This window comes from Acomys minous (genome assembly GCF_964271855.1).
Source record: "Acomys minous genome assembly, chromosome: 9".
Taxonomy (NCBI): domain Eukaryota; kingdom Metazoa; phylum Chordata; class Mammalia; order Rodentia; family Muridae; genus Acomys; species Acomys minous.
In genome coordinates this window covers 96,325,338-96,426,443 of record NC_140490.1, presented here as the reverse complement: position 1 = coordinate 96,426,443, position 101,106 = coordinate 96,325,338, and the positions used below count along the sequence as shown (strand labels likewise).

The following is a 101,106-nucleotide window of genomic DNA, read 5'->3' as shown; positions in this document are numbered from 1 at the left end:
GGGAATCTGAGGCACTCTTCCTGCCACCACATGTACAAGGCATGCCACATGTTGCACAGACATATATGCGGGCAGAACACCTAGACACACATAATTTTTAAAAATCTACAATTCTTAAAGGTAAGGGGAAGTCAAGCCTGGTGGTACAAGCTTGTAATCCCAGTTACTTGAGGAGCTGAAATGGGGGTATCATGGGTGCAAGGCCTGCTTAACCTACAGAGTACGTTTAATCTGGGTAACTAGCGGTACCCTGTCCTGGTCAGATCACAGATGCTGCCCCTATAGAGGGGACCAGCACACCTTATATCTTATCTAGTACTTTATCTAAGACACTAGATTCCAAGACCCCTCCCAGCTTAAACCTATCAAAGTAACAAGTTCTCTTAGTTCTGCAGTTGTATCCCCTACCCTAGCTTCTCCTGTTGCTTGTGGTGTTATGAAAGCCCCCAATCGTCCAACTAACTCTCACACATCTTAGTGGCCATCTGTGCTAAACCAGTGCTCTTTCTCGTTCCTCCATTACCTAAAAGTCTCAAAAAGAAAAAAAAAAAAAAAAAGAAGAACAGAGCACTCACCAAGATGGTAATAAGGCCCTAAATTCAATCCCAAGGAAGAAGGGAGGAAGGAAAGGAGGGGTTGGGGAGAAATAGAGGTAGAAGGCAAAGCAGCTTTTTCAGCTCACCGTTGGAAATTCAGAAACAGGGCAAGCCCCCTTTGGTACCTATAGCAACTGGGACACAAAATGACCCAGATCCCTTCCTGCCTCTGTCCTGCTATCCAGCAATGCCCTGGGTCTGGATGTCAAACAAAAGGCCCAGCTCGGTGTGTCCTCATTCAGGTCAAGCAGAGAGAAAGATGACTTCCCTAGCTCGCAGGAGAGAAAAATGCCTTCTCAGACGGTGCTAATACATTTCTTCGCGTCATTAGCCCTGTTGCAGTCCCAGGACTTCCTTGAACTAAGGCAGGAATCAGAAAGGCCAGGGTCATTTATAGTCACATCTATACTAAGCAGGGCTGCCTCTAAGCACAGTGAATGCCTTCTACTTTTCTTTCTTTGTTTTCAGTGTTCACACCTAACAAATCAGTGCCTTTAACAAACAGTAATCCAAAAGGGCAAAGTGATCAACTGCTTATTTATTTGGTTTTTTTAAAAATCAATTATTTATCACAGAGGGTCCCAATCTTCCAGTGTTGTGACCCTTTAATGCAATTCCTCATATTGCGATGGCCCTTAAGTATAAAGTTATTTCTGGTTTTTGGTTTGTTTGTTTTCTGAGACTGGGTTTCTCTGTGTAGCCCTGGCTGTCCTGGACTTTGTAGACCAGGCTGGCCTCGAACTCACAATGATCTGCCATCCTCTGCCTCTGGAGTGCTGGGATTAAAGGTGCGTGCCATTCCCACCCAGCTCATAAAGTTATTTTCATTGCTACTTCATAACTGCAAGTTTGCTACTGTTATGAAACATAAAGTAAATATCTGTGTTTTCCAGTGGCCTTAGGCGACCCCTGTGAAAGGGCCATTCAACCCCCAAAGGGGCCATAACCCACAGGATGGGAACCATTGGCTTATGATACTGTAATGCCTAATAAAGGTATTATAATGGCCAGACCTAGAAATAAAACACATGCATACTACAGTATGAAAAGTATCTCTTTCCAAGTATTTATTGGGTTTTATAGATTGAGTAGATTGTTTGATAATGGTCACAAGCATACTATGTCATATGCCCATGCCCTTGAGTCTCAGACTCTGGCTTGCCATGTGGCTTGTGTTGGTCACTAGGGAATCAGCAACAGAAGTTTTGGAGGATCTACTTGAGACGTCACCTTCTCCTACTGCCCAGAGGAAAGAAACCCAAGCAAGCATCCTGCAGAAAGGAGCCCTGATATGCCAACTCATCTGTGCCACGTCACAGAAAAGGCACTGGGGTCAGTGCCTTGTCTAAGACCAATTATCTTTTTCTGACTGAATCTTTCAGAAACTTGGAAAAGGCTTTCTCTAAAGAGGTAGAGGTATGTCCCAGTTAGCTTCCCTTGTTCACTTGACACAGCCCAGAGTCAACTGGGACACCTCAGCTGTGGAACTACCCAATCAGATTGGTCTGCAGCCATGTTTGTGATGGATTATCTTGATTGATATTTGAAGTGGGAAGGCCCAACCCACTGTGTGGGTGGCATCATCTCTAGGTGGCTGGTCCTGGGCTGCATTAGAAAATTATAGAGTGAGCCAGTCAACGTCCAGGAAGCAGTGTTCCTCCAGATTGCTGCCCTGACTTCCCGCAGCCCAGGGGAGTGTAATGTTGAAAGAAACCCTTTCCTCCACCAAGCTGCTTCTGCTCGAATGTTTTCCCACAGCAGCAGAAAAGCAAATATGAGGCGTTAAACTTTGCTCAGAATAAAAAAAAAAAAAATAGAAGGCAGGGGTGCAACTCAGCGCTAGAGCATATGCTTAATGCACACAAGACCCGAGGCTCAACCTCTCCCCAAATCGAAGGACACAATGGTAACAACCCATCACTATAGTTTGTCCCCATCTACCATATGGTCTTAAAGATGAGGACTGAACAGAGCTCTACAAAACCTGGGGACGGGAGCTGTGAAAGAGAGGCAGGAGTGAACAGAAAGTCAGAACTTCCAGAACAGGGGTGAGAAGAGCCATCGGCTGGGGCTCACTGCCTCTGTTGCAGCTTGGGTACCAGAATGGGTAAGCTGTGTGTGTGTGTGTGTGTGTGTGTGTGTGTGTGTGTGTGTGTGTGTGTGTGTGTGCTGACACTAAGCAAAAATTAACTCCAATAGTAGCCTGCCAGGAAGCTTGATCTTCAGCCCATTTCCACCTCTTGAGTTGCTGAAGGCCGTGTTTGTGGATGAGGGATGCTCTGAACGGTGACAACCGGCTGGGCACTACATCTCGGGCAAGCTCAGGATGCTGGCAAGTGTGTTAGTTAACCAGCTGTAGTCTTTCTAGCCACAAGTTCAGACTCCTGCACATGCAGTGTTTTGCACATGTTTACAACGATGGGTGCAAAGTCATCAACCTTAGCCCTGGGATGCCAGTTGGTTACGTGACCCTTCTGAGCAATTACACAGAACCTTCCCACAAGGTTCTTTATCTGCTTGGGGGAGAAACAGAGATTGGGCAATCCATCCGAGGGCTCCATCTGGTCTGTGTCAACAAAGCACATTTTAATGATTACCTATTGCAGGCAATGGGTTGGCCCCCACCCCCACCCTCAAATGTGGGATGGGAGACTCCTTAGTAGCGATTCTACCAACACGTGCAGTGCGAGAAACTACGGGAGAGGACCGCACTCACTTTGCACTTCAACTTGAGCACATCACCAAGCATTTCAGAGATCTGTATAGGGTTTTGAGAAACATAAAAGCATGGCCGAGACAGGGACAATTATTATTATATTCATCCCTAACTCCTTTTTCATTTTTCGAGGGGTGGTTTAAACACCCCTGTAGTTAACAGGACACAGATAACCTCTGTAGTTAATGGCTGAAGGCTTACTTATTACTCTCCCCCCCTCCCTCTCTCCTTCCCCCCCCTCCTGTGTGTGTGTGTGTGTGTGTGTGTGTGTGTGTGTGTGTGTGTGTGTACATGAACGTACATGTGCACATGTAAAGTCCAGAGGTGGAGGTTAAAATGTCTTCCCCCCCCCCCCAAGACAGGGTTTCTCTGTGTAGCCTTGGCTATCCTAGACTCGCTTTGTAGACCAGGCTGGCCTTGAACTCACAGAGATCCACCTGCCTCTGCCTCCCTAGTGCGGGGATTAAAGGCGTGTGCTACCACACCTGGCAAAATGTCTTCTTCTATTACTCCGGAGACACACACACACCACACACACACACACACACACACACACACACACACACAGACACTTGCGCCTTTTTTTTTTGGCCAGGGTCTCTCATTGGATCTGAAAGTCACTATTTTTCTATACTGGCTGAGCAGTGAGCCCCCAGGAGCTTCCTCTGTCCCCCAGTGCTGGGGCTCAGAGGCCCCACCACCACACCTGGTTTTTTTTTTACCCTGGTGCTCGAGATCTGCACTCAATTTGGAGGCTCATGTGTCTGCACCCCTGAACTAGCTCCCCTTGCTCAAGACTCTTTTCTGGGATTCAATTAACAGAAGGAAGAGAGGCTTAAGAATAAATTCTGACTGGAAACATCCTTGTCAGATTGTGGTATAGTACAATCTGCCAAGTAGAGAGTTTCCCAGGACAGTTCTTTTCTTTTAAAAGTTCTCAAAAATCCAATGTTTTAAAGAAGAATGTTCTGAATCGATTCTCCTAATACTAAGACTGAAAACACACCTGTGGAATTGTGGCTGTTTTTAAAAGTAAATAGCCTGTTTATATTGTCAAGAAAGAAAACTCCACAACCAGAAGGCACCCAGTACCCTTCAAACCACGGCAACAAGAGAGCTCTGGGTTCAGCGGCTGTATTGCTGACCCAGGCATGCTTGAAAAGAGACAGGGCTCTGCATGTCACGGGCGGTGCCTCTGAGTTGCCCAGCCGTGAGGAGGAAGCCAGTTAAAGATCCTCTGACTCTGGAATTGTGGCTGAATTCTTTCGCAGAGACTCTAGTGAAAACGCTGTTGGGGACAGCGGTCTGGATTCTGGGATGTGCTCCGTTCTGTATTTCTCGATGTACGGTGCGGCCACTTCCCAGACCTGAGAGGCGAGGAAGAGACAAAGTTGAAATCTGGACAAGGTTGTTTCTACATACAGCGATGAACCATGAGCTTTGGCCCAAATCCAAGCAACCTCCGTACCTGGCCAAACACAGAACAGCTGCTTGCTTGCTTTTTTGAGCCATTTGACACAGAGTCCGTGTCAATTAGTTGCTGCAGATGTTAAAAGGCTTATAAAATACAAAGTCAGAAACTGTGCTCATGATTTTAAGGGTTTTTTGTTTTGTTTTGTTTTGTTTTTTAGCTGTTTCCTCTTCCAGAGCAAAACAAGCAAACCCACAAAAACCAAAGCCGAGCCTTGGCAGCTCAGGGGGGAAATTCCAGATGCATCAGGAGAGTGTGATGGCTGCAGTGTGAGTGGTGCAGTGAGTTCCCCTAAGGCTGCATTTCTATGGCCACAGTTATGCTAATACAGTCCATGTCCCCGCCCATCAGAGGCGCCTCCACCCTCCACCTGAGAACTACTGGTGGAAGCAGAATTTGCATTGGATGATAAGAGAGTCACTTGCATAGTCAAATTTTTTCTCTTCAGCTGCCAGCTTATTTTCCTAAGGCCCCATTGTGGGTTTGTAGCTTCCTTCTCCCTCCTTCTCCCTGCCAGTGGCCCCTGACAGCCACGAAGTCTTTCCTGTTCTATGGCCTCATGAAATACATTCTTGGCGAGTGTGGTGGCTCCTGCCTGAACCCTAACACCCTTGGATCTGGACTATGCCGAGGGTAGAAGACTGCCATGAATTTGAGGCTACTCCGGGCTGCTCAGTGAGTTCTGAGCCAGCCTGAACCACACAGGCAGAGATAGTGTCTAAAAAAATTTCTCCCCCACCCCCCCAAAAAAAGAATGTTTGTTCTCTCACAAGCTAGCCCCTCACATACCTTTTTTGTACTGGTGGCAGGGAAGAAGGGCCCCCCTCAAAGGTTTATTTTGAGATAAGAGATGTGAAGCATACAAGGCAAGTTTTGTTCCCCCAGAGCAGAGTCACACACAGTTCTGAGGGAAATCAAGTGATTCTAGGGCATGGGACACTAATGACTTAAAAGGTTTAAGATATATAAGGTCATATATATATATATATATATATATATATATGTATATATATATGTATATGTACATATGTATCTTAAACCTTTTAAGTCATCAGGGTATATATACAAACATATATATACATATATATGGTATTATGTATATTAAATAAATGTTATGCATATACTTTATTAGACATATATACGTACATATGTAGTATATACATATGTATTAACTTGCATTGTGTGTGTGTGTGTGTTTTAAAAGATGACTAGGCCTTTTAGGCATCTGTAGCAGTTGCCTAAGATATGGTCAATATAATCAAAGGAGATAAATAATAAAGAAAACTGTATCTTGCCTAGTCAGGCAGGTACAGGGACACAGTGGAACCCTGGGATTTCACTGTGTCTTCTTCTCTTGGTGGTGGCAGCTCTGCTAAGAGCAGGAGAAAGTGTTTTAGCGTAGCAGAGGACATCTTACAGAAGGTTAGCGAACTACCGCCCTTATACTCTCCTCATGAGTACCGTCTCCACGCTCCATTTAAAACCCATTCTGCTTCGAATCCTTCCACTGTCAGTATTTGGGTCCAACCCGACCCTTTGGGGGACTATCAAATGTCTTTTGGTCCCTTGTGAATCAGCCCTGTATCTTTGTGTAGTCCCCCGCCACCACCCCCCATGCCCTCCTGCTCCACCCAGGGAACACCCCTGGAGAGAACCGCTGAGATGGTCTCTCCACACCCAGCGCCCACAGCTTCCCTTTCCCACAGCCATAAAGCTTGTCAGCTTGCCTTTTGCTCAAGCAGCAGCCTGTGGGCCGCCTCGATGTCCGGGGCCATGAAGCGATCTTTTATCCAGGGCCTACAGAGGAAGCAGATCGAGCCGTGAGCCACCACAGCCCCTCGTCCGCAGACACCCACCGTGGACGACCTGTTGGCCTTACCTTACTACAGAGCGCACGAGGCTGTACACCTTCTCCAGCGGAGTGGTGGTTTTCAGGGGACGTAGAAACTCTATGCCCTGGCAGGCCGCGAGAAGCTCAATGGCCAGCACTGAATCAAAAAAAAAAAAAAAAAACGTGGCGGAAGTAGTTGGTTAAAGTCTGGCTTCCTCCGTCAGGGCCTGAAATCACCCACAACTGCAACTACCAGGAGCCCAACCACACAGACAGCTGGTTGTGGTGTGCTTATAGGACAAAGCTGCCTTATTACCGTGCCTTTTAGCTTTCTGTTGTTTTGTTTTGAGACAGGATCTGAAGTATCCCAGGCTGGCCTCCCACTCATTTTGTAGCCAAGGATGACCTTTAATCCCCAATCCTGCTGCCTTCATCTCCCAGGGCTGGCATTCCAGGCACGCACCATTACAAGCAGTTTATGTGGTTCTGGAATTGAACACGGGGCCTGTGCATGCTAGGAGGCAGGCACTATAGCAACTGAGCTGCATATATCTCCAGCCCTAAGTTAGTTTTAAACCTCCTTTTCTAACCTCTATCTTCACTGATAAGAACGGAAACACTTACCAGGATAGGTTACCAGCCTTCTTAACCTAGCCAGGGAGGAGCCCACCACGCCCCGAATCCCACGTGGAGCCCCAGCTTTACTAAATAAAGATGTGATTTTTCTTCTAGGTTCACAGTGGGTCATTTGTCCTCTCTCCCTTGTGACCCTTCTGTACTCACATGAATTTGTAGTGTGCTTCGTCGACTGAAGGGCAAAGAAGTCAATTTTTTAAAAAATATGCCATCTGGGCTACCCACTGTGAACTGTAGTTATCAGGGGGTGGCAATAAAGCCACACCTGAGCTAATGGACTGTGATTATTGAGGGTTGGAATGCTGCAAATCCAAAATCCAAACTAGCTTGGGCTACCATGAGTGTACTTAATAGTCATTTATTTCTCATCCCTGTGCCCTTGTGACCATCATGTGAAACCTTCTGGGACATACTAACTTAGCACATCACTGTCTCCCTCCAACCCCAAAGCTAAGCACCAAATAGCATCTGAGAAGAGGGCAGATAATTTTCTGCTCTACCGTAATTCTCCTACCTAATGCTCCCACAAATGTGCTTGGATTTAAGATGTTCTTTACTTCTGGCACTATAAAACTACGCAAAGGCTTACCATGTTGGAACATGGAGCTTGGGGGAACCTAAATCTGTGTTCCTAGCCCCTCGTAGGATACACTCCAGAGTAAACTGTCTCTTATCCCTTCTGAGGCAGGAGCTGTAGTTCTTCTGTGGACAGGAAGTGTTGAAGACAGTGGACTTGAACCTGGGTTTAGACCTCATCACCTACTTTAAGACGGTACAGCTTTGGGCACACTGACTTCTGCTTTGGTTGCCAGACTTGCCAAATGGGACTACAGCAATGCCTCCCTAAGGTGACATACTATATTATTATACTATAAATTAAGTTAAATACAAGATGAGATGCAGGTAGAGAACGGATGACACGTATTGGTAATATGCTGCATTACCAGTGCTGTAACAGGTGCAGCCAAAGACAGAAAGCGACAGGCAGCACATGGTTGAAAGATAAACACGAAACACTTCGAAAAACTCTCAAGTTGCTACTTGTGACACATGTTGCTCTGTAACCATCAGTCCTCCCTAAGTCCATCAACTGTGCCAAGGCTTTGCTGCATCTTCATCTAGATGGATGCTTTTTATACAGTGCTCTTTTGAAAATTAACCCAATGGCTACTCCGTGTGGAAGCTGTCATTCAAGCACATTGGAAATACCAGAGAATCATGGCAGTGTCATCTAGTTTTAGGATAAATTTCTTCATCTTAGTAAAGTTCACATGAATTAAGACCATCCTAAGTAGGACTGGAGAGAGGGCTCAGTGGTTAAGAGCACTGTCTGCCTTTCCAAAGGACCTGGGTTCAATTCTCAGCACCCACATGGCAGCTGACAACTGTGTGTAGTTCCAGTTTCAAGGGATCTGACACCCTTGCCCCAACACCAATGTACATAAAATAAAATTAAATAAATTATTAAAAAAGGGTCACTAACCTGGAGAAAAACCAAATACTATTGTTTTAATAAAAGAACACAGGGAAAAAAAATGACTTCTAACAACATTTTGCTGTACCCCGTAATCAGTGTCTCACTTAGCCATCAACAAAGAAGATTCCTACGGGAGTGGATGGGAACTAATACAGAGAGACCCACCTGGACAATATGAGTGAGAGGTCTTAGAACACTCAGACTTAAATGGGATGTCTTTGTGGGCACCCCCAACCCCCACCCCACCTTCAGGCCTCAGGGATCTATGCAGAAGAGAAGGTAGAACCAGTCAAGATGGAAGACATCAAGGAAACAGTGCCTTCCAGATACAACAGGACAGACACACATACATATAAACTCACACGGGCTGTGCTAGTATGCACATGGTCTGCACAGGTTCAAGCCAGATGGGGGCCCCAGAACTGAGAGAGGAAGTAGACACAAGCCGCCATCCCTAACCCGGAAGCTATATCCAAGGGATAAATGCTTGCAAAGGAAAACTTAGTTTTCTTCCAGGGAATCTGAGTGGGTATAGAAAGCACACTTAAAAGAGGCCTGTGCCCAGCCTTACATAGCCAAACACAAAATGAACTCAATGGTCTTGTTGGAGCTTAAGTTTGTGTGTTCATGTAAGTGCATGTGTATGCATTTCTCTGCGTGTGAACACATTTCTCGTGCTTTTTTTTTTTAAAGATTTATTTATTTTATGCATATGAGTTCTCAATCTCTGCATGAACACCTACATGCCAGAGGAGGGCATCAGATCACATGATAGATGGTTGTGAGCCACCATGTGGATGCTGGGAATTGAACTCAGGACCTCTGGAAGAGCAGTCAGTGCTCTTAACCTTTGAGCCATCTCTCTAACTCCTTTCTCCCCACCCCCATTTCTTCTATGTCTGTTTGCTTTGTTTTATTCTTGTGTGTTTGTTTGATTGTGTGTGTGTGTGTGTGTGTGTGTGTGTGTGTGTGTGTGTGTGAGAGAGAGAGAGAGAGAGAGAGAGAGAGAGAGAGAGAGAGAGGGAGAGAGTTTTGTTGGATAGGTGGGGAGGATCTGGTAGGAGATGAGGGAGGGGAAACCATAATCAGAGGTGAAACAGTGATCAGAATATAATGTATGAAAAAAATTACTCAGGCCGGGTGGTGGTGGCGGCGGCTGCGGCGGCGGCGGCGGCGGCGGCGGCGGCGGCGCACGCCTTTAATCCCAGCACTCGGGAGGCAGAGGCAGGATGATCGCTGTGAATTCCAGGCCAGCCTGGTCTACAAAGTGAGTCTAGGACAGCCAAGGCTACACAGAGAAACACTGTCTCGAACAAACAAACAAACAAACAAACAAAATACATTACTCGGAATTTTTTGTTTTTGTGTTTTTGTTTTGTTTTGTTTTTTGAGACAGGGTTTCTCTGTGTAGTCCAGGCTGGCCTCGAACTCACAGCGATCCACCTGCCTCTGCCTCCCAAGTGCTGGGATTAAAGGCATGCGCCACCACACCCAGCTACTCGGGAATTTTTTTTAAAAAAAAGTATCCTAAGCAAAAAAGCTACAGTAGTCCATAAATATACTGCAAATGCAATTTGCTACTCAGAGGCATGGAAAATCTGTCCAGGGCTTCTAGCTCCCACGGGGCTAATTTAAACGCAACAACCTGCCTCTAGAAAAGGGTTATCTTGTCTTGACAGCCCTTCATCCTTTCAGAGCTCTGCTGCCCTGCAATCTCGAAGGCATTCCCTTTGACCCAGTTTCCGTCCTTCTTCTAGTCAGCTACTGTACTTCCAGTCCTCTTCCGCCCCAAAGCAACTGCCTCATCAAGGCCGTGCTCCTGTGCCTCGTACCTCTAGTCACCTCCTGTACACACTGACCATCACCCAGCAATCCTTCCTCGAGCTTTGATACACATTCTTGCATGTCCTATGTCTTCATTGCAATGCATCTTAAAGCAACTGACTTTTTGCATACCCCTTATCTTTCCCGCATAACAGTAATTCATTTCATACACTCACGTGTATGTGCAAACACAGACACACGCACACACACACACACACACACACACACACACACACACACACAGACACACTTGGCCATATGTTAATCAGGTCTTAATCTTGGGTTCTTCCCCCCCCCCCTCCCTCCCTCCCTCCCTCCCTCTCTGGTTTTTCAAAAACAGGCTTTCTCTGTGTAACAGCCCTGGCTGTCCTTGACTCACTTTGTAGACCAGGCTGGCCTCAAACTCACACAGATCCACCTGCCTCTGCCTCCCCAGTGCTAGGATTAAAGGCGTGCGTCACCACACCCAGAGCTTGGGTTCTCTTTTAAAGATGACATTTCTGGTCCCTTCAGTCTCAGTCAGGTTCTGAATTTTCCTCCCGTACCCCTCTGGCTTTCAGAATTTTGTTACTGCAAAGAGTTGTCAAGTTGGCCAATGCCTGCTTCTCTCTGAACAGACGTCGGTTTACATAATGGCAGAAGGCGGGTGCATCTCACCCACTCTCTTTACATACTTGCTCAAGTGGCAGGTGCCTTTCTACACTTTCCACACTCCCACTCTAGCTACTGAAGCAAGGACAGTGAGTAGACGCTGTGATAAGCAGGCTATTATCTCACTCTGAGAGCCTGCACTCCTGGATTCCAAAATTTAAAGGTATTTGCTGAGCCATTTGTAATCAAAACAAACTTGGGTAATGAACAAGTTTGTAATACAGCTGATGCTTGTTGGTTAGTGGCTGATTCCCTTTCCATGTTGTAAACAGAGACAACAGCACTGATGAGCCAGGTGACCCTTTGAACAGATGGTGCCAGTTTTACTGCCTTGTTAACATCCAAGCAATACATGTGAAGCAGATCCATCTAATGATATGGTAGAAGCAGACGAGATCTTTGCCATCGTGGAAAGACAAATAAGCCTAGCTGTATCAGAGGCACTGAGTGCTCCCAGAACAGAACAGAATAGGGAAAAATAAAAAGCCAAGGCCAAGGAAGACGTGTGAGAAGTCTGGGCAGCTACATGGATGGAGAGAGAACGCAATCGTTTGGTCAAGGCGATGGGTCCAGTGGGGTACCATCCGATGTGTGGACATTTGGATAAACACTACGATAGACAGGTCACAAATTCTGCTGTGGATGTGAGAAATGGGTGTCCTTAACCTCTGCCGGTAGGCATGTAACACTGTGCATCCACTGCGGAAAGCCTTTTTAGGCTCCTCGTAAAGATGGATGGAAGCCAGGTATGGTGGCACATGCCTCTAATCCCTGCACCCGGGAGGCAGAGGCAGGCAGATGTCTTGTGAGTTCAAGGCCAGCCTGGTCTACACAGAGAAACAAAGACAGCCAAGGCTACACAGAGAAACCTTGTCTCACAAAACAAAACAAACAAAAAAGATGGATCAATGGAGAGCTATGACTCAACCATTCCATCCAGACAAGTGAAAACATTTGCCCCATAAAAAACCATTACCTACCAGCCCAAAGGTAGAAACAAACTAGTCTTTCCACTATGAATGCATAAATTCAATGTGAATGTTGCTCAGGACCATCAAAGCAAAACAAACTGGAGAGAAAGGACACTAGATAAAAGAACCCAGACTAAAGGAATACCTAGAGTGTGATTCTGTTTAAATGAAGGGGCCACCTCAGGCAAATCTAGAAGGACCTAAATTAGTGCTCGCTTAACACTGGGGAAAACAGGAGAATTGGGTGTGATAAACTAAAGACTTCATTGTTTTTGGGGGGAGATTGGGGGAGGGTTGACGAAAATGGTCCAAGATTTATGGCTGCTCAATTCAGTGAGTACACTAAAACTGTCGAACTATATATACACTTTATAGGAGTGAGGTTATAAATGAAAATAGCTGTCTACAAAAAAAAAAAAAAAAAAAAAAAAACAAACCTCAACTCACATCAGCTTTAGCCTAGGCTATTCTTTCCTCCTGAGACAGGACTTGGGCGAGTCTGTGACAGCTCGGGAACTTAGAGAGACTAGATCTAAGGCACAGCGATTCCACCGTCATCAAAGATTCGCAGCAACTGCTAAGGCAGAGAGAGGGTGACCTAACGCAGCTCCGCCAGTGATGCGTCTCCGACAGCCCGGTGAATCTAAATGTCATTAAACCTTTTGAAATCAATGGCACAACATCAGAAATGCCTAGGGAAAAGAAAACATAAAAGTGCTCTCACAAAGAAGCGACCAGAGAATCTGCAACACTGGTCTTTTCACAGAAAAACTAGTCTGGTTTTCTGCTGAGTCAAAAGCCAGAAGGAAAACTGGGAGTCGGAGGCGGGGCGTGGGGGGGAGGGGCAAAAAACGATTCTAGATGAAAAGAAATTTAGAATCATGACGATAGAATTTAAAACAGGGGTCTGGGGTCCAGACTAAACAAACCTGCAAAGAGACTCTGTTGTGTAGTGTCTGGAAGCCTCACCTGTCAATAAAAAGCTGAGGCAGGAAATAGGAGGTGGGAGTTCCGGTGAAGAGAAGTGACCTCTGGGATAGAGAGAGGCGGGAGATTCGCCCCGGACTCCGAGGAAAATGGACGCGTGAAAGTGAGGAGAGGTAACCACCCATGTGGCACACACAAAGTAGAAGAAATGAGTAAAATAAGTTATGACCTAGTTGGGAAGAGGCCAAGCTTATGAACTAGGCATTTATTCACAGATAATAAAGTCTCGGAGTCGTTATTTTGGGAACCGGGGCTCAGTTGGAAAAGCCCAATAGAAAGGCTGAGGTGCTGGAGCTGGGGAGACTCTGAATTTGTATTTGGTGCTGAAACCAGGGCTCAGCTGTTTAATTTTGTTGGGTGTGGTATGACATCCTGGCTGAGAGGAAAGCATTCATAACAGGAGCTGAATAAAGACACCAACAGAGCCTGGCGGTGGTGGCGCACGCCTTTAATCTCAGCACTTGGGAGGCAGAGGCAAGTGGATCGCTGTGAGTTCGAGGCCAGCCTGGTCTACAAAGCGAGTCCAGGACAGCAAAGGCTACACAGAGAAACCCTGTCTCGAGAAAAAAAAAAAAAAAAGAGACACCAATAGACATATTGACGGAATTGGTGGGGAAGCCTACACAAAGAACTTCCGGCAACTATCGAATGCTAAGCGCAGAGGAAATAAGTCTTCCCCCATGGAATATCACACCCACTGGTTTTCCAGTACCAAACAGCTTGAAAACATGCATACAATTAGTGTTGTAGAGACCAGGCTTTATGCCTAGGAATATATATGTGTATCTATGTACATAGACATATATGCATGCAGTAACAGTTTAAAAGGCATGAATTTGAAAGAGAAATGTGGGGCATATAAGAGGGTTTGGAAGGCTGAAAGGGAAGGGAGAGACGTTGTAATTATAATCTCAAAATACTTGTTTTTATTATTTACTTTTAATAGTGTGTGTGTGTGTGTGTGTGTGTGTGTGCCCGCGCCCTCCTATTCATAGATGCATGAGTGCTGGGCTAAGGCAGAGAGAGGGTGACCTAACGCAGCTCTGCTGGGAGCTGTGGAGGCCAGAGTTGGAGTTACAGGCAGCTGGATGACATGGCTTTGGGAAACTGAACCTAGGTTATCTATGAGAGTATTATATGCTCCCAATCACCGAATCGCCTCTCCAGCCTGAAGCCACTCATATGTAGGAGAGAAAGTATATATGAACACTGTGGAGAATTGCTTGAAAATAATTTGGGAAAACAAAAAGGGAAGCAAATGTTTGAGCTCCTCAAAATCAGGGTGGGGCTTGTGAGGGTGCATGGACCGACTCTTTCCACTTTTGAATATTCAAACAAAAGCCCCACCTCATTTAAGATATATAAGGACCCAGGTTATCGCTGCATAGCTCCTCGGTTCTTAATCTTCAGTGAGGGACCCAATGGCCTAGAAAGTGCTTGAGCCACATTCCCCACCCCTCCCTTGCATTTCTGGGAGGGGCCAGAGGACCTGCATTTCAAGTGAGTCTTCAGAGAATACTGATTCTGTGGGCAGTGATTTCATTTCAAGGAAGACCCAGAACACCAGTTAACCACGAGGCCCACCTCCCACTGCTGGTTTTACCTTGTTCCACATGCTCGACGACCCTGAGGGCCTTCCTGGCTGCCCATCCTCCCATGGAGACGTGGTCCTCCGTGGCAGCACTGGTGGAGAGAGAGTCCACGGAGGAAGGGTGGCACAGAGCTTTGCTCTCAGAAACTGCAAGAGACCAGTGCAAGTGACACAGCATGCCTCAGAGGAAACACTGCCAACATAACACAGGGCTCTCCCCCCACCCCCAAAGTCTCCACAGCGTGAAAAGCCCTCTCCAGGGGCCTCTTGACCATGGCCTGAGCTGCACCAACTGGTACAAAGTCTCAGTGGAAAAACACACAAGGTCAGTTTTCTCCCAAAGTGGGCAAGATCCTTAGATCCTGGCAAGGGCTGAAATAAGATGAAGATGAGAATGTGGGAATTGTTCATATTATAAAACCATGCCAAAAATACGAGAAGTATTTAGCATGCTGGGGAGGTGGGTGGGGGAAAGCATGATGAGTGACTTCGTCTACACAAGAGTGACTTAGGACTGGCATTGAGAACTGATGATGGGCCTGGCAATCTTGGGCAATAGTGGGTCGCTGAGGTGGTTCCAATCCAACGCCATGTAGGCGTTGTTGGCTTGGACAAGAGCTTCGTGGTAGCCAGTGATGTCTGGGAAGTGAGGGGCATCTATACTGGAGTCTCTCGGGCCTGAGTTCCCATTGCTTTAATGAATTCCCGCGTGACGCCATGTTGCCGACTTGGGGACCTACACCCTAGGAGCAAATACCAAAACTACCCCAAGTTCCTTGTCCCCAGCTCTAGACGTTAGGAAAGGTCAATTTCCAAGTCTTTCTTCCACTGACCTAGAAAATAGCTCCTGCTCTTTCCTATGATGCAAGGTAGCAGTTCCCAACCCCTTCACAAGGGCCGCCTAAGACCCTTATTGGAAAGCATAGATATTTATATTACTATTCATAACAGTAGCAAAATTCCAGTTATGAGGGAGCAGTGAAATAATTTTATGGTTGGAGGTCGCCACGACGTATTACAGGGTCACAGCATTAGGAGGGTTGAGAGCCACTGACCCTACTCTGCAAAGATCCAGGTTTAAACTGAGGTGATCAGCTTGTCCTGCTTTGGACAAGATCTCTCAGGTTCTGCCATGAAAACCTGTGTTCTGGTTGGTATTGCTCAGACCCTCTATAGAAAGAACAAATGTACAAGTGCCCAAAAGGCAAGTGACTTAATAAAGAAACATTCCCAGTAAAGAAGCCATCTTCAGCTTACAAGGCTGAACTCACTCAAGCCAGTCTTCTCAAGGCCCATAATGTTCTCTAGAAGTCAATTACTGTGCCCCGCTACCGCCACAAAGTGAGAGATCTCTGTGTTAAGGATGCATTTAAGAAAATGGGATGAGAAAATAGGTGATGCTGGGCCAGAGGAGGAGGTGAACTCAATGGTTCTTAGTTGACTGTACTGGTTTTTAGTGTAAAGCCTGAGTGAGGAAGGGCTGAAGAGTGTGTTATTGCTGGCCATGCTGTTGCGTGCCTTTAAGTCCAGCCCTGGGAAGTCAGAGGCAGGTGAATCTACAAGTTCCAGGTCAGCCTGGTCTACTTCTGAGTGCTCTAGCTAGAGCTACACAGTGAGAACCTGTCTCCAAAAAAAAACTAGTATTAGCACATAGAAATTACTATTTAGGTTAGGGCTCATGATGCCAGGCAGAGCTCCAAGCCTTTATATGTATAGTTAGTTCATTGAACCCACAAGACAAGCCTGTTAGGTACAGATATCATTGTGTGCTCTGGGCAGCAGAGATCTGAGGATACATCAACAGGCTGAAGAGGCTTGAAAGCACACTGATTATAAATGGCAGGTCTGGGTTTAAGATTCTGTTGGATGCTTTTTGTAGTTGTTTCAAGACAGTGTTTCACTGTGTAGTCCTGGTTGCCCTAGAGCTAGCTCTGTAGACCAGGTTGGCCTCAAACTCAAAGTGACCTGCCTGCCTCTGCCTCCTGAGTGCTGGGATTAAAGGTGTGTGCAACCACTGCCTGGCCCCACTGGATGCTTTTAACTAACCATTTTGTTATTTATTCCTGTGAGGTAGGATCAGTAAAGAAAATACAGGATGCTCAGATAAATTGGGATTTTGGACAAAGGCTGTTTGCTTGGGGATTTGTTGTTGGTTTTGTTTTTAGCATAAGTAGATCCTAAATAATTCAAATAAAACTGGGCATCTTACATTTTTGTTGAATCTGGTCACTGTGCTTTAAGATTATGTACCGATGAACATAAGGTTCTTGGTATCAGTCAGCAGCAGGAGCAGAGAGTGGGCCCCAGAGAGCCCTGAGCAGTCCTACTGCTCCAGCAGCCTAGTGACAATCACACGTAGGAGGAGCCACAGCTGCCACAGTACACCCCAGCCATCCTGCTGGCAACCAACAGCAGCTAGGCCTGGACCCCAGGCAGTATTATATCTGCAGCGCCTGCCTGGGGAGGAAGGTTTTTAGAACAGTAAGATGAGTCATTGTAAGGAATGAATATGGTTTCATCAAGAGGAATGACACCAGAAAGATGTGCAGAGGCAATAAATGTTACAGGCCCTGGTGGCCTTTGAGCCCAAGGCAGTAGGTATGTAGCCCACTCGAAGCACTGTAGACATTCTTTATGTGGTAGAGGTCCTCCACTTGGTTACCAGCAGGATACCAGAATAATAAGAGCTGGGGAGAGACCCAGGGATCAGACAGTGCTCTAGAAGGCCCCAGAAACAACCACCCTATTCTAGACAGGGGTTCCCTTTTTCTACATGCTGGGACCACCCTATTCTACCCCTCCTGTGCAGGAAGGCTAGACACAGGGTGCTGGCAGCCAGAGTACAAGACAGCAAGGTAGTCCAATAAGACAGACTGTGGGGTTACAGACCATGATTCCTTGTGGGCCCCTTCTCCCCAAAGACAGCCTAGAGAAGACAGCAATGATGAGGGCAAGGGGATGAGACCCAGGATGGGCAGCCACCTCAAAATGTTACAACTTCATTTACAACCCTAATACCCAGAGAATCTTAAACCACAAGATGGCAAAGAGATACAAACAGACAATCCACCCACGGAGGATTCATCTCTTTATGCAAAGCAGGGTGGGCCTGAAGAAATGCAAGCTTACCAGCAATTCCATCAACCAGTTTAGTGACCCAACAAGGAAAAAAAGCATTAGTGAACATGATAGTCCAGCAACAGGGAGTAAGAAGATGGGAGCTGAAGACCTTAAGGGTCTGTTTTCTTTACTGCTTGACCAGCTAGGTTAGAACTATCTGCATTGTCTGTGAAGCATGTGGTTTTTGTTACTTTTACCTAGTGAGGTTTCTTTTTTGGTAATGACAAATCCAGGCTTTGCTGCTGCTGTTGTTTGTTTATTTTTGCTTTTTAAATGCCTGGTTTTTCTCAGTATGCCATTAAGGGTTTTTAAGTTGCTTCATATTCTCTTAAGTTTTTTGTTTTAAGAATTTCATTTTTGTTTTGTAACAAGTTTACTACTTGACTTTGTTTTAAGTCAACAAACCAAAAAGTACCTGTTATTAAAGTTCTTAAATGGTGATGGTGATGGTGGTGGTGGTGGTGATGATGATGGCAATCATACAAAAGAGTACACTGAAGTCAGTGCACAAAGTTGGGTACCAAGATGCCTATATATTTGAGTTTCGTTCTACATCCAACTACTGTACAATGTTGGGAAAGCCACTTAGCCTCTCGAGTCACCCATCATTCATCTGGCCAAAGAGGTTTAACAGTGCCTCCCGTCTACGGGTGGTATTAAGATGAAGTGAGGAGAAATAAGCAAGGCCCTTGGGACTAACTTAGTGACAGGCTTTATTCTGATGAACCCCTTGCAATCTCAAGTCAGAAGCCAGCTACACTGAAGCTCAGTTTTCAGGAAGCATATATATATAACATTTCCATCTTTTAATGGATAGAGGATCTAATAGAATATCTCCAAATGTAATCATTGAGGTTGGCTCAACTTCTGCCGTCTTTCCCTTCCCCCCCACCCCCCACCCCCGACTCTCTAGAGCAATTGTCCATTGATACTTGACTGTTGCATTGTTACCTTCCAGCATTTCATTGTTTAGTTTTTCTTTTCTCTAGAAAATGTTAAGAGTCAACATGCTTGCTATGTTAGGCATGAAAGGTAGGATAAACATGAAAGTGGAGAAACAGGGCTCATTTCAAGGCAACGCCGATACTCTGGGGAAAAGTGGAAAGGCCCTTGGTGGACGGGCTTGTGATCTGGCTAAGAGCAGTGTCCTTACCCAGGGCTGCCGCAGTGCAGTGGGCTATCATGAATCCAGAGTTCAGACCTCCTTCGGACACCAGGAAGGCAGGCAGCTCACTGAGGGAGGGATTGCACAACCTTTCGATTCTTCTTTCACTAATTGCCGCAAGTTCATGGACTCCAATAGCCAAATAGTCCAGCGCCTAAAAAGAACACCTCAGTTCAGGTGGCCTGCATTGGGGTGCACCTTCAGGGGCAGGGGCATGTTTAGAACTCTTACCTTGGCTGGGTATTCACCATGGAAGTTTCCTCCTGAGATTGTCTCTCCTCGGCTGGCAAAGACCATCTTTCAAAACAGGTTAAGGCTTAAATGCTACACCTTTGGCCTCTTCAAAGGTAGCTCCTGTCCCCATCTGCTTATTTGCAGTATTGAGGTGACTGTCATTATACAGATATAGATAGGGGAAAGAGCAAGTCTTGCCATAGGTAGTTGTTGACATAAAAAAGGTTCTCAAACTATGGGTTGTGATGCCCAAAAGACCATCAGAAAACACAGATATTTACATTACGATTCACAACAGTAGCAAAGTTACAGTTATGAAGTAGCAACAAGATAGTTTTATGGTTGGGGGTCACTATAACATGAACTGTATTAAAAGCTTGCAGCATTAGGACGGTGGAGAACCATTAACATAAAGGACCACACATGCGCACACACAAACATACACATTGAAGGTAAATTATGCGCATGTAATTGAGGCCAGAAAGCATGGTGCATGAGATTGTTTTCTTTTGAGACCAGCGATGCCAACTCCTGTAGCTTTTCTGATCTGCCAGTCTAGCACTTGTAGTCAAGAGCTAAATCTATGAACATGGACCACTTGTTTGAAGTCTATTTCCTCCATGGAGCTGTGAACCCCTGCGCAGAGAAGAAGCTGTTGAATAGAAGACTTGGTTGTAGGGCACCCATCAGAATGTCTGAATCAGTGCTAGGGATGCTTCCCCACTCTGTCCTCTGAGATCCTGCACCAGTGTTCAACAACAGATGGTAGTCAGCAGGTCCGATAGACCCACTTCAGTGGGAGGGAACTTTGGACTCACGGGGTGTGAATGCCCTCCGAGACGGTTCAAATCTATAACACTTTGCTTAAGCCAGCAGGCACAAGGGCAAAGACAGTAACAGCCCCTCCTTCCTGGTTCTAGAAGCCAACAGGTTCCCTCTGGGGCCTTTATAAAACATACATTACAGAAAGAGCACCCTCAAACCCCAGGCAAGAAGGCTGACGCAGCTGTTACGTAACTAAGCATCTGGTCTCCCCGGCTGTGAGCTGCTCTCCCAGCTGCTCCGTCAGCAGTTTGCCCAGTGTTCGGAATGAAGGCAGCTGAGGAATGGAGGAAAGGGTTCCTAAGAGGCTTGTCTGTTTCCAAAGGCAGCAATGCCTCTGTGAAGACCGGTGCCTGATTTAACCATCTCAGCTTCAAAGAAAAGGGAACCAGATGCTCTGGGGGAAAGTGATCCTGTTAGGAACCCCCTCCCCCCACAAGGGATGTAAGCATCGCCACTGCGTGTGCAGCTATGTAAACTGAGGCCTGAGTCAAGCCCACCTCAGAAAGGAACCTGAGAGTGGAGAAGCCTTAGCTCATCGGAAACATTTTGATGTGTTAGCATGGGGTTTTCTGCTTATTGCCTCCCTCATCAGTAGAACCAGGCTGCAGAAGTGCGGTGCAGCCCAGGAGGCTGCAGAAGTGAAGGCCAGCCTATGACGCTCTCATCACCCCCAGCGACCTCCGCAGCAGGTTTTCAGCCAGTGTCTTTGTGAAGCATATCCACAGATGCAAGTGCTGCTTTAATCTCTAAGGGGCCGATTTCAAAAGGTCGGGATGTTAGACTCAGAACCTAAGAGTATGGTCACAGGTCTGCCTCTGCCGCTTACCTACCAACTCTGACCTAGCAGAAGCCACCAAAGTGTTCAGCTTCAGGGACTAACTCATCTACCTGCAGAGCAGAACAACACAAGACAGACGCTTTAAGAAGGATTGTGTGGGTGGACCATAGCACGGCCAGCTAGAGAAAACTGCAAACATTCCAAAGATACGGGATTGTCTGTGGCACTGTTCAGTTCTGTAGTAATGATGTCCTTCACAAATGCTATGGTATCGTTCACCACACCGTGGACCTAAAGTACAAGCAAAACAAGACATAGGGTTAATATCCAATAAAAATGCTAGTACTCTTAGAAAAGATATACACCTTTTCCGTGTAACGTTTTTGTCTTTGTCTTTTATTTTTGTTTTTCATTTTTTTCAAGATGAGGTTTCTCTGTGTAACCTTGGCTGTCCTGGACTTGCTTTGTAGACCAGGCTGGCCTGGAACTCACAAAGATCCATCTGCCTTTGCCTCCCTAAGTGCTGAGATTACAAGCATGTGCCACTATACCCAGCTCCTTCTGTTTTGCAGTTATGAGCATAAAATGTATAATTAGCTCTCTTAGGATGTGAAGACCACCAAGAAGATGGTAAGTTCTTGGTGAAACAAATTAGAATAAATATATTAAAATAAGTACAAAAATATATTAGATTTATATGCAAAACATTGTAGTGTAGGAAAAAGTTGACGGCTCTAGCAATGAAGAATTTCACTTTCATGCCAGTAGACGGATGCAGGCAAGTTAGGTTGAAATCTTGTTGAAACAGGAACGGATTTGGAAAGCAGCCGATGGAAGCCTCCTTACTGTTCATAAGAAGTAAAGATATTGTAGTCATCTCTTGGGCATGAGTCACAGAGATCACGCAGATGGTAGCCATCAGGGGGATGGTGCTCATGACATACAAAGGACCACACTGAAGATGCTCCTAAGCATCCTCCCAGCACCTTGTCCTGGGAAAGCCACAGTGCACTTTTGGGCTTCTCCCATAAGTCCAGGAGATAAAGATCTCATGGTGTGATCTTGGCCAAGGAGGGTACTGAACCCTGTTCATCAGGTCCTGACTGCAAAATGGGAGAAAGAGCCAACTTCACAGTTGGGAAAATTCAGTGAACTAATGTTTTGAAGACACTGATAATGGAGCCCACCATTTGGAGCCAGTGATCGTTTTTTAGGGTAGCAGGGGCTCTTAAATCAGGACCTATTCTTATGGTTCAGTTAATTTGGCAATTCTTTCCCATGGATGCTTTTGAAGTATTGTTTAATAAACCAGTTAAGTAGGACTTGGTGAATCAGACAATGAAGGTATTTACTCTAGGGAAAACGCCCTTTTATTCTCTCTACTGACAAATCATTTCTTGAGATGATTGTAATCTTTCATCAGTCTGATCATATTTTAAAAAGCTGCACCCGCTTCTTACTTAAAGTCGTCTCAGAGATCCGTTTATGATTATGCTTGATAGTAAATTGAAGATTAGGTATGCCTCACAAACACTTGAATTCTGAGAGACATAATGAGGCTTTCCCATAAACATCCTGGACTGGCTGATTAGAATTTTTTTCTCCTGGAAGAGCCAGGAAGAATCCCCAATGCAACTTAACTGTTGCAGTCCATCAACATAGGAGGCCAAGATATGGGAGGCTTAGCTTACCCAGTGAGAAGTTGACAATAACTGGAGAAATGCAAGTATAAAATGCACTGTTTTTTAACAGTAGCAGTAAAGAGATTTGAATTGCATTTGGCGTATGTGATTTTCTTTTTCTTTTTTTCTTTTTTTTTTTTCTTTTTTTTCTCCCCTCTGACTTTGGGCAAAGAGCCCTTGTTGGTCTCATTTCTTGACTTTACCTGGGGACAGCAGCGTAAGGTGTATGCATCCTGAACACGATCACAGAACCTGTGGCTCTCTGTGCAGGGAGGGGCGGGGGGAGGAAAACAGGGAACACGTTACTGATCTCCCCCAGAGCACACAGACAGCATCAACGAGCCCACTCAGAGCAACTTGTCCAGACCTGCGATTTCTGATGGGTGGTGATCTGAGTCCAAGAGTGACCGGAACCGAAAAGCAACTTCAATCTGTCCTCGGTGAGGGCGGACAGCGTGAATGTCTAGAATTGATAAGGAAGTAAAGGAGTCCGAGCAATTCTGATACCAGAATGAAGATACCAGAGTGCGGAGGGCCATCCAAGGTGCTGAGCCCTCGGAAGTCCCTGGGGCTTCTCACCCATCATGCAGAACTTCAACCCGAAGGTGAATTTTGCCTTATCTACTTGATTTTCTCTATTGTACATGTCGGAGTGCAAACTGTTTGCGGAGAACACTAGAAATTTAACTCAAGACTCAAGGCCCACACTTCAAAGACCTGGACTAATGACAACAGGGAACATGCACAGTGGCTTAATTTAACCGATTCAGTTCTGGGTATTTTCTGATCTACATATTATTAACATGGAGTCTTTGACATATTCTTTTTGCCTTCCCAGTTTTCTTATCAGAGTAATCCTAAGGTGTGCGCATGTGCGAGCACCCAAATAGGTGACTGAGTGTTTATGAATGCATGTATGGAAGTCAAAGGACATGTGTGGGTGTTATTCCTCAGGCACTGTCCACTTATTTTTCATTTTGAGACAGAGTCTCTCATTGGCCTGAAACTCATCAAGTAAGCTAGGCTGGCTAGGGGAACTTGCCTCTGTCTCCTGAGCTCTGGGAGTACAAACATGCACTGTCAAGTCTGGTTGGTTGGTTGGTTGGTTTTCTAGATAGAGTTTCTCCGTGCAGCTCTGGCTGTCCTGGAACTTACTCAGTAGACCAGGCTGGTCTGGAACTCAAAGATCCACCTGCCTCTGCTTCCCAAGTACTGGGATTAAAGGCGTGTGCCACCACTGCCCAGCTGCCAAGTCTGATTATTAAAAAGTCAGTTCTGAGGATTGAATTTAGGTCCTTATAACTTGCCTAACAAGATCTTCACCTACTGAGTGAGCTCTCCTCAGCCCTTTTCACTGGACTGTCAGTCAAGTCTTACCAACCCACTCCCCCAAACAACTCTTCGTTTAGCACGCCCAGATTACTGGGGGACCTGGAGATGGTCCCTTAACCCTCCAGGTCAATGTCTGTCTTCAGAACTCAGGTAAAGCAGTCCTGGCTTATACTAGGGGCAACTGGGTCTTCTCGCTCTTCTATGCCACCCACCCCCTCCACTTCCATGCCTAAAAATGTCAGCCACCTCAGCCTGGTTGAATGGGTAACCAAAGAGAGCGTGCTGACCAGTATCAAAGGCTTTGGTGGTGCCCTTCAGCACCTCAAGGGTCAAGGCAGCCACAATGTCAGCCTGCCGGGCAATGGCAATGGCTCGCTCCACAGCTTCACAGCCCAGGGAAGTGATCATCTGCGTCCCGTTGATGAGTGCCAGGCCCTGTGGGGGAAGGGAGTAAAGTTTCCTACTGCAATGAGTAGACAAGCAGATTTGGCATCTTCTGCTTTTGACAGAGAGAAACTGGCCAGTCAGCTGAGCTGTGTGTCTGTGTTTTCGAAAGTGTGGGGGCAGCCGTGCGTATTCATGAGCTTGAGTGGCAGCACGTCTGGGATCATTAGCACAGAGCTGGCCAAAGGGTACTAGCTGGCTATTCCTCTGTAAAGGCAGCCATGAGGCCCTGCAGTGTAGAGCATGTGCAGCATCGTCAGCCCTGCTATATTGTGTTGTTGATTAACTTCTGGCCATCATAGATGAAATATCCTAAAACTATCCTGGTCTAAACTTGTGGCTGAGAGCATCTTAAGGAGTCTTGACTGAATGTATCATCATCATCATCATCATCATCATCATCATCATCATCATTATTAATTCCCATTACATCCTAATTGTAATCCTCTCACTCTTATCTTTCTGTTCCCACCCTCCCTCCCTTTTCCATTCTATTCCCATCCCCTAGACCTTTGACAGGTGGGGTCCTCCCCTAAGGGGCAGTAATCAAATTGAGAGCACCAGAGTTCTTGTCAGAGACAGTCCCCTGTCCCCCCACCCCATGTGGAGAGTGAGCTTTCCATTGGCTACATCTGAACAGGGGGGTCTAGGTCCTTTGCTTGCAATGTCCTTGGTTGGTGCATCGGTTTGTGCAAGCCCCACTGGGTCCAGATCTGCCAAACTTGACTGTCTCCTTGTAGAGCTCCTGACAACTTCCCCACCCCCACCCCCACCCCCATCCCCACCCCCACCTTTTCATCCTCTAACTCTTCCATATAGTTATAGCTCTTCACCCAGAGTCTGGCTGCATGTCCATTGGGTGGAACCTCTTAGAGGACATCTATGTTGAGCTAATATCCACTTATAAGTGAGTATATACCATGCGTGTCTTTCTGGGTCTGGACCAAGCATATCTTATCAAGCTCCTTAGAAAACTATATTTGAAGTTTATGCTCTTAGAGAACCCACAGGAGCTTGTGGCATGACTAATCTTCATGTTCACAGAGGAGCCCTTTCTTTGGTGAGCAGTTGTCAATTAACACATAAGCTATGTTTATCTTAAGGAATCAATGAGGCTGGCATTATGGATAAAAACTGAATATGTAAAGATTTATTAGCACAGACAAGTTTTTCTTGACTTACCTCTTTTGGTTTCAGAACAACAGGTTTCAACCCGTGGGCTTCTAGGACCTATTGAATAATTAAAAGTATGAATGTGATTATTACTGGACATACCAGTTTGTTTTTTTACTTCATATGGAGCCCAATGAAATACTTGCAGTTCCAAAATTTGTCCCATAAAAGATTAAGCCTGTATAAACTTGTTCTAACCAGGTTCTCAGGGCCAGCATCTACCCCTTTTTGGTCTGAAAGCAGACTTAGCTTTTAAATATCTTTTGGACTCTTGAACCAAGGACTCAATTACTTACAGAAACATGTTTGCTTTCAAGTTGCTCTGTGTTGAGCCTCAAGCTTTGGGATTCACTCAGATATCCCTACCCTTGGGTAAGGCTGGGCTCAGGGCTGGCTGCCCATATGCTACTACACCCAAAGCAAGACCTCCAAATTGTCCTCTACCCCTGTCTCTGCACCTGCTGTCACTGACAGAACCTCAGAGCAGGCCTTGGGAGGCAAATGTGTGCTCAATCAGGAGGAGATTATGCCCCCTCCTCAACTAAGTAGATCCAGAATGTGAAGAAGAAAGGGGCAACGTGCTCTTTCCCTTACATAACAGAAAAGGTTTTCCTAAGTCGAGCTTCGCTTGGTCAGGGAAAGGAAGGTGGAGCTAAAGTAGGAGAAAGGCAGACAGGAGCCACTTCATTCTGTGCTTTTCCCCAGGTCTGAATACTTCTCATGCAGGGCGTTGGGCCGGGCTGGAGTTAGGAAGAGAAGAGCTGGGCAGGCTCAGGGGAACCAGGCCATTCACAGGCTGAATGCTTGAGAGCAGATACAGGAAACAAACAAGAAATAACCACATATGTGTGGGTGACCTAGAAAGGATCAAGGTGCAGAGAGGGTAGATTCCTAGAGGGGTTTTCAGAAGAAAATAAATAAATAAAGGAATGGAAGCATTGGGCCATCTGCCTAGTGGGAGCACATAGCTGCCGGCCGACTCCAGGGCCTCTGCCTAGTGGGAGCACATAGCTGCCGGCCGACTCCAGGGCCTCGGGAAGAGGGGCTGTGAGGATAATGTGGAAAAACTACACATTTCTTTATTTCTTTTCCCAAGACAGGATTTCTCTGTGTCACCCTGCCTGTCCTGGAACTTGTTTTATAGGTCAGGCTGGCTTCTAACTCAGAGATCCACCCGCCCCTGCCTCCCCAAGTGCTGGGATTAAGGGTGTACCACCACCACCCAGTCGGGCATCAACACTCCTGAAGCCATATTATGTCTGAACTTTATCCTAAAGATGAGGGGATTGCTAGAAGTTTATCCAGGATATGTTTGGATTTGCTGTTGACCAAGGTCAGGCTGGCTGCTGTGTAAAGGTGGTTGAGGAAACACTGTCCACAGGGACAGAACCAAGATGGGCTTCATGGAAGGAAGATGACCTGGAACCCAGGTCCCTCAAAGGACAATCAAGTCTCTTCTTCCTCCTCCTTGGTCCTCTATCTTTTCACTTACTCTTGGGGTACATCTCGTCATCTGCTCATAGAGGACACTTTATGATGCTGTGGTATGCTCAGTCAGAATTTGTACATGAAAGAAAACACTAAAAGCCTTGTTTAAAACGTGCCTTTCTGAACAGCTCATCAAGGAAAACATTATGCTTTCTAAAAGCCACATAGCAAATGCTGTCTTTCACAACTGTGTACCTGTAAGATAAGCTCCCAAATGCAATTGTGACCCAGTGTGATCTCCCTAGTGTGCGCCAGCAGTCTCGGGAGTGCAGAATAAAACAACTCTGGCACACACCTTTAATCCCAGCACTCAGGAAGCAGAGGCAGGCAGAACTCTGTGATTTTGAGGCCAGCCTGGTCTACAAAGTGAGGCCAGGACAGCCAAGGCTACACAGAAAGTCTTGAAAAACCAAACTAGACCAAACCAAACAAACAAACAAACAAAAAGCTAGCAACTATACTTTACTCCCTAGATCCACATATCTTGGATGCCGGTAGGTAGATATGGAAGCCAGTAAATAGTGTTTCCTAGTTTGACTCCTAGGCTTGAGTTGACATATCTGTAACTGGGTTGCTATAAAGATGAAGTGACATAACAGCACATGCATGGGGCTCCTGGCTCCAGCGCAGGAGGATCGCTATGGGTGAAGCTGTTACTCGAAGCTTACGTATTTAGCATCAGCCCAGCCACTCTTTGGGGACCACATCTTTCCTTCTCCAATGAGTCCCAGAGCAAGATGCGAGAGTGGAGCAAGGTCCCCACTGGCACCCACAGTTCCTTTCTCTGGAACGTAGGATAGGCAGGAGGCTGCAAGAGAAATAGTCACCGGTCACCTCAAGAGTGCACAGGCCATTTTGGTAATCTTTGCATTGCCACTGAAGTCCGCCCTCACTTCCAGCAGAGTGTAAAGTCACTTTGTAGAATAGATATACAAGAGTGATAATTTCTCAGAGAACCAGCTGAGCCACATGGTGGTGGCACACTCCTTTAATCCCAGCCCTTGGGAGGCAGAGGCAGGTGTATCTCTGAGTTCAAGGCCAGCCTGGTCTACAGGGCAAGTTCCCGGACAGCCAAGGCTACACCGAGAAACCCTGTCTAGGGGGGGAAAAAAAAGAATCAGCTGAGATGTTATGAGAGGGGAGTAAGGGTGAAGGAAAGAAAAGAAGGAAGGCAGGAAGGGAGGGAATGATAAAGAAAAGAAGGAAGGAGAGAAAATGTTTGTGGGGGTTTATGTGCAGGGACAGGTGCCCAGAGGGAAGGCCATAGCGTCAGGCTGCCATGACTCCACTCCCAGGATTCTAGCAATATCAGGACACAATTGTAAACTAGCTGTTGGTCATCACATCCAGGTTTATAAGACCAAAAAGTTAGAAATCATCTAAAGAGAGAATGAAGGGACATTCAGGTGACCAGATTATATGGAGTCATTAAAAGCTATTGGAGACTGCTTAGAAATATGTATTTACTTTAAAAACCATGTTCTAGAAGAATAAGGCACACCAAAGTATTATTAATGAAGTTCTTTTAGGACAATAAATTCACAGGCAAAACATACATACACTCTGTCTCTCTGTCTCTCTGTCTCTCTCCTCTCTCTCTCTCTCTCTCTCTCTCTCTCTCTCTCTCTCTCGTTACCATCCCGTACATTGTCACCATTTATGCATAAGCATGTGCTATTTCTTATAGAAATTTCCCCCAAAGTTACCCAAAACAGGAGGCTTCTGTTTCCTAAAATAAAAGCCCCAATGGTGGTGTTTGTAGTTCCCTAGCTATTGCTAAATGGCATCAGTTATACATACCAGTGCCAGCTATGAGCTAGCTTCCCAACTATAGCTGACCTGGGAAACTCTCAGAGCATTGGGGACCCAGAGGTGCCTAAACTCATCTCTCTGAGCACTGGTGAGCTCCCTTTTAAGGGTTGAGTTTAGTTGCATCACGTCTTCCCCTACAATGGCTTCATGACAACGTCAATTATTAAGCTTTCCACATTTCTGACCCTTTTTACAAAGTTAGATTCCCATGTGCAAATTAAGAGTTCAGATGCCCTGTTGCCACCTGGAACCACTGTCCTAGGGATGGATATCATCCAGGAATTATGTTCATGGATGACTTGGTGCAATTTCTCTGACTACGCATTGGCACTGCTGAATAGACAGCCCCGTGTAGACCTGAACTTACAGGCGCACTGGTGCTGGTGAAAGCTACAGGGTGGGCTGACCCTAACGGGGATAACTGGAGCTGCCATTCTTGCTTCCCGCCCGCCAACTGGTTCTCCTCCTTCCCAAACCTCTTCTTGCACTCATCTTGAGTATTTTCCTTTTAAAATCCCAGAATCCAGTCATCCAAGTCTATGTCATAGGGTGTAGCCAACTTCTCTGAAATGCCAGACCAAGGATTCATTGTCTTACCATTAAATACTTCAATAACTCGTTGCAGGGTCTCCAAGGAAATCCCGCTGTATCCTTTGGCTAAAACATTGATCCTCAAAGCCAAGAGCATCCGACACCTCTCAGGACTAAGCGGTTTTCCAACACCTACAAAGCAGAACTGCCATTTTCTTTTCTTGCTCCCAGAAGCCCCCACCCCACCCCCACCCCCCCACACCGCTCAGGTCTTTCCCTACTTCTGCCAGTCTCCTGGCTTTCTGAAGCTGGGTGGATAGTACTTCCTGTTACCGGTCTTGTTTCTCAAAGCCTTGTCCAGCCCAAGCTAAAGGCCCAGTTTCTCCACAGGCCCTTCAGTGAACCTCACCTTCAGAGTACTGCAGAGGGCGCCTTGGCACAAGCTCCTTCAGGGCTCATCCTACATAGCTCATGCCCCAATGCTAACCTTCATTTTCTCCCCTAAAGGTACCACCCTCTTCATAAGATGGGACACGTGCTTGTATCTCAACCCTAAGCAGCAGCAGCAGATCGGTCTGGTCTGATGCTATCTGCTCACACTCCAGGGTCCCCAGCACCCAGAACTGGAATGCATTTGGAACACACCAGCGGATGTGGCTTTGCAGCTCAGGACTCACACTACACTAGTCAGTCACATGATCTAGCATGCTTTAGGAGGCAAGCCACACTAGGAACAATTTACCTGAAGAATGAGAGCGAACTAAGTTGACCTGAAGCTCCCTGGAAGAGAAAGATGAGAACCCTCTTAGACACCACGGCTGAACGTGCCCCCTCAGCTGGGGATATAGAGGCAACAACAGTTAAGACTTCAGATGGGCAGCTTAGTGCAGTGAAAGGAAACAGCAGGGCTTACTCTCTCATGGTGAGCTGGGTACAAGTCAACGCAAGCCTCACACTGTTCGCCAAGGTACCTGAGAAGCTTGGCTATCTTTCAGGGCTCTGTGAGAATATGTCACCCAAGGCTCCATCTAAAGCAGTGGTTCTCAACCTGGGGGTCATGACCCCTTGGGAGGGGGTGCCATATGTCAGATATTCTGTATATCAGATATTTACATTGATTCATAACTGGCAAAAATTACAGCTAGGAAGTAGCACCGGAAATAATTTTTATGGTTGGAGGTCACCATAATAGGAGGAACTGTATTAAAGGGGCGCAGCATTCAGAAGGTTGACATTTGCTCCACAAATGTCAGTGTAGCATAAAAATGTGAACGATCTTCATGGAAGGAAAGCTCTCAAAGTTGGGGCATGTGGGGCTGTGAGCGCATGCACCTGAGACTTACTGCAGCTTATCGATGGGGATGACAGTTCTGGCGAATTTCCCAAAACCTGTGGTGATTCCGTAAACAACTGAAACAAAACAAAACAAAACAAAAAAACAGATGCCCTCGTGATTAGATGTGACAGGGATTTTATTTTTACGTTTGTCCATAAAAATACTGTTAGGAGATCCAGAGGAAAAGATACCTGTCTTTTCTTCTATGATGCGGTCTATGACTTCCCTGGATTGCTCCACTTTCTTCTGAGCAGTTGGAGTGAGCTAGGAAAGCAGTGGGCGAGAGCGAGCATGTGAAAGCCTTCCACGTCCAGTGGAAATGGAAGGGAGCTCTCCCTCACTCCCTCCTTCTCTCCCCCCCTCCCACATACCTTTATCTTGTAATGTCCCTTTCCCAAGCTGACCAGGTCCTCTGTGCTCAGATTGTCCCCATCTATGTCAATGTACTGCACAGAAGGAGAGAGTCTTGTGAGTGGGAGGAGCTTCTGAAGTAGCCTTGGACACAGCCTGACGCCAGCGATATTTATTTTTGTTCTGAGGCATTAATGTGCTAATTACCATATTTTTGGACCATAAGATGCACTTCCCCAAAAAAAGTGGTGGTGGGGGGGTTAGGGTGCGACTTATGGTCCAATTGCTGTTTTTACTGTTTTTCTTTTATTACTGCTCTAAAAACTGGGTGCGTCTTATGGTCAGGTGCATCTTACAGTCCAAAAAATATGGTAAGAACATAGCCGGCGTGGGGGCACACATATTTAATCCCAGCACTCGGGAGGCGGAGGCAGGCGGATCACTGTGAGTTCGAGGCCAGCCTGGTCTACAAAGTAAGTCCAGGACAGCCAAGGCTACACAGAGAAACCCTGTCTCGAATGCCCCTTCCCACCCCCAAAATGAACATGGCTAGCTTATAGGAACACTGGGCAGGAAAAGCAGAGGGCAAGCTCTCTGCAGTACCATTCTGAGCTGGATGAAACCTGTCTTTAGTGTGGGGTTCACTCAGGTATAGTCTCCTCCTCCTTAAAGGAGAGGGGTACACATCAGATGTCACAGGGCTTCCTTTCCCCACAAAAAGAAACCTAGCTTGCAGCTTACCTTTTCAGGCTCCCGGTATTTGCTGTATCTGAAGCCAGGTAAAGGAAAGTACTAGCAGTGTGGAAAAGCCCCAGGCCCAAATGGGTCAGGACCAACCCCTCCCCCACCCAAAAAAGGATGCAGAAAGGATACAGGAAAACTCCTTCAGGCTGTGAGGGAATGAAGTCAGGAGACATTACATCGCCTTCAATGACTGAAACAAGAAGCGGAGAGAGGGGCCTTGCAGGTCACAGGGTGCCACATTAGGCCTGGTGTCAGACCCAAGAACGGCCCCTCCGTGTCCTGAGCTTGCATTCATAGAAATAGCTGATGGACCATGACTTCCTACATTTTCCCATGGTCATAGCGTCTTTATACAGGAAAGCAAAAGGCAGAAAGGTAGATGAGGAATGTAGGTGGATGACCAGTTCTAGCTGCTTCCGTTCCCACCCCGGATGTCACTTACAGAAGGGTTCTGTAATTGCAAGGGGACTCTGATCTTGTAGCCTTGGATTCAAGTCCAGACTCAGTCACATATGACCTGCCTCTCTACTTCTATTGCAGGCTGGGGAAAAGTTGGATGCTAAGGCTTGACTTGAGGCACACGCCCCCCACCCCCAGGACAAGCCCTCAAGCCTATTTTTCTCATCCTTTCCCCTGATCACGAGGGTGACTCCTTCCAGGCCGTGCCACAGCGTTTCTTCCCATTCCCCTACGACCACTCACCCACTTCGACGAACTCATTGTCCTCCAAGGCTACCTCCAGCAGGTCCTCGTTGTCCAGCAGGCCCAGGCCTTTGCACCGGCGCACAAGGAAATGCACCTCATCCACTGAGGTGAAGCCACCGTTGTCCGGTTTGTTCTTCATGTAGCGCCGCACGGCCTCGCGGCCCAGCCAGCCCACAGTGAGCTTCCCGTCCCGGCAGGGCACGGCCAGCCATTCCCCACGCACGTGCACAGTGTACCTAGGCATGGCTCCCTACTATAACCCTTCTGAGCAACAGGCCACTGCAACCAAGGGCTGGTTCTCTCTCCCTACCGCCCCTGATGGCGAGAGCCTTTATCCTTTACCCGGGAGGGGAGTGCCTGCTGGGGTGTGGTTGTCAGGGAGGCTGAGAATGGACTTTCAAAACACACCCCCTTCCCTCGCTCGTTCACACTTTGAACAAATATTTATTGCAGTCTCTGGTGATCCTTTGGCCTTCGTGGAAGCTGAGCTAGAAGCAGGAAAGAGATTAGGTTAAATGAGCCCACTTTGAATGCAGAAAAACCAGGGGTCTCTTACCCTGGAAAGTCCGAGGCCCTGCCGGCACCTCTCCTGACAGGGTCCCCAGGTCTCTCTCTCTCTCTCTTTCCCTTTCTGAGTCTGCTTTGAGAGCTGCTTATAAGCACCATAATCCCCTCTTTAGGGAGTTACTCAATTGATAAAACGCATCCCCTCGGTCAATTGTGACACCGGGGAGTGTGGCAATCCTCATTCATTTATTTATTCCACAAACACGTGTTGAGCAACGCCTCCCTGCCACTGCCTTGTGCGTCCGGAGCCAGTACTCCACAAAAAGAGCAGAAGCCAGAGACGATTTTCACAACTGAAGGTTGTGTCTAGACGCATGAATCAGTGCGGCGTGGTGAGCGCACAGCTTCCTGCCCTGCGGTGAGTGAATGATCATCCCGTTTCCTAATCCAGAGGCAAAGTGATTACTGCTGTGATTTCCAGCAGCTACCTGCAGTGAATCCTGGCTCCGTGGTTCGCAGTCATTTTGAGTTCCCTGGGTTTAGGACCAAGTGAATTCGTGGATGACAGCCCTTAGGTCAGCGCCTGTTGGATGAGAATGCTACAGAAGCATTCGGGATCAGTCTCCCCCGGGGTTCGGACTTTAACACCCCACATGGCCGCAGCTGTTTTGTGAATATTCCTTATCTTTGCCCTAGATATCCCTAACTCAAATAAGTGTCTTTCCTGTCTCCCCGGGTACACACACACACAACCCAGCTCTTTCCCACCAGTGTGAAGGAACCATCGATAGCGTGAAAAAGGAGTCTAAGAAATGGGTGCACTTTAGTAGTCTGTCAGTTCAGGGAAATGTGATCACATCAACAGAAATTCTGACCTGTTTCTACTTCAGGAAAACAGCAACAACAGTTGCACTGCAAACACCCATACCCACACCCGGTGTTTCACCATCAGAGTCAAGATGCCCACACCCCGGCTGTGCCCTGCAACTTGGCAACATCACAATTTGATAGCGACGTTATCTTCCGTTGTAGGTCTCCCACCTTCAGGACACGGCCTCTCACCTTATTTAACACATCTCTGCCCGTGACCCTGGCTTCTGGTTAATCCCGAACTCCGCTGCATAGGGAGCTATCCCAGCTGCTCATGTGGTTATGCTTAAACAACTTCCAGGTCCTTGGTAAGCCAGAATCTATGTCTGTATTTGGGATGAAGCCCGAGTCCTTTTGCTGGACTGTCACCTGCTTACCCCAACAGACTGATGCTAGGAGTCCTGTGGTACCACCCTTTGACTCATGCCTCTCCCAATGGAACTCCTACATCTTCCTCCCCCTCCTCCCCCCGCCCTCATCGCACATCTAATTGCCAGACACAGCCCTCATCTTTTACATCTCTGGTAAAACTGGGGCCCTCAGATGTGAACCACATTCATTCATTCCTCACTCCCTCCCTCACTCAATTCTTTCTGAATACCTGTTAGGTGCCCAGCTCTGTGCCTGGGGCTGCAGACATTCACACGCAGGCACATTCCCATGGGCTTGGCGTCTGGAGATGAACTGAGAGGCTGAGACGTCCAACTACCCACCCGGTTGAAAGGTCACCCAAACTAGTGGGTGCTCTTGCTGACATCCCAGGTAAGTTCAGCTTTTGAGTTATTCCAAGATGATACCAGTTCCTAGTGATCTGTCCCTCCCAGCCATGTGAAAATTCTACACACAGACCCCAAGCGTCATGTAGCAGACTTGCCCTTCTCTCCCACGTACTCTCCAGTCGCCTTTGCTTGTCTAACAACTGCTACGCTGCTGTCCCTTTGGGTACTTTTTGTAAGTCAGCGTTATGCTGGGCTGGAAGGAATTCTTTTCCAGGCTGTGTTAGCAGAGCCATTTTTTCCCCATTATTTAGAAACTTCGATTCTTTTACTTCTCCTGCTGATCACGTGTATTTGACCTGCCACAGCGACAACACACTACACACTTATTAGCTGAATCTGAGCTAGTAGTGCTAACACTTCCTTGGTCCTAGATAAACCAGTAACGATGTGTGTCTTTGGCGCCCTCTGCTGTTTCCAGGGAAGAAATACAAGTGAGAGCTGAGTGCTGGGTAACAGAATTAGGCTGCAGCCTAGCTAAACCCACGGAAGAACACAGGTGTAAGGCAGAATGGGAGCAAAGAAACCTCAGGACTCCGGGATCGGACAGGAACTTCTGATGCCTGGCCCATCTTTGGAGGAGTTCTTAACCTTTACATTTTTTAGAGGGTATACCCGGTGACGACTCCAAGACAACACTCCTCTTGGTTTGAGTTTATTTGACCTGGAGTGATCTCAACTGGAGCTTTTGGAACTGTGGTGGTCTGTCCACGCATAACCTGGGGTGAAAGGCATCCAGAGTGCTCAGGGTGGGTAAGAGGAGCACACACCACAGACAGGAATGCTGATGGCTCTGCTGCTGTCTGTGACCCTTAAATGACATTCCTCTGCCCGGGCTCACTGGGGTTTCACATCTGGCAACCGAAGAATCTTAGTTAATGCCCCCAAGGTTCCCAAACTGCTTGTGGAAATGCCTCTGGGCACCACCAGGCATCGCAGGGTGCTCTGTTAGGTCTGTCTTCTATTTGGTTCAAATCTAGTCATTTTCTTTTTCTTTTCTTTTTAAAGATTTATTTACTTATTATTATGTATACAGTGTTCTGCCTACACATACACCTGCAGGCCAGGAGGACATCAAATCAGATTACACTATAGATGGTTGTGAGCCACCATGTAGCTGCTGGGAACTGAACTCAGGACCTCTGGAGGGGCAGCCAGTGCTCTTAAACTCTGAGCCATCTCTCCAGCCCTAGTCATTTTCAGTATGTGTCTCCACATGTCGGTGCTCTGACAAGAATCTTCCTGGCTACTGAGGAGAGGTTGAGGTAGGCTGAATGGAGTCAGGGTGACAGGGGGAGGGGGGGGGCACTGATCTTCAGGCCACCTGACTGAAGAACAGCAGACTGGGGCAAGTCCAGAGGACCAGGAGGGACCCAGGGCTGGGGAGCACAGGCTCTTACTAGGGCTTACACACTTTGGAAGGAGACTCCATCCTACCACAACCAGGCTGGCGATAAGCAAATCCAAGTGTTCGTGCTTAACTTAAGCTATTTAAGAAGCAAAACTCTGGGCTGGAGAAGTAACACAGTAAATAAAATGTTTGCCTGGTAAGGACTTAAGTGTGGTCCCAGAACCCACATTTAAAAAGCAGAGGGTAGCTGGGCACAGTTGGTGCATGCCTGTAATCCCAGCACTCAGGGAGGCAGAGGCAGGTGGATCTCTGTGAGTTCAAGGACAGCCTGTTCTACACAAAGAAACCCTATCTTGAAAAACCAAAAACCAACCAAACAAAAAAAAGAGTAAAGTTTACAAAGAATATACCACATTATATTTTTCCTGTGAAACTTAGCAATTATAATTTCTTTTTATTTATTTTTTAGTTTGGTTTTTGTTGTTGTTTGTTTGTTTTGTTTTGTTTTTTTGAGCCGGCCAGCTTTCTCTTATCTGCACTACAAGGGCAAGCTCCCTAGCACTGCTGTGGCTAGGCCACCCAATGCTGCCATGGCAGGAGGCAGGGCAAGCTCTTCTCCTCTCATAACCCTTGGGGCTGGCTCCCAAGCACCCACACCTCCCAAGCCAGCTCCACTGTGCTGCCCAATCAAGGTTCAGGGCTCACTCTCCACTGTATCCTCAGGGCCTACTCTCCTGCCCCCAGGGGTCATCTCTCTGCTACTAAGAATGGTATGTGGGGGGGGGGGGAAGGGGAAGGGAACCACAACCATCACCCCAGCACCCACACCACTGCACATCCGATGAGCTCTCCTGTGCACTCTCAGCTGCCAAAAGTTCCAGCTGTGCTCCCTCCACCAGGGACTTCTCTCTCAGATGCTACATACAGCCTGTGAGGAGCTACACCCGCTCTCACAGCCCTCAGCGCTGGCTCACCCATGCCTTCACCATCAGGGCCAGCTCCACTGTAGTGCCCAGGCAAGGTGCAGGGCCTGCTCTCCTGAGTACTGCAGCCAGTGAGGGGCAGGGCTACCTCACTCGCTCTCATGGCCCCAGGACTAGTTCTGCGGCAGGTGGTGAAGGTCACCGTCAGGAAGGGGGAGGCATCGTCCCTGAATCCTCACCACCTCACAGTAGATGAGTATACCACATTATTTTTAGGTGAAGAATTTTAGTGAAATCATCAGAAAATAATTTTTTTTTTAAATGACACTTTAAAATACGAGAGCTAAAATTTTTATATGTCTTGATAGGTTCAATTAAAAAAAAAAAAGGAATTTTCCGAAATCAGTAACAAATCAGGTCCTTAATCCACTTTCAGATCTTTCCCCACCAGCATTGCAGTCACGGGATGCATACTGGCTTTATGCTCTTGGTAGATGCGGACGGCTTGATCGTGGGATTTGTCAAAGGCAGCAAGATCCCTGCAGAGAAGAGAGATGGAGAGACGGACAGGAAAGTCATGTCATCGGTGAGGCTACACTAAAGGCCGCCCAAGTAAAGCCAGATGGTCCTGTGCAATCTCTGCTTCACAAACTGGCCCTTGAGAGAGCAGCGCACAGGTACTTGGAGGGGGGCAGACTGAAGGGACGGTAGCTATTACCAAACATGGAGGAACCACTGGCTAAACCAGCCTTGTATGAGAAAGTGTACCCCAATTTGTGTCTAAAAAGATGCTTTTCAGGCTTATTTTAGTCAATCATTTAAGAGTATAAACATTCTAGCTGGGTGAGGTGGTGCACACTTTTGATCCCAGCACTCAGGCAGGCAGAGGCAGGTGGATCTCTGCTAGTTCGAGGCCAGCCTGGTCCAAGATAGCCAAGACATTTTATATGCTCACCCCAATTTATTTGCCATTAGAGTGAAAATACTGACCATAGCTAAGCAACAATGGCAAATATTGGGGTGAGCATATAAAATATAGGACTAGTCATTTTAAGTATGGCTACTAGTTTTATGATATAAAAACAGAACATTTGCCGGGCGGTGGTGGCGCACACCTTTAATCCCAGCACTCGGGAGGCAGAGGCAGGCGGATCACTGTGAGTTCAAGGCCAGCCTGGTCTACAAAGTTAGTCCAGGACAGCCAAGGCTACACAGAGAAACCCTGTCTCGAAAAACCAAAAAAAAAAAAAAAAAAAAAAAAAAGAACATTTTTTTCCCCATAAAAGGTATGTTTTTACATTTTGGCATTCATTTATTTCTTGTGTGTGTGTGTGTGTGTGTGTGTGTGTGTGTGTGTGTGTGTGTGTGTACACACACCTGCCTGCCTGTGGAAGTTGTTTCTCTCCTCACTGTGTGAGTTCCAGGGGTTGAACTCGGGTTATGAGGGTTGGCAGTAGGCACCTTGTCTGGTGAACCATCTTGCCGGCCCCAAAGGTAATATACTTATTTGAGGTATACATCACTCAATTTGAAGTTGGATGGGTTTTAATTATGGAAAGCTTGTGATGTCTGCTTTAAAATACCTTAAAAAGTAGTTTTGCGGCCATATTTTAAAAACTTGATAGTGGCTTGCACTGACAAAATTTTACTGTACTTACTAAGTCACTGCCAAGGCCACCAGATAACGCATGAAATTTGATGTCATGATTATAATTTTTTAAGAACATGGAGCAAATTCCTAATCAGAGGACTTAATGGCGATGCTCTTAAATTACAACTTGTTGCTAAAATACATTCTCTGCCGACTTCCTGAACATTTCTCTACTATACCTCAAACAACACTTGGCTCAGAGAGCTTGCACAGTGTGCAAATTTCTCTTTGAATTTACTTTTAGACTCTTCTTCACCCCTATACCCACCCACTTGCCAAGTTTTCTACTTTCAAGTATCTTTCTGTGTACCCAAGACTGTCTTAAGTCTGTTTCCTTTTTGTCTTGCCTTGCCCCATAGTAGCTAATCACACACTGTACTCGTAAAACAGGTAATGCTGCTATTTTAAATTTAAAATGTCACAAATATTATAGATGGCATTTTACAAAAACTAGGGCCTCAGGCATGCTAAAGTACTCTGCCATGAAGCCACAGACCCAGCCCTTTTCAAACCATTTAACAAGAAATGTCTTCCAAACACACACACATACACACACACTTACACATACACACACACAAACAAGCCTGAGGCACACGTCTGATTTGGCCTTACTTGAAGAGAGGTCGAGTAAATTTCATCCTTCCTTGTTCAGTTGCCATTTTTAGAGCCAAAGGAATTGCTTCCTCCCATTTCGATTGAATGCAGAGCCGTAACCATCTGGAAGGATTTACAGAGGTGTGGGAGAGAAGTTGAGCGGGGAATGGAGAGGCTGGCACTCCTAAACACTCCTAAACACTTCTAAACACTATGAAGGCGAACAATCCCAATTGTAACCACATTGAGCACCTTTATGCCATCAACTCACACCCGCGCACACACACAGCTAACAACTGGAGAAGAGAAGGAAGAGGAGCTGGTTCTCGGGAAAGAAGCTAAGTGTTGGGTTTGGACTACAGGAGTGCTCCTGTGCACTATAAAGTTGGTTTCTCAAAGGGGTGACTTAAACCTAGCACTACAGATTTGAATTAAGGACCGTGAAGGTGTCACAGAATCAAAGGTTGCTAGCCGTGCCCTTTTCAGGGTTGCTTTGGCCACTTGGGAAAGGAAGCCTATTTACCAGTGAACTCTCCATTCTTTTTTTTTTTTTTTTTTTAAGTTGAGGGACACTGAGAACCAAGTCTAGCAGAACAGACTAAGGTCGTCATGTGACAGACGTTGTATAACCGTGACTGTCTATGTGGGTGGATGTGGCGAGGGGTGCTCGGGACGCACGGGCTCTCAGCTCTGCTTTCCCTTTCTCCACCATGTTAGGCTATCACCCTGCTTTCTTCCACAGAGACAAGTTAAAATGATGTACCTGAATCGTATTTCAGAATTGTTAATGGCATTGAAGTTGTACACCTCTTGCATTCGCTTTATGTGCCCCAATGGAAGAGGTGCCTAAGAGCAAAATGAAGAAGCATGACCGATCATTTCAACAGGATTCCCTGGAAGAAAGGCGCTGCAGAGAAAGTCTCAGCCAGATTAAAGTCCTAAATACCTTATGAAATAGAAATATGCTGGACAGGGGTAAAAGACGCAGATGCACGCTAAAGCAGATCCCTAAGGGCTAGTTCATGAGAGGGACACTCTGGGGGAACAGGGGCAAGCTCTTTTGTGGGGGAACTTGGAGAAGTAAAGGAGGACTGTGCTCTCCTCAGGCTTTCTAGACTGTTCCAGAATCCTTTAGGTTCCTCCCCACATCCTACGTAACTTAAATTTATCCCACTTTTTAGAGAAATCACACTTCCTTACATTTTCATCGTTGGTTGCCTTTGATGATTGGCTTTATTGGTGTCTATTTCTTCTGATGTCATTTTTAGATGATTTTTTTTTTTTTTGAGACAGGGTTTCTCTGTGTAGTCTTGGCTGTCCTGGACTCACTTTGTAGACCAGGCTGGCCTCGAATTCACAGTGATCTGCCTGCCTCTGCCTCCTGGGTGCTGGGATTAAAGGCGTGTACTATGCATCATTTTTAGATGATCTATATCCTTTTAAAACGGCAGCCCTTAACCTTTCGTGTCACAGACCCCTTTGAGGTGAGTGACACGGCCTCTGTCCTGGGTGGGGTTGGGGAGCATTTATTGCATAAATACAAACACCTAGACATAATTTCAGGGGATGCCTAAGCCTCCTGCACTCACGTTAGCCCACACTGAAAGGGGAGACAAGTTTGGAAGAAGGAAAGGAGACGAGATGAGACAGAATTTAAGATGCCTACAGAGGACGGGCTGAGGTCCCTAGGGAGATGCTCCCCACTATCCCACTGTGGCCTCCTTACCTGACAGGACTGCCTATGAGCCAGCCACCCCCATTCTCACTAACTGCTAGGCCTGTTCCAAGTTAGTACATTAGTTCCCACATGGACATTTTTCCGCTCCAAATGCACCCCGCTAGGCCAGCCAACGAGGGCCACCTCTCCGATATCCCGACTCTCCCTGTTTGCCACACCCCCCACATCACCCCCTCAGGCTTTCCTCTGCATCCTAGCCATGCCAGTAGCGCTACAGAAAGCTATCGCGCTCATGAGTGGTGCGCTAAAATCAGCCTCTCTCTATGACAGGGCCTCTGATGCCTCAGTATCTCCGGCTAGGCTCTGCATCAGTCAGTCCACACTCTCTCTAGGTCCTTCCATGCAAGGCTGCCCTTTACTCTCCCTTTGCTTTCATGTACTCTGGGTTTGAAATTAAAATCTGCTTGAGTTCTTTTCTGTCAACCTCCCAGAGTCACAAGACACTGTGTTTTCATCCTGTGCGGTCTCTCTGGTCTGATCTCTCCTCCCTCCCAAATAACTTTACCCCCACCCCCATCCCCACCCCCACCCCCATCCCCGCCCCCATCCCCGCCCCCATCCCCGCCCCCATCCCCGCCCCCATCCCCGCCCCGCCCCTGTAGCCTTCACATCTCCCGCAGGCTAGGCTTCATAATTCATTACGTAATCAAAGTGGCTCTTGACTGACAAGAACAAAATCTACATTTCTTAGCTCAGGATTTGAGATTTATCATATGAGACGCCCCCGGGCTCTGTGAACTTCCTCACCCAGCCCTACTGCCAACACCAAACCAAGCCTCACTTCGCCAGAGACCCTTCCTCCTGTGAGGACCGAGCCTTTCTTCACTAATCCATTCCAAAGTGGGGCTAAGACACACCTCCCGCCACTGCCGGCTTCACATGTCGTCCCCTCCCAGTGGATGCTAATCTTTCTAGAACAAGGAGGATCTTTTCTTACACATGTTTTGATTTGGCACACAGTACTAATCATACCACAATTCAATAAACGCTCTTTTTAAAGTAAAGTTTTTTCATTGATTTTTTTTTCCCCCTGCACTGGGGACACCACACGCTATGCATCTACTCTGATCTCCAGCGCTGGGAGCTGGTCCTTACCTTCTGCAGCACCTGTGCTAGGAACTCATTGAGCTGATGGGAGGACAGGTCCTTCAGGTCTGCGGCACTGAAGGAATTTAAATCCTCCTCTTTGGCCTGAAATAAGCATTACAGGGTTATTTTCTGTCCAGGTGTAATTTCATAATGTTAAGTCTGACATAAAAGGAAAAATGAAGAAAAACAAATAAATTTACAGCTAAGCTTGTGTAAGCCGACGACTTTGGAGGCGGATGATTCCTAAAATCTATGTTATTTAGGAAAAGGCAGGCCACTCACACCATAAGAACGCAGGGACATGCGCCCTCCTTTGCTTTTTGGATGTTGTTTGAAGCATTAGCAGTACAGTGATTTCCAAAGCAAAGAAACATTACATATAGACCCATAAGTTACTTCAATATGGAGGAGACACCTTATATAAGCCAAATAAGAATGGGGCAGGTGCTCTACGGACTCTAAGATGGGTCTGCCTCTCATACATGGGGCACACAACCACAGCTTTACAGATGGTTCTTATGACATCACTGTCTTCTATGTGTGTGCGCGTGCGTGTATGGAGCCTGTGTGCACATGCACGTGGAGGCCAGAGGTTGGCCCTGAGCATCTAACTTGCTTACTTTCCACTTTTCTGACATGTGTTCTCTCCTCGAACTTGGAGTCCCAACTCGGTAGCCTAGGTAACCAGCTTATCCTGGGGAGCTCCCTGTGTCTGCCTACTGAGCTCTCAGATTACAGGAGCAGGCCGCCATGCCTGCCTGCCTCTTTAGGTGGATGCTGGGCATCCAGATTGCAGTGCTCAAAGTTGATCAGGAAGTGCTTTAGCCACTGGGCCACCTCCCCAGACCTTCTATATATGTATTTATATACATACACATATTAGACACACACACACACACACACACACACACACACACACACACACACACACACACTCCTTTACTATTTGGGAAAAACAACCAAGAAAAGCACATTCACGGTTAACATCCTCAGTGTTAGCAACTCCGCCTGCTCCCTCTGCTAACTGAACTGTTCATAACCATCTGCCTTTCCCTGATGGGTCCAAAGGGACATCTGAGCGGAGATCAGCGGCAGTTTCACCAGCGCCAGGCAAACTGGATGAACTCTTCACATATACTAAGAGGGTTCCAGGATACTCAGGCTACAGACATCTATCTATGAGCTAAGAAAGACGGAGCGAAAAACTCGAGGCTCATGTGCTGAAGGGTGCAACCAGGTTTCTCTCCTTGAATGTAAGTAATTAAGCCTTTGGAGGCACTAAAGAAAGCCTACTTTTAAACGATCCTTCCAGGCCGACTCCAACACCACTCCAAATAAAATATCCACAGTCAAGGTGCAGGGGTACACAACAAACAACTCTCTGAAAGGCAGCTATGTGGAAGGCGTCATTCCCACAGCTTTCCTTAGAGGGGCAGCAGGCAGAGCCACAAACAAGCCAAAGCCAAGACACAAGGTGGTGGGCCTAAACTCAAATGTATGACTCCAAACACCTTACAGCTTACAGTGTTTTAAATGTCACCTCCTCCCTTCCTTCTTTCTGTCCTCTCTTTTTTGACAAGGTTTCAGGATGTGGCTGGCTCTGCATTCACAACCGTCCTGCCTCTGTGCCTGCATGCTGGGGTCACAGATGTGTCAGGAAGTGGGCTAAGTTAGAGGATTTTTCACTGGATGCTGGCTTCTAGTTCCTGCCTTATCGCTCTTGCTTTGCTCTTTTTCTTGTGTCTGTTTTCTCCCAGTACTTGAAATGCCTACCTATGCTGGCTTCAGTCACCTGTACCCCCAACTCCAGTAAACGAAGCAGGTTCCAAGTTGGATTTTAGGAAAGCTCACTGCTCAACATAAAAGTAATTTGTGCATAAATCTAATTTCTTTCATTAAACTACCATTTCTTTCATTTCCCCAAAGGCAAGTCCATCTCTGTTTCTTTTATACTGTGAAGCTCAGCGGTCTGCATAAGAAAGATTGACAAGATGCTGGCCAAGCAAACCTGAGAGACAGATTTCAGAGAGCAACACCAACACTTGCTGCATCTGTCAAGATAAAGCAACTAAGTTGTCTCTTACTGTCTATTCAGACTCATCCAGGGAACATGCCCAGTCTGGCTTCCCTGGTTTTAGTCCGTAGGCAAGGAAACTCCTCCTTAGGAAGTTCTGTAGCAGTGAACAGAGGCAGCAGCCAGCAAGCACTCAGTTGCCCTCAGTTCCTCCCGTTCCATAGTTGGCCTTAGACACTCACTCAACACCATTTAGGTTTACCTATAGGCATACAGGTACATCTCTGTGTGATATACATGTGTGTGAAGCACATCTTATGAGTGATGGGGGGGTGAAAACAGTATCATCCCAAGGAAACAACTTACAAACACAACTAGTCACTGTTTAAACTGCCCCCCCCCCCCGACACACACAAACAGAGGCATCTTTGTACAAATCAGAAAAGAGAGGAAAATCATCTGTCACTACTTACAGTGACCCATCTTTGGCTTAAGGCGATGCAAGCATTTGTCAGAGTCATGTCATAACTGCGAAAATAAAAAGATATTCAAGGTTATACTTTATAAACATATCCTTTCCCATAAATGCACTTTTATGCTATATAATATGTACTTTAAAATTTCAATTTCTTTAAAGATAAAGAGCTCCTAAGTGGGCCCCGATAGATGACTCAGAGGTTAGGAGCACTGTCTATTCTTCCAAAGGTTCTGAGTTTAATCCCAGCAACCACATGGTGGCTCATGACTATCTATAATGAGATCTGGTGCCCTCTTCTGGTGTGCAGGTGTACATGCAGGCAGAATGCTGCATACATAAATAAATAAATCTTAAAATAAACAAAAAAAGAGCTCCTAAGTGTTAGAATTAAGAAGTCTGCTTGACTCATTTAAGAACCACATCCAAATGGGTACCACACCCTGGATGTGACATTAAATAACGCTTCTGGCTGCCCTTCATAGAGAACACAAGCATTCCAGCACAACTGTCACGCACCCAAGGAGGACTCCAGCCACTCATGGCAGCATGGAGAACATCAACCCTCACTCTCAAGGATTTTACTTTGAGTTGTTCCAAACTTTTCATCACCCAGACAATCTACAAGCAGACTAGGTGACAGGCACTGTTCCATATGCCAGGCTTGAGAGTCCAAAGTCACCATGTGATAACCCCATTCCTTTCTTTACAGAGGTGAGATTAACTGTTAAGCAAAACAAGCTATGCCGGGATGTGAGCGCTCCCAGCCTCCTGTGAAATGCGCATCAGTGACGAGATACAATACATATCAATTTTATGTTAACCCTTATGCTATTAGAAGTCATGATCCCTATTTCCGGAAGTGGTAACTTAGGGTCAGTGACGAGGGATGTTAGCAGGTAGGGTCTGCCTATTTTTACTGTTATTGTTTTATTCTTTTCCCAGGGAACGAACAGGGATGCCATTCACAATTCTCTTCAAGGCAGGTTCAGCAGTAAGTAAGTGTCCCTTGCTGCACTTGGACCCTGGCAGTAAGGACATCCCAAGTGCTCTTCAGTTCGAATCTGAGAACTCCAAAGCCCCATGTGTCGAAGGCGCGGTCTTCAGCTGGGGGTGCTGCTTAGAGGTGAACGGACACTAACTTCATCCATATATGAATGGGCTGCTAGGAGGGGCGGCCTACTCGGAAGTGGGTCTCTGTCTCGCTCTGGGCCGACCCCTACCACCACCTTCCCTGGGTTCTGCCTCATCACAGGCTAACGTGACCACAGAAAGAAACAGGAGCCAAACTGAGTCTTCTCAAGTCATGCTGGGAATTTTGCCCAGCCCAGGCAGCTGAGTAACACTGGGGCCAAGCAGCCACTTGATCTCCATGCAGATGTCAGGCTGCTCTTTTTTGTTTGTTTTTGTTTTTGTTTTTTCAGACAGGGTTTCTCTGTGTAGCCTTGGCTGTCCTGGACTCCCTTTGTAGACCAGGCTGGCCTCGAACTCACAGCGATCTGCCTGCCTCTGCCTCCTGAGTGCTGGGATTAAAGGTGTGCACCACCACGCCCGGCCAAGCTCTGATTTCTTTTTATTTATTTTTTTTTTTACTTTTATTTTATTCAAGCTCTGATTTCTTAAACACCAGGACAGTGGGAAGGGTTTGGTTGGTGTCTTTTAGTGTTCTGAAATTTCCTTCTAAGTGAGGTTGAATGGACTAAATGCCCCCCACACACACACACACCCTGGGAAAAGCAATGTGCAAACCAGATCCTAGCCGCCATGCTCTCACGGTGTGTACAGTAATGCAAAAGGACAAATGTCCAGTTGCACAAGTAAACGTGAAACTGCAGGCCAGAGCACCAGGAAACTCAAATGCAAGGTCTGACCTGCACAGAGAGGTTAAGAGATGCCTCCATGAGAAAGTGGTTCCTAAGCTGAGGTTGGAATTATCTATGTAGGAGGGGCAGTGCTTGGGTGCTAAACTTGGATGAAGGTGGAGAGTCTGAGAGACCCTGGGCTATGGAGCATGACAGAGCAGAGCAGACCAGAGGGAGTGGAATGGAAAGAAAGGATTTGGCTTCAGTCCAAGAACAGAGGAGCATCAGGGAAGATGGCTAGTGAGATGACAGATAGGCACAGCTGTAGATTTTTGTTTCTGCTTATCTCTCTGTATCTACCTCTATCTATTATCTATCTCTCTATCTCTCTATCTCTCTATCTCTCTACCCATCTACCTATCATCTATTTTTGTGACAGGGTCTCTCTATTATGCAGCCTTGGCTGTCCTAGAACCCATCAGACTAAGCTGGCCTCCAACTCAGAGATCCGCCTGCCTCTGCCTGTGTTGTCAAATGCTGACTCCAGCTCTCTATACGGACGGGTGCAGCATGAGGCCAAAGAACATGGAGGTGCAGAGCTCGGAGGCCACGCAGTCTTCCAGGAGAAAGAGCCAACGTGGCAGTGAACTCTAGTGGAAGTGCGGGAAATGGAGAGGAACAGATGAGCCCAGGGTGGGGATGGGGGGCGGCATTTAAATGCACACGACTGTGAATAGCAGTGTAGGAATCAGGGTGCCGAGTGGCCTAACCACTCCGTCCTCAGCCCGGGCCCTCAGGAGGCTGTCCCAACACCTACGGCCATGGTATCTTTTTCCACATCGCCTTCTGATGCCCACTCTGTGCCTCAGTGCCATTTAGTGGGAGAGCAGCTGGTAAGGACAACCAAGAGTGGCAGCATGGCGGCAGCCAGCATCCCTGCACGAAGCCGGAAGTCTAGAGTGCAGCGCCCTGACTCCAGGAAGGGGTTCAGTTGAAAAGACAGGCTAGGTAAGGCTCCAGGGCTTCAGGGCTTACTGTTTATGAGTCATGCAGCTTAGAGCAAGACCCTTTGGTCAGGTGACCCTAAATTGCCACTTCTGGAAATAGTATAAGGCTTAATATAATATTGATATGTATTATATAATAGTTAAATGCCATTTTTCTTATTGAGAAAGTGTGTGTGTGTGTGTGTGTGAGAGAGAGAGAGAGAGAGAGAGACACTGTGTGTGTGTGTGTGTGTGTGTGTGTGTGTGTGTGTGTGTGTGTGTGTGTGTGTGTATTTTAGGACAGGCTTGCTATACCACCCTAATTTACCCTGGGCTCATAATCCTCCTGCCTCCTCCCCCTAGGGCTAGAGTCAGAGGTCGCTATCTTGCCTAGCCTTCACAAAAGCTTTAAAAAGAGAAAACAGCTTACTTTTCCCTGAGTCCCTTGTCACCCTCCTGTGGAAACAAGGCTCTCAGTAAGACTTGTGATCAGCTCAACAGATGTGTCTGTAAACCATGGAAATGGAATTTGGCTTCAGGGGAAAAGTCTAGAAAGCTAAACCCTTTGCTCTGTTTGCTGACTGGCAACAGTTTAAGAAAAGCACACGGTTCTTCCTGGTACTCTGAGAGGGCTAAGGCTAGGTGTGTCCAGCCTGCAGCCCTCAGGCCTCCTGTCCTGAGAGACCTATACACACATCCCAACACGTCTGTAGATGGGTATGCTGTGCAGCAATAACGAAAGGTTGAATGCTCGCTGTTTGATCCTAGCAGAGGCAGGTGGATCTTTATGAGTTCGAAGCCAGTCTACAGAGCAAACTCAGGACAGCCAGGACTATACAGGGAAACCCTGTCTCAAAAAAACAAAACAAAAAACAAAAACAAACAAAAAGGCTGACTACCCCTGACTGGGAGGAGAGGTGATTACGCACTTGGGTTTGACAGGAGGCAGCCCAGGGGAATGGAGCCAGGCGTTCCAATCAACTTGATTAAGAAGATCCACCTGCAAAAAGGAAACACACCAAGCTTGTGACAGGATGACTTTCCCTGAGGTCCTAAGGAAGATGCGAGCAACTGAAAACAAACTTGTGAGTGGTCAAACATGCAGTTTCCTCTACTCTGCCACATGAAGATGGTTCCTAAATCTCACTGCTTTTTAAAATTTACATTCAGCAGCAGATCATCGTTGTGTCTATTTCTGGAATACAAACGTGACGTCTTGACATGTATAAAATCCAAATAATTAACATAGAAATTCATAGTCATTACTAGTGCTCGGAAAGAGAATTAAAATAGGTAAACGAGTCTTACAGCAAATTCTGAGCCAATACTTAAGATTAAGTAATTCAAGTAGCCTAACCGGTAGTTCATAGGGTTATACTGCGCATGAAAAGATAAGAAGAATTAAAGCCGACCTTATCTTTAAAGTGGGAGTACAGGAAGCTCTTCCAGTCGTCAGTGGTCACACTCTTGTAGGAAAAGTTCTCAACATAAGCCTTTAAGAATCCTAGGAACACCTCTAGGAATAAAACATTTCAAAGAAAAGGAGTCAGTTTTCACAGAAAGGCAACTCTTTGACTTTGACTTTTTGTGTGTGTATGTGGTTTGCATTGTTCTGCTAACCACAGACAACAGAAGACAACTGAAAAGGGCCAAAGAGAACTTTTGACAGGGAACGAATGTTCTGGAAAGAAGGTAGGTCTCAAGCTAGACCCTTCAAGTCTGTGTGAGTTGATGCAGGAGAGGTGTTGGAACCCTCCTTCCAGCCAGGCTGACATAATGAAGACACAGAGCAAGAATGACCCAGAGCAATCACCCTCACGAGAACAGGCAGAGTGGAAGGGGAGGTGCCTTCCAAGTCAATCAACAAGGGGAATCCCCAAGCCACCAGGATGAGATCACCTCAACTCAGCACATCTATGTAAGAAAATGCTGTGATAGCACTGAAAGAAATGAGACGGAATCACGTGTACTGACTACGAGTATGCAACATATCGAGCTTACAAAAGTAGGACATAGACGCAGAACAGACACTCAAGCTCTGCACCTGGAATAAGATCTGGAGCCACACACATCAAAGTGTTAATGGGGTGATCCTGGGGCTGGGAGGCGTGGGGGAGCTCTCACCTGTCAGCCACAAACTTCTGGGTTATAGCAAGTTTGTCTATGGATATATGCTATTACTCTTATTCTTTTCTTTTTTTGGGGGGGGGGCCGGTTTCAAGACAGGGTTTCTCTATGTTATCTTGGCCATCCTGGACTCGCTCTGTAGACCAGGCTGGCCTTGAACTCACAGCAATCCACCTGCCCGAGTGCTGGGACTAAAGGTGTGTGCCACTACACCCGGCCTATTACTCTAATTCTTAAAGTATAATGGGATTTAAAAAAAAGAAGAAGAAGAAAAGCCAAGCCGCATTATATAGGTTAAGGGGTGGTGTAGAGTTCGGTGGATATAAAGACGACATCAGAAAGCAATACGGATGTCTCCAGCTGAATAAATAAAATGGACAATAAAACACAAACAGTTTACAATTCATCCCTGCTCTTCTTACCACCCTCCAACAGAAAAACAAAACAAAAACAAACACCAAACAAACAGAAACCAACAACCAGACAACGCCGGCCACTTACCTGGTCCGCCGAGGAGCTGTTCGAGGTAGAAGAGCAACGCGAAGCCCTTCTCATAGGGAATGGAGGAATAGGCCACATCGGGGTCTACATCCTTCAGGTCAACCACGAGCTTGGTGAAGGGGTGGGTCTCCCCAAAAGTTTTTATCTGCAACCCAATGAAGAAAGAAGGGCGTTCCCCCAGAAGGAACGCTGTTACTGCGCCAGCAAGCTGGCAACGAGATTCTGCTTCACTCAGGGATGTAACAGCTTCTAGAATTTTCAACTTACAGCAACAGCGTGGTGCCGTCACTCACTGAGTCTAACTACAAGAATGGCAGGGTAGGTATCTGTCTGATATTTCTTGCGCATAACAGGCTTTACTTTGACAAAAACAAAACAAAACCTACAGAGATGATTTACTATCTGAGACAGCATTTAAAATTTTACAAGTATCAGCCGTGCAGGCACAATGGCACATGTCTGTAATCCCAGCACTCAGAAAGGCAGAGGCAGGTGGATCTCTGTGAGTTTGAGGCCAGCCTGGTCTACAAAGTAAGTCCAGGATGGCCAGGATAACACAAAGAAACCCTGTCTTGAATAAATAAACAACAACAAAATCGTAAGTATCAGGGCCAGGTGTTTGCTGGCTTTTAATCCAAGAGGCGGAGGCAGAGGCAGAGATCTCTGTGAGTTCGAAGGCAGCCTGGTCTACAGGATGAGTTCCAGGAGAAACCCAAATAATCTCAAAAAACAAACAAATAGAATCACAAGTATTTCACATAAAATCTAATGAAATAATCAGCTGTGTTAACAGCAAAGAACTTGAGTGTCCCTCAGCTCCCCGTTTAGAACACGGTTATGAGTGCCATATGTCAACACACTATTACACGGTACCTACTCCACACTTCACGCCTGTACTGTGGCTTTCGTGTTGACTGTACAACGCTGGGTGAACGCTTCTAAGGGCCCACCCTACTTACCGTATTCTGCAGCTCTCCCCATCCTCCCAAAGCATGGAAGTGTCTGAACTTCTCCCCAAACAACCGTCCACAGATGTGGCGCTCTAAATAGACAGTATGACCTTCGTTTAACCTGAAAAGGAACAGAAAATGGGTACCTTCCCAGCAGAGAGGACACAGCAGTTTAGCCAAGCAGAGAGTTTCTTTTTGATCTTCCCCAGAGAGTTGAGCAGTTGGCTACACAGCATGGCCTCTACATCCAGCCCCTGCGTCCTAGAGGAGCCGAGGCAGTCAGCTAAGACAACAAGTGGCAGGTGGTGCCCAGCAGGTGGCAGCAGAGAAAATTTAAGTGGCAATTTCACTTTTATTGAGTTCATGTGTTAAAATGAGGCAACGTCAGCATCAACTGCCCGCCTATCCCGTACCACTGTGACAAGTGTGGCAGGATGTTTTAACACTCTGTGTATCACAGTGGCCATAAGGAAGAGAAAGATATGCATTGGAAACAGAGTGGTGGTGGTGGGGTGGGGCGGGAGAAAATTCAACAGGGGCAACCAATGCAGAAAAAAAAGAAAGAAAGAAAAAAGAAAAAAAGCATACCAAAAGTGATCCCAAGTTTTGTTAGTCACTAGGTTTCCCGTCCAGCTATGAGATATTTCGTGAGCAATAACCTGAGGGGACAGTGTTAAGTAATTAGTGATCAGATCTGTTACTTCATCCTATAACACGTCCTTACTTAATACTTTCTCTTAACTTCACAACTTGACGTTTTAAAAACATATTCAAAAGTCACTTATTTCAGGGGAAAAATTCAACTTAATCAAAGACTAAGAATGCATAAAAATACTTTAAAGGGTTAGAAACAACTACCACTAAGGAAAAAAAAACCATAGGAAACATTAAATTAAATGAACATGTAAGTCAATTAAAATATTTCATATATAGAAAATAACAATATTTGTTTTTATAATCACTTATCAAATATAGTTGGCCAAATTTTTCTTTAGTCTATTATATCTAATCACTAAAGTCGTAAGAGATAACTCCAGTTTTCTTTTACAAATAATATCTTCCTAGCAACATACTGGGCATTTTAACAACTTCTTGAGGGTTAAGACTGTAACAAGAAATTTTCACTTACATTGGAGAGTGACTTGTCACCTGCCTACAAAAGAGAAAACATCTTAGTATTTCCATCATCAGAGGACAGGCTGGAGGACACCAACTCTCCATCTCAGGCCTGGCCCATGGGCCATCGTATGTCTGCTATGGTGCTTCAGAAGGTTCAAGAGGGACCGAGGAGACAAAAAGAGCACTCCTCTTTCCTTCCCTAATCAGAGAAGGACCAACAGGCTTCTCTGTAAATCCAGAGCCCGCTTCCCTATCTTGCTTATCTATCATTTTCTTTCCCTTCTTACTGTTTTTTTTCCATGTGTGTATGGTGTGTGTGTGTGTCTATAATCTATGTGTTCATGTGGTGTGTATGTGTGTGTCTGTCTGTGTGTGTGTGTGTGTGTGATTGTGTGACTACGTGGACCCCAGAGGGGCAACCTTAGCTGCCATTCCTCATGTACTGCCCTCCTTGGATTTTGAGACAGCATCTCTCTTTGGCCTGAGGCTCATCAAGAAGCCTAGGGTGACTGGCCAGCGAGCGACAAGGACCTACCTGTCTTCACCTCCCCAGGCCAGGATTACAAGTGTGTACAGCCACGCCCAGCCTTTTGACATGGGTCTGGGGTGGGGGGTGGGGGGGGTCAAACTCAAGTCCTCAGAACTGTGCAGCATGCACTTTTACCCACTGAGCTATGCCCCAGCTCTTCCCCTAGGTTTGTTTTGGGGACCTCCAGTGCAAATGAAGAACTATTTCTTACCAGCAGAGTAGGAGTTACGAATGTGAGACAAGGGTTCTCCATGCCGCCGTAAGGGAAGGACGGGGGCAGGACCAATAGGTCGTACTGCCCCCACACATAGGGCCCTCCCAGATCTTCCGCAATCTTAAGCATAGACTCAGTCTGGAAAAAAAAAATGAATGCATGCACGCATATCTCCTCTTAGTGATTATACTAGTAATTTCTTAAGGGTGCAAATAGCTTTCTGTGAAGGTTGCAAGTTAAACATATTCTTTGAAATGATAAACTGCACAACGTGTGCTTGAACCACTGCTGAAAGCTACTGCATCACTCTCAAACCTTAAATCCGCCATTTGTCATAATTACTAGGAAGGGAGATGCATGACCCACCTCAGAAAATTCATAGGCAGATTTTTCCACCTGCTCTTTCTCAGACCACACCAGAGTTCTTGGGCCAATTTGCCTGCAAAATGGAGAAGGCTTCATAAAAAAGAAATTCAAGTCAAATGACTCACCTGGGTCTAAGAAGGAACCTAGGTATTTTGTAATAACCAACCTTTATAAAGTAAGACTGGGCCGGGTGGTGGTGGCGCACGCCTTGAATCCCAGCACTTGGGAGGCATAGGCAGGGGATCACTGTGAGTTCAAGGCCAGCCTGCTCTGCAAAGTGAGTCCAGGACAGCCAAGGCTACACAGAGAAACCCTGTCTTGAAAAACCAACCAAACAAACAAAAAATAAAAAAATAAAAATAAAGTAAGACTAGACTGGCCATGCGCTGTCAGGGAGGGATAATGCCAGATCGCTTGAGAGAGGCAACCTGCTGTTAAACGCACAGCCATATATCTCTATGGAATGCAGTTAAAGGAAACCAGAGGCATGAAGTCCCCCTGAAGGTTCGCTTCCTGGCTCCGTGCTAAGACCTCTGGGAACACAGGCTCCTCTCTCAATCTCACAATGCAGAAACCCAGTCAGAGATTGAACAAGAAAATCCCAGGATAGGGACAGATACACACTTGGTTATGCTGGACACACACGTAATAAATCAATGGAAAAAGCAAGAAGTCTTGTTACACAATGTAACACAGCTCAATGTCCTCATGAGCACTATGCTCAATGAAATAAACTGGTCAGCAAAAGGCACGTGCTGCATGATTCTATTTATGTGAGGTAACTAACAGGGTCAGATTGCAAGCACAGAAGCAGAACAGTGGTTACCAAGGACCGGGGTGGGGTACAGATGCTTAAGGGGTACAGGGTTTTAAGGGGTACAGGGTTTCAGTTCTGCAAGGTGAAGTTCGACAGATCTGTTTCACAATGAGGTAGCTATATTTCACACCACTGGGCGCTACTTTAAAGTGGCCAACGCTGTAAAATCCGTGTGGTTTTCACAATAATTGTAAAAAGAAAAAGAAGTCATAAATATAAGGATGTATCATCACTTTATTTTGCCGTGTAACTCCTTCCCAGAGACACAGTCTCTAGGACATTCCTTCTCAACTTTAACTGTGTAAAGTGCGTATCGAGAGAATTCATTAAAATATAAAATTTGATTTAGAAGGCTTGAGAGAGGGCCCAATCATTTTCTTTCTTTTAATTTTTAAAATTATATTTGTGTGTGTGTGTGTATGTGTGTTCTGTAGAGGGGCACATGTCACAATGCACACATGGCGATCAGAGGGCAACTCTGAAGAGTTGGATTTCTCTGTCCACCCCTGTGTGGGCTCCGGGGAACCAAACTCAAGACTGCAAGGCTTGACTACAAGAGCCTTTACCCAGATCTGCATTTCTGTGAACTACCAGATTACAGTCCGCAGGCTATAAGCTGTGAGGGCCACCCAACAGAAACTTAGGAAGGATCACAAAAGCACACACAGTACGATGGAATTTGGAATTTTCTGATAGCCATATTTTTTAAAAGGGGGGGGGAGCCTGGAGAGATGGCTCAGAGGTTAAGAGCACTTTCTGTTCTTCCAGAGGTCCTGAGTTTAATTCCCAGCAACCACATGGTGGCTCACAACCAACTCTAATGAGATCTCCTGCCCTTTTCTGGTGGGAAGGCACAGATGCATACATACAACACATGTTGTATATACAAAAAATACAAATCTTTAAAAAAAAAGTAAAAGAATCGAAACTAATTTCAATAATGTTTATTTGAACCACTAGGTCCAAAGTATTATTTAAACTCAGTCAGGATAAAATTTAAACTCAGCCAGAATAAAAATATTGAAACATTTCACATTTTCATATAATCGTCTGTATTTTTACTTATAGTGCATTGTGGTTTGGGTGAATTGTGTTTCAAATGCTCAACGGCTTCATGCAACCAGTGACAGACAATACAGGGTTATCATCCTACACGGACTTAAAATTAACAAGACATGGGTCCTGGCCTGGCCAGGTCTAAGTGTATGACCAAGCAAGTTACTAAAAACTCGGAGAGTCAGTTTTCTCTTGGAAGAACAAATAAAATAAGAAAAAAAACAATATTCATAGGTACCCCAGAGCTGAGGACTCAAGGAGATTAGCATTAGCCTGGTACCCACTGACAGCTTCCATCACCTGCTGCTGTGACACCCGCATTATCATTGGTTGAGTGCATCCTACAAGGCTAGAGCATTGCATCCTTTGAAGTGCATTTCTTTCCTTTTCCAGAGGAAGGAAATGAAATTCAGAAGTAGTGAGCTACCCAAAGATGGATTTAGTAACTACCGGAGCTAAGGCCTGGCTCCAGGCTGCCTGACTTCTCTATCATGTGCACATTTTTGCAACGAAAAGACTGTGGTGACTGTAAATATCCTAACTTTCAGTTGTTTAGAAAGGAGAACAGAGCCCGGGAGACAGGCTCAGTCAGAGAAGTGCTCGCCCGGTCAAATCCCGGAACCCACGTAAAAATGCTGAGTGTGGTGCTGTGCACTTGGGATCCCGCTACTGGGGAGGTGGAGACGCAGGAGTACATGAAGTTTGCCAGCCAGCCAGTTTATCCTAATTGCAGAGCTGTAGGCCAATAAGTAGACGCTGTCTCCAAGGAGGAAGGCAGCATCTGAGTGTAGCACTTGAAGTTGTCTATGGATTTTAACACATATGCATAAGTGTGCACATGTACTACCCCACACATATAAGTGTACCTGCCACATATACATACATACACGGATAAAAATTTGAAACAAGAAACTGGGTGTGGTGTGGTGGCACCCACCTTTAATCACAGCACTTGGGAGGCAAAGGCAAGAGGATCTCTGTGAGTTCAAAGCCAGCCAGCAGGTTCCAGGCCAGCCAGAGATATATAGTGAGACTCTATCTACCAAACAGAACCATCCACGCAAAAGAGCAATTTCACTACTGGTAACACTTGAGTCCAAATACCATGTTTCTGTGTTATTTCTAGGACTCAAAGGGCCTTTATATATCTTGTTTCACAGAGCTGCCTATGAGGCTGGAGAGGCAGATTATAACTTCTAGAAGGAAACGGAGAACAGAGACATGACTTGTTCAAGCCCACGTTAGCGCCCTGCTCTCAGCCTAGAGAGGGAGCACGCTCACGGTACCTCGGGAAAAACTCAGGTGCAGTGGTAAAGACTTTTTAATCAAAATTGATTTGTCATTCTACAATTTTTAACTCTATCTGAATTTCTCTAAAGCTGTCGGCCTGACATCACGGGAGAATACACAATGTTCTACCCACCAACCCTGCCAGAGTTCAACTTACCTATGGCTTCATCGTTTTATAAATCTCAAAATCTGTGCAAAAACTCACCTGCTTTCTAGAGCTCCAACGACTAAAGCGATCAGGTAGCACGGTATGGGAACCTGGAGGGGACAAACACACACAGCGCGTGCTCCGTCAGGGGGCAGAAGTGGTGCCAGCTAGGCAGCTCAGATGTAAAGTTATGAAATTCTTCTTTAAATCTCCAAGCTTTACTATGAACCCATTTTCCTTTGGTCCTTCTCAAACAGTCCTACTTTGAAGGGGAAAACAGTTCAACGTTTATGATACAGAAACCACTACAAAACATCTGTTTCCCTTTTATTCTACCAAAGGGGAAGCTACTGGCTTGCAAAAGACAGGACTGCACATATTAAACGGCACACTAAGCACTTTTCAAAAAAGTCAGGGCTAAGTACACAGATGCTTTCCCCTTATATTTTTGGATTTTTCTCCCCTTCCAATTTCCCCTCCTAAATTCCTCTGTATTTTAAACCAGCAATAAGTAGATGCTAAAGCTATCATAGCACAGGTCCCGAGGGGAGGCTGAAGACAATTAAGGCAACACATCTCACAGGCAGGAGTTCAGGTAATGCCTGGCTCTGTCGGAATTTTAACTTACAGGCGCTATTTCTCCTTTTCTGCTAGCGTCCCATTTACTGTACTCTAGCCAGCCAGAATGCACACTGAGGTGAGGAGGCCTTAAAAGAACAGGAAGCCGGGCTGGGCACTGGTGGCACACTCCTTTAATCCCAGGATTCAATGCCAGCACTCAGGAGGCAGAGGCAGGTGGGTCTCTGTGAGTTTGAGGCCAGCCAGGTCTACAGAGAGAGTTCTAAGACAGCTATGGCTACACAGAGAAACCCTGCCTCAAAAAAAGAACAAGACGCCTACTAGAAGTGGGTCAGGAAGAGCAGTGAGGCAAGCCCAGCAACCTCTGCCCAGGAGGGTACAAGTAAGAGGAACGAGGAGAGAAAGGCTGCTTTTAAAAGTCTACCACTTTTGGCCAGGGCATGGTGGTGCACGTCTTTAATCCTAGCACTCGGGAGGCAGAGGCAGGTGGATCACTGCGAGTTTGAGGCCAGCCTGGTCTACAAAGTGAGTCTAGGACAGCCAAGGCTACACAGGGAAACCCTGTCCCCCCCCCCAAAAAAAAGTCTACCACTTTTTTCCAGATGCCCTGTGTAGATGTAGGTTCTTTGAAATTCACTACTGACCCACAATCCAGACACTGATCTGACCTTACCCTCTGGTTGAATCTGTATATCTTCCTGCTGGGGTCTTCTGGGTCAGGGGATTCTCCATCTCGGATTGCACTCATGAGAGCCACAAGTTCCTTTGGGACAGACACCTAATCAAAAGAAAAAAAAATCACTTCTAATTATAAAGCAAGGGTCTATGCATCTTAAACTAAAAATGTAAAATGATTTTCCCCCACAATGTCTTGATTATCCACACAATAAACAGACATGCACACACGTACACACACACACACACACACACACACACACACATGAGTTTTGTAAATAGGATCAGCAACATGTAAAACGGTCTAAACAATGGATCTGATGACTCTTTCCATTCATCGAGGAACATTAAGAGCAGTGTTTAGGGAGAAACTGCGTTAGAGTACCAGCTTTGCCACCTACTAATTTAGTAGGTTGGTTGGGCCTCAGTTTCCCCACCAAATATTGGTAAAATGTCACACATAGGTGTACTGCAAGGAATAAATAATAATACAAAAGAGGCCAGCAGCAACCTGAGTGAACATGACAGCCACCAGCTGACCCCACCTACCCCCCCACTGCCTCCCTACCCTGCTGAGAACAAACTCAAAAGATGACATACTTATGGCACGGCAGAGATATAGCTTTGGCCATCTTACATTTGGAAAATGGAGGTATGAATAGGTTTTTTTTTCCTTTTTTAAAATTTATTTAAGTAATTTATTAGGATTACATCTTATTTGTTATCCCCTCACTTGTATCTTCCCGTTCCCCCTCCTTCCCTTTTTCATCCTATTGCCCTCCTCTAGGTCTGTGACAGAAGGGGACCTTGACCCCCACTATAAGATCACAGCCTATCAGGTCTCTTCCTGGTAGCCTGCTTACCCTTCCTCTAGTGCCACCAGGTCTCCCCACCAAGAGGAAGTGGTCAAATAGAGGGCACCAGAGTTCACGTCCGAGTCAGTCCCTGCTCTCCGCACAGTTGTGGAGAATATGCTGTCCATTGGCTAGATCTGGGTCAGTTTGTTTTTTTCTGAGGGGAATCATTTTCTCTGGAATTTACAAAACAGAGGGTCCACTGACACATGTTCCCTTAGCTCTGGAATCCTGGGAACCCTGAGTGTTCGTGATCCAGCAAGCTCACGCCCTAGCACACACGTGACCTGCCTGTTCTTGCCTGGATCAGGCCTCCCAACTATAATCGGCCACAGGACAGAGCTCTGGAACCAGAGTCAATCAACAGAGGTCACTTTCACCTCCTCTCATCATTTAAGTAGTGATGCGTTCATGGGACAACAGTGGCACTCAGACACTAACAGGGAGTGACCTGTGGTGCAAGGTCATTCAGACTTGCTAAGGTCACACAATTCGGTTCCGGAACTAGGAGGTCCCATAACTGCGAGCATATTAGTCGATAGCATTAAAAAGGTTATGTGTGTGCCACGGAGAGACTGGAGAATGAAGCAGCTCCCATGAATAAACCCTGGTCTTTGTTTCATTGGCTTGGTCTAAGGAGACTCAGGCTCTGGAGCAGTGCTCATTAATTGTAATCCAACTCCACCAAAAGGATTAATAGTACAGGTGACAGAGCAGAACTAGACACTCACACGATGCTGCCCGGGGCATCTGCACACTGGCGTCACGGCTGCAGAGTGCGCTCTGGGGAGGGGGAGTGGTCTCAAATTCTTATCTTCAGATCTAGAATTTTAGTTTCTTCTTAAAAATGAGAAGAGGAGGGGCTGGAGAGATGGCTCAGTGGTTAAGAGCACTCACTGGCTGCTCTTCTAAAAGTCCTGAGTTCAACCCCCAGCAACCACATGGTGGCTCACAACCATCTGTGATGGGATCTGGTGTTCATGAAGACAGAGCACTCATGCACACAAAATACATAAATAGATAATTTTTTTAAAAATGAGAATAGTATAAGTTCCCTTTTTCATACTTATACTGTTTAAAACTACCTTGTTTGTTTGTTTGTTTTGTTTTTCAAAACAGGGTTTCTCTGTGTAGCCCTGGCTGTCCTGGACTCCCTTTGTAGGCCAGGCTGGCCTCGAACTCACAGCCATCTACCTGCTTCTGCCTCCCAAGTGCTGGGACTAAAGGCGTGCGCCACCACACCTGGCTAAAACTATCTTTTTATTAGAGATTCAAAATAAGGTCCACAGGCTCAATAGAAACATAGTAAGTAAAATATGTCTATCTCTGAGACTTGGCTTGTCCCCCCTTATCACTTATCCCACAGGTACTTATTTAATTCAGTTTTCATTTCTGATGCTTACCTCTGCAGTGTAGGTTAACTTCACAGAAGGAGTGTCTTGGCATGGCAGGATGGCCCTGCAGTGGATGGCCTGAAAGGGAGAAAGATAAATAAATAGTTACTCCCTCTGCTCACAAGTTATACAGAAATAATTAAAATCACAGCATTGGTTTTATGTACCTTCTTTCTAAAGATTACTATAGATTCCAAATGTCTTAGGATCTTTTTGAATAGCAAAAATGGCTCTGTGGATTTAAAAATAATCAGATTTCTGGGCTGGGAAGCTGGCTCGTGAATAAAACGCCTGTTAGGCAAGCATAAGGATCTGAGTTTAGAACTCTGTTTTTTCCCAGGTTTTTCTTTTTTTTTTTTTTTTTTGTTGTTGTTGTTGTTGTTGTTGTTTTTATTGTTTGGCTATCATTCTGTTTTTGTGAAAGTCTGGTCCCATTGCACATTCCTGCAGTCCTGGTGCTGGGGAGGCAGAGGCAGGAAGATCACTGGACCTTATTGGCTTGCCAGTCTAGGCAAGTTGGTGAGTTCCAGGCTCAATGAGACATCTTGTATCAAAAAAATAAAAAGAAAAGAGGCTGAAGGAGGCACCTGATGTCAACCTCTGGCTTCCATACACAATATATGTACATATAACACCCACCACGTGTACACACACACATAACACTCCCCGAGTGTACACACACACACATACATGCATACAATACCCTCCACATGTACACACACACACGCACCCACACCGCTCTTCCTTATCTCCAGTGAACCGTCACAATCCTGCTGAAGGTCAACATAAACTGTCGGGCACCGCTGACAGTCACATCTGGAGAGAAACCCATGGGAGCCCTGAGGGGAAAGGGCTCTACTGTGAAACAAACCCATCAAACTGTCTTCATGTGGCACAAGGAGCATCAGCCTCCCTGAGGCGCTGTAGGACATGAAAACCCACCATCTAATAGGATGCCAGTTTTCAAAAAAACCACATGAGAAAGTCATTGTCTTGACATTTTAATCAGCAGCGGACTCAGAAAGTACAAACAAGGAAAAGGAGAGAGATCAGCATGGCTCAGGACGTCTGTCTGCATGGGCTCACTCTCACTAGCTCTGGAACCTGGGGACCGTTTGCACAGGCTCACCCTCACAGACTCTGGAACCTGGGACTATCTGCACGGGCTCACTCTCACTAGCTCTGGAACCTGGGGACTGTCTGCACGGGCTCACTCTCACTAGCTCTGGAACCTGGGGACCGTCTACACAGGCTCACCCTCACAGGCTCTGGAACCTGGGACTGTCTGCACGGGCTCACCCTCACAGACTCTGGAACCTGGGACTGTCTGCACGGGCTCACCCTCACAGACTCTGGAACCTCCCTCTGAACCGCATTTGGTCAGTCGGAAACATGGTTCCAACAAAGAATGGCCACAGACTCTGCAATTCTATAAGCTGCCTGTGTCTGATCTATTTACTACTAAGCAAAGAGGCCAGGCTTCGTTAGGACACCGCCCTCTGTTTAAGGGAGTATCTATACTAACACCCCTCTCTGACGCTGTTAAAAATCCTGGACTTCCTTAAAATCCCCAGGCTCTATTATTTCGTTTTTTTTTTTTTAATGCCATAATGACATCTAAGATATACATTATATACTGATATTAACAATAAGATAAAAATTTGAAAAACTCCCCAGACTCTACTAAAACACATTGTTTAAAAATGTCATAGCCACTGGGCAATGGTGGCATATGCCTTTAATCTTAACACTTGGGAGTCAGAGGGTCTACAGGGCGAGTTCCAGGACAGCCAGAGTTGTTACACAGGTAAATTCTATTCCTGCCTCTCAGAAAGAAAGAAAGAAAGAAAGAAAGAAAGAAAGAAAGAAAGAAAGAGGAAGGAAAGAGAAGAAAGAAAGAAGGAAGGAAATAAAGAGGGCTGGAGAGATGGCTCAGAGGTTAAGAGCACTGACTACTCTTCCAAAGGTCCTGAGTTCAATTCTCAGCAACCACATGGTGGCTCACAACCATCTAAATGTGATCTGGTATGTAGGTGTACATGCAGGCAGAGCACTGTATATATAATCAATAAATAAATCTTTAAAAGAAAAGAAGGAAGAAGAGAAGAGAGTAAAGAAAAGAAAAGGTCAGTGCTAACCAGGCATGATGGTGCCTGCCTTTAATCCCAGTACTCCGGAAGCAGAGGCAAGAGTTTGAAGCCAGCCTGGTCTACAGAGTGAGTTTCAGTACTGCCAGGAAGGGGTACACAGAGAAACCCTGTCTTGAAACCACCACTGCTACCCTGCCATGCCTTACCCCGCCAAACAGCTGTATTTGTTGCTCTTGCAGAGGACCTGGGTTGAGTTATCAGCACCCGTGGCTCACCTAACAGCTGTCTGTAACTAGTTCCAGGGTCTCCAACATTCTCTTCTGGCCTCCCTGGGCACTGCACACATGTGGTGCACAGACATAGGTGCAGGTAAAATACCCATACACATACGATAAAAATGAACAAATCCTTTAAAATATATATAATTTGGGGGATGAGGTACAACCTGACAAATTATCTGTTTCTTTCTCCTGAACCAGGTTCCCAGAGCACACTGCCTGAGCTTTCTCACCAGGCTGTGGACAGGTGGCCTGGCAACACTACAGATTTTTATATGCATTTCACTGGGTAAATCAAATTTGTGTAAAGAAATATCCATGGGCAACAGCTGAAAGCATCACTCAAAGTCGCATCTGCCTGGTCCTAGGCAACTGCAACGGATACTTAAGCTATCTGAAATCTGTTTCCTGTACTTTAAACAACATTGCCAGTGAAAACCTGGAACAAAGAACTTAAAATTTACATTCTTGGGATTTTACACTTCTTGTTAACTTTATGTTACAGACATTCTATTAGAAATACTGACTGAAAATCAGCTATTATGAAATGATACAGGATACATGATTTGTATAATCTTGTCTAAAATTTTTTTATCTTTTTCAACTCATTTTTCCTGTGGGGTTTTTTTGGTGGTTGCTGTTTGGGTGTGTGTGTGTGTGTGTGTGTGTGTGTGTGTGTGTGTGTGTGTGTGTGTGTGTGTGTGGTTTGTCTGTTTGAGACAGGGTCTCATGTAGCCCAAGCTGGCCTCCAATTAGCTATGGAACCAAAGATAACCTTGTACCCTGATCCCTCTGCCTCTACACACTTACGAAGCTGGGAACACACACACACACACACACACACACACACACACACACACACACACACACACACACACACACAAGGCCACAGCTAGCTCATTTGGTACTGGGGACCCAACCCAAGGCTTCAAGTAAGCTAGAGCCCCAGTCCTCTTCCAGATTAAAAAGATACGTCAAGCAGTGTCATACAAAATAAATATGTTTAATCATGCTTTGCTACTTTGCATACTTTAAATTGAATCTGAGCTTAACACAACAGGGTTATTAAGATAACTAAACATGCAAAATACTTGACCTGATGTCAGGAGATAGAGGAAATGTTTAACGAGGCATTTCCTTTCATCTTAAGTGATTGATTACTAAGACAATTAGGACTCTTTTCTTTAGAAAAGCTTTGTATTTATCCTTGTAACAGACTATCTCTAACTACGGTATTTTAACTCTAGCTTTAAAACGGAAAGTAAGGGTATTTGAAATCATGTCATTTTAAAAGCATACTTTACATATTTTACAATCAGGAATTCAGTCTTCCAGGGCCCTATTTTTTACTGCTAGCCTTTCTGCAACTAGCACACATGACTTTTGTTTATTAAATTTTCCTTACATTTTTAGGGCCATCCATCGAGTCGTCCCCGCCCCACCCCCCCAACCCCCAAGCGTTGGCTGTCCTCTAGGTGCCCGGGAAGTTAAGTACAAAGAAGCCCTAAATACTTCAATTTAGATAGATTGTTTCCAATCAAAGAAATCTGACTTAAACAACAACAACAAGAAAATAGTACTATTAGCAAGATATAAATGAGAATTACATTGTTTTATATACTATGAACAAAAAGCACGTGTTGGTGTGCGGGGGGGCAGGGGGGGGACGGGGGGGGGGACGGGGGGACGGGGACGGACGAACTCCCGCACCTCTTACCTGGCACTGACTGAAGAGGTACGGGTGCTGCTTCCCAGAAGTCTGTTCGGGAGTGAGCCACTGAAGAGCAGAGGACTTGGGAGACGTCTCAAAGGAAATCTCTATAACAACCTCTTGGTTTCTGCGTGAAACGAATGCCAATATTAACAGAGCATAACTGCACCTCGCAGAATTTGGATTCAGAGCACACACGGGGAGTAACGTAAGCGGCCTAGAGCCACAGCGGCTTATGTAAACCTGACCCCTTTGCTGCCTGACCGTCAGCCTGTGGTTTCTTCTCACTCTGTCGTACCAGTGAACACACGATGGGATAATCACTAGCTGAGTGGCCCGCAGTGTGTCACGTACCTTGCATTTGTGATATTGTTTCTTGTCTTCTGTGAAGATGGGGATGTGGAAGGTTTCTAAGACCTATTTATTATTATGTATACAGCCCTCTGCCTGCATTTACACCTGCAGGCCAGAAGAGGGCATCAGACAGTTGTGAGCCACCATGTGGTTGCTGGGAATTGAACTCAGGACCTCTGGAGGAGCTGTCAGTGCCCTTAACCTCTGAGCCATCTCTCAAGGCCCCTGGAAGATGCAATTTCATCACTCCACCTCCGTGGTGGGTGCCAGCACATGACACAGACCAGCGCTGCTCTATGACATGGTAAGTCACATCAAGACAAAGAAACGCATAGTGATTTTTAAAGCTGTGGAATCTGAGTTTTAAAAACCTCTTTCTTGGGCTGGAGAGATGGCTCAGAGGTTAAGAGCACTGACTACTATTCCAGAGGTCCTGAGTTCAATTCCCGTCAACCACATGGTGGCTCACAACCATCTATAATGTGACCTAATGCCTTCTTCTGGCCTGCAGGTGTACATGCAACCTGTATACATAATAAATAAATAAATAAATAAATCTTACAAAAAAAATCTCTTTCTCAAAGTAATTCATACTTAATGATTTTCTAAGTGTCTTTCTGTGATAGACAAGAGGAAAACAAGACAAACAAAAAAAAAGAAACACAGGAAAGATGTCTGGATTTTTTTTTCCCCAAGACAAGGTTTCCCTGTGTAGCCTTGGCTATCCTGGACTCACTTTGTAGACCAGGCTGGCCTTAAACTGACAACAATCCACCTGCCTCTGTCTCCCGAGTGCTGGGATTAAAAGTGTGCATCACCACCACTAGGCCATGTCTGAATTATTTTAAAATTTATTTTGCCATTATTCATTCATGAGAAGAGGACAGCATCCATACTTGCTCAGGGCGATGGGAAGAGAGATCTCCATTGGCGACCCTTTGTAACCTTGTCTTTCTCCAAGGGTGTATGTGACTTCTTGTCCATTGATCACCACTTTTTCTATTGTAAGGTCTTTTGTATCCAAAGTCTAAAATCAAATTAAATAAGAATAATTTTACAGTTAGAAAAAAAAACCAAACAAACCAAATACTAGATATAAATTCACAACAGTGAGTATAAAACTAGAGACTTAATAGAGAGTAAAACTAAGAATTAAAGGCATTTGACAGGTTTAATTGTCAGTTTAACACAACTGAGAGTCACCTAGGAAGGAGACTCTCAGTGAGGCACTGTCTGGATTAGTTTGGCCTATGGATGTGTGTGTCTGTGGCGGGCGTATCTTAATTGTATTAATTATGGTGGGAAGAGACGCCCACCGTGGGCGGCGTCATTCCCCAGGGCTGAGCACAAGTAAGCATGCATGCATTCATTCTCTCTGCTCTTCCCGGTGGCTGTGACTTCTGCTTCAAATCCCTCTCTCCACTTCCCAGTAAGATGGACGATAACGTCAAATTATAAACCAAACAAACCCACCTTCCCTTATATCTCTTGCTTTTATCAAAGCAATAGAAAGAAACTAAACTAAAACAGGGAGTCAACAGTAGTGAAGGACCCTTATTTCTCAACACTCTGAGCAGCCTGAAAATTTTAGAGTCTTAGGACTTGCATATATAATTAATTCCGGGACACTCAAACACATTTGGACTCTGAATAAAACCCAAACTTAAGTTAAAATGCCCTTAATTCTGTTTAATGTTAACTACTCTGCTACAAAAAGGTTCACCTATGATTTAAACTCCGCCCCCCCCCTCCGATTCAATTTAACACATCAACATGTCTCTATATAGTCTTTCTTAGAAAACACACAGTCTGGCTCCTACGATATACAAAACGTTGGCACTCCCTAGGCAGGCCGTGCACAGCTATTGTTAAGTAGCTAAACAAAGTCAAGCTTGGAAAGCCTGCGTAGCTGAGCCTGCAGAAGGCTGAGCGACCACACGTACATACTGTGGCCAGCTCACGGCAGCTGCCTCGAGCAACAGCAGCAGCAGCAACAACAACAGCCAATCCGAGTTCCCATCCCAACAACAACAGCAGCAGCAGCAGCAGCAACAACAGCAGCAGCAAACCTGAGTTCCCATCCCAGCAATCTCCCCGGAAACCAGTTGCTTTCACCATCTCCAACGAAGCTCTTTTCCAGAACCTTCAAGCTTCCTACACCACCAAGCCGTTTCTCAACAGCCTAAACAAGCCTGTGGCAGTACTTAGAGGACCCTGTCCTTCCAACCGGTAACTGCTCTGTTTTCCTTCCTTCATTTTTTAAAACCAAGGGCGGTCTAAGATGGCTGCTTCCACTGTCCCGTTGGTGACTTGGCTCCTCCTCTTCACTGACTTCTAGCACCTTGGCTACTGGAAGGGACGTCCCCTTGGTCAACAGGATCTTTTCTAGGAACTTGACCTCTGTCTACTCTAGCTCTTGTGGGCCTGGCCACTTGGCAGAAACCGCACCCTGCATTCTGACTCTCTGTGGAAATGGTTCTCTTGTTTTACACTTCGGCCTCTCTTCTGTTCAATTCTTGAATACAGGTGCACCCCAACGTGAGCCTTGGCCTTTTGATTTTTCTTGCAGTATTGGTTTTGTTGCTGTTTTTGTTTTGCTTTGATTTTGTTGCTGTTGTTTTGTTTTGTTTTGTTTTGGAGACAGGGTTTCTCTTGTAGTCCTGGACTCGATTTGTAGACCAAGCTGTCCTAGAATTCAGTGATCCCCCTGCCTCTGCCTCCTGAGTGCTGGGATTAAAAACGTGTCCCACCACGCCCGGCTTCCAGCAATATTCTTTACCCTCTCGCTCTTGCCCACAAAGTCAGATTGTGCCAAAGCCTTTCCTTTTGTTTGCTTTTTGAGATAGGGGTCTCGTCTGGTAGGCCAGACTAGCCTAGAACTCTCAATCTTCCCGTGTCAGCACTCCTGCTGTGCGCACTGGGAGTCCAGGGAAATGCTACCACACCCTGCTCTACTAGTCTCTGCCAGTTGCATCCTTTGCCCATGATGTTAAGTGGACGCCTGTAACTGCCTGGCTAACATCCCACGCAGTACCACCAGGCTGGCCTCGAACTCACAGAGATCCGCCTGCCTCTGCCTCCCAAGTGCGGGGATTAAAGGTGTGTGCCACCATGCTCAGCATCCTTTCTTGCACTGCCAAGCTCAGCATCCTGCCCTGCACTGCACATATTCAGCATCCTTTCTTGCACTGCCCATGCTCAGCATCCTGCCCTGCAGTGCACAGGTTGTGCCAGCCTGGGCTGCATATTCAGTGCAAGGCCTATCTGAGCTATAGAGAAACCCTGTCAAGAAAGGAGTCCCTCATCTACTCAGGGAAAGAAACAAGCTAACTGCAAACAAATATAAATAGTACCAAGCATTTGGTCTCAGACTGTTGTCATAAACAAGCAAAACAATTGCAAACAGATGTTACTTTGTACTGTAATAACCTCTTTTGCAGAAAACGGGAACATTGTCATTCCAACCACCTAAACAGCTATGCCAAACCAGAAATGAAAAGTTGAAAGTCTTACTCTCCTGTAGCTTAGGAGAATGTGAAGATAACAGATATGTTTCAAGACTGGGACATCCTGTTAAAAACCTGAGCCTGAAAATCCTGCTTACTTTCTGAGCAGAGGCAGAGCTTTCTATCTCTGCAGAATTAAAGGGCAGTGTACGGTGCTAGGAAGCAGTGATAAGGCAGCAAAATTCACTTTGATAAAGGGAAATGAATCCAAAGACTAAACTTCTGCCCCCTCCCCCCCACAAAGCTACCTCTACAATAAAAGATAGCGGGCACTTCAAGACCAAAGTGCAGTCTATAAGGAAATAACTACCTTCTTCACCCATAAGACTTTCATTTTTCTTTCTTACACTATTTTCAGGAATTACAGGTCAATATAGGAGTTAAGTGCTCTGTTTACAAACAAACAAACGGACAACAAAAGATTCTTAAGAGACAAAAATCACTGTTCTTATCTACACTTCTAATTTGCCCAATTACTGGCCCTGTTAATTTATTTCCACGCCTAAATTCCAGCCCTGGTTGCTCGGTGTTGTGCTTCGGTAGAGATAACCATACAGCGCTGCAAAACACAGTCTGGCTAGCAGGCTGAATATAGCCAACGGATCTTTGCGTGTTCCTCTTATTTCTAAAATGCTCTTCTAGGGCTCCCCCCACCCCCACCCCCCAAGGAAAAGATTCGATCCTAATAGCATCAGCGACAATGTAAGAACACTGACTATCGACTATGTGGAACAGATCAAATCACTGAATAGTTCATGATGCTAAACAAATCTTTATTCAAATGGTTAGAGAGTTTATAGAAGTACATGCTTTATAAGAAGTGAAATCATGGCTTGCTCCTTGGAATCACTTATTTAAAACTGTATTGAGTCCTTCTTAGAAAGCTGGACTGTCTCACCTGTCTTTAAACTATTAGAAGATTATAATAGAGATAAGCGCAATGGCAGGAAGGGGCCCTGAAGAGCAAGGGTTGCACCTGCTCTTAGAGAGCAGAGACTAGAAACTTCGAACCAGGGTGGAAAGGGCAGGAGCTCTAAGGGGTTTGAACCACAGGATGTGGGATATAAGAGTTTGGTGGGACTGCTGCGGAATAAGGACGATGCACTAGGGGCTAGAATAGTCTGGGGACTGGGTAGGGGGTTCTGGGACGTGGGCCAAGGAAAAGAGGGGTCACAGGGTGTCGGGGTAGAAAGCGCTGGGAACTGGGTTGGGGTGAGGACAGGGTATCTCAGGAGTGGGTGAATGGGGAGACGCGGAGGGTCTCCTAGGATGTACCCAGGAAAAGGGGAGGAAGCGGCAGGAGGAGACCATCGTAGGTGGAGGGTGAAGCAGAAGGGTACAGATGCGAAAGTGGGGCCGAGGAAGGAATGAGTGTGGGAGCTGACAGAGAGGTGTAGGAGCCCGAGGAGGGGCCATGCAGGGAGAGCCAGCGATCTCGGGGCTCGCGGCGGGCGGGAGCGAGGTGCAGGGAGGAGAGCGACCCCGGAGAAGCGGCGCTGCACAGGCGCCCCCGTACCAGGCTGCGCAGATTATCCTCCTGAGACTGGACGGTGAGCGAGGCGGTCCCGGTCAGCGCCCGGCGATCGAAGTCGACGCTGCAGCGCAGGTGGAGATGCTGGGTTCGGCAGACCGAGGCTGGAGAAGCCAAGGAGCAAGTATCCGCGACCTCAGGCATGGTTCTGAGAGATCCGCCGCACGTCAGCCAGCACCCAGACACTCTACCGCCAGACTTTCACGGTGAGCCCGAGAACGGAGGGAAGCACTGAGAGTAGACGGCGCGCTGCACGCCGGGAAAGGGAGGCTCCGAGCCTCTGAGGAGCTTGGTGGAGGGCAGGACGAAACTACCAATCCCATGGTGCAGCGCGAGCAGGCTAGCGCTAGACAGCCTGGGATTGGGGGCGGTGCGAGGGGGACCCGAGGGGCTTCTGCGGCAGATTATGGGTGGGTGAAGGGAAACGATGAGTGGAGTGGGGACAGCTAACGGAATGCTTTCATTTTAATTCTGCTCGGTTGCAATAGAAGCCATGATGGCACCACGAAATGCAAAAACTATTGGTATACGTGGCTTGAGGGCGGAGCGGTCCAAGATAGATAAAAGGTCTATCAGAAAGGTCCGAGCTGTGCAGTTCCTCGTTAGTATAGTGGTGAGTATCCCCGCCTGTCACGCGGGAGACCGGGGTTCGATTCCCCGACGGGGAGGCACGCGACTTTTTTTCTTTTTTCCTTTTTTTTTTTTTTACTGGATTTCTTTGTCGGTAAAATATTAGTAATAAGATTCTTGCCAATTTTTGTGATTCTCGCGTATGTTTCTAAGTCTTAAGTAGCTAAACAGGAATAAAACATTAACATCTAGGAAACAAATTATGAGAAGTTCACTGGCCATAGTGGCGATAAAGCATGGCCCATCTAGCTCAGCTTTGCCTACTATAAAACGGCAGAAAGTTGAAAGATGCCTGGCAATTTACTTTTAAACAATTTTTAAGAAGACCCGAGCCTGGGCGTGTTGGTGCACGCCTTTAATCCCAGCACTCAGGAGGCAGAGGCAGGGGGATCACTGTGACTTCGAGGCCAGCCTGGTCTACAAAGCGAGTCCAGGACAGGCAAGGCTACACAGAGAAACCCTGTCTTGAAAAACAAAACAAAAAGACCCGAGAAATGAGAAATGTGTTATTCGACAAAGCAGGGCACAGCAGCCTACTCCCCGAAAGAGAGCTTGACATTGCGAACATTGCATATTTTGAAAGACAGGAAATGTCAACTCTTCTACCACTTCCCTAAAAGATTTGAAAGACTTCTCTCATTTTCCCCTCTTGCTTCAGGTAGACTTTTTGCAATTACTCAGTGTAATTTGCAGATATCAAGTGCACTGTGCCACGCTGGGCTGCCTGGAAAAAAAGCTAAGGGGATGGGGCATCCCTATCCAAACTAGTGACTAATGTGCACTCCACTCCCAGATGCTCCTGCCGTCTAATCCAACCTAGTGCTTAGCTTCCAGACAGGGCCCAGGGAGCACAATGCATGCAGTTCTGGAGGGACAAGTGTTTCCTCTTTGGGGAGGGTCAGAAGTAACATTAATGGAGGGTAGAGCATCCGAGATGGCCCTGAAAGACATCAGCTGGACTGTGGTGGCACACACCCTTAATCCCAGCGCTGGGGAGGTAGAGGCAAGCAGGTCTCCATGAGTTCAAGGACAGCCTGGTCTACAAAGTGAGCCCAGGATAGCAAAGGCTACTTAGAGTCTGGGGAGAAGAGGGGTGGGTCTGAGACATGGAGAAAAAGGGGGGAGGCAAGGAAACTGAGGCATGGGCTGAAACAGCATATTAGGGGAAAGAACAATCCCAGGTATACAAAGTCTGACTATGTAGCCCTAGCTGGACCAGACTGGTCTCACCTCAGAGCTCTGCCTTTAATCCCAGCACTTGGGAGGCAGAGACAGGCGGATCGCTGTGAGTTCGAGGCCAGCCTGGTCTACAAAGCGAGACCAGGACAGTAAAGTCTACACAGAGAAACCCTGTCTCGAAAAAAAATAAAACAAAACAAAAAACAAACAACAAATATATATACTGTTCTGTAGTGGTACAGGTCGCTGTTTTTGCATTTGATTTTTTTTTTTTCAGAGTTGAGAACCGTGGTGTGCTTAGATTTGACGTGGAAAACTCTGCCAGGATATCTGGACTTCTCTGTTGGACATTCTTCAAGACTGGGTCAGTATGTGAACCCAGTGGCTTTCTGCCTTATATAGGCTGATGGTCCTCTGAGGAAATCCTCTCAATGAGACGCCTCCTGTCTCTTGCTTGCAGACATGCATAAGATTGCTTTACCCCGTGCTATTTAAGCCCCTCAGAGGAGGGGGGCGGTAGAGAAAGAAAGGTATAGACAAAAAAAAGAACATGAAATTTCAAGACCACCTTTCCTATTGCACTCTAGTTTTCTTTCTCTCTCTCTTTCTTTCTTTCTTTCTTTTCGACAAACATGTCTTCTTTTCCCATTTTGTAGCATTTTACTGATAATTATAGAAAAACAGAGTAGCTGTAACAGTTCTGAGGTGAGAAACCACGGTGGCTTGGACTACAATTACAAGTAGCATCGAGAAAGTGCAACCAAATCCAATGTGAGTTTTCAAAGCAGAGCTGATCAGATTTCTGGTCAGATCAGAAATGGTCTATGAGAGAAAGGCAGGAGTTAGGCCGACATCAAGACTTTTGGCTTAAGACTGTAATCTAATTAATTAAGATGTGGGTGGGGCCAGGGGTGGGGTTCCATCTTTTACACGGTAAATTTGATGTATTAGTCCATCATCTGAGAGAGATGCTGAGTAAGTTGGATATGTGAGAACTGAAGTTCTCTGCAGAAGCTACGATGTTTTCGAGGAACTTACAGATGACTCTTGGCTGGTTGGGGCGTGGTGACTGTAGTAAGATGTAATGTCACACATCCAGTGGTCAGTTATCTTGGACTTTTTTTTAGCCCATTTCAACAACTGCTTACTGTCAAACTCTGTCTGAGGTAGCATTTTCTGTGATGACTAGATAAAATTCTTGCAGAATATAGGGAGATTGCTAGGCCTCTGGCTTGGATAGCATCTGACTCCTATGAAGATTTTTGTGTTTGCTAATCATGGGTGACACATGATTATCAACGCCACTTCCGGTGAGCTGAGACAGGAGGATGGCAAGTTGATACAGTGAGAATAAACGTCTGTCTCAAAAATTAGTAAATGGGACTGGGAAGATGGCCCAGTAGTTAAGAGCACTACCTCGTCTTCCAGATGATTCCTCAGGACCCACATGGTAGTTCACAAACACCTGTAACTCCACTTTGAGAGCCTACATCCACTTTCTTTTGTGGCTGTACAGCCTCCAAAGAAAGTGGGTGAAGTCATTACATAGGCCGACCACAATGAGGCGGGAACCATCCTCTGTAGGATTCAGAGGTCCTTAACAAAGCACGGCAATCTTTCTTATTTCCGTGTAGTTATTTTATACAGACTGTGCAGAGTCCCCAGGAAAAGCTGGGGTGAGATATAGATGTGAGTTGGGGAGCTCAGCATAGAGATGGCACAAGAGGGAAAACCCAGCCGTGGAGACCTGGGGAAGAGAGCCCCTCATACGGAAGGACAGGCAGATCGAGAGAGCGTTTCAAGAACGGAGCGGAGCTATCAGGCCGGGCCTGTGGTGGCACACGCCTTTAATCCCAGCGCTCGGGAGGCAGAGGCAGGCGGATCGCTGTGAGTTCAAGGCCAGCCTGGTCCACAAAGCTAGTCCAGGACAGGCAAGGCTACACAGAGAGACCCTATCTCAAAAAACCACCATGCCCCCCCCAAAAAAAGGAGCTATCAGCTGTGTCAAATGCGGCTACTCACTAAATAAGATGAGGCTGAGCCCTGACTGTTGGCTTTAGCAAAGTGAAAGTCACTGAAGTTGCCCAACCAGGGTACTTTGATGCATAGCCAGTAGTGCTGGGGGCATGGAAATCTAACTGAAGAAGGTTCGGGAAGACTGTGAGGCAATGGGAAACAGACCTCTGTGTGTTGAAGAACTTTGTTGTAGAGGATATGAGGGAAAACATGGGATGGTAGCTGAAGAGAAGAGTTAGCTCAAGAGAAGGATTTCTGAGATGGAAGAAATAAAAGTGTATTTGTTGGCTATTGGGAATATTCCGTGGATATAGGATTACTGAAGATACAGGCAAGAAGTGTCGGGAAAGGCTAGGGTGATGTCCGCTGGGCCACTAGTGGCTGAGATCCAGGCTACAAGAGAAGAAGCTGGCTTTAGCCAGAAGACAGGTAGTAATTTACCCATAACCACAAAAGTGGAGGCAGAGCCTGGTGTGAATGCAAGTGTAAAGGCGGACAGGTGTAAGTGAACTGGAGAGGATGTGGAGACCTCCCTGTCTAACATAGGAAGCAAAGCCATCCAGCCAGAATGAGGGGAGAGACAGATGAGGCTGAGGAGGTGACAAGGAAGAAGAGAGAGATGCTAAGAAGTCTGTGTCAAAGAGGAAGAGAAACTGGGCGCAGTTTGCACTCTGAGCACCTCTAAGGGACCCTGGAGGGCCTTCCTTAGTCATAGGTTTCAAGTGAGCCAGGCCAGCGTCATACGAATGTTCTGTAGTCAGCTACAGTTGCCTGGGAGCAGCTTGGCGAGAGATTGGGCAAGCTCGGGGAGGAAGGGGCAGTGGGAGCATGGAAGAGAGGGAAGAGGGCGAGGCTGCAAATGAGGTCAACAGATAAGAGGCACAGTTAGAAATCTGGAAAGACAGGAGAGCGATGTGGACAGAGTGAGGCAAAGTAACTACGGATGGCTCGCTGTTCTGTGTGCAAGGCAAGAAGAAAACACATTTGAAATGTGCCCATACCTGTAAAAAACGCTCCGGCAAGAGTCGCCAGAAACTTACAGCAGCATTTCCTGTGAGAAAGAGAAGTCTCTCTCTGGTTAACAGAACAGAGGCAAGGAATGGCTAGTCCAGCGGAAGACTCTCCAAAGCCTTTTGAATTTTGATGTGAATTCAGATAGTTACCTTTTCAGTTGAAAAAGAAGAAGAGGAGGAAGAGGAGGAGGAAAGAGGAGGAGGAGGTATTGATATGGATAGAAAAAAAAAATAAGATCACCACAAAGGGAAACAAAACCAGCTTCCTGTTTACCACCTGCTTCTGGGGCAGCCACAGCTGATCCGGGTAACTCGGAGTTGCCTGAGGCCCCTGCCTTGTTCTGTGTTGGTGACCTGACAGCCTCTCCCGCCAACCTTAGCAAGGCTTTTCCTCCTTCCCCACCAGGCCTCCGATTTCTACAGCTTGGTCTACTAGCCTCTTTGTAGGGGTCGCCCGAGGCCACCGGAAAACACAGATATATTTACGTCATGATGCGTGACAGTCGCAAATTGGCAGTTATTAAGGAGCAACAAATATAATCTTATGGTTGGAGGAAGGCTGAAAACCACTCCCCTAGGCTAGAGTGTGAATGTTGGGCTCAGTCTGCCTAGCAGCCTATGATGTCATTACTTGCCTGCCGCTAGGTGTGCCCTCCCCAGGATTACAAAAAGGGCAAACCCCCCCCTTCTCTCTCTCTCTCCCTCTCTCTCTCCCTCTTCTTTCTCTCCCCATGTTCATATGATCAGCTTCTCTACATCATATCCATCTGTGGTGAATATTGTATATTTCATATTTCAGTTCTTCCCTGGGATGTGTGAGAAAAGAGGAGAAACTATTTCAACTACCACTTTTGTGTTTAATTTACAAAATAGTTAAGGTAGCCGGGCGTGGTGGCGCATGCCTTTAATCCCAGCACTCGGGAGGCACATCTCCAGTCTCTTCTTGTGAAGAGAAGGCTTGGGGAGTTGGGGAAGCCAGAAATGCAAGGCACAGGAGACGACATTCTGCCAACTTTGTAAAACAGTCTAAATGGCCTCCTCCCAAGCTCCCATCTGCTCCCCACACCCATAGCTCCCAGAGGGCAGGGTCTGCAGAGAGTCTCCCGCACAAGCCTGCCCCTTGTTTCTCTGCCTGAGGAGCTGACATGAACAAAGTAGGCCATCAAGTTGTCCTCTGTGGAGCCAGAGTATCTTTTCTCATCAGGTGACTTTCTCTCTTTCCCAACACAGTTTGTAGAAGAGGGCCGACAGTATCGCTGTCAAGAAACCTCATTAGAGTCTCTAATCCCAACCCTTGGGAGGCAGAGGCAGGTGGATCGCTGTGAGTTCGAGGCCAGCCTGGTCTACAAAGCAGTTCCAGGACAGCCAAGGCTAACACAGAGAAACCCTGTCTCGAAAAACAAAACAAAACAAAAAAGAAACCTCATTAGAAATGAAGATCTCAGTGGAGCCTCGTGGCACACACCTGTAATCCTAGCACTCGGGAGGCAGAGGCAGGTGGATCTCTGTGAGTTCGAGGCCCAGCCTGGTCTACACAGTGAGTTCCAGGACAGCCAAGTCTACACAGAGAAACCCTGTCTCCAAAAAAAAACAAACAAACAAACAAACAAAAAACCAAAAATAACCAAAACAACAACAAAACAGGAAAGCAGAAATGAATGCCACAGAAAGCTAGAATCTGCATTTTTACCAGATCTCCCAGGTGATTTGTGTGCATATGAAGTTAGATGCTCAAAGGGCAACTTTTGGAATTGGAGGTAATTTAATTCAACAGTTCATAGTCAAGACTCATTCTTTGGAGACCCACTGCGCTGGACACCTATATCAGTGCATCAGTATTCCCCCGTTACACTAACGTGCGTTCCACAAGCAGACAGTAAGCAGTGTCCCCTGCTAGAGAGACCCCAGTGGCATAGTTTTCCCTCTCTGAGCATGGCTGTTCAATGAATAGACAAACTGGTAAATGGATGGATGAGTGAAGTTTTATATGAGGACCTAGTTGTTCTCTTTATTTGTTTATTATTTTTATGTACATTGGTGTTTTGCCTGCCTGTATGCCTGTGTGAGGGTGTCAGAGCCCACCACACTGGGGTTAGAGACAATTGTGAGCTGCCACGTGGATGCTGAGAACTGAACTCAGGACCTTACTCAGGGTCGTCCCCGAACTTTAAATCGGGCATAACAGTACTATAAGCACTCAGTAGGGGTGGAAAAAAGCCCTACCAGCCCTAATACTGTCTGTGAATTGCATGTCACTTTGACGTATTTTGCCGTTGATAACGTCTTTCATAGACGTGGAAGTGCACAGTCTATACTTTCCATACTTAGATCTTTTGCCTGAATGTTATGTTTGTGGGATTCTCCCATAGTGCTGTGTGCAGTTCTAGACTCTGGGTTCTTCCATACTGCTGTGTGCGATTCTAGGCCGTGTGCTCTTCCATCTTGCTGTGTGCGGTTCTAGGCCGTGTGTTCTCACTGCTGTATATAGTATTGGTCCCTGTGTGGACAAACCACATTCCAGGCCCTGGGTTATTATGGCCCGTGTTTCCATGGGCATTCTACTGTACAGCTGTTGGCTGTACAGACCTGGAAGGGCCTCTAAGCCAGCCCAGGCCTGGCAAGCATGGCTCTTGCAGGCCTTGCCCTTCCTCCACTCCCCTACCTTGCTTTAAAAAAAAAAAAAATTAGGTTACATTCCTAGAGCTAGCCACCGAGGTCTGTTCCCTTATTTGGCCACTTCCTCCTTCTCCTGAGGCTGATTACCAAGGTCCAGCTATCAAAGTTTTGAAGCCCAGCGATCAGAGCCCCGCCCCCCTTAGCTCACCTAATTAACATTCTCAATTAAAACCAACCAGCTCATCCTAACACAGGGTTTCCCCTTTACCTCTGTGAACTGTCGTTTGCCTATGGGCCATGTCTGTCTCCTCTCTATCGGATGCTGTCCTTTGTCCTACTGCAGGACAAATGGCCCCTCCTCCTCTGCCTGGTTCCCTTCCCTTCTCCCTCATCCTCTGTCTCCTGTCTGTGCCTCTTCCTCCCTGCCCTCTGTCCCTCTCCGGCAAACCAATTCCCTTTTTGCTAAGAACTTGGTCTTGCGGGTCCTGAGCTGTTAGCAAACCTTACAGAACCCGTGTCTGGGAATTTTCCCCTGGGCCTGCTTCTCCATTCAAGAGCGTTCATTGCAGCAAAGAGCCTCTAGTTTTCGTAGCTTTTCTATAAATGCGGCGGCTACCTGGCTTGGGTAGAGGTGACCGTGAAGGAAGTGGCTATTGCCTCAGGTCTGCCTTCTTCCCTGTCACTTCTGTTTCTTAGCTAGGTGTGCCCACGTGCAAGCTCACCTCTACCGGGATTGCTCTGACTCAGAGATTTCCGCTCGGCTTATGTTTTTCCCATAACTCTCCAGGGCTCTGTCCTCATGCCAGGAACTTCCACCTTTGCCCCAAGCACCTGAAACATGAGGAGGGGCCGCCAAGCAACTGTAGGATTGCTGTGGGGTGTTGGTTGGCTTTGAGCCCAGCTCCTCTTATCCACGGGGCAGTTTACGGGGCAGTTTCTTCCTACTTACTCGTGACATGTTTGTACAGATGACGCCCCGCCATGAGAACTTTCCTCCTATTTCTTATCGTCTTCTGATCTACAAGTCCACATCTGAGGAAGTATGATTACTTCATGTCTCACTTACGGCTTCTCATAATTGATACAAAGTGGAACAAACTCCATGGAAGGAATCCAGGAGGCCTGAGGGCCGTAGGGCAGGGGCACAAAGCTTGCCTGGTAATTGTGAAGCCCCCAGTTCAATCCAGCTAATCCAGTCATCCATCTCTCTCTCTCTCTCTCTCTCTCTCTCTCTCTCTCTCTCTCTCTGTGTGTGTGTGTGTGTGTGTGTGTGTGTGTGTGTGTGTATGCTGACTACACACAGGCACACATGTATGCATGCATTGTAAAGGCCAGGGGTCAACCTCTGGTGTCAATTCCTCCAATGCCATTCATCTTGCTCACTAGCCTGTAGCTTACCTAATAGGGAAAGCCTGCCAGCCAGTGAATCCCAGGGATTTGCTTATCTGTGCCTCCGCAGTGCTGGAGCGACAAGTATGTGTTACCGTCCCTAGGCTTTTGATGTAAGTTCTGGGACTGAGCTCAGTTCCTCATACATATTGTCTCTCTCTCTCTCTCTCTCTCTCTCTCTCTCTCTCTCTCTGTCTCTCTCTCTCTCTCTGCTTTTTCAAGACAGGGTCTCTCTGTGTAGCCTTGGCTGTCCTGGACTCACTTTTTGGATCAGGCTGGCCTTGAACTCACAGAGATCCGCCTGCCTCTGCCTCCCAAGTGCTGGGATTAAAGGTGTGCACCACCACACCCAGCCCCATCTCTCTTTTGCATATTGACAAATTATAGCTGCATAAGTTTATGGGGTACAAATAGAGGCTATGTGTATTTATATATTGTATGTATGTATGTATGTATGTATATTATTTATATACTGAGTATAACTTGGAATGACTAAACAGAGATGAGCACCCAACCTATCACGTTATCTCCCACATCTGCCATCCTCTGGGATGAGAGCACTCCAGGGCCCCCCTCCAGTGACATTCCAATGCACAGCAATTAGCTCCGAGTTTTACTCACTGTACTGTGCAAGAGTTCTCCAAAATAAAAAAAAAGAAAAAGAAAACTTACCCCCCCCCATGGTCTGAGGCTTTGGACCCTGTGGATGAAACCACAAGCTTCCATGGACTCCTCCAGATCCAGCCTCCCCTTCCTTTCAACTTCCCTTCTCTTGCCTTCCAGAAAAGCTGATCCTGAGGCAAACTCCTCCCTTTGTCTCCATGGCGCCCATTTTCTGAGGAGGCCCCCAGGCAGCCTGTTGTCTAACCTGTATCTCTGAACTCTTTCTCTGTAATCGCCTTCCCAGTGTTGTTCCTTAATGTGCAGCTCTCGACCTTGACAGACACCTACGTGTGCAAATACTTAGTTTCTGCCCTTTGCTCACTCAAGTCTTTGCAGGTCCACCTACTCACTAGAACTTACTCCACCAGATCCCCCAAATCAACACTCATAGAGCTTTCACCGGCAGACACTCCTGGCTGCCCCAACCTGCGGGGTTTGACTAAAACTCGGGAGGGAGGTCACCTGGTGAGAAATGCAAGACACAAGGAAGGAGAGCAAGTCTGATTGATCAAACTCTCAAACTTTATTAGGTGGCAGCAGCTTTTATGTTCAGAAGGCAGGGAAGCATATTGCTATAGCAACCGAACTGCAGGCCTTTCTCAAAACACAGGGAATTCCAGGCAGGGTCATAATGTCCTGTCACACAGGGTATCTTGCTCTGTCTTCATCTGTCTTTAGTCTAACTGTTGACTCACAACAGGGTCGTTCCATCCCAATCTGTCTTTAGCTGCTGACTCACAACAGGGTCGCTCCATCCCTATCTGTCTTTAGCTGCTGACTCACAACAGGGTCAGCTAGTTTCTGGTGAAGGCAAGCTCTGGGAAAGACAGAGACTTAAAGGTGCAGACTTAGACAAGATGGTTGAACAATGGCCATATGGCCTCTTGTCTCCAACACCTGACTTAAAACTGAAAAGAGTGAAGTTTCAGCCATGGTCATACAGGTATACTTGCCTCCCACTCCGCCCCCCCCCCCAAACTCACTCTTTTGCTACAAGCGTGTTTTTACAGTCCAGTATTATATATTTCCCTGCCAATTTAATGTCACTCCTTTTATGCTTTTGGCTAGTGATGTCACTATTTAAAATATCCCACAGTAGTTTGATGTGTCCGCACAATCCTTTGGATCCCAGCATTTGGGAGGCTAAGGCAGGTGGATTTCTGTAAGTTCGAGGCCAACCCTGGTCTACAAAGAGAGTTCTAGGCCAGCCAGGGCTGCATGGTGAGTCTGTCCTACAAGGGGGATCTGGCCCACTGCTATCTGGGGTTCCTCTGTGCAAAGCTGGGATGTGCCTTAGTGAGGACACATGTGTGTTAGGTGATCTGGGTTTCACATGCATGTGTTAGGTAAGCCAGAGTTAGGCATGACTTAGTCTGGTGGTTGTGAGTTCACTGTTAACAAGCCAGATCTCTATTTCATAAACAGAAACATGAATGAAAGGAGGGCATGTGTTGATTAGCTGAAGAAAATGTTGTGGCAGGAGCCTGCATGCCCCCTGGCAACAGTGGCTCAGTGCTCAATAATTCAGCATTTACTGCAGCTTTACAAACTATAGCTCCCCTCAATATGGCCATCTTGGTGCAAACAGCACAATAGACCCTCAAGAGAAGAGGAATAAAAGAAAGTACGTGTGGGAGGGAGGAACACAGGAAGGAAGGACAGCAGGAAAATAAAAACACCTTGAAAACAGAGGTGGTCGTTTTTTGTGGAATGGGCTGTTTCCTGAAAACATCTTTCTCTCTCTCTCTCTCTCTCTCTCTCTCTCTCTCTCTCTCTCTCTGTCTCTCTCTGTCTGTCTCTCTGTCTCTCTCTCTCTGTCTCTCTCTCTCTGTCTCTCTCTCTCTCTGTCTCTCTCTCTCTCTCTGTCTCTCTCTCTCTCTCTCTCTCTCTCTCTCTCTCTCTCTCTCTCTCCCTCCCTCCCTCCCCCTTCTCTTTTTCTCTCTCATCTCCTCTTTTTAAAATAATATTATTATACATTAGTAGGTTTTCAAGACAGGGTTTCTCTGTGTAGTCCTGGTTGTCCTAGAACTATTTTTGTAGACCAGGCTGGCCTCGAACTCAGAGATCTGCCTGCCTCCTCCTCCCAAGTGCTGGGATTAAAGACATGTGCCACTACCACCCATCTGTTTTTATTACTTTTTTGTTATGGGGGATATGCACATTAGTGCAAGTGCCCATGGAGGTCAAAAGAGGCCTCTAGGAGATGGAGTTACAGTGGTTGTGAATCACTGTACATGTGTGCTGGGAACCACGCTCAGGCCGTCTGGAAGAACACTGTCTGTGTGTGTGTGCGTGCACGCGCGCACTCTTACCAACTGAGACAGCTCTCCAGTCCCAAACTTGAAAAATGGGCATTCAGGACAGGCATAGTATATGTCTCCTATATTGCCAGATGTCCTTAGTGATTACTAACTAGTCTGGATGTCCACTTGTTCTTAGAAAATTCATAAGCTTCCTGCAAAATGAGTATCATAATGTGAAACTGGTCATGACCAGTGTGGGAGATCCAGTGCACTTGAGATAGGGCTGTCCAGAGATAACCCCATGACAAGTTAAAAATCTTACAAGAAGAAAAAAAAATGTAGAAGCTGGACGTGGTGTCGCATGTGTTTAATCCCCGCACTCTGGAGGAGATCACTGAGAGCTTGGGGCCATCCTGGTCTACAAAGTGAGTTCCAGGACAGCCAAGGCTGTTACACAGAGAAACTCTGTCATGAAAAACAAAACAAACAAATGAACAGGCATCAGTACATATAATCTGACAAACACTCAGCCTTGTAACACAGCTGGCTGCAGGCTAGCACTTATTTATGCTGGAGTGCTTAAAAAATAGTTATTTTTAAGGACCCTGGTTGTCCTCAAACTCACAACTTTTTGGTCAGATGAGCTGGCTTGTCACCATTGCTTTGGTTGGTTAATGGGCCGACCTTGCCTTGGAGTAGAATTTACTGGCCTTTCCATGTACTTGTTTCCTGTTACTTGTTGCAGAATCTGATGTTGACTGAGACAGAAATGGGACCCCAGGAGTAAGGCTGCTCAAACACATGCGTATGTGTGGGGATGCCTGTTTGGGTAGAAGCAATGTGAGGCGGGGGCGAGCAACAGCTGGGATTACTATCAGTGGATGATAATGGGACTGAAAGAAGAGCAGAAAGCTGGAGAGAGAGAGAGAGAGAGAGAGAGAGAGAGAGAGAGAGAGAGAGAGAGAGAAGGGGACTCCCCATCTTAGAGAACACAAGCAGCTATGAGCAGAATGCAAGGGACATATGGGCAGCGAAGGCCATCCTGATCTCGGGTGTGGATGAGGGCCGTATCATTGGGGACATGGATAAAAACCGTGTTCCGAGTGGGAAAGAACTCACTGCTTGCTGGGCTGTGCGTAGGCTCTACCGTTCAGTGACAAGTAAGACTTGTCAGCTGTGAAACTGTGTGATGAACCAAGGCAGTTTTTAAACGGTGGTGAAAGAGCAGCACGGTTCATCCCAACTGCTGACAATAAAACAGAAGAAGAAGAAGCGAGCTAAGGAAGAAATTACTAAGCAAAAGGGAACCGGAACTTTAGGTGAAAATAAAACCGAGAGTTTATATAACGCCAAATAAGAAAGCATGCTTTGAAGGAACTGCCAGAGGTGTGGCTTGATGGGGAGTTAGCGTGACAGTGGAATATGGTCTCGCTCAGGCATCTCAGCAGAAGGCAGCAATGGGGGTGGGGACAGTACTAGTGGAGACAGTGTCAGTTGGGACAAAAGGGAACAGAGAAAACAAGACAGGATGAGGTGAGTTTGTGAAGGGGGGGCGGGTGGGAAGAGCTCTTCAAAACAAGGGTGGAAGGACTCCAAAAGCAACTGGGGCGTCTCCAGGCTGCCACTCCCATGGCAGACCCAGAATGCATGCACCCCAGGGAACAAGGCTGCCACCCCCGGCTTCAAAGGACTCTACTACCTGGCAGTTTGTGGGAGGAGCCCTCACTGAGAGCAGTGTGAGTGGTGCTTCCCAAAGCATAAGGGGACAGGGCCACCCCAAAGGATATCATTGTGATGGTACGTCCCGAAAGTGGGACCAATGTTTTCGAGCATCTATGAAGTCAGAGAAAGTTGTTCTCCAATTTTTTATTTATTTATTTATTTATTTGGTTTTTCAAGACAGGGCTTCTCTGTGTAGCCTTGGCTGCACTTTGTAGACCAGGCTGGCCTCAAACTCACAGAGATCCACCTGCCTCTGCCTCCCGAGTGCTGGATTAAAGGCACGCACCACCACCACCTGGCCTGTTCTCCAGTTTTATGGTCTACTGGAGTTTGTCTTCCTACTTCTTTGGGACTCATTTCCCTTCCTCTTTCTTTCCCATGTCTCCTACTTAGACTAGCGGAAGGCCCGAGCCTTCCCTGCCGTTTTATCCAGGGAACACAGAAGTAACCTAGTCTGAGTGCACAGCTGGCAGAGTGCAGAGAACCTTCTGCACAGCTGGAAAGGAGCCTGTTTCCGGGGGAGCCTCATTCAATTTAGATCACATTTTGAATGAGATCCAAGCGCTGCATTTTGAGACCGTTCAGGTAGAAATATATATATTCCCCCCCACACACCCCACGGACAAGAAAACCATGAATCTGAGAGGGCTGAGGGCAGAACGAGACGCACCATACACGGGTTCCCAATCCGAAGCTTGTCTGTTGGAGCTCTGAGGTGATGATTTAGGGATGTGAGAAGGCTAATTCTGTTTCTATGAGGTCAGAAAGGCGGTGCCCCCACATCAGTTCTCTTATGAGAAGAGGAAGAGAGACCCGAGCTTCCTCTCTGCCTATTGAAAATACAGCAAGAAGATGAGAGCCAGGAAGAGCCCCTCGCCAGAGACCACATCTGCGCTTGGATCTTTGCCCTCCCAGTGCTCAGAATGCTGACAATAAATGTTTGTCGTCCTGTCACAGCAGCTGCATGAACTGAGATACTTACACCTAAGATAATTCGCTTATGTTTGTCTTCTGAGTGTTAAATTAGGGCTGCAATTTGGGAAACGTGATCATAGAGCTTGGAGCTTCCGCCGGGCAGGGTAGCACATGCCTTTAAATCCCAGCACTCAGGAGGCAGAGGTGGGTGGGTCTACATAGAGAGTCCAGGACAGCTAAGGCTACACAGAGAAACTCTGTCTCAAAAAATCAAACACCAAAAAGCAAACAAACAAACAAACAAACAAACAAAAAAAGAACGTTGAGTTTTCCAAGCACCCATAAACGAGTATAAGCCTATACATGGTTTTATCCAGAGTCTGGGGAAAAACTGGCCCCTTGAGGAAAGGTAAAGAGTTAGGTCAGCAGGGTGGGGCCCTCATCATTGAGGTTAGCATGCTTATGAAGAGGCCTGAGAGCTGTCTTACCTCTCCATCATATGAGGATAACATGTGAAGGCACCAGCTATGAGCAAGGAAACAGGCCTTGGCTCAGGGCTAAATCTACAGGTACCTGGAGCTTGCATCTGGGATTCTAAGAAACACGCTTCTGTTGTTTACAAGGCATGCAGTAGATGCAATTTGGCTTTGGAAGCCCAGATTGATAATGGCACATTTTCATCTCACAGGCATATTTCCAAAGGAGGATGGGTCCATCACATTTACACAAGATGACTGTCGACACTGAGGCCCTCAAGTCCACCTTGGCTAATGATCAGTACCCAAGAGGCCCTGGGGGGTGGGGGGTGGCTCCTAACACTAGAAGTGAAGGAAATGGAAACCATTGGAAAACAGTCTTTCTAGTCTTTCAATGACATTATTGACCTTGGAAAATGACACACTGCTCCCATCATATCTTATTAGTCACACAGGCCAATCTCGATCCATCGGTGGGAACTGCATGATGACACAAAAGGACTGAGAGCTGGCAGTCACTAGAAGCCATTTGGAGGCTTATACCATGAAATATTGTTATCAGCCCTATTTTAGAGAGGAAGAAACTGAGGCTCCAAGGAAGGCATAATTATCTCAGATTGCTCAACTTGAACTAGCAGAGCTAGGAAGAGTTGAAAGCTAGACAAAGGGACCTCAGACCACATTCTTTTATTGCACAGCCCTGTACCCTGGCCTCAAGATAGATTTTTTTTTTCTCTCCTAGCTTCCTTTTCCCCCCACTGCATAAAAAAAATTGCAAATGAGATGTATTTCCTTTCACTTAGACCATTTCAAAAGCCATTGTTTCTTAAGGGAGGAGGTTGGAGGGCGTCCAACGACTAAAATATACAGAAAACATCTGGCAGTGCTCTCTCACACATACACACTCACGAATGCACCACAGGCAGGAAGAGCAAGACCACGGACCTCCGTCTCAGAGCTTGACATTTGTAACATGAACACAAGGCAGAGAAGGCCGTGTGAGCAGCAGCCGTCTGTTAAACTCGCTCAGTGCAGGAGTGTTTGGGTCGTTGTGGTCACAGGGAAACCAGTGGGCCAAATTGGGCAACATTTTGCTCAACTGGGCTTGTAAGATTAGACCTTAGGAAACCAGGGCCAGCAAGAGAAATGATATTTTCATAAGATGTCTGATTGTGAGATAATAGCTTGGTTATACACACACACACACACACACACACACACACACACACACACACACATACACACATACTCACACACACTCACACACACACTTACACAGCTGTCACACAGATACACATACTTTCTCTCTCTCTCTCTCTCTCTCTCTCTCTCTCTCTCTCTCTCTCTCTCTCTCGCACACACACACACAACACACACACATACACACACCAATGTAGAAACTGGAGTATGTGAACTACATATGATATTATCTGTGTTACAATGATTATTGGAAAATAAGACTGTGCTATTTGTTCTGATCCTTGTAGCCAAATTGGTTGTATGTTACACCAAATTATTATAGGCTGTGTCACAGCAGTGTACTAATTAAAAAGCATACTCATTTTGTTTAATTATACACAGTTAATAATTTTTAGCACTTTCTCTGTGCCAGGCCTGTTCCGAGGGCTCTGGGCACATTAGCATATTTCAGTTCCGCCTGATAAGGACCAGGGGCACTGGCAATGCTCCTGTAAATTCAACACTGACCCTGAGGCAGGAGGATTCGCCATCATACCCATGCTAGCCAGGAACCCAGAATGTAGCCCAAGCTGGCCTAGGTTGTAGCCATGTTCCCGCCTCAGCTTCCCAAATGCTGAGATGACCAGGTGGGAACCCAGCTTTGTGTGAAGAGGGGTGGGGTGTGTGTGTGTGTGTGTGTGTGTGTGTGTGTGTGTGTGTGTGTGTGTGTTTACGTGTGCATGTGGAGGCCAGTGGTTGATGCCTGACGGCTTCCTCAATCACCCTCCACCTTAATTTATCTTGGAGACAGGGCCTCTCATTGAACCAGGCCGCTCACTCATTGGCTATACTGGCTGGACAGCCAGCGCCAGAAAAACCCTCCTGTCTCCACTTCCTAAGTTCAGGGATCCGAACTCAAATCCTCACGTTCGAGCATTTGACTAAATGAGCCACCTCCCCAGACTGGCTCAGAGCCTTGCTTTAAAGATTGATTGATTGATTTCAATGTATATGGATTATATCTACACACCAGAAAAATGGCATCAGACAGTTGTGAGCTGCCATGTGGGTGCTGGGAATTGAACCCAGGTCCTTCAGAAGAGCAGTGAGTGCTCTTAACCACTGAGCCATCTCTCCAGCCCCCCAAGAGCCTTGCTTTAAATCAGGCCTGTTGCCAGGCACAAAAAGGTAGGCGTCCCTCTCTTTTGCCCTGACTGTTCTCCCCAGAGACCTCCTTCCTTTTGTCACCCTGCCCTGTCACCCTGCAAGCTTCTGCTTTTTTTTTCTTTTAAGTCAACTCAATTGTATCTTCTGTAGGGAAAACTACTCTGACCCGGGTACAGACCCAGTCCCTGTGTGCTGTGTTTTCCATGTCTTGTTCACACTATAGAGATGTTTACACACACTCTCTCTCTCTTTTCCTTTCTAGTATGAAATAAAATAATCAGGATTGTCATTGGCCTCAGGCTGTCTCTGTGCTCTGAGTTCCTATACAACAAACAACAACAGTCTAAGGTATGTAAATAAACGGAAACCTAATTCAGGAATATATCTATATATTTGTAACAAATAGCTAGTCATGAGCCACTTCCTAGCAGCGAACTCTTCAGGCCTGCCCAGGTAGGACAGATACTTCTTCTTTGCTAGTCCCCAAAAGCTGGCCGTTCGCCGCCCTAGGCCAGGCTGTCCAGGCCTGATCTAGCCTCTCAGCGCTGCCTGATTCATGAACCGCTCTCTGCTCAAATAAACAAGATTGAATTTAATTTGCCTAAAGTTTTCAACAGTAGCTCCCAATCTGGCTGCTTCCAGCCTCTGCTCTCTGCGAACAGTTCTGTGAGCCAATCCCTCCGTGGGAGGCAGCTCATGTGAGTCAAGCCAAGCCAGGGAGAAGAGCAAACAGCCAAGGTTCAGAAGTGACCATGTGACCCACAGCTGTCTGACCCCTGCTGATTCCTGAGAGGGAGACTGAACAGAGGAGAGAGCCTGAAGCTGCCAGCAGACCTGTCTCCCTGGGCAGCTGAGAATTCAGCCATAGGCACAGAGCCCCGAAGGAAAGAGCCTGCCCGTAAAGGTACCTAATCCTCCGGGTTGTGCGCCTCCTACATCTAAGATATTGCCTGTTTTTTTATTCATTTAAAAAAAAAAAGCAGCCTAGGCTGGAGAGATAGCTTATCAGTAAGCAGCCTAGGCTGGAGAGATAGCTTATCAGTAAGACCCTTGCTTAGTGGTCCAAGTATGATGAGGATATGAGCTCAAGGGCCAGCAATCAAGTAAAAAACTGGGTGTAGTCAGGCATGCTTGGAATCCCAGCACCGGAGAGGCAGAGGGAAGAATGGAATCGCTGGACAGCCAACCTAACCAACAGTGAGACTACAGGACAGACGGTGCCTAACCAACAGTGAGAATACAGGACAGACGGTACCTAACCAACAATGAGAATACAGGACAGACAGTACCTAACCAACAATGAGAATACAGGACAGACGGTGCCTAACCAACAATGAGAATACAGGACAGACGGTGCCTAACCAACAGTGAGAATACAGGACAGACGGTGCCTAACCAACAGTGAGAATACAGGACAGACGGTGCCTAACCAACAGTGAGAATACAGGACAGACGGTGCCTAACCAACAGTGAGAATACAGGACAGACGGTGCCTAACCAACAGTGAGAATACAGGACAGACGGTGCCTAACCAACAGTGAGAATACAGGACAGACGATGCCTAACCAACAGTGAGAATACAGGACAGACGGTGCCTAGCCAACAGTGAGAATACAGGACAGATGGTGCCTAAGGAGGAATGATACCCAAGGCTATCCTTCAACCTTCACATGCAAGGCACTCATACACACACACACACACACACACACACACACACACACACACACACACATCCCCATCATTTGCAACCAAAGGAGTATTAGATAGTGATAGATTTTATTATCTATCTACCACCTATGACCTACTACCAATGTGTCTACCTCCTAAACTACAATTCTTTATGGGCAGCAGATGGTTGGGATGTATGTGTGTGTATGTGTTTGTGTGTGTGTGTGTGTGTATTTAATTAGAGAGGGATTACAGGGCATTGAATTGGCAGTAGACATCCTTAAAGAGTCACATACACTTAATTCCAAGCATGACCTAGTCAAGTTGAAGGAGAGGGACAGATGCTGGACAACAAAACAGACAGGTGGGGCAGGGCAATGGTTAGATTAAAGCGTGGGTACCACCCTGTTCTGAGTGAGTATGTGTGTCTCTTGGCGTTAGTAAGTTTCTCTTTAGCAGCCAGCATAAATTAAAATTTCGTTTTTTACCGGCTGATTGTGACCTGTCTAAATCACCCATTTTTTTGGTTAGTTTAACACCTCCTGCTGTTATGACATTATAAGCTCAGGTCTTCATCACAAGGATAAGGCTGCAGGCTTAGAGGGGCCCTGTAAGTCAGCTCATATTGAAAGTTGGGCCGCTGTGGGGTGGGGGTGGGGCATAATGGAGTACCAGCCTTAGCAAAGGCCACAGGTAAAACAGACAAAGCTCTCTTGCCCTTCTCTAAGCACGGGCCAAGATGGCACCCCTCAGGAGACCCATGAACTCAGCATGCGGTGACCAGCTTCAGAACTTGGTGGCAGGACCTTCTTGGTCTCCTGCCACATCCCACAAAAGGCAGCCCAAACATTATTTAAGCTCCAAGAGAGCTGCTCTGATCCTGACTCCGAGACAGAACGGGGCACCAGATGCTCCAATTTCTGCATTCTCTCTCTCTCTCTCTCGCTCTCAGCCTTATCGCTAGTCTGCGGGCTCCGGTGACAAAGCCTCTGAAGTAGCTCATTCTCCAGGATAAGGGATACACAGACATGCTGCTGGAGAACTTTGATGACGGGGACTTCTTATATCAGTTGCAGGCCACTAAGATAAGCATTAAAGCAGGTCTGGCTATTGAGTGCTCGGAGCTGTGGCTGGCTCAACCGAGGAAGCAGATTTTAGTTTAATTCAGCCAGCGGCAGTTAAAGTTTAAGGGCCAAGGAGATGGCTCAGTGGGCAAAGTACTTGCTGCAATGGGGACCTGGGTTTCATCCCATACTGTGTAAGAGCTAGACACGACAGCACATGCTTTTAATCATGGTGATGGGGAGACGGAAAAACACAGCGGCTTGCTGGCTGGGCCGGTTGGCCAAATCAGCGAGCCCCAGGTTCAGCGAGAGACGCTGTCTCAAAAACTAAGGTGGTGAGTGATTGAGGAAGCCACTGGACATTGGCATCTGGCCTTCACACACACACACACACACACACACACACACACACACACACACACACACACACACTTTAAGCAATGGTTAGTGGCTACTATATTGGACAGCATATCTCTATAGTCTTTTTTTTTTTTTTAATTTTTCCCACGTCCCTCTTGATTGCAGAATGATGTGGACTTTGTATTCAGTCTTGGCCATGTGTCCCAAACCCATGGATATACAGTGTCAGGCAAACGTGGCCTCCGTTAGCTCTTGAAGGTGAATCAAAACCAGAATCTAAAAGGAGTACATGTTACGCGGCCATTTTCCATCACTGCTGTTTTACACGACTCCTTTAAAGCAATTACTTTCTAATAGGAAGAAACACTAAGCGCTTCAGTGGCAAAGAGCCCCAGAGCCAGGCTCCCTGGTGGAGGCTGGATTCTCGCGCTGACTGGCTTGCGTGTCACTTGGCTCATCAACTGGTTAGCTTATTAGCATCACAGGACCTTGGCTTGCTCCTCTGTGACATAGCAGTAGTGGCACTTAACTCCAGAAAGTTGTAATAAGACATAAATAATTTCCTTATGCAAAGCAGGTAGGAGCCCATGCCTGTAATCCCAGCTCTTGACTGAGAAGCTGAGTCGGAATTCTAACTTCCAGGCCATCCTGGATTGCATAGGTGAGATCCTATCAGAAAGAAAAAGATGGGGAAGTGGGAGGAAAAAAAAGGAAAAGCAGCAATGGCTGGACAATAAAGTGAATGGGTGTTCACCTGTGCTCACCAATACCATTTGCTTAAAAGAATGCCTTGCTCATCACAACTATCTGTGAGTAAATGAATGAATGGACGGACAGATGGATGAATGAGTGAGTGAATGAATGAATGAGCTAAGTATGTTGCTACCAGATGGCAGGAGAGCTTCACTTGTAAGGACTGAGCTCCTGAAGCACAGATGCACACACAGTGTGAAGGGAACTGACCTTCCAGGCCACTCACCGCTCACCCCTGTCTCTGCCCTCTCTTTCGGGTCATGAACAGTTCCCATTTTTTTTCTCCACTTAATACGTGTTACTCTGCTTGGGCCGCCATGACAAAACACCAGCTAAGCAGCTTAAACACACTCAATTCTTCTCACTGCTTGCGTCTGGAAGCCCATTGCGCGCTAGTTAGCTTTCTACTGCTGGGAGAAAACACCTTGACCAAAAGCAACCTGCCTTGGGAAGGGTTTATTTCTGCTTTACAGCTTAAGGCCCATATCATGAGGAGACATCAAGGCAGGAACCCAGAGAAGGAGGCTGGAGACAGAAACGGGAGCCCAGGCCACCTTACCACCCAGAGGTGGCACTGCCCGTACTGGGCTTGGCCCTCCTACATCAGTCATTAATCCAGAAAATGTCCCACAGACATGCCCACAGGTCAATCTGATGGAGGCATTTTTCTTAATTGAGGTTCTTTCCTGCCCTCCCCCCAACCCAGATGTGTCAAGCAACAGATTAACACCCATGTTCAAAGTGCTAGCTGACATCTGGCAAGGCGTCTCCCCTTGCTTTAGAAGTATCTTCTTCTCCGTGTCTCCTCACGGGCCTTCTCAGCTACAGAGGGAAAGAAAGAAAGAAATCATTTCCAGGTTTTCTTCCTCTTCTGTGAGAACACTAGTGCTAGGGGCTAAGGTCATGCCCAGTGACATCAATGAACCCTCAAGACTTCCCAGAAGGTCCTATGGGACTGAGGGTTAAGACGTCCGCATACAGACCCTCTGCGTCAGTCCTCGTGCCCTCCTGAAAATCCAATCCTTCATTTCTATTCCTAATAGCTCCTGACAATATACTTTCTCTGAGTTGTTCCCTTAGAGTCCTGACCTGCTAAGTTCAGACATGTACATGCACGCACACGTACACTCATGGCAGCACACATGCAGAAAGAGTGGGGTGGGGAGGAGAGAGGACTGGAGGGGAGGAGAGGGGAGAGATTGTTCACCCAAAGGCTTCTGTGTCTGTCTCGAACAGTGACTGACGTCTCGTGACCAGGAGGGACTGTAGCAAGGTCAAAGTTGACGTGTTGATGGAGACCATCATAGAAGTTTGTTAAGAACTCAAATCTTCGACTTTTTTGAGACATTAAACTTTGCGTTTACTCTATCCCAATACCTCTTATTAACCAAACAGTACAATTTCACATCATTTAAGGCACTTAGAGCATTTTCCAATGACCTGCTTTTCTCTACATAGTAAAGCAAAAGATGTTCAGATTCTTACTAACTCATGCGGCTTCCGTCCGTACCTCCACCTCCACCACCTCCTCCGCCTTCGTGTGTGCTGGTGTTTCTCCTGCATGCATACATGTCTGTGTGAGGGTGTCAGAAGCCCTGGAACTGATGTGAGGTTGAATAGGAGGCTCAACTTTCAAGATGTTAGAGGGTAGAAAGCTGTGTAGTGTGTGATCTACAGAGGGACTGAGCCGGTGTGAGCCTGCAAACACCATTTGTGTGTCAATGGCGCCCTCTAGTGTCCTTGTGGCTTCACCTGCATGACTATTGGAGGTCATTCCAGATGCAAAGGAGCCTGTGCCCAATCCTTACAATGATGCCTTCTTCTTCATTGTGTCCTCCCACTAAAGCCCCACCCTAGCCCTGCCCAGGCATGTTGCCAGGCACTCCCTGAAGCCACTGTGCTCATGCTAACCATGCAAAGCCAGATAGCTCTTTAGGTGATCTTGAAATAAAAGCAAGGCTATTCCGGGAAGCAAGGGCGAACCCTCTATGTCCCTCCCTTGCTTTCTTCTTCTCCTTCTCTGCCCACCCCCTACGGAAGGGCCAGGCAAAGGTGAGTCTCCATTTCACTCCTACCAGCAGCTGCCTCCTACTTTTGGACTCATCCCTGATCATTTACCATAACAGCTAATTAATCTCCTCATCCTTCCGGAAGCATCTCAGGGAAGCAGTAAGATAACAATTACAACACCCCACACACACACACACCACCACCTTGCCCCCCCTGCCTCCCCCCCCCCCCGGCCTCCCCCCCCCCATTATCCCACTTCTAAGCCCCGTGACTCCAAATGCCCTCTTGGGACAGTAACTCATTCACACATGACTGTTTAACCCTTCTTTGAAGGATGCACACACACATGCAGGCTCACGTGTACACACACACACACACACACACACACACACACACACACACACACACACTTTCAGATTGTTGTTGTTGGGTTTTTTGTTTGTTTGTTTTGTTTTGTTCTTTTTTTTTTTTTTTTTTTTTTTTTTGTCTTCCCAGACAGGGTTTCTCTGTGTGGCCTTGCCTGTCCTGGACTCTCTTTGTAGACCAGACTGGCCTCGAAGTCACAGAGATCCACCTGTCTCTGCCTCCCCAGTGCTGGGATTAAAGGCGTGCGCCACTACGCCCGTACACACTTTCTACAACCTGGTTCAAAACAAAAAACAAGGGGAGATAGTGCAGCATCTACTATTTTGCTTTAAAAAAAAAAAAAAGCCTTATTAAACCAGGAATGGTGACTCGTGCCTGTAATCCCAGCACTTTGGAGACTGAGTCAGGAGGATTACCATAAATTTGAGGCCATCCTGGGCTACATAGTGAGTCTGGAGTCAGACTGGACTATTGTGTATATGAGCTTGTTTCAAAAAAAGTTTAAAAAAAAATTTACAAACTAAAAAGGGTTGTACATTATACTGGCAGGCTCCTTGTCTTTCCAGGGCATGCTCAACCTGCAGCCTGTGGGGGTTGCAGGACTCAGAGGGAGAGCACACGAATATGACCTTAACAAAAAGCCACCTAAGATATCATGAGACTGTCGCCGCCCCGATGTCTAAAACCTCAATTATGCGTTTATCAAGCACAAACTTTTTGGGTGACAGCTTCATGCCCACAGTGTCACCTTCAAGCCCCTCCCCCCTGAGATTCCCTCATCTTTATTCGGGACACCCCAACTATGTCTTTGCACACTTGTGTTAGTGTTTGCAGCTGCTTGGGGAAGATGTGTTTACTCAGAGCCTCCGTGTGAACACTGTATCTTCGCTGATGCCCAAGCAAAGTGTCCACAGGCCTCGGCAGGGTGGACAGCAACTGCCCCACGGTGGGTGAGTTGCACATCGGGGAAACTCTTGTTGTTGGGGTCTGGTGGATGCATGTCAAACTCCATCATGGATAACCCCCCACCCTAGGCAGAAAGGCAATAAATCATAAAATATTAGGGCTGTCGCACTTGGGTGATTGGCTGTGGATGAGCCAAGCATGCAGAACAGTGCCTGGCACCTCCAACGTGACACGCACAGACGTGATGTCACCACTTATGTCTCCCACCATACCATAGGGCCTGCACCTTTATCAGAGGTCTCCTCAATGAAGGCTGACACAGTCCTCTTGGTTTGTTTGAGGATTTTTTTTTTTTATCCATTCTTTACAAAGTATCTCCACAGTTGACTTTCAAGTCTTGAACAAAGCAGCAGGGTTAGCCTCGCAGGCGTGTTCACAGCCCAGAAGCGGCTGCCTTTATGATGATCCCTATTGGCAGGAAAAAGAATACAGGAAGCTGAAACCAACAGGATAATAGGGAAACGGCTTTAAGCAGGGCACTCAAGGAAGTGACGGTGGTCTCCAAAAATGTGGTTGGACCAGATTTTATACACAATAAGGAAGGTTGGCTCCTGCTGCAAGAGGAAAGTCAAGGACTCTTTTAAGAAGAAATTGACTCCATCTGCAAGGCAGGAAACCTCAAGGTATTCCGTTCACTGGACAGGGACAGAGACTGGCACCTCCCTAAAGCGACTCATTTGCTTCTTCGGAACCAAGAAACTCAAGGCCAATTAAGAGTGGGGTTTTGATACCTCTTCTCCTACCATACTCCACAAGAATGCACGCTGGGAGCAAATCCGCACTCTATACCACACCATCGCACGACTGCCATTGCGGTCACAGCCCGGTTGGTGACTTCTGCAGTGTCCCTGACAAGTTCTGCTACACAGTGTGCCCGCCTCTGTAGATCCAGGGCACCCGCCACCCTGGTAGCTGTTTTTTTCTGGAGCTTTTTGGTTTGCACAGCCTTCGACACTGTAAACCAACAAAAGATGTCATTGATTTAACCCAAGAGTTCACAGTTCCCTTTCTTCCACAGCCCCCACTTCAGACCCACAGGGCCCACACTTGTCGCTTTTGTTTTTTGGGTTTTTTTTTTGTTGTTGTTGTTGTTGTTGTTGTTGGTTTTGTTTTGATTTTTTGAAGACACCAGGCATATATTGCTGGAGACTGATTAATGGCCGAGGAGCCTTCTTTGGAGGCAGAAGAAAAGAATGGTGACAACAGCAAGATGTTATCCTGGCCTAACTTGTTCACGTGGAGATGAGGAATTGTATGTGGGTTTCATCTCAGTGAAAGAAAACGGAATTATTTTCCCCCCACCAAATACTGGCCCAGATCGCAGACAAACAGGTTCAGGGCAATACTGTACACGGAGGAATGAGGAAATGCCACGAGCTAGTCACTGCTTGGGTTTTTCTCTTCATAGCCCTGGTGCAGAGACTGAGGGGACAGAAGGGCAGAAGGGCAGAAGGACAGGCAAGCTGAGCTGTTCCCTGAGTGGACTATAGTCTGCACCCCATGGGCTTGTGTGGACTGCAGCCAAGCTTCACTGGGGAGCTATTGGATTGCCACTAAGCTGAAGAGATTTGGAGGCAAGCTGGGCGGTGGTGGCGCACGCCTTTAATCCCAGCACTTGGGAGGCAGAGGCAGGCGGATCTCTGTGAGTTCAAGGCCAGCCTGGTCTACAAAGCGAGTCCAGGATAGTCAAGGCTACACAGAGAAACCCTGTCTAAAAAACGAGAGAGAGAGAGAGAGAGAGAGAGAGAGAGAGAGAGAGAGAGAGAGTGTTGGAGGATTGATTATCATTACAGCCCACCATAACTTCTTTTTGCGAGGGTTCCCTTGCCTGAGTTGGCAACAATTAGCCACTCAGGTCATCTGCATAAAATTTGTCCATGGAGGTGCCCTGTCCAGTAAAAGCCTTTAGGTGTCCAGCCTTACAAATGGAGCAGACACCTCAGGGTTAGGATGTAGCATAGTGGTGGAACACTGGGAACCAGCACTGCAAAAATGAGAAAGAAAGTAAAATAAACAGCTGTTTCAATGGGGTGGGGGCGAGTTAATTATATATTTTATGGGAAACGGCATTCACGTGGAATCCCTTTCACTTCCACCCTCTGTAGAAGTTTCTGGAACTATTTATAGTCGACTAGGATTGTCAGAGAAAATACAAGAAGTCATGTTAAATTTGAATTTCAGATAAAGAATAAATATGTCAGAACTAGTTTTGTCTTAGTTAATTATTTTGTTTATGTGTAGAGGTATTTTGTCTGCATGTCTGTCTGTGCATGTGCGTGCCTAGTGCTGGGGAAGGCCAGAAGAAAGTGTCAGGTCCCCTGAGACTGGAGTTACAGGTGGTTGTGAACAGCTATGTGGGTGCCCTGGTCCTTTGGAGGAGCAGCCAGTGCTCTCCACGCAGGCATCTTTCTAGCCTGATGGTTTGTCATTTAAATCCACAAAATGACCTATCTTTATGACATTTGACAAGATGTTTTAAAATAAATGCTCACAGCGAATGGGAGGATACAGCTAATTAACAGGTGAGTCAGTCCATATAGCTGCCTCTGTGGTAGGAACACTCGAAATCCACTCGGAATGCCTTCAAGCACACGGCACACTGTTGATCAGTGTGATTAGTCACCATGTTGCATAATAGACCTTTTAAATATAGCCCCCCTGTCCAACTGAAATGTGTGTGTAGACCTACACCACCTCAGATCCAGCCCCGACTGCAACATTCTACTCTGTGTCAATGAGTTTAACTTCTCCTTTTTCTTTGTACTTAAATTTTAATTTAATTTAATTTTTTAATATGTCTGTGCTTTGCCTTCCTGTCTGTCCCAACCGTGTGTGTACCTTATGCCCGAGGAGGCCAGAAGTGGGCCCCAGATCTTAGGAAATGGAGTGATGGACTCACAGTAGGGGGCTTCCACATGGGTGCTGGGGATTGAACCCCAGGCCTCTGAAGGAGCAGCCAGTGCTCTTAAGCCCAGGACTATCTCTCCAGGCCTGACTTTTTTTTTTAAGTTATTCATTTATTCTCTCTTCTCTCTGTGTGTCTCTGCCTCTCTGTCTCTCTGACTCTATCTCTCTGTCTCCCCCCTCTCGTGTGTGTGTGTGTGTGTGTGTGTGTGTGTGTGTATGCAGGTCATAGCTCAAATAGAGAGGTCAGAAGACAGTTTTCCAGGAGTAATGGGTTCTTTCTCTCTCCATTTGTTTTGGGGGCAAGGTTGGTCTCCCTTGGTTTTGCCACTGTCCAGGAACTTCTGGCCAATTCTTTTTGACGCCATCTCCCATCTCTCTGTAGAAATTCTGGGATGACAAACATGCACCATTGCATCCAGCTTTCTAGGTGGCTTCCAGAAATTGGACTCCGTTATCAGAGCTGCACTGCGAGCACTTTCACTCACTCACTCACCCATCTCGCCTGCCCCAAGTTCTGAATCCCACATATGGGTGAGATCACATGGTGTTTGTCCTTCTGTGGCTTTGTCCTCTGTGTCCACCCATTTTAAAGAAGGCAGGGTTCCCTTCTTTTTAAGTGCTGTATAGTACTCCATTGTGCCTGCATACCTAAGTTTCTGTTTAGCCATCTGTTGTTTCCGTGTGCCTGCTGATGTGATCAAAGCTGCAGTGCCTGTGGGAATGTAGATACCTCTTTGGCTTTCTTTGCCAGTACCCTGCTGGTTGCAGCAGTAGACACATACAGTGGCAAAAGTGCTGCCTCTTAGAACCTTCCAGATGGAAACAAGCAGTCATCTGCCTTGGTTTGAAAGGTGCTAAGCTCAGCTCTGGTAACCGGGACTCCTTAAGAAGGCTTTGGGACAGGGAGGGACCAGATTGCATTAGGAAACTTCTCAGGCAGTTGATCAAAGTTTGCCCATTCCGATTTTGCCGATTTTTCCATTTCCTCCCTCTTTTGTTCTGGGCTTTCTTGGACAAAGGCAAGGCCGGAGAGGAAGAAGTCAGACCACAGTAGGGGAGGTTTTGTAAGTAGCTAGAAACTCTACTGGATTTTATTCCCTTGGCTGAAGCCGGATAACCGTTGCCTCAGTGGAGACCAAGACTCCAAGCCGATCTCCACAGAAAGGAGGGGCCTGTCTGTTGGTGTCGGAGGCATCTGGACCAGGAATAAAGCTACCGAGGAGGGAGGGGCTCAAAGTGCTTGCCCTAAGGGCCATTCGTAGAGTCAGGCAAACCAGCATGTGCCTGTAATCCCAGGCCTGAGGAGGCAGAGACCGCAGGATCCCTGGGGCTTGCTGGCCAGACCTTCTAGCTGAATCACGGTCCAGGTGACATTCTGTGTCTTGAAAAAAATAAGGTAGAGAGTGAATGAGGGCAGCACCTGACACTCCTCTCCTCACACCTGCACACCAAGCATGTGTGCACGCATGCTCTCACAGTGACAGAGATGCATCACACACGAAAAGAAAAGGTTAAGGAGCACCCGTTTGCCTCAGCAAGCCCATATTCAGTCTTGCTCCATTTGCTTCACAACGTGAAGAGATTGAATTTCGGTTGATAACTATCCTGTGCTTATCTACTATGACAAATGCAAGAACACCCACCAGAGGCTGGGGTGGTGGTCCTTGTGCATGGATGTCTCCCTTGGTGGAGGCAGGCTGCCAGAACCCCTGACACACACAATACATTGGCTTCTGCTCAGAAAAAAAAAAAACCCCTCAACATTCATTGCCAACAACGGCCCCACCTACCACCATCCCTGGCCACCCCTTCCTGGAAAATGTGATGGAGAGAGGGTAAGCCAGCCAACCTCAACACCACCTGGCCTCAAAGCAGAGCTGGACGTTGGTCCGGAAGCAGCTCTGGCCCAGCCCACAGACAGCACCTCTGGGATGTGCACTGGGTGGCAGATCCTTCTCACAGTGTTCACTTCCTGAGGGGCAGTGGAGTCACCTTTGTTGGCTTGGATCTCTCTGACCTGGACAATGGAGGCCAGTGGGTGACACTGGGAGGCAAGGGCTATGAAATGCCACCATCCAGCACAAGGTGGGACACATTGTCCCTGAAAAGGGAGGGCCACTTCCCACCACACCTTCACAACCTGCCCAGGGCTCTTAAATCACTTTAAAATAGTTTGGAGACTTAAAAAACGTATGTATTTATCCTGGCACAGTGACACACGCCTGAAATCTCAGCACTCTGGGAGGCAGAGGCAGGCGGATTGCTGTGAACTCGAGGCCAGCCTGGCTACAAAGTGAGTTCCAGGACAGCCAGGGCTACACAGAGAAACTCTGTCTAGAAAAAACAAAACTTGCAGCATGGTGGTGGCTCACGCCTTTAATCCCAGCACTTGGGAGGCAGAGGCAGTTGGATCTCTGTGAGTTTGAGGCCAGCCTGGGTCTACAAAGTGAGTCTAGGACAGCCAGGGCTATACACAGAGAAACCCTGTCTCGAAAAACCAAAAGAAAGAAAAAGTAGAAACAACAACAACAACAACAACACACACACACACACAGTCCTCTTGTTTCCTCAGTTGCTTTCTGTGATGAGTCATCTATGTTTCACTGCCAAACTTCTTCTTCTCAGCCCTATGTTTGACCCTATATAATATATATGTATATATATTAATATATATATAAAATTTTGCCTGCATGTATGTCTGTATACCACTTATGAACTTGGCGCCCTCAGAGGGCAGAAGAGAGCACCATAAAACTTGGAACTGGAGTTACAGTTAGCTTCCATATTCTGCTGGGAATCAAACTTCAGTCCTCTGGATGCTCTTAACTGCTGAGTTATTTCTTCAACCTATAGGGCCCCCTACCTCCCACACACACCACCCCCACTTTCTTTTCTTTTCTTTCTTCTCCTTCTTCTTCTTCTCCTCCTCCTCCTCCTCCTCCTCCTCCTCCTCCTCCTCCTCCTTCTTCTTCTTCTTCTTCTTCTTCTTCTTCGTAATGGGGTAGATGAATACTCAGAGATTTGCTCATTAAAATGAATTGCTCTGAAAGTTCACAAGGAGTCAGCAACCACTGACTCACTAATTCAGAGGTAGTGCTAACACAAGTTCTTGAACATTCTACGGTGTACTCGCCTCTTCACAGGCCACCACATCCCGCAGGAAGGAGAGCACAGATGCACTCTGGGGTCCCCCTGCCCCCATGGCCCTCTTCTCCCTTCCCCCTCCCGAAACACACAGCATCTAAACAAACAACTACTCACACAACAGGACACCTGGAGAACAATCCACAGCTTTCCTTTCTTGATAGACCCAGTGTAGTCGCTGGATTTCCCTTCACACAGAGTTTGGGGGACGTTTGAATTAGTGGTATGACATCAGAGAGACCCCCGCATTCCTTCTCTCATGTCCTCAGTTGCTCTCTCTGGTGAGTCATCTGTGTGTCACTGCCAAACGTCGTCTCAGCCCTTCCTGTGTTCGTCCCTTGCTTTGCTTCAGCATCACCCTCAGAGAAACATCTCTGGCCACCTCCACCTTTGGCCAACCATCTGCTAACATTCCTTACTGTTTTGTCCTCATTTGAACGTTCTCTTAACAAACAGCACTCACATCTGTAGCTACGTGACAACGCATTTAATCCATGCCTGCTTCCAGGCAATCCATTCCATGAGAGTTGAACTATGACTGTCTCTGCCGCCACCCCCCAACCCCCACCCCCACCCCCAAAGACAGAGTAAACTGATGGTGGCCTTTAAACCTAGCACTTGAAAAGCAGAGGCAGGTGGGTCTCTGTGAGTTCAAGGACAGCCTGGGTCTACAGAGAGAGAGAGACAGAGGGAGAGAGAGAGACAGAGAGACAGAGAGAGAGAGAGAGAGAGAGAGAGACAGAGAGAGAGAGAGAGAGAGAGACAGAGAGAGAGAGACAGAGACAGAGAGAGACAGAGAGAGAGAGACAGAGAGAGAGAGACAGAGAGAGAGAGAGAGAGACAGAGAGAGACAGAGAGAGAGAGAGAGAGAGAGAGAGAGAGAGAGAGAGAGAGAGAGAGAGAGAGACAGAGTTCCAAGATAGCCAGGACTACCCAGAGAAACCCTGTCTCAAAAAAACCAAAATGAACAAAGAAATAAACAAAGACAAGGTAACATATTAGCCTCTGGGCCTTCCGAGTGTGACCTTACTTGAAAGTAGGGTGAGTGTAGATGTAATTAGTTAAGATTAGGTCACTGTAGACAAGAATGGACCCTTAATCCAGTATTACTGGTGGCTTTATAAGAAGACAGCTGTGAGAAACCATCGACACATCGGGAGGATCCCACATAATGACAAAGACTGGGGGTACACAGCTTCAAGTCACGGACTGCCACCAGACCCGAGCAAGAGACAAGGAGGGAATTCCCTGCAGGGTTCTGAGGAGGTGTGGTGCTGACACCAGCTTGACTTGGGATGTTCCAGCCTTTAGAAACAGCACGGTT

At 46.7% G+C, this 101,106-nt stretch overlaps 2 protein-coding genes across 3 annotated transcripts; both read right to left on the bottom strand.

Annotated features, from left to right (window-relative positions):
* Positions 1-4,505: 4,505 nt before the first annotated feature.
* On the bottom strand, positions 4,506-33,082 carry HAL (histidine ammonia-lyase). Its single transcript, XM_084796158.1, has 20 exons — positions 32,469-33,082; positions 31,896-31,956; positions 31,764-31,791; positions 31,043-31,117; positions 30,863-30,935; positions 30,679-30,745; positions 30,078-30,115; positions 29,402-29,527; positions 27,661-27,800; positions 25,514-25,561; positions 24,175-24,322; positions 22,923-23,018; positions 22,759-22,817; positions 21,084-21,164; positions 19,268-19,333; positions 19,025-19,190; positions 14,764-14,898; positions 6,663-6,771; positions 6,511-6,580; positions 4,506-4,679 (listed from the first exon to the last, which is right to left on the bottom strand). The coding sequence occupies exons 1-20, from the start codon at positions 32,713-32,715 to the stop codon at positions 4,539-4,541; spliced, it is 1,974 nt and encodes a 657-aa protein (XP_084652284.1). The 5' UTR covers positions 32,716-33,082; the 3' UTR covers positions 4,506-4,538.
* A 4,151-nt stretch (positions 33,083-37,233) lies between these two features.
* LTA4H (leukotriene A4 hydrolase) lies at positions 37,234-69,593 on the bottom strand. Of its 2 annotated transcripts, XM_084796159.1 has the most exons (19): positions 69,322-69,592; positions 65,196-65,326; positions 63,952-64,072; positions 59,876-59,944; positions 57,617-57,721; positions 56,422-56,474; positions 53,054-53,126; positions 52,685-52,825; positions 51,955-51,978; positions 51,414-51,484; positions 50,835-50,946; positions 49,876-50,020; positions 48,660-48,763; positions 48,177-48,247; positions 44,458-44,512; positions 41,977-42,072; positions 39,907-39,989; positions 39,162-39,266; positions 37,234-37,437 (listed from the first exon to the last, which is right to left on the bottom strand). In XM_084796159.1, the coding sequence occupies exons 1-19, from the start codon at positions 69,478-69,480 to the stop codon at positions 37,320-37,322; spliced, it is 1,836 nt and encodes a 611-aa protein (XP_084652285.1). In that variant the 5' UTR covers positions 69,481-69,592; the 3' UTR covers positions 37,234-37,319. The 2 variants fall into 2 exon arrangements, with proteins under 2 accessions (XP_084652285.1, XP_084652286.1); XM_084796160.1 differs by lacking the exon at positions 39,907-39,989 and having other exon boundaries at positions 69,322-69,593.
* Between the last annotated feature and the right edge of the window lie 31,513 nt (positions 69,594-101,106).

Excerpts from the sequence above, each read along its gene's own strand:
- HAL (XM_084796158.1), bottom strand. The coding sequence starts at position 32,715 with ATGCCTAGGTACACTGTGCACGTGCGTGGGGAATGGCTGGCCGTGCCC. Across the intron at positions 29,528-30,077 it reads AGTTCGCTCTCATTCTTCAG|GTGTTGGAAAACCGCTTAGT; the intron begins GTAAATTGTTCC and ends TCTGCTTTGTAG. Across the intron at positions 19,334-21,083 it reads ACAGTGCCACAGACAATCCC|ATGGTCTTTGCCAGCCGAGG; the intron begins GTATCTTTGGAA and ends CTGTTTTGAAAG.
- LTA4H (XM_084796159.1), bottom strand. The coding sequence starts at position 69,480 with ATGCCTGAGGTCGCGGATACTTGCTCCTTGGCTTCTCCAGCCTCGGTC. Across the intron at positions 50,021-50,834 it reads GGGGAGAGCTGCAGAATACG|ATAAAAACTTTTGGGGAGAC; the intron begins GTAAGTAGGGTG and ends ATTGGGTTGCAG. Across the intron at positions 48,764-49,875 it reads ACAGCTCCTCGGCGGACCAG|AGGTGTTCCTAGGATTCTTA; the intron begins GTAAGTGGCCGG and ends TTTTATTCCTAG.